This window comes from Zonotrichia leucophrys, chromosome 2, assembly GCF_028769735.1.
Source record: "Zonotrichia leucophrys gambelii isolate GWCS_2022_RI chromosome 2, RI_Zleu_2.0, whole genome shotgun sequence".
Lineage (NCBI taxonomy): Eukaryota > Metazoa > Chordata > Aves > Passeriformes > Passerellidae > Zonotrichia > Zonotrichia leucophrys.
Window position 1 is genome coordinate 95,256,639 of NC_088171.1, and position 144,179 is coordinate 95,400,817.

Here is a 144,179-nt window from a genome sequence, read left to right on the forward strand (position 1 = left end):
GCATTGAAGGCTGTAGGAGCTGGAAGAAAGGTTGTGATGCAGCCAGGGAAAGAACATCATCTGCCTGAAATCAGCAGCACATTCCTTTAATCTTGCATACTGGAAAAACCCACTGCTGTAAAAGACATGTCTCAAACTCTCTCTTTCAAGGTCTCTTCAAAGTAAATACTGAAAGAGTAAAAAACTGGAAAACTTCTTGGTCCTCCCTGGGTCTTTGTTTGGACAGATACAATTGTGGAAGCCAAGACAGGGGTAAGAAAACACTGATCAGTGACAGAGATTTCTGTCTGGGAAGCTAAGAAAACATCAGGCTGGAGTAAGACTGTGGGAGAGACCAGGCCTTGTGGGAGAAGCTGGCCCTGTCTGGTTTTCTGGGACACTCTGGGGTACTCATAAATAGATTTCTGGCATGTACTCACAGACAGAATTAGCTGGTCCTGGGCCCTCCCTGGCCTGGGAGGGAATCATCTCCATGCAACTCATGCAGCACCATCAACCAAAGTGCATAATCACTTCAAGCCTGAGATGGGGAAATGGAGGGATGGGCATCAGAACATTATGGGAGGCATCCAGCTGGCCAGAGCCTGAGTACCAAGTGGGATCAGCACTTTGAAGCAAAGAGTTTGCATTCAAACAAAGATAATTTGTGCTAAGATCTTTTCTCATACTGTATACAAGGGAGTCTGAGGCACAGCAGGCAGAGTCCTGCTGTCTGGCCAGGGCTGCAGCCGTGTCACAGCGCCTGAGAGCTCTGCCATCCCAGGGATGTCTGCCCACGGGGGATGATGGTGTTGGAACTGCAGAGCTGGGCTGACACTCCTGGCCAGAGAGATGCTGGCAGGCTCAGGGACACCCTGGGGCAGGGACAGGGACACCTTGGGCAGGGACACTCCAAGGAACTGCAGTTGTGGGTGACCTGCTTGGGAACAGAGCATGAGGAAAAGCAGAGAGCAGCAAAACATCATCACAAATGGGAGCTGGCAGCTTTGTGAGACAGCACACTGCCAGCACAAGCAATAGAAGTTGGTGCAAAAAGACCCAGGATAAAAAAGACTTGAATGAAGACATGAGCAAAGACATGAGCTGAATACCTATGCTCACATTTTTAAGTAAAAATATTTTTTCCTCCGAGAAATTTTAGAAGGAAAAGATAAAAGAAATCTAATGTGTTTGGTGATGAACAAACCTCAATCTCAAAAGACCAAAATAGGAAAAATAAAGCTTATTTCAATTCTTGTTAGATTTCCTTTGCAAAAGACACCTGGCTCAGATGCTCTGAATACATTTAATCATGACTGTCTTATTAAGCAAGATTGAGCAACATAATCCATATGAAAATTGTTGCTGGCCCAAACATGACTCACTAGAAATGACAGTCAATTCCATTAATTACATTCTGTAGAGCATTCCCAAATGTGCATTATTCACACCAGTTCTAAGCACATTGTAGCTCATGAGGCAGAGGTGGGAAGATCCTCATTTGGATGGAGACAGAGAACTGCACCTTTGGACTGAGCAAGCACAAACTGGTGGGAGAGAGGAGTGACAAAAATTACACAGCATTCAGTATAATTGATTAATTGCCTTTAATGCAAGTACCACCATAATCATAAAGGGAGACTTGATTAAATGTGCAAAGAACTTGATGGGAACTATGACACAGAACCAGTTGTAAATTTTGATACTCACCAGCTCTCTGTTCCAGTCCATAGTCTGTGCCTCCAAAAATGTGTCTGTCCTGCTTGAGTATAAGCTCATCAGAACTGCAAGTACCACATCCATTTATGAGTCAATGAGTCTCAAATTTTTACAGATTTTCTGAGCTTATGTGACTGTTACATCTGAAAATGAAAATTATTCTAAAATACTTGCCCTGATTATGCAGTAGCAGGCATGTGCAGTTGATCCAAAGGAGCTAAACTTTGCATCAAATTTCCCCTGGGCACTGTGTGAAACTGCACAATAAATGAGTGTTGCTGTAACTTAAACAGATACTGACTCTTCAGAGGACGTGAAAATAAAAATGTTCTGGAGTTAAAACGTGTCCCTGACAGGTCTATTACACTCTTCACAAAGTCTGATCGTTTTCTTCTAACAGTAGCTCTCTTAAAAATTAATGATGCATGCTTTCCATGCTCTCTCATTGCCAATGCACGACTCAGTAGGTTCAGATGAGATTACAGCTAGGCAGGCACTCAGTCAGGGGGGAGTATTCCCCCTTGGCAGGGAATGGGCTTAGTTCACCAAAAAACTTTCCTTCTCTTTACCTTTTCCTATTTAATCGACAGAGGTTTTCTGTGAGGTCTCTTTTCTCCTTTCCTGTTGTCAATATGACTGTGTTAGATCTGCATCTTGGGTTTAAAATTCCATATAGTAGCATAAAAATACATTTTTTTTAAAGTGAAGTTTGGAAAAAGCCCAAATATTTCAAAAGAAATCTTTTTCTATAGCACATGTTAAAATTTCCATTAATATTTAAAAAGATCCCAGTAGATGAGAACTTTTCTCCATAAAGCTGCAAAAGTTAAGGCATTCAGAGTACTGAAACTCCAGCATAATTGTTACAACAAATTCCCTCAGGCTTATTATCTCTAACTAAAATTGCAGCAAATAAGTAGCTTTCAGCCTTTTAATTTAAGTCATTTAAAATAAATTTATCTCTGTAGTTGTGTATGAAACATGTAAATCAGCTTTCTAAAGCAGTGTCTCTGTGATTTAACTCAACTTCTTGCCCACTCCCACCCAGCTGGCTCCTTCCAGCCCATAAAAGGCCTGGGAAAATAGGTGAAATAGGGAAAATTGTCATTCTGGTACAAAGGACAGCAGATCTGGCTGTGCCAGGGGAGTGCAGGGCACGAGGGAGTGTGGCTCAGCACCCCACACCCAGCTGCAGCCTCAGACTTCAGTGGATGCAGGCATGCCAGTGGCCAAGGGATGTGTGCTTCCCCAGTATTCCCAGCGCACATGAAATCCCCAAACTGGTGTTGTTTTTCCCTCCACAGCTGAGTGGTGGCTCATACTGTGTGCACTTCTACTGCTAGCATCAATGGACTCATCTCTAAATGGGAATTAATGAATATGTATGATTAATGCCAAGCTGGGCTGGCTGGGTGCCCAGGTATTGGGAGCTTTGTGTTTTCCATTACTGGAATGCATTTACTTTCACTGGATGGGCAGATTTTGGATTTTATTGTTATTCTTTCTAAATTAAAAAAAAAAAAACTGCAGTGGCAGAGTATTCAACTAGTCGTATGAGACTGAAAAGTAATAACCTAGGACAATGTGATCACTTTGAGTGGCATTTTACTCAGGGCATTCCTACAGGAGCTGCAAAATCTGATATACAATGAAAAGCTTTTGTCAGTCTTCAAAGCATCCAAACTTCCAGAAAACACAAACTTATGGAACTGAGCCTTACTTAAGTCTCTCTTGCAACACAAGGAGAGCCACAGAGTTTTTCTGGTTAACAAAGGTTTGAATTTACACTTACTTCAGTACTTTACAGTGCTGGCCACACACACTAAAAGCTGCACAGTAAGCTGCAAAATGCTATCTGCTTTACCAGGGTTCCATTTTAATTCTTCACGTATTATTTTCCATTGTATAAATGGAAAATAAATGAAGTTAATGTTCTCATTTTTTCTTTTATTTTGAAGACTAAGAACTACATGTTATGTTCTTGAATTATGATTTACCACCCCTTTTTTCCCTCTTCAGCAGAGGTTTAATTTAGTTTAATTTACCTCATGTGCTTTGAAATATCCCAGAGACGTGAAGCTTCAGCTGCAATAAAAATATTTCAGCTGCATAATGTAATAAAAAAGGTGACAAAAAATTAAATGGGTACATTTCTTTTTTTGGATATGTGGATATAGGGGTTTCTTGCTTGCACGTCTCAGGAGAATAACCTTTCTTATTTTTATTCTGGAAAACACTTTGGCACTGAGCAGTTCTAGCTGATTTCATAGAATCACAGAATGCTTTGGAAGGGACCATAAAGATCATCAGGGACACCTTCCACCAGACCAGGTTGCTCAGAGCCCCATCCAGCCTGGCTTTGAACACTCCCAGGGATGGGGCACCCACAGCTTCTCTGGGCAGCCCACTCCAGCACCTCACCACGCTCACAGTGAGGAATTGCCTCCTAAATCTGATCTAAACCTGCCTCTTTCCGTTTAATGCCATTGCTCTGTGTCCTATCACTCTGTGCCCTTGTAAACAGCCCCTCTCCCTCTTTCTTGTAGCCTTTGGCTGGAAGGCTGCTGTGAGGAAGCCCCTCTCTCCTCCAGCCTGACAAACCACAGCTCTCTCAGCCGGTCCCCATAGCAGAGATGCTCCAGCGCTCTGATCATCCTCAGGGCTCTACTCTGGACCTGCTTTAAAAGATCCACTTGCTTCTTGTGTTGTAGGCCCAGAGCTGGATGCAGCATGCCACGTGGGGTCTCCTGAGAGCAGAGTAGAGGGGGAAAATCCCCTCCCTCAACGTGCTGGTCACCGTCCCCTGGTACTCACTGGCAGCACTGAGACAGGTGGCCAAGTGCTTTGCAAGACAAATGTTCCTTCTTGCCAAAATCTGTGCTGTGATACCATGCATAATTAGGGGAAATGCATTTTATTGGACTGAGGAAGCTGACAAGTATGTAACAACATGCTCTGTGTTTATTTATGCTCAAGTTCAGCTTTGGGTCACCCAGCCAGGTGACCACTTTCAACTCCCAGGCACCTGCAGTGCTCAGACCAGTGTTGGAACAGGCAGGTCCTGGCACACAGAGGAGAGCCAAAGTTTTACCTTCACTACTGGGTTGGCATCACCCAAGACTTCATGCCATAACCATTCTGCAATCTGCAGCTACCAGCACTTTCTCCTACTGTTGATTTATTTAGATAGCAGCTGATGGGTTTAATAGTATTTAATTAAGCCCAGTGCGGTTAAAACCAGCTAAGCTTTGGCAGCCACTCCTGTCATTGCAAATCGAATTTTGTATTGTGGACAGGGGAATCAGGGAAACAAGATGAAAATTATCCCTCTTGCACCACCCCCTGGCACTTGGCAACAGGGAACTTCCCAAGGCTGCTGCCCAACCTGAAGCATCTGTACTAGAATAACATTTTTCACATGACACACACTCAGCATATTTTTTAAACATCTCTAATGAAGCACAGCCATATGTATGTATGTGCATTTTCACACATGTGCTCTAATACATACAGATATGTGTGTGCATGTTTATATACAAATATACACACATATTTAGCTGCTAACACCATGGAACAGAAGTGTCTCTCTGAAAGTGATTATTTAATCCCAGGCAAAGAGCTTCCTGCAAGAAGATGAGACATATTAGCCTTCAGTACTTTTGAACTTCTCCCACTGGAACAAGCTTAAATCCATTTTATGCATTGGGTTAAATAAGAAATTTGTTGTCACTGTTTTGAACAATAAAAAATGGTTACAAGAAGCCATGTGAGTTCCTGGTGGAACTGTAAGCTCTTTGAAAGCAGTTCTCACATATTTTCCAGCAAAGTTGGACTGCCTTGTTCCAGATTCTAGCACTACCCTGGGGGATAAGACGTACAGCGCTTGCATCGAGTTCTGCACAGATCCAAGGGAAAACAGACTTGCTCATCCTGGCTGCAAATTTTTGAGAGGTTGAGCTGCTGCTCTGTGCTGTGCATGGGTCAACAGAATCACACAGATTTGCCAAGAGACAGAAGAATACTCTATGGTTTTTAGGGCTGGGATAAGATGCTTTGCTGAACTAGTTCAGGAGGTGCCACTATTCTCCAGTACCTGGTTCTCCATGAAGGTAGGATGAGCAGGTTGGTGCAACAAAACATTCAGCCCAAAGTTCTTAAAGTGCTGTGTTTGCTGAGTAACTTTGTGATACAGTGGCATAATACTTCCAGAGATCTTAATCTAACTATTTTTAAACCATGTGGTTTGAACCACAAGCTGTATGAAGCTGGCATGAAGCTGGCACCAAAGGAACTTAACAGCAAGCTTCCCTGTAGTTATAAATACCTATAAAATAATCTGTAAACTTTTAAATTGAGATTTGACAGAGGGCTTGAGCGTACGCCAATTTAAAGTACATAAAAATTCCCTCTGGTTTACATCTGTGAGGACGAGGGAGGATAAAAACAGTGTCAGCACAGGAACACACGTGAGGAAAGATCACTCTCTGGAAGTGCGTATTTACTAAATATTGTGAACTCATCATGTGTTCTGCAACTCAACAAATATTTGCTGAATCCTCTAATACAGAGGCCAAAGAAAGCTTTGGCAAATGTAAATCTGAATCAACTTAGATAGAGACTCAGATGATTTGAGAACTGATGGCAAAGTTATAAAACACTATAAAACCCATCAGATGTCAGTGGGCAAGTGATAATTTTTGCCAGCTGACCTCTTCACCAGCTTCTCACACCTGGGAATTGTTTTAACCTTTTACATTTTCACCTGTTCCTATGTACATTTATATATTTTGGAACCTGTGGAGTAGTCTTTTTCTTTAATCCTGGGAAACCAAGCCTGCAGATATCACACGTGGAAGCTCCAGGATGTTGAGGGCTCCTGTGCTTTGACAGGTTGTGGCACCTGCCCAGTTAGTGAGAACTGATTACAAGCAGAAACCGAGGTGGGCTCTTACACATAAACAGTGAAGAGCAAGGCAGCAGCAAGGTCCCTTCAGCACCACCAAATCCTCCCAAGGCACTCCCAGCACGAATCCCTCCTTCCCACAAGTGGCATTTCCATCACCTCCACTCCTGCACCCTGTGTGGTGCCACTCGCTATCAACACCTTCCCATGCACTTACAAGGAGTGGGTGAGTGGAGTAACAGGGTTCTTCCCCACAGTTTAGACCAGGAAGTAGCTGGCAATTTAGCACAGAGGAGTAACTCAACAGTTTATTTAAAAGGAACACATTGGAGCTGAGGTAAATAAATTTTTCTGTATTTTCAGTTTTGTAACAGATAATACAAAATGACCTCAACATTTAAAAATGCAAAAATAGTGCAAAATTACTTCTGTGATAATACAAGACAAACATTGGCAGCATTTTAAAAGGAACAATAGAAAATAGATCAGGCAAAGCCCTAGTTTATATAGCATGGCAGAAATGCAACTAATCTACAGGCTTTTCCCTGTAGGACAGGAGAAAGATCAGTTACTTACAGTCAAACCTATGAAAGGTAACTAAACCACAGCATTTGAAAAGTAGTCTTGCATACCAGCTTCCAGACAAAAGGTGAATATAATTTGATTTCTTGCTGAGCATATTGCACTAACTTATTTTATTATTTGTCTTGACTTGGTTTGTGGGGTTTTTTCTATATTATGTATGTGAAAATGACATGTTGCTGAAGAGCTCACTTCCTTTTAAACACTGGCACCAGAAAATTAGAGCTATGTTGACAGTCACCATTCAAGTAAAAAACAAAACAAAACAAAAACTGTCACAGTAGTAGGACAAAATCCAGCTTGGAAAAATGAAGTGAAGAGAAATACAACTATTGCAACATAAACCTAAAAAAAAATAAGTTTCATAAAGGGCATAAAGTTCCATTGTATCAAGCCCTTTAGAAAAAAAGATTTGCAAATTCATGTCCAAAACGAGTGTTAAATTACAGTTCTGTAAGATTTGAGTTTAGGAGCTAGTGTGACATTAGATTCTTATTTTCCAGGTAACATAATAATATTCATTTCACAGCAGTGATTATGAGGCAACAATCTTGTATATGTGTATATAAGGCTGACGTAGGTCACTGAAGTCACACTTTCAGCAATAAAGTTCTCAAAGGGCAACTACAGGTTTTCTATGGACTCCTGAAGAATGGGGTTGTCAATTAAACTTTAAAAACATCTTTTACAGAGCAGTTTCATATCTGAAAAGTCATCAAGAAATCCAACAAAAAACAATGAAGCTTGAGTCAAATCCAACCTTTAAATTATTCCTGTAGGAATAAAATTGTTTATTTTTCAATCATTTGACTTGACAAGGAAAACTTATTTGGGAATGTTTTACTGATGAATCAAACTGGCCCAGACACTGTAACAAAGAATTAAATATTTTATCTTTAAAAACCCAACTAGAAACAACAATATAATTTGGAAGAATGATTAACTGTGTAAGCAAGTAGCAGGACATACAAAATGTGATTAAAAACTAAACAATTTAGTCAAATTTTCAGATGCATTAGAGGCTTATTAACCTGAACTGTCTGAAGAAGTTGATGATACATGGATTCACTTGACTGTATTTAACCGTCACATTTTCTTCCAGAAACAGCTACCAACGATGAACAGTAAAATACACAAAGTTCAGAGATTCTCAAGTATGTTACTGACCTCTTGGGAACCTGAATGGAGGAAAACACAGAAAAAGTTTACATCATAGAAGAAAACAAAAGACAAATGAGAACCCTATGGCCAATATGAAGGAAAAAAATATTGCTGTATTCCCACATCTGTATTTGCATTCTGTTTACAAAGTTTGGGTTCAGGGCACTCAAATTAAATGTCTGCATTTTTATACAGAACAAGAAAGAATTCTCTCCATCATAAATACGAGGTATTATGTACATATATGTACAAAGGATATTTATCCTTTCTCTTAGATCTTGGCTTTTTAACTTTAAAACCCTCAGAATATCACAGTCAGTTGTGGTGTTGGGAGAAGGAACTTCTGTTGCAGAAGTCTTTTCACACCTTCTCAACCTTTGGCTGAGGTCAGGCAGCAAAACCATGTTCTCAACTCTACAAGAAAGTAAGTGATGGAATCTTAAGATACCATTCTTTAGCAATTATAGATGGTCAATCATGCAATAAATTAAGCCCTAGCCTGAATCAATCCCATAGAAATGGAAAATGGACAGGATAACAGAAAAATATTACAATAGCAACTCTTTTTAGGTACTGAGGTACCAACAACCTACTGTATACTGATGTACACAGTCCAAAGGCTATTTCTGCTACTAGATTTGATTAGGAGATTTTCCCCCATCATAAAAGAAATTGCTTTCTCATTGAAAGATTGAACATTTTCACAATCTTTTTTTTAAATGAAAACTACATAGAAAAGATATTATTTTAGCTACTATTTCACATGAAGAAAACATTTGAAAGATAGCTTTGTGGAAATTTCTGGAGAATAGCCTTCAAATTACAAGATAAATTCCTAAATGTTGCTTTGAGGGATGCACCTTTTAGAAGAAACAGTCCAATAGATCTCAGCCCAAAGCTGCTGAAAACTTTTTATATCATTCCAATTGTGTGGACCTCCTACCTTACTATTATATTCACACAACATCCTAACAATAATAGCAGCAAATTCTTTCAGGTGAAATCCTGTTATTGTTGTTGTCTGTGATGAATTTCTATCTTCCCATTTGCTAAATGAAATTTGGCATCTGAAATCAAAGGTCAGCAGTATCTCACTCACTGCAACACAGAAGCAGAACAACAGAGTTCTGCAGATCAGTGGAAAAAGCTTGGAAGCCTCAGAGTTGACATTTTTAATATGTCTGTTTTTCCACCGATTGCAATGCTGCAAATGCTTCTTTAGAAACATCTTTCTGTAGCAGTAGGTGCTGTGCTTTGGAAGCTCTGCTCTTCTGATTTGTCTTAGAAAACAAATTTCCCTTTCACAGTTGTTTGTGACCTTGAAAATGATAGGGTGACTTTTATTAATAAAGAACTAAGCATGGAGGCTGTTAGTATTAGAATCAAATGTTCAGCTCCTTAAAATGTTAAATACTTCTCTCACATTGCTTTACTAACACACTCTAACAAAAACAAAGAAAAAAATCTAGGATTATGCTGTGATTTCCTGGACAAGTCAAGAGGCTGTGCAACTTGGCACATGAGTCATAAAAACTAACACTTTTTGCAAAATAATTGTAAAAAATGGGGTTTTTTTTTTGGTCATGAATTATAGAACAAAGTCCTGCCTGCTGACTACATCACTGAATTCCAGTGTAAGGACTTCTCACACATAAATCTTGCTACACAGTAAATTGGAAATCACAAGTAATTCCCAAGTGTTCAAATGAAAACATGTACTCTGAATGCATGTGTAGCAATACATAATGCAGGAATTTAGAGCCCAGCTTTTCAGAATCAAAACTGTAGGCAAGAGTCCAACAGCAGAAGTTGTTTCAGCTCTAGTTTTCTTTTTAAATCATCAACACCAATGAAGACCCCTTACCAGTGGGATTCTTGGAAATCATATTTTAAACACTGTTTTCTCTCAGGGCTTTAAGCATTATCTACCATTATCAACTTGACGCTGTGGCATTTAACTCAGAAATAAGAAAAAATAAATCAGAGTATCAGGGTAAAAAAAAAAAGTAAAGTTCTGACCATTCACAGACACCCTACTTCTGCTCATCAATCCTCAGTGAAAGCCACAGACTTTGGACCTGTGGATATCTGTGCTGATCACTAGAAGAGATCATCTCTGAAGAAGGACCATGCCTGAACTGCCTGGCTTGAAGCAGGAGAGATTAAATGCTAAACCCAGGGATGGAATATGCTGAATATCAGTGTGAAGGTCAGAGATGAAAAGCTTCCATCCATACCAGAGATTTTCTTTAGGAAAAGCAGACAACTGATATATTTGTTCACTGGAGAAAATACATTCCAATAAGGAAATTAAGGACATTAAGTGCATCTCTGAGACAAAATGCACGTTTGTCTACCTCTTGTCACTTTCATTGAAGTTAAAAGCCAGGTTAAAAGATGCACAGTTTATATTTTGCATCTTTATTGCTCTGTCTTTCTATTTGCTTTGTGTAATATAGATTTTTTTTGTGCTGTTCTGTCTGTGTGACCATGTTGCTTCCATCAGTATTTTAACCTGAATAAATATACTTCCATTTATCTCTGAAACAGTTAACTGTATAGGCTGCTCTTTCCTGTACCTTTTACTACTGATAACTTGTGATAGGCATTCAGTCCTTAAACCTGGTGAGCTCCTTATATATGTCCTAATGCTGTATTCTTGATATTCAAAGGAACGTTCAAAGGACAAGCTTGTTTTATCCTGCAAGACTATTACTGACAACCACGCACAATGTGGGTTGAAGTATCTTGTCACAAAACTAAATTTATTCCGTTTTAATGACAGACAATTTTGTCCTGTGATTAGATCTCGGCAACACAAGAGCATTTAGCCACATTTCTTGTAGTGATATCAAATAATATACACAGCTCCACTTGAATGGTTTTTGGTTTTAACTTCAGCTCAGATTCAAGGGAAACTTTGAAGCCCAAAAATCAGGTTTATTTTAGACAGAGAGAAAAATGAGCCACTCAAAGTACAAATTTATGTCAAACTCTAATTTCTAGTAAGTACAAAATGCCTTTTTTTTAACATTGTTTGTTTCACAAAAAAAGTACAATTGCTTTATTTGCAATTTAGTCACCTCAGTTACCTCATCAGTTTGCTCTAGAAGCCATTTCTATACTAAAGTGATTCTTTTTTAGACAGCTGATATCATCGTGATCCAAAAGCATGGGGACTATTACAGACATATGATATTATTTTAATAAAAGAAAATATTTTAAATTTCTAATAAACGTACCCAGCGTTTCCTTTCAATGCTCCAGAACACCTTAAGTAGAAGTTTTACTTCTTTTGGCTCTCTTTAACTTTGAATAACCTTCTTCTTTCTGCTTACAAAAACAAGACAAACAGAAAAGGGCAAAAGCCAATAAAGCAAATGAAGCAGCAATACTAAGCTAAAAGTTCAACTAAAAAAACTGTTTCTGAGTGAAATGCTTAGTTGAGTAAGAAGTAATTAATAAAAGTTTCTGTTTTCCAATATAAATAATCTGAAGTATGTTTATAAGTACAATGGCTAAATAATTAGGACCACAGCTACTTTGAAAATACCCTTTACATGCTGGTAACCATGACTTTCAAAACCAGCTATCAGTAATGACAAAGGCTGATTCTTCAGAGATGTGTTTACCAGTGTCCCCAATTGGCACCATCATATTTTAATCTGGGGACAGGAGGAATCAGCCTAATGAGCATCAGAGAGTCCATCCCGAAGCCAATTAACAGATAAGTCTCTTTCCTATTCCTGACACACCAATGAAACTTCCTGAGAACTGTGCATCCCCCTCTCTTGAGTCCAGCAGTGGCAGCACTGTGGCGCCAGTGAGAACTTGCTGTGTTCCTGACACTTCCCAAAAGTAGCTTGCAGGGCTCAGGCAGTACCTGTGCTACTCTCAGCCTGCCAGGGGAGTGAGGAGTGCATGGGGCACTTGTGACTCCTGACTAGGACAGGGCAGTGCCCCTTCCCCATTCCAACAGTGCTGCCAGAGCAGCTACAAGCTTCCCATGCTCACAAGCCCTAGTGTGTCTGAGTCATTCCCAGCAGCAGGCAAAGGACTCTATTTCATATTGTAGTGGAAGTCTCCCCTCTACACCCAGACCCCGTGTTGTTATTTCTATAAACAGCTATTTTTAGTTGCAGTTTTTCTTCTCTTTGTGAGAGTGACTCTACTGCTGCAGCACTGCAGTGCTGGCCCTGTGAGCACTGCCTCGGTTGTGGCCCTGTGGAAGGGCCTTTCCCAGCTGCACTTGGATGGGGCCAGCTCAGAGCAGCTGGGCTGGCGCTTCCCACACAGACTCCTCTTTTCCCTGCAGCAGCTCCAGCTCTGGGGTGTGTGTTCCTGCAGCAGGCCCCTGGGGTTGCTGCACTGGCCTTTTCTGATCTGCACAGACTGTGTTCCTTTAATTACAGTTAAATCATCCAGAATTGCCTTGTACTTGGCTTTAAAAGCATAACAAAACAAAAAGTCGTTTCTGCAGAATATTGCTAAATTCAGGTCCTTGAGATGAAAATCTCACAGAGCCCACTCTCAGAGCCACTGAGAATGCCCAGAACTTTTGTGCAGAATTAGAAAATCTGCTTCAGAAACAGTAACATCATTAAACATTTCAGCAGCATCTTTTGCTGCAAACATTTAACATGCACTCTTCAAGGGACAGCATCATACCTGATGGTTACTGTTACTTTTATCCTGCTTAAGGTTAATTTCATCCAGACAGGTCAGTAAGATTTCTTAGCCTGCCCATTTTAATTTGAACATACTAAAAGTTTTTAAATACCTTTTTTGTCCCTTAATTCACATCTTTCTGGAAAGGATTAAGGAGTGTATGTGTGTGTGTGGGTTTACCTGTCTTCTTCTGGCACAACTTTTCTTTACAGATCCTTCCATGTTGCTCTCCTTGACTGGCCAAGTTGGTTTTGAGGTCAGGGTTTCACATGTCAGATACTTGTTCCCTGTAATCACCTAAAAGTACAGAAGTTTGTAACTTCATTAGAAAAACACCCCACGGCATTTTGAACAAGATCTCTAACTTTTAAAATTACCTGCTTTTTCAAAAGGTGCCCTCATCACACAAAGCTGATAACCCACCAACTTACATTGTGATAAGCCCAAAACATTTCATCCATGTACGCCATATATCGTCCTCATAAAAATTGCACTGAAATCAGCTCAACTATTTATTCAATTGAAATGGAGGGAGAAGCACAGAAAAATTAGGTGGTAAAGTACTTCTAGCTGTCACCTAATCATAACTTTTACTCAAAATAGAGCTAACTTCAAAGATAGATCACCTTGCTTTGGGTCCCATTCAGTCAAGTTCTGAGAATAATAGAAGGCTAACAAACCCAAAAGCCTCCCTCTGCAACTTGTTCTAGTAGCTGACAAGCTGTGCTCACACTGAGGATTTTTTCCTCATGTCCAGTGGGATTTTTTTCCTGTTGCAACTTGTGCTTTTCATGAAACTGTAATTAAACTTGTATTTACAAAACTTCCATGTTTGTCTAACAGCACAATGCCTTACACACAACTGCTGTCAGCACTACACAATTGATGAGGTTTGAGATTCCTTCCATGAGAAAGGAATTATTCCATTAATATGGTTTTATGTGGAGAGAGACTGAACATCAAAAAAATGTCACTGTGTTAACCTCACACAGACCTGGATAAACTGTCTAAAACAAAGGAAAACTAATACCCCATCATAAAAGTCTCAAATTAAAGAAGTGTTTATTTCACAAAAAAACCAGTAAATCATCTTCCCTTTCAGAAAAACAAAAGCAGCAGTGGCTGAAAACATTAAGTTATATGGTAGAATTTTAGAAAACTATATTGAGAATGATGGTAGAACATGATGAAAGTCATGCCCTTTATTGCTTAACGTTGTTTTTGAATTTGTGAGAAGCAGTGAGAATGAGCCCTGCTCTTTACTCTACCTGTTCAAAGTCAGGTTTGGAAGGGTGACTGGTTGTCTCAGCAGCACAGTCCTTTGAGTGGCACACTGCTTTGTTTCCTTCACTTTTGGCCACGCACACTGTATCTTTGAAGACAGATTCATGAATATTTAACCCAGCTCCTTTATTTGATCTCTTTGTTTGTTGCAGTGACAAACTGGAATTTGTCATTTCACTGTCTAATTTACAAATCTGCAAATGCACTTCCGTTGACTGGTGTTGTTTCTCAAGAAATTGAGTAGTATTTTGACTTGTAAACTTTTTCCCCTTTCTTGCACTGGAAGTAGAAGATTCATGTGTATTCAGACATGGATTGGTATTTGATTTCTGAAGCACTGGCCCAGCATTCTTAAGAAAGAATGGAGAATTTGTCTTTTTGTGATTGACTTCACTTGGACTCCCACGTGAAGCTGAGCTTTCAGAAAAATCAGAGTCAGCCATTTGTCCACTAGACTGGGTTTTCCATAGGAATATGGGTGCACCATGTTTTGTGTGTGTCTTCGTGTTCTTCACCTGAAGCACACTGTTGTTAGTAGGAGTTTTGACTCGTATATTTTGAATGTGTTTGAAAACCTGAGTTATGCTGGATTTGTGCAGAGACAGCATAGAAGACGAAACACCCACACTTTTCATTGGTGAATGCCTTTCAGCACTTTCCTTTTTCTTCCTATCTGTTTGATTTGTGATCCTTCCATTCATTTGCATCAACTTTCCTTTGAAAATTGGTATAATTTTGCTGACTTTTGGGAGCGTGGATTCAAAGGCTGAGTTTACAGGTGTTCCTAAAGATTTTGCAGCAGGTAACTCTGGTACACCTGGTATTTGCTTATTGCTCATTGATTTCTCAGTGGCTCCAATGCTAACCCCTCCTGGACTCTCACTGCTGCTCGGAAAACTGTGTGCTCCTGGCTCTTTGATCAAACGCTCCATCCAGTGGCTGTTTTCCGTACTGCACCGTGAAGGAATTCCAGGCAAAGTCGGTTTTCTTGGAGGAGCCTCCGTTAGAGATACTACACAAACCATCTCACCGTCCAATTTCGTGTGCTTAGGTTTTATTTCCTGCAACACATCAAGAGCTGCTAAATTGAATAAACTGGATTTAACGATCTGATAGTGCCACCTAATGCATCCACTATATGGCATCAACCTAATACACATCACAGGATATAAGAATACAATTTTGTGGTTTGGATTAGAATTACTATATTTTAAAACAATATCTAGTTGTCACTATAAATTAAGGGGGTTTTTTTATCCTCCCCGAGTTCTTTGTTTACAATCTATGCTAGAATATCATATTTCTCAGAAAGAGAGACTTAAATTACAGTAATTATCTTGATTTAGCGCTTTCCAGCTGGATAATGTCTACCCCTTTTGAGGGGTTCTGCAGAGGGCTTGACTGACAGGGCTCCTCATCTCTTAAGACTTCTAAGAGCATCTGTATTCTGAGCAAAAGACAGTTTGGATGTCTATAAAAACTGCAGATGACACAGAGGACCCATTCTAGCTTTGATCACTGGAGAGACATAAACAGAAACTGCTTTCTGGAAGAGGATTATAGTATTTTAGAACCTCTGCATCTTCTGTCACTATTATTTGTTCAGAATTAATTACTTCATTTTTTCTTTAACACACTACTACCAAAGAAATTTGAGCCTTAGCCTTCATCACAACCTCAAATAATATAGGAGTTTTGATTACTTGCCTCCTTTATATCACCAGACATGGAGTAAACTTACAGCTTCAGTGTTTTAAAACGCTTATGTCCACACAGTCTTTTTTTATTGTTAAATAAATTGTAATATTACTACTACTGCTAGTAATAATAATAATAGAATCAAGAATCATGGTTTGGGTTGGAAGGGACCTGACAGATCATCTAGTTCCAGCCCCACTGCCATGGGCATAGACAACTTTGACCAGACCAGGTTGCTCAAAGACCAATCCAGCCTGGCCTCACACACTTCCAGAGATGGAGAATCCACATCTTTGGGCAACCTGTTCCAGTGCCTCACCATGCTCACTGCAAAAATTTCTTCCTAATATCTAATCTAAATCTACCCTCTTTCAGTTTAAAGCCATTCCCACTTATCCTGTCATTAAATGCTCTTGTAACAGCAACAATTGTAATAATGTTACTGTTATTATTGTTGTTATTACTGTCTTTTTTTTAATTATGGTAGAGATTTGAGACAGTTCTGGATATGTAAAAAAAAAAACCCTACAGAATTGCAAGTACTGATAGCAACTAATTAACACCAAGTCCATTTTCTAATGTATTTATAATGTTAGTAACAACTTTACAATGGCAAATACTGTAGCTTTTACTTATATGGTAATTAAAAGTTTTACAGGACTGATAGTTTGTTGTGAAAAGCATAGTTATATGCTCTTACTGTGCTCTGACTATGATCAACATGACTTCATACAATGAAAAATATGTGCCATTAATACATTTATAAAGAAAGCCTTACATGCACTGAAGCCCTGGAGAGCTCCTTTGTAGCATAAAGTGCTTTACTTGTCATCTTTACTGGAAATCCACACAGCTGTGAAAAATTGCTCTTCATGTCAGAAAGAAAAGAGTTCACTACTCCTTCTGCATCTGTTCTGGGGAAGTACTGCACTGGCTGACTTCGGATGCAACTTAAAGGGTACCTGAGTAAGTGTTCAGGGATACATAACAAGTTTCTTTACACTTCTATAATTATTAATCATCTTTGTTGAGAAGAAAACATGAGTTTGCCTAAATGTTTTTTAAAATTGTGAGAAAAGCACTTAATTTCTTATGGGCCTGAAGTTTATGAAGTTACAGGACTCTAGCACAATTATACCACACTAACCTATAACAGCAAAGATTACTCAATATAAGTAACCCTTAGTCTAGTGTTTCCTGGCAAAAAAAAAAGTCTCTTTAAAAGCAATCTTTGTTGGCCACATTTTTACACAATTTGACTTTCTTTTACACCCTGTCCTTTTACATCACATTTAAAGTGGCATTATCACATTTACAGAAGCTATGAAGCAAATTGCTCTATTTCACTTCCTATTATTCAATACTGGGACAGAGACTTGATTAAACATTTTGTTTCAATTTTTCTATTAAAACACCTCTCTCTACTGACTACTGTGAAATTATGAAAGAAGGAAGTGTGGCACACTCAAAAATGAAAAGCAGAGCTTTGCTAGAAGTGTAGGAGAGGAAATGTGACAAATATATTCTGAAAGGATACGTGAAGAACCTTTCCCCTATTGGTTTGAAGTAAACACTCAAGTATGTTTTTGTCTCTTCAAGATCCTCAGGAAGAATATATCCATACTTAGATAAACCAAATAAAGACAGGTATTACAAGGACATACTCAATAGGCAAACCAAAAAGGGAGGGGAAAATGAAAGCAGTGTGTGTGTTTCTTACCAGACTCTTCCAGTGCATCTGAAAATCCTTATATGAACGGAAAGGAGATTCTGGAGGAATTATGTGGCTGATGTTTATGATCTGACCCATTTTCATGCTGTGCACAGGTAAAGATGGGATGCTTAGAAAGGGTGCCATAAAATCCAGTTTAAAATATCCTGGCTTTTTTAGGGAAAAAATCTTATTTTTGGCATTCAAAGTATTTAGAGATTGTTTTTATATTTTGAGGACTAATACCTTTGGCTCATAAGTTTATGACATAACAATAGCAATATTCCTGAAGTATGGTAAAGAATAAAGTAAAAGTGACATTTCTCTTCTACACTCACTAGCAATGAATGCAGAACAAAAGCAAATATCATCATTACTTCTCTTTTATTTTATAATGAAAAATCTTAGGTAAAAATAGAGGTAGTTCATGGCAAAGGTGGAAATACTTTTTCTTTAAAATTGTATTTAAGAAAAACTGATGCTCTCACATACCACATAAGTAGCACAAAGATTAGTAAAACTGAAATAGTATTTAAATGTGTAATTTATTATTTGATTAATTTTTCTTATTTTTCCTAGCAATGAGACAATAAAAACAACAAATGCCTGACTTTAAAACAGACTGTAAAACAGAAGTGTTCTTATCACTAGCATCAAATTCACAATTTGTAGGGCAAACATTCTGAGAAATGTTTATTTCTGCTGAAATGTGAACAGATTCCTACCTTGGCAAAACATAGCACCAGTTACTTAATATGGAATGTTGCTGAATAACTGTGTTTTCATTGCTGTCAAACAGCTTTACGGTGTTTGCTGAAATATCAAAATCTCCCAGCTTAAAACAGAAAAGAAAATTTATTTGCAAACAATTCTACAGCAGTACAAATTTAAAAATTTCAAAAATAATTGTGTATCACGATACACTGAAGCTTGATGTATTATTATTTGTTCATCAGCTCTCACAGATTGATTATTTCAGAAGATTTTCCCATCATCAAATTGCACACTATCTTATGTTAGAGCCTACCCTTCCACAAGCCATATAAGTACAAGGTTTAAAGTTTATTGAAATGAGTGAGATTTAAACTTTATTCAAAATGGTTTAATAAGAGTATAGAAGGAATTTGTCAAATGAAACGAGAGCTGTCTCACTTCAGTGCATGTTTTTAAAAAGTTCAAATCAGGTATCTATGCTTGACATTCTAGTAACTGTGTGTGTCACTTTGCCTAAACATGTGCAAGTGTCCAAGGAACATAATTAATGGGACATTCAGCTTCATCCTCTGAGAAGTCAAAAAAATACCACACTTTTTCACAATGTCAGAATTTGACTGTAGGGAACAATCAAAGACAGAGATTTCAGAAACATTTTATGTTTCTGTTATCTATGAGGGTTTGCATTTATTCACTGAGAAGAAAATCTGGCCATTTTTTTTTTAGAAAAGTATTGAAAGGATCAAACTGGTAACAAAGACATATAATGACCTTTTCCATCATTGGTCTATATAATTTAGGAACTGGTTTCTTATAGATAGCTTTAATATTTATGCTGTCCCAAGCATGTCTCAGAAGAAATTATATTCTTCTATTTCAACAAAAAAAGAGCTTGGATCAGAAATATTTAAGAATATTTCTATAAGAAATATAGAAAAAAACGGCAAGCCTGACAAATACGCCCTGCACATAGGGATATACTCACCACAAGTGGCATGGCTGTCAAAAAGGATAACAAGTTTTCAACCTCAACCATGATTTCTTAAACAATGTATAAATTGAACTTATAAGCAGCATAGTCCTGGCTGCTCCATACTTTGGAACTGCATAGAAATTAAGTAGATTCCATAATAAGCATATAAAGGGACCTTGAACGTGGCGCAGAAACTCACCTGTAGTTGCTCTATTGTTACTCAAAACTGTGTACTAGAGTGTGACTGAAATCTCTCTAGAAAACACTGCTAGAAGGAAATCTAGAGTCACAAAGACACTTCACTGCTATATTTTGTTTGCTTTTTTGAAAACCCTCTCAGCCTCAAATCTCAGTTTCACAACTCTTGCTAGAATGCATCAACACAGATACAATATGGATGTTATGCTTTTGTAACCCGTGCAGATAGTCAATGAATATGGTTAATGTCTCAATGCAATCAGAAATAAGCACTTCTATCCCCATCATGCTAACTGGAAGTCACCTAACAGAAAAGAAGATTAAGATTAATAAAACAAACACAGTCATAGAAAATATAACTGGCTTATACCTCGGGGGGCGGCAGCCGAATTGAGCAAGGCTCCACGCTGATGCAAAGCTGTCTCTCTGACACATTGAGGTCTATAACTAAATTTAAAAAAAAAAAAAGCACAATGCCCTGTTTTGAATTACAGCTCATCTCTTAGGCTGAAAGCTAACCTAAATATTTATTTAAGGTAATTGTTAGTCAAAGTGCTGTGTTTGAAAATCAAAAGGTTAGACTTTCTCAGCACAGAAATTAAATTAAGTGCATTTTAACTGTGAAAAATAAAAATAATAATGAATTAGTGTCATACTGTAACTCAGAAAATCAAGTCTGGCTGTGCAACTGTGTGCTTGATCCTCATATCCTTGATAAACAAACACCCATTTACAAAGCAAATGTAGTTCATGTAACCATTTGCTGCACTGAGTCATTCAACACAGTATTTTCCATCCAGGAGCTGTCAATAGGAAAGATTAAATGGGCAAGGCAAGCATTTATGGACACACCTCCAGAACTTTCACTCAGCTCTGAGTTCTTCAACACATATCTCTGCTACAAACTTAGGCTCCAATATTGTCAAATGTAATCTTTAACTTTTATATTGGAATAAAAGTTAATTTAATTTTTGCAATAGCTAACCAGCATGCTTTGTGACTTCATTTTCGTGAGCAGCAAACAGTACATACTGGACAGTCACCATTCCCCATTTTCCTATCTATTATTATGGAACTTTCATACCACTTGCAAGACTCATAATTTAAGGCAAGTGCATTTAACTGCAATAATTATAACTTTGAAATGACAAATGTCAGTCTATGGCTGTAGATTAATAGTATGAAAATTATCTTTGTGAGTGATTTTTCAAAGGTTCAGTTGAGCTGACAGCTATTACAGACAGAACATTACCTACCACCAAGTGTGTTTTGACAGAAGTTATTTCAGAATGAAAACCAAAAAACCTGTGCTGGTAATACCAGTAGGAAAGTGCTTAACTTTACCTTGCTCTCTCAACTTTACTATTAACAGAATATTGTACTTACCAACAGCATTTTGCCTTCCTGAACAAGACAAAAAATCTTTCCCTTAATAAACAGAATAGACAGACATTATTTTCTAAACCACATTTCTAAAGTCTTTATTTGAAAAAAAAGAAAAGGAGAAATCACACAGCTTTATTTGTGTCTATCACAAATGCTGAAAGTGTGTTCCTTTTAAGGAGATAAAATCCCCTATTATCAATTAACTTTTCACTGATTCATTAACATCTATAGGAAAGAGAGATAGGTAAAGCTATATTAGTGGGCAGCAATCTGTACATCACTTTTTCCTCCTAACTCTGCTTCCAACAATATTTGGTTTCATGTGGTATGCTGCATTCAGTTGAAATAATTATTTGATCTATTACAAAGATAAGGAAGAAAATGAAAAGGTGAATGGAATGTCCATTCAGAACATTAACTTTTGTCATTGAACTTGGATAACAAAACAATAAAAGTGCAAATAAAGAAAAAAAAAGTAATAGGATAAAGGAATGAAACAATTTATTACAATGAATGAAATAATTATGGAATTTAAATGATGGAAAATAGGTACTACAATAAAGAACTGGAAACTAAATGCTTGATCCCTGACCCAAGTGAGTCAAATACCTTGCACCAAGAGATGACCAGCCTTGTTCCACCTGGGTGCAAGCCTGGCTGTAAGTGTGTAGGCGAGACAGGTTTGGAGAAGGGCTGGAGTAACTGTTTGCGGTGCTTCCAGCTAACAACAACAGTGACAAAAAGAAACATACATTTTTAATAATTTAACAGATTTTTTTAAAGGCCTCGGTCAAAACTTTAGCAAACATACTGCTGCTTCGTCTTGGAGCCAAATCCTAGTAAGTGCCACACATGTTTAGCTGTCATCTGCTTTGCTTCAAGAGGAAGGTAGCACAGTATTTGATGTAGGCATTTGGATTTCATGTGTCATTAATGTGAGGTGCACAACAGTTCCTAGAATGCTTTCACAGGGCGGATAATAGACCTGGGGAAAAGATTAACTGAACCCTCTGGAGTACTTTACTAGATATGCAACTCCCTCCAGGCAATAGGCACAACATCCAAAGCTGACATTACTTCTGCTGTCAGAGTCACCACCAGGACATTTTCTGGCAATCACAGCAGATAAATGCAGCTTTGCTCACCAAGAGCTCTGCTTCCCTGCCTGTCCTGAAGAGCTTTCTCTTGACCATCAGCATTAGACAAGGAACTAACTACAGCAGGCTAAAAGGAGTTAAGTAATACACCTCCAGAGAGATGTTTCTAAAGAATCATGTAGGAACTGCTTGGTGTTGGGAAACCTAACAATGACAGATCACCCACACATATCAACATTAACAGTTCTGTAAGGTAAGCATATTTGAACAGCGTATGTCTAACTAATCTGCTTATGCATTTGCACTTCTTGGAACAAATGAAGATACACCCAGCTGGCTGTACAAATGAATTATGAGAGCCACTGGCTTTGGTTACAATCAGCCTTCTGACTCACCAATTTTAGTGCATCCACACGTACATTCATAAACCCCACAGAGGTTGCATACTAGAAGATTGTAAATCACATGCACAATGGCCTAAAAATATATCAGCTGTTAAGCTCAGGCGTTCCATTTCTTCTCTATGCTTTTGTTTTGTTTCCCTGAGACTGTCCTGTGAACACTGGGTAAACCCAAAGGTGAATGGGGAGACAGTTCAGCTGCTTGAGCATTCCCACTGAATGAAGGGCATGACACTAGCAGGAGAGCTGCAGGTTTGTGGCCCAAACGTTGTCTTGAGGTCAGTCCCCAATGCCTCTGAGCAGGAGCAGGATGGCACTGCAGCAGAGAAATCTGGAGGTATTGCTCACAAACTTCTAACAGCTATTGAGTCTGACAAAATATATTTACCATGCCCCCATTCACAGGACACACTTTGTCTATGGGGCAGACTTAGTAACTCCCTTTAGTAGGGGGGTTATCTCTGCCAACAGTAATTGCAGATGAGTGTAACAGCCTAGAGAACTGTGTCATATTTCAGCACTTACAGTAGCTCCGTGTCTCTCTACATAGGCTTGACATATTCCTGATTCATAAAATGGTATCTAAAAGTAACAATAAAAAAAATAAATCAAGGGTTTGGTAGTAAGCATAAATTAAATTCTGGTACAAGAGTGACTTTGCCTTTGAAAATCATGCAAGGGAAGAGTTAAGCAAACACTTTATCCTGTGTTTTAAAGGAGAAAACTAAAACAAGCTCAGGCATTTGTCATAATGCAATCTCACTTCTAGCTAAGGATACAGTCACAAGCAAGACAAGTGAGCCAAAGACTGCCCAAAACAAAGCTGTAGAACTCTGCACCTTCTTCTCTCCATATGAATTGGGTAACAATCCACCAACTGAGTCCATTTCATCCCACAGATTGGTTCACCATCTGAAAAGGCCATTTCATCAAAAAAATAAAGGACTTAAGCTGTCCTACATCACTAATGAACAAATAAAGAAGTCTGTTTTAAATGAAATATTTTTACTTATCCTTGATCCTCAAACAAAACACTTGTAGAAACATGTATGTGTGACAAATACAATCGACCCCTAGCCATACTTTGGTCCTGACTGACCAAGAAGCAACAAGGCTCACATCCCTGGGATGAACTTGCCAGCTGGAAAGTCCCTGGCTCATCTACAAGGGAGTGAAGGTGTCTTGAAAAATATTTCAAAAGGTGTTTCCGAAACCCGAAAGTACAAGATAACCGAAGGACAGAAAGAGCTGTCAGCACTAAATCAAACACACATGTCTTGCCTATGCCATTGATTAGGAGCCAATTACTTCACCCTTTAAATATTAAAATCAGGACAGGCTCAATCTGAGCACTCCCTGAACGCCAGACTGTACGACAGCTGGCCTGCATGGCAGGTTTGAGCAGGACTCCTCTCAAGTTTAGAGATTCCATACTGGAAATTAGAGAACCTTCCTTACAAAAGGTCAAGAGACCTCTTACCTGTGATGTGCACTAAGTGACTGAAAGCATGCTGAATTCATGCTATGAAGAATTACTAATCCATGCAGCTACTCAGATACTATAAACACTGCAGGGATAATTCCACTAGGCATGAAGTGCTGACCAAGAGCGAGACAAAGATTGGGTACAGCCACACATAGGCTCCAAGAAGGAATTCTAAAAAGGGATCCCTCTGAACCTCATGTCTCCACACGAGGGCCCTCTTTACCCTTTGCACCTCCGGTCTCTCTCCGAGTCATTCTAACTCAGATTTCCTTTCCATGGTTCTTCCATGGGTAATTATTAAGATAAACCTTGGCATCAAACTTCCTGAACCTTGTCAGAACACTGTTAAAACCTTGCTAAATTCCACCAGACTCATCAAACTCTGTCAAATTATGATGTTACCTCAATAAAACATAGTGCTTCTTCTCTCTTTTGAGTGAGGTGCACTCTGCTCATCTGCAGAGCAGGCTGTAACTACAGATATTATTTACACAGTGATACTGACCGCCATCACCACCGAAATTTGATTCAGGGTCCCCATAACAGGTGCAGAAAGGATCTCTTGATACAGGAATAATAACTGTCTATGAAAAAGATGAGAAAGAAAATAAAAATGTTATTTTCTCTGCTTAAATTTCTTTTCCTTACCTTTTGCAAGCACAATACATTCCACTTTTAATCAGTTTCCATTGGTTCAGTATAATAAATTGGATTAGTCCAAGTTACTTGCTCTAGATGACCCACAGTGGTCTAAGACAAAGATTACAGGGCTTTGGCACACAAATGGAGCTCTCCAAAAGTGTTCCTTTTGGCAGAATTTTTCATTTCTCCCCTTTCTTTTAAAGGGAATAACATAATGCTTGGTGAATGCTAAGGCGTCTACATCTGCTTTCCAAATAGTCTTTTAACTTAGTCTCAACTACATGAAGCATCCCAGCTTTGCAAGTAAACACAGATTAATTTTAACCAGTTATTAATTTGAAGTATGTGTATCCTTTAGTTTTAGCTCGTGAAATTTAGAACATAATAGAAATTTTGTTTTTGTTCCCCAATAGCAAGCAAGTCCCTTGCCCAAGAAATAAAAAAAAGCTATTTTAAACAATTTTGTACTCCTTACCACTGATAAGGATTTTTCTGATTTTATTACAGCTAATTCTAGTACAGCTAATAAAATATTTGAATAACAACCACTAGCAGCTTTTGGAAACAACAGCCCCCAAAACTCTTTACCGGCAAGTCTTTATCTGTGTACTCCTTGTCTCAGTTTCTGGTGTCTGAGGACTCAGTGTTACTGTAGCAGCACAGAGTTTTTGCAGCTCAGGCAGACTGACAAAGAACAGAGGCTGGTGTCTGGTGCTATTCATGGTATGTTGTTGATTGCCCCCAAGCAACAGCTGGGTCTTAGAAAAAATAATAATTTTTGTAAGGCAGGTGTTTGTTTACAGAACTTTATATGTTATTAGGTAAATGAATAATCAATTCTCTTTTGATTAAGAATATAGAGAAAATATAATGTGGTCAGCTAAAACAGCTGAATATCCTTTTCGTATTTATAATGCATTATACTTGAAAAAAAAAATTATTTGCAAGAGCCAAAATATTCAAAGTAAAGACAAGGACAAAAGAATACAGAGTATATGTATGATGATTGCCATATTAACTGAGCACATGTAATGGAACTCTGTCATTTTTGGAACTTCCTAAAAACCAACGAAAAGAACCCAAAGAAGTAGAATTTCAGACTAAGACTCTGATCCTTTGATGCAGTACTAACAAATTACATGTGAATGGGAATAATATGATTTCATATTACCCATCTTGTTGAATGCCTGTGGTGTGCTCCTTTGCCCTGCGGCACAGGCCAGGGTCAGTGTAATGAGGTAGAATATAATGAGGTAGAATATTCATGACAAAAAAAAATCTAATATTTCATTACTTGAACATTTCATTACTTGAACATTTCATTACTTTTAACTGTATCACCTTTTTCAATCAAAGTATTTCAAAAAAAGAAGGTAGACAGAAAGCTGGGAACGAACACTCCACACCAGAAAAAGCTGGTTTTTATATTAAAAGCTGTTTTTTATAGTATATTTATATTTCTCCCTTCTCCAAACTTAAAAACAATCTTAGGAAATGGTCTCACCAACACAGTGAGGACAGCAATAAATATTTTGATCCCATATTTTATGAACTCACCAGGTATTCACCTGAAAAAGCAATTTTGTCAATTCTGATAAAACAATTATGAACTGAAAGCATATTTTGAGGAACAATGTCAAAGATAACTTTGGTGTTCTGATTTTCCTTTGCTTTCTTTACAGTGTAACACTTTAAACAGATTAACCTCCATCATATCCAAGAAAAATCACATGGTAAGTGTTTTATAACTGTCATTTAAAAGAAAATAATGCTTTCTTATTTCTTACCCTTACAGGAAAACACATTTCAATGTTTTTCAGCAGTCACAAAAAGCAGGGTTTTTTTAAATGCCAGCCAAGACTATCACTTCATCAGAGAATTCCAAAAGGTACAGCTCAAGGGAAAGTTCAATTAAAAAAAAAAAAAAGGGGAGAAAAAAATATTGTCTTTTTGCAACCATGGAAAAGAAAGCCTGAGTCCGAGGCTTTCATAATGTTTATTGGGGGGTTTTGTGGCAGAGATGTTGTAAAACACATGCTGCAATGCTCCAGTGCCCTGCTTGCTGCTTGAGGATGACTCCCCTGTGGGAACAATTTGCTGTATTACGCCTAAGTTAAATCTTCTCAGACATCTTAAAAGCTAATGGGACAGAGTGCTTGCAAAAGACTTCTCCCTTCAGGGGAGAGGATAAAGAGAAACGCAGCACAGAGCTGCCAGTTAAGAAAGAGCGACTGGATATAAATCACGGGAAATGAACACAACCGCCCTCTGTTCGAGGGGAATTTACGTGTGTGGGAGAAATGGGACCTTTACGTGCCAATAATCACAGCGCGTGAACTTGAAAGGAACATCAGTCAGGGAATGGCCATCCCTGTCTGTTCTGCCTGAACAGGCAACGAAATCCCAGAGCTCGGCAGCACTGTTTGCAATTTTCAGTAACTACCTGGAGCCGCAATGAAGAGCTTCTTTATCAAAGCTGGGAACAACACCAATCTGAGGGAGAGCAGCTACGCTTACTGTCAGGCTGACTGAAAAGTTGAGGCAGGATCTGAGGATGGGTGGTGACATTCCATGAAGTACGAAGCTGTCCTGCACTCAGGCTCAGAGTGCAGAAGTTAAGCTCTGAGGAAGGGTGACAGGTCACACTGGGTAAATTTTAAGCTACAAAAAATCCCCCCACAAATCCAGCCTATAATCACGCCTGAGTGTGTCCACGGGGCTATTGCTGCTGAGGCACCCAAGCTGCCATGGATGTGGGGATGTGGGGCCTGAAATACAGACAAAGCCATCGGACACATCTGAGACCGGAGCAAAGGAAACATATTTTACCTCAGCCTAAACTGCAGGGAAACAGGATGCTGGATTGGTGACAGAGCCTCCCGAGAGAAGGGGAAGGCACTGCTCCCTGTGCTCTCCGCCCACCTGGCAGCAAAGCAGGGCAGTGCCACAGGGAAGCCTCGCTCCAAGTCCCGCGGGGGAGCCCTCCTAAGGCAGGGCGAGGGACTCGTGCGGCAGCCGGGAGGTTTTGAGGAGCTGGGAGGAAGAGCCTGTGGCAGGGGCGCTCCCGCCGGGATCGCCTCACGGGCTGCGCGGGAAAAGCGGCGCTTCCCGCCTTCGTGCACTGCCGCCTGCCGGGATCAGCGAGGATGTGAGACTTCCCTGTGTGTGTGGCAGCCCCTGCCTGCTGGGACACCGGCAGGAGAGGGCAGGGGGTGCTCGGGCGGTCACAGCGCCGGCCAGAGCCCCGGCAGAGCCCCGGTGTGTCCGGGTGTAACTCAGCCGCACCCGGCCCTACGTGCGCCCTACGGGGCTTTAGCCGTGCACAGGCAGCGCTTGGCCGAGCCGGGGCGCCAGCCGGCTTTACCACAGCGGCACCAGGATAATTCACCTTAGATGTTAGGGGAAAAAATCTTTACTGTGAGGGTGCTGAGGCACTGGAACAGGCTGCGCGGGGAGCCTGAATCGCATAATCACAGACTGTTAGGGTTGGAAGGGACCTCTGGAGATGACCTAGCCCAACCCCCCTGCAGGCTTCACAGGAACACGTCCAGGTCGGGGCAGCCCCGACCGGCCCATCTGTGCCACTCTCAATGTGAACGTCTTCACGTTAAGGTGAAACTTCTTGTTTTTTAGTTTATGGCCATTGTTCCTCGACCTGTCTCACTGAAAAGAGTCTGACAGCTCCCTGTGTCTCTTCTCATAAGAAGAGCTGTAGACTCCTAAACATCTTTGTGGCCCTGTGCTGTACACTCTCCAGCTGTTCCTTATCTTTCTTGTACTGGAAGTGTTCAAGGCCAGGCTGGATCGGACTTTGAACAATCTTGTCGAGTGGTCCCCATATCAGGGAATAGGAACTAGATGACCGAAAAGGTCCCTTCCAACCTAAACCATTCCAATGCGGTTCTACATCGCAAGTCGGCGATTAGCTCGTCGCAGCGCACACCGGCAGCCCCCAGCTCGCCGCTGCCAAAGTGGGGAACGCTGAGGTGACCATGCCGGGAAGCGGACAGGAGAGAAGCTGCGACTGCAGTGCCCGGCACCGACAGAGGCCCGAGCGCGACCAGCGGGGCTGTCCCGGCACCATCCCCGCCCCGCCCCGCCCCGCCCGCCGCCAGCCGGTCACGTGGGACGGCGGGGAGGCGGGAGAGGGCGGGGCACCACGGCAAAGTCCCGCCCCCGGGCGTCACGGCAGCCTCCAGGCTGCCTGTCTGCTTTGAGTGGCATTGCCCTCGACCAATGAGAGGCCGGCGAGGCGGGAGGGGCGGGGCGCTAGCGGCTGGTGATAGGGCCTGCGGCGGGGCCCTGGCGGTGTGCGCGGTGCCGGCCTGTGGTGCGTGCGGTGCGGGACGGAACGGGAGATGGTGGGCTCCAGCGAGACCGGGAAGGAGTCGTGGCGGGGCCGCTACTACCGGCTGGAGGAGGTGCAGAAACACAACAACAGCCAGAGCACTTGGATCATCATCCACAACCGCATCTACGATGTCACCAAGTTCCTGGACGAGGTGGGTGCCCGCGCTGCCGGGACGCTGAGGGCACCGGAGCCCCGCGGGGCCGGATCGCTGGCGGCTCCCCGGCTCCCGTCCGCCTGCCCCGGCCCGCGGGAGCCGCCCTCGGGGCCGCGATAGCGCCGTGCAGGAGGAGCCGCGGGGCGGGCCCGGGCTCGGGGCGCCTCTCGGGCCGGGGAAACCCGCGAGTGCCGTGCCCCGGCTGCGCTGCCGTGTCATCCGCTGGGCGCCCGCCGGAAACTTTCGGGTTTGAATTTCTAGGAAATGAGCGCAAGGAGAAAAAACTGGAGTCAGGATTGAGGGCTGAGTTAGGCGGGCTGGCTGTGTGAATCTTGGGTTCCAAGAGTGGGGCTGAATCCATCTGCTTCTTGCTTTGGTGTGCCGGCTGGAAACAGAATTAAAGGTGAAGACGCAGCTGGGACCCAGAGCCATATTATCGTGTGAACTAAAAGGTCAGCAACTCCTCTCTTCACGCTAGTGTAGTGTGTGTTGTATTATGGAACAGGAAAGAAACTTCTCAAAGTGGAAGGAAAGTACCGCTACATGCAGAATATCACAGATCTGGAGGTTACTCTAATAGTACAGAATCACAAAGTATTTTGGTTTGGAAGAGGCATTACTGCTCATCTCATTCCAGCTCCCGGCCAAGGGCAGTAACACCTTCCACTAGACCAGGTTACTCCCACCCCTGGTCCTTGAACAGGTCCGGGGATGGGGCATTCCCCACTTCTCTGTGCAACCTGTGCCAGTGCCTCCCTCCTGTCCCTGTAAAAAAGTTCTTCCTTATATCCAGTCCTCGTTAAAGCCTCTTGGTCACAGTAGCTTTTGCTCCTGTCTGCCGAACTCATACATCCTGGGTAGCCTTAAGCCCTGGGAGGTCTTTTATTGCAGGGCATGGCACATGTGGCTTTATACACCGGCAGTGAGGTTCAGAAAATTAGGGTGGCTCTCACTGCTGCCCTAATCCTCTCGGTGTGGGGATGCAGTCTGCAAAGTTGCACCAGTTCCAGCTCTAGTATAGAGCACTAGAGGCAAGTTCAATTCCTTTGGCTGTGTTTTGTTGGGCTTTTTTCTTCCCACTTAGTGGTTGATGTTTTTGATCTCTGGCAGATAGCAGTTGGTGTAATCATTGATAGTCATGGTTAATAAAGAAGCATTTTACTTATTGGACTAAAACATTTTTCAGTGGCAATACAGAAATAAAAAAAATACTTTTTTTTTTCTTCCAGTAATTGAATGGTACTGGGATTTAGGCATTTTGAGTTTTCTCCCTTGCTCTGTGTTCTCAGTTAGCAAAGGTAGAATCACAGGTTCAATTTAGTTGGAAAAGACCTCTGAGATCTCGTCCAGTCTTTGACCACACACCACTGTGTCAATTAGACCATGGTAACAAGTGCCACATCTAGTCTTTCCCTAAAACTGTCAGGGACAGTGACTGCCACCTCTTTTGGCAGCCTATTCCAATGTCTAATCACCCTTTCTGTGAAGAAATTCTTCCTAAAAGCAACCAATTAAAAAGGGTATGCTAGACTCACATTAATTTCTTAAAGAATACAGTTTAGATGGGTAGAGATGTGATGGATTTTAAGCATCAGTAGTTCTGTAGCCCCATCTTGGTTATTGTGCTTGTAAACACTTCCAGTTCAAAGGAGAAAGAGCATTTTGTAAAGGAGGGTTGATAAGCGATTTTTCAAAGGCAGTGTTGACACAGGTAGTATTTCATTCTTAAGCTGTGTGTCAATGCAAATTGTTTGGCTTTTCAGCAAGGCAGATTATGGAACTGATCTGCTGACTCTTCCTTCATTATTTCTCATCTAGCTCTGCCCCTGCTCATCTTCATCCATTAGTTATGGACATTGCTGCATGGTTATACAGTCAGGGCCAATTTAATTATAGAAGCTCTGGAGGAGAATGCAGCTTTTTGTGCAGTCTGCAAAACTGAATTAGCTTTTGGGAACTTGATCAGTTTTGATTGATACAAAATTGTATTGTTTGTACATATTGTCCAGATTGAGGAGGTGAAAACAAAAAGACCCACACCTTAGAAAAACCCTAAACCTTACCCCGCCCAAGAAAAAAAAACATTGAACAAAAAAAATCCAGGATCCAATGAGCTTTTAAGTAGTTGCACAGCCTCTTCCTTCAGTACATGTGGTGAAATTGGTAAATATTACAAGGTATCACCTTGTGTAAATTTCTCCAAGAAAGCCTCATTTTTATCCTTCAGGCCAACATTGATAATTTGGTAGCATATCAAAAGAATTCAGTTTGTGAATATTTAAATAGTTGGGTTTTGGACGATGTAGGGGATGTCTTGAGACACTCTGATAAGCACAAGTCAGATTTCAACCTCAGATTGAACAACTTTCAATAGAACATGGCTGGTTTTGAGCTGAAATTTCCAAGACCTTCTCAGATAATCAATGAGATTGTAGGAAATAGTTACCTGAAATATTTTAACTGAAGCTGCAGTCCTAGGGAGAGTTCTTTGACATTTTACTATTCATTGTGTTGGTGATTTTTGTTATGGAACTCTTTGATTAAGGTACTTCATAGGGCATTTTTAACCTTTTTTTTAATGTTTTTGGTATTTAGTTAAATTATCAAGTGTTATGCTAATTCTTTTGATACTGTCAGAGACCCTGAGGATGTGACAGCTGAGGAGAAGTGGAAGCTAGCCTCTTGCTAGTTCATTCCAGAATCCAGTAAACCCGACTCAAAGTGGGGATTATGTTAGCTCTTTCAATAGCATTACTGGTTAAACTCAGGTGTATTTCTTGCAGTTCCCTTTGGAAGTAGAAAAGCTTAACATATTTTAAGACTTTAGTGTGGGCCACTGAAATTTGAGCCCAATAGTATTAAAAAGGGTGAATTGCTAAAGTGTCACCTCACTCATGCTCTTCCCAAGCAGTACATAAGTATCAGTTTACTGGGGAATGAAGAGCTGGGAAAGCAGCTAAGCTCACCTGTCCTGTTTCTTAAAATAAGGCATCTTTTCAGCTACTGCATTAACCTGTGGAAGTATTTTCTTATTAATGATGAAGTTGAAAACTTTACTGTGCTTCAGTCTTTAAGTCACCTTGGATGCTCTTGTGCCTAATAAGTGAACGTGTGGTGCTGTTTTTCACTCTATTACAGTAATTAAAGGGTGTGCTCCCTCTGTCCAGCTGTTGTGTCTTCATGGAGCTTGTCCATGTTTAGAGGAACTTGTTTGGCTTTGGGGAACCATCAGTCTCTGGGAACACTCGATTGAAAGTAGATAGGAAATGGGCTGGAGGTGGTGACATGTGTGTGTCACGTGGAGTGGAGGCATTGCATGGTGTGACCCATAGTGCTTGATTTCCTTAAGGACAAGGTTAAAGATCATATGAAATACAGAAAAAGTGCTGAATGAGGAAACAATTGTGTGCTTTGATATCTTATCTGTGGGGTTAATGAAGATGCCATCAACTGCTTTTTTTTAGTCTGTTTGATTGTTTTTCTTTGGCTTTTTGTTGTTGTGTTTGTTTCTTTTATTTTTGGTGGGGTTTTTTTTGTTTTGTTTTTGTTTTTAAGTGGCAGATATTGGGGAAAATTCATGGCTTGAATATTCATCTGTGAATTTTCTTTGATTTTCCAAGTTTGGGAGAAGAAATCAAGATACCTCAGCTTTTGGAATGCATTATTTAAAAGATCTTGGCAAGAAAGAGTATTCTTGAAACCAGAAACTTTGGTGTTGTTTGCCATTAAAGGCTGTCGGACCTGTGTTGCAGAAGATTTGGGATACCTTTTCCTTAGCTTCAGGTCTTGTAGTTGATCCCCGTGGAGTACCCATGTACCCCACAGTGGTTCACTCACCCTCCTGCCCAGTGCATGGGGAGGGGAATCAGAAAAAGGTCAGTTTTGTGGTTCAATATAAGAACAGTTTAATAATTGAAATAAAGTAAATGTAACAATGATGGTAATGATAAGGAGAGAGAGAAGTATAAAACCCAGCAGAAACAAGTGGTGCAGCAGGTGTGGGTTCTCCACTCACTGACCGATGCTCAGCCTCATTCTGAGCAGAGATTGGTGGCTCACAGATGGCTCTTCCCAGTCTATGGATGGAGTGTGACATTCTGTGGTATGGAATATCCCTTTGCCCACTTTGGGTCAGCTCCTGGCTGTGCTCCCTCGCTGGCAAAGTGTGGGACACTGAAAAGTCCTTGACTTAGGTGAGCATTACTTGGCTACCAAAGTATCAGTTCATTAACAACATTATTCTCATGCTGAATCCAAAGCACTGTAGTGTACCAGCTACTAAGAAGAAAATGAGCTGTATCCCAGCTGAAACCAGGATAAGGTCCTATATCATTTACAGGAAAATAGCCACTAGAAGTGCATGTGTATCACAGCAGGATGTCATGGCTATATCTGTACTGTAGATAATTACATATATGAGGAGTTCTTTTTTTCTGGAAGCCAACTATGGCATTTATTTAATATTAATTTAATACAGATTTATTTAAGTTAATTTGATTGCTGGTGGTCTAAGAATTCAGCAAAAACATTGTTGGTAAATATTTTTTTTTCCATACAGTATGAATTTGTGCATCCATAGCACTTTTCCTAAACTTCTCCTAGAATGGACAGCTGCCACTAAATGTGTTTTGTAATGCTGGTCAAATAAAGTGCAAAAAGCAAATATTGTTCTATTGTGTCAGGATGAAAAATGTTCTCTCCCCTCTGTGGCAATAAGTTGCATTCATGCAGTGTGATGATATTGTGGGGAGCAGCATAATGCATTCCATGTTTATAGTCATGATCAGCTTGCACTGAAAGATGCCTTTATTGGCACGTTTGGAGTCTGCCAGTGAACCATGGGCACTGTTCCTGCAGAACCTTGCAGTCTGAGGATTAAATCCAGTGTTAACACCTCAAGCTCTGATGAACCTTGCAGGAGAATTTGAAAATGTTTTAAGAAAAAGCACTTCTTGGGACTTAGATGTGAAGCTCTGCAAGCTGTAACTATTTTGTAAGCTGGGAAATGGGCCCTGTTGTGATTTAACCTCAGTGCAGCTCTGTGCTCCCTGCTCCCCACAGCCTCTTGGTGGGATGGGGAAGGGAATTGGAGAAAAAAAATAAATGTATGTGTTGAGATAAGAACAGTTTAATAACTGAAATAAAATAAAATGTAATGATTGCAATAAAAAGGGCAACAAAAAGAGATGCTATCCCATGCCCAGTCCATTGCCAAGCAGCAAGCTGCAGCCCTCAGTCAACTCCTTGCAGCTGGTGTACTGGGCATGATATTCTGTGGTATGGAATACCCCTTTGGCCAGTTTGGATCAGCTGTCCTGGCTGTGCTCCTTCCTGCTGGCAGAGCATGGGATGTTAAGAAGCCCTTGAATTAGGGTGAGTGCTACGTAGCAACACCTGCCGTGTCAGGGTGTTATCACTGATTGTTCTCATATGTCACTGAATCCAAAGCACAGCACTGTACCAGCCTCCAAGAAGAAAAGGCAACTCTATCCCAGCTGAAATCAGGGCAGGCACCAAGCTTCTGGGTATTTCATTTGCACTTCATCTAAAAACCTAATGATAGTTTTCAAAAATACACTTTCAGAGAGAGATCTTCTTTCCTAGGCTCCTGACATTTTACATGAGCGGTCAGTTTCTGTCCTGAAACTTAATTGGATGATAGAAATAATTTGGAGGACTCTTTTCAGGCTACATGAAAATGCCCTTGAAATAAGCAAGCATTTGTCTGTCTGTCCTGCATAATAGAGCTGAGGTTCTCTGAGTGTTCCTGGCTCTCTCACTGGCCCCTTTCTGCTTTTCATTCCTGTAGTGCCAAAAGGGAAATCTGAGTTTATGAGACTGTCACTAATGGAGACCTTTGCTGATCTTCCTGAAATTGTAATTAGACCCTAGATTTCATTCCCTCAGTATAGGAAGGGAGAGGGCACAGGAGTTGCAAATTAACGTAGTTATAGTTTAATGGAGTCTTGAACTATGACACTGAGAAATCTGCATGACCATAGCAAGGGGGAGAAAAGGTGGTATTCAGATGAGGTGAGTTGGACTTTTGACCCAGATGAGAGCAGCAAGATTAACTGCGTATTTGCCTTATCTAAAACTTTCTAATGTGCTGCTGTTAGGAATTTATCTGTGCTCTGTACTAGTGCTGGCTCTGTATGGGTATTTGTTATGCATATAGCTTAGACTATTTATTATATGGGGAATGTCCTAGGAATGAGCTAGCTGTCTTAATTTATCATCAAAAGCTTTTTCATTTCCCCTGAACTACAGTTTTACCTGCAAGAGCTCTTAGGTTACTTTTATCAACAGGATTTTAGTTAAGGAGTCACTATCTGTATACCCTTGTGGGCTTTCCAGTTCCAGGATCTGTCCAGAGGATCTTCATTAAAAGTAGCTGTTCTGGTAGCAGGCTTTGTTTACAGGCAGAATCATGAACAAAAGCCTTGTATAAACAAGCTTTGGGAAACTCATCCAACCATGAAAGATGCTCATTTTTTGATAGAAGAGTCAGTTCTTGCCCTTTGTATGAGACATTACAGTTGTTCCCTTTCATTAGGGGAGGCAAAAGCTTTTAATTAATTGCATGTATTATGTACTAGTTATTTACAGAGGGTTTGTAAGTTCATATCATTAAGCAGAGGTGGCATCTAAAAGCAAAGTGTTTAGTTTCAAAGTACTTCCATCAGTGTCTAGTAGGTTATAATTAACATTACCTGGTAGATGGCTTCAGTTCGGAATTCTGTGTGTAATTCTCCATACTTAGCCTTGCTCATGTCATAAAAAAAAAATTATCAGTTTTCCAGCTGTAGTGGCAGAGGTCAGGGTGAATTTGTCCTCTTCAGCTGACCTGTGATAGTCAAAGGGTTGGTAGAGAGATTGGGTGCAGTTACAATCTTGATACTAGTATTGTGGTTTTGTAGACAGAAGGATCAGTCACTAATTAGACAAAAAACTAGTTCTACAGAGGAAAGCTGGAGTGCCTCTGTGGTGCTGCCCATGCTGCTTCATGATTGCTTTGTAGTGCTCAAGGGAGGGATCTGGGAGCACAAGTTAGTACATGATCATTCTGTAGCTGGCAACGTGCAAGCAGTTTGTTCAAGTACTCCATGAAGTAATTGTAATGCAGATGCAGTTATGTTGGTAGGTATCCACTTGTTTGGCTGGATGGCAAATGTTTTTTGGTGAGGTAGTGTAAACCATGTGATCTTCATGACTTGCTGGAGTAACTGGTATTTTATGTGCTTGTATGAGAGGGGTTTGGGTTCATTGCAGTGCACGAGTGGGAGTTTGCATGCTGCTTGTGCTGCTGGTGCTTTAGGAGTGGTTTGACTTTGGGGCCTTCTGCTGCTTGTTGACACCTCGTTTGTCAAGCATGTTTTCCAAGGAGTTATGCCACCTTTCTGCTGAATTTGGTACATATGCTTTTCTGCTTGGTGGGGGCACAATTCTTTAGCATGGTTTTAAAAACCCAAACCCACGTTGCTGAAGAAATTCTGTGAAGATTTAGTTGAGGTAATGTCTTGGAGTGCTGGTTAGACCCAAGTTCACCTTCTTAAGTGCCATTTCAAGGCATTGAACTTGAGTGCTCCCTCAACTTTTGTCCAGTCCTTTCCCTGAATACTTAACAGAATGGATCCAAGGACAGGATTTTGGTGAGCATGCCATATTTGCAGGTTGCTTGCATAATCTTTACTCTGCTTGTACTCTTCTGACTTTTTTTTTGGCTCAGCTGCTGTGTGTAATCTCTCTATCAGTTGCTTAATCTTGGTTTTGCTTAGTCATGGTAGGGATCCTTTACCCTAATAACTGTGGTATCTTGGCTCTTTAAAAAGTGTTGAGATGAGGTTTTTTTTCTCCTCAACTTCCTTAATCTGTTAAAATAAATGTCTGCCTTTAATGTGAAGATTCAAGTTATGCAGTTCTGGTACTGCTGGAAATTCATAGTAGTAGTTTAGTTCAGCTGTATGAACAAATACTGGTTTTGTCAGAAGAGAAATTTTGATATGAGATTAATAGGAGGATTTGAAGTAAGTGCTAACCTGAATTGCCTAGACTAGTAGAAACGCCATTTCTTTAACCTGTGGGCTTTTTGGTGAGCTGTGTTCTCCACAAGATAACCCTAAATTGTGGAAATTTTGCCTATTTTCCATAACGTTATATCTTGTACTCAGAATCATTAAAAACTGAACTGAGCTTCAAAAGCCTTGTATCTTCTCTGCTACTGGTGAAGTGCTAATATCTATTCCATGGTTGCCTTAATCCAAGGCAGTGCTAATAAGTGCTTTTAACTTGTTTACCTAATCATTCCCAGTGTTTATGTAACACTTTCCTGCTTGAAAGTTGAGTGGTGAATTTTTGTGGTGTGTTACCTGTTACATAATAAGTAACTGGGAGCTGAGGAAATGCACTGAACTGGAAGATGTGATAGATCTTGCAGTATATTCAAGCAGAGTTATTTGCTAGATAAAAATGTACTTCATAAAACCCCCAAAGTGCATCCTGGGGAAGAATAAAAGTTAATGGAGAACAGGGGTTTAACTGTTAAGGGAATGGTGGTGGATTAAGGTATTAGAAGATCCCGGGAGATGACTTCTCTGTATCTCAGGGGTTTTATCAACAATGTGGTTTTGGGATTCCATAGTCTATGAAAACCAAATTGTTATTCTAGGGTCTTGAGTGAGCTTTCAGTTGTGCTTAATCACTTCCAAAGGAGCGGTCTTGATATTTGTACCATAATTTGTTTTGGAAAGGACCCTTAAATTTATCTGGCCCACCTCCCTGCTCAAACCAGGATTAATTAGAAGGTCAGATTCCTTAGCACCTTGCCAGCTTGTTTTGCCAATGCTTGATTCACATCTTGTGAACAGATTTTTTTTATCTTTCTGGAATGTTCTTGCTGCAGCTAATACCTTTTTGGCTTTTATCCTTCTGCTGTATAAAGCATTGCTTGGATAAAAATGCACATTTCCTAAAGAAGTGAAAACACAGAATGTTACTTCAGATGATAGTTGTGCTCTTAAAATACAGACTGATTCCCACACACCTTTTAAGTGCTTTAGTTGCAAGGGATAATGCCTCTTACTGCTTCTTTGCCAATGGCATAGAGACTTAGCTCCCTTGGTTTTGGCTTCAGAGAGTACACAAAGCTCTCTAGTTATTTAGAAAGGCTTATATTTGCTTTAGAAAGTCCAGCAGGTGATTTTGCTTTTTAATTTTAGAAATGTAAAAAATGCGGAATTTCTATTTCTGGAATTTGAAATGTATTTCACTAACAAATTCAAACTCATTAAAATTTGCAGCACCCAGGAGGTGAAGAGGTCCTTAGGGAGCAAGCTGGGGGAGATGCTACTGAGAACTTCGAAGATGTTGGCCATTCCACAGATGCAAGGACACTGTCAGAATCCTTTATTATTGGGGAACTTCATCCTGTGAGTATATGAGTGTATCCTTACTTTTGTGTTTGCTGTACTGCTTTTGCATCTAGTTACTTGTCTGGTAATTACTTCAAAATCCAGAACTGCTAGTTTGGTTGGATGTCCTGCAGCTGTTTGTGGATGGACCTAAGTTTGAGATAGTTCCCCCAATGTGAAGGGATTTATTTGTGTAGCATAAGCATAGTCACATCTTTTGGTGATTTAAATTGCCTTACAGCTTAGTTCTTGAATAAACTGAACATGGAATGGTGTCATTTCTGGTATACACTTTCAGCTTTATAATGAAGCTCTGTAACCCTGAAGGTGGCATGTCTGAATGTCTAGACCTTGTCTTATGCCACTATGCAGAGTGACTACTGAACAACCACTTTCATCCCTTCACCATTGTAAATACCTATCTGCCAGGCTCCCACCTGCATCAAATGGTGCAATCCTGGCTCTTTATGTCTAGAAAAGGGTTATTAAAAGCATTGTACTTCTAGTTTCTTGCTCTGTCTTCCCCTCTCCGTCTCCTGCCATTTTTAGCTGTATCATGGTTCCCACTTGTGGTTGTGTCCTGGTTTAGGGCAAATTTGTTAAAGAATCTGCAAAGGAGGGCCCCTCCAGAAAGCGAAACCCACACGGCCCCTCCCCCCAACCGGTTCGGGAAAAAATTCCTCGGAGAGAGGTGGAAAGAACCTGTTTATTTGACTGGCCCCGCACCCCCCAGCACACAAAATGAACAATACCCGATGACACCGCTCTGAGAAAGATGGCAAAATCAGAAAGTCTCTTTCGGGGGGTGGTTGCTCTGTTGTCAGTCCCTCCGGCGCTGGGCCAGCCGCTGCAGCCGAACCTTCGGTGTTCCCGGGTCCCAGTCCGGAGCAGGTTCAAGATGGTCACAGGAACAGGAGAGGAGAAACAGTCCAGGAAGGAATGTGGACTGTTTGGTTAAACTAGCTAATAAGCAGAGGCAGAAAGCAGAGCAGAAGCAAGAGCAGAAAAAGAGAGCAAGCAAAAGCAGCAAGCTGAAGCTGGAAGTGAAAAAACAGCCTTATGTACCGCTTTCCTCTGTGTCCCTGATAAGAGAAACCCAAACAAAACTTCCACTCTTCAGAGCTGGTCTTAAAGGCACAGAACAGATGAATGGGGATATACAAGCATCATAATGTCACCCCAGGACAGGTTGTCAGGGTTGTTTATGATCAGTTCCCACTGGATCATCTGTCACATCCTCTATTCTATACTGTTCATCCAATTCCCTGTACTTTTAATGAGCACCTTTCTGCTGTCTCAAGTTTGAAGTATTTCTTTCTAGCTAGAGCTGCTGCCTTGGCTTCCTTCAGCTAGGCCACAATTAAACTCTCCTGCATCTTAATAGTTGAAAACCACTGTTTAGAGGTTTAGGCTGCTAGAGGGTCTGTCTGCTCTACTTTACTGCCCACTCCTGACTCTTCTCTTTTCCTCTTGTTTCATGTATGTTTTGGAGTAAAAATCACTATATTGAGTAGCCTATTTCACAGTAAGGTTCCTGCTCTTGTCTCTTTTGTCTCAGGTCATCTCTTGATAAATATTATTAGTGTAGCTTGTCCTAATAAGAAGTGGTTTGGCTCTGATGCACATTTATGCATTTGTGGCTTTGCAGACTTGCCATCTATTTGTGATGCCACTAATGTTGTTCTTAACATGGGTATCAGTCCAGTTCTTCCTTGTTTGGCAAGTGCCTGTTTTCACTTGATATGAAACAAACAGCGTGGTAGTGTAATGCACAAATACAGCACTGACAGGATTATATACTGTTGGGCTTTTTTTTGTAATGAATGTGACTGTGCCAAGCAGAACTTTGAGTTTATGAAAGATCCCTAGATTTTGGGACCTTTGGTCGAGTGGACATTGGCACAACCAGTTAGTTGACTTTATCTGATAGTACAAGTACAGTAAGCAGAATCAATATGATTGCAGTCAGTGTATAAGCTAAGGTCATGTACTCTGCAGAGGCACAGGAAAGGTGAAAACATGGGCACAAGAATAATGAAATTTGTTGAGGGCTCAGGTTTCACTTCTTTGTTGCATACTGGGAAGTATTATTTAAGGAAGTGTTCTTGTTTATGTTAGCTCAAAATCAATCACTGGCATCTGCTCTCTTGCCAGTCTGTTTTTACCTAGGGAAAAATATTTACCCATTAACAGAATGAATTGCAAACTGAATTTAGTGATAAATTGTGTGAGTTTGGTTTTGTTTCCAGTGCATCAGATTTTGTCTAAATGTTTCTTGCTCTTTTCTCTTGCAGGATGATAGATCCAAGCTTCAGAAACCAACAGTAAGTGTGTTTCTTGAAATGCCACATTGTGTCTTTTGGGCATTACAGACAGTGACCTACTGTCTGTGTATGAATGGTATAACCCCAGAAAAAGAAACAATTCAGTTTAAGTGTGGTGTTTCAAATTTTAAATCTCCTAGACCTGTTGATACTGCTTCAAATTGTTCTTTCTCTCAACCATTATTTTCTTTGTGTGGCTTCATACCTTGGGATTACTAAGTGTGACGGCATTATACTATAGCAAAATCCTTCTTTCTTTAAATTAATTGCAAATGTTCTGGTACCAAAGCAAGTAATTTTGCAGTGATGGATCATGCACCACTAAATTTAGGTAGGGTTTTAATGCTTGGATTTTTAAAATAAACTTAGAGTCATACACAAGTAGAGTTACCCAAATTAATAAGTCTTCATATAAATTGTGCACTTGTACCCAGCTGGGATTTGGCCTTGTAGTACTGCTTTTTTCTGTGGAAACAGAACAAGTCCAATTCAGTATCAGGAACAGCTATAAAAATTTGACTCATATTTACACAATCTGAAACACCACACTAAAACCCCCAAGTTTAATAAGCCTTGTAGATGTAAATTAGTAGATTTCTTTATGTAGTTTTGATATAAAAATATTTGGGAATGAATTCCAAGTTTTTTCAATTTGATTTTAGTCAAGGAAAGTATTTTTGTCTTACAGATGACTGAAGCTTTTCAAATGTAAGCTGAGTTGGAAGTCAGCTTCATAGAAAACTTGCAGCAAAATATTTGTTGATTAATGTTTTAGGAACTTGATGCAATGCTAGCTATAGGAACTGCTACTAGCTAGCTTATAATACAACAGAACTGCTGTAGGAATTAGGAGAAAATGCTTCCCAAATGCATGCATTGAGTTGTTTCTGAATTAGTCTCACTTGATGAGTTTTGAGAAACTGTGGGGCTAGTTAAGTTGGAGAGGTTTGTCTTCATGGAGTAAATATTTTCTTATGCTTTGCTTTTCAGGAAACTCTTATTACCACTGCTCAGTCTACTTCCAGGTACTGTATCACATCTGTTGTCAAACTTGAAGTTCCCCATGATTTTTCTGAAGGTTAAAAAGCTGAATAGTTTTTATCTGCTGGAAGCTGAGATATCAGGGAGTGGTGCATGAAAATATCTGTTCTTTGTAAAGTCCAAGTTGGCATCTATGTGCCAGTTTACAAGTGTGGCAGCTTACTAGGTAGATACTTCTCTCATATTGGCAGGTGTCAGTATCTACCAAATGGTTTGTTTGGCACAGGCCTCTATTTCTGGAGTCTGCCACGTGAAAGGAAGACTCTTCTTGTCATTGCCAACTGTTTTACTGACACAGATGCCTTGCTTTTAAGATTTGCTTCTGTTGTTGTATCTAAGGGAAATAAGAGGATTCTGTGCGTAAGAAGGAAGATATGTCAGAATTGGGAGAAACTTGCAAAACACTTTGTAATACCACTGAATCAAAAACTTTGTGGACTTATATCCTGCTGACAATTGCCTACTGCTGAAACCTCAGAGGACTCTTCTGTGACCCTCTGGGTGGGGGGTTTGGGTGCTTAGATGAGTCATGTGATGCTGCTACTTAAATAGCTTTTAAATGAATGACATTCTGGGCAGCACACCATGACTTTAAATGTGCCTAGGTTTTTGCTCTTGTCTAGTAAGCAAACTTCTTTGTAAGCTGTAGTACAGAGCCTTACTGTACAAGCTTCTTCCCTTGTCTGGAGTATACTGGCCAATCCAGGTGTTCTGTAATCATTGAATTTGAAGTATTTGTTGGGGTGGCTAGAAAGGACTTCTTTAAGCAATGATTTTTTTTGTTTTTGTTTTTTGTTTTATAACTTGCTGGTTGTCACTTCCTAAACTGCTTTTTCAAAAACTTCCCTTTAGTTCATGGTCCAACTGGGTGATCCCAGCAATAGCAGCGATTATCGTGGCCCTGATGTATCGTTCCTACATGTCGGAGTAAGTGCCTTACTGAGAAGTAATGCAGGAAGAGAATACCTTCTCTGGAAGAAAATATAAGCAATCCTAACCCAATATGTTCCTGGAGAAAAGCCTGATGTCTGAAGAAAAATTCAAGTTTTTCAGAAAATGAAACAATTCTTTTTCTGCTGTGCACTTTTCTTAATGTTGCCTTCTTATGTGCTGCTGTGAAGTGATAAAAAGGCACCATTTCTCTTTTTGTATAACACTTTTATTCTCTAATGAGTTACTTGATAACTGTATTGGTTTCTGTGGTAGAATATTATTTTTTATGTAACACTGATTCTGGTTATTTCTCTTTAATCTGTAGTAGGGTCATTAGGACTCTCTTTACTTACACATTTTACAGCTTTAAAAAACTACCAAAACTGTGTACATGTACACAACTTAACTTAAAAAAATCATGCTGTCTTTTTAAATGTAGTATGAATGAAATGCAAGTTAAATGTAATGAATAAAACTGAGTGGAGTTATAGGTGCCTGGAAGTGGGGTGGGCCCTACCAATGAGCTATAATGAGCTGGTGTGTGTTCCATTTTTTTTGACAACTGCTCTTATAGTTTTTGTAGGTACTCCTTACTAGCAAACTGTTCTTTGTCTCCCATTGAAAAATTCAGGTGAATTGAAACTCAGTGTTTGGCCTAATTATGTCTGTCTCATTTTTGTGAAAAAAAGGCAGAAAAAAGTAACTGCTACTAAATAGTACTGTTCCTGCCAGACACTCAGGTGACTGTAGAATTTGTTCTGGAACTTTAGCCTTCGATAAAATCTTCAGCTTTGTCAAGTGCATTGTGAGGGGAAAAACTGATAAATTAAGTCCATTTCTGACTCTTCTGTTATGTGCTTTGGTGCTTTACTATGAAGAGGCAACTGTTTTTACTGCTGAATACAAGATAACTACAAGTTTGCATTTTGTGGTGAACATTTTTAGTCATATGTAAATGATCATGAATAAAAGTTTAATTGGTTACACCTGCTGGCTCAAGCACCTTCATTTCCAAATTCTTTGAAGGCCTTGAAAAGGATGTCCTATTGGGGCACTTCTCAGAAGTTCACTTGGAGTTGCTCCCATCCAGCTTCATGTCAAGGACTAACTTTTGTCCATGTTTGTCCATGGCTTTCCCTCTGAATGTGATGAAACAGAGTTTAAAACTTCAAGTTTTATTGGTAGTTTTCTAGATAACCTTTAAAAAGGATATAACTCAGAGTGAGTATTTAGAATCACAAATCAAGTTTAATTTTTAAAACAACACTTGAGCCCATATATGTAGGCAAGGCAAAAAAAAAAAGGGCAACTTTAGAAAGCTTGGCCTTCCCGCTCCAAGAATTTCAGACAGATAAGTATGTCCACATCAGCAGATAGAGCAGTGCAATTAAAGTGGATCTGTAATGTGAAACACTTGCTGTGAAATGCCTTTTTCCCATGCTGTGTATGTTGGATTTTTAATATGATGTAGCTCTATTTCAGTCCTGTATACTGGATATTTATGCAATTCCCTGGAGTAGCTATGGAAGCTCAGTCCCATCTAAAATTACTCAAGCTGGCATGTGCAGGGGATTTCCACAATGTGAAGCAGAAGCATGGGGAGTACAGATAAGTAGGCAGGCTTCAATAACTGATACAAGTAAAAATGCTCGTGTAGATGTTCACTCCCCTCCAATGGTGTGGATGCAAGTTGTTCCTCAGAGATACACATCCCTTTTGGGTTTTAAAATGTAAATGGAGATAGATCTAAACTAGAAAAATGATCAGGCTTATCTTTCTTTTTAATACTCTTCAGGTTAGAACTGCTTTCCATATAGATGTCATATAGATAACTATAGCTTTTGAGTATGAATAGAAGAGAAAATTCATATAGGTGTGGTGAGGAATGAATGACTGTGCTATTGTAAAAGCAAGTGAGTTAAGGGTAGTCGATGTTTTTACAGTCTGACAGCAAAAAGAAAATAATTGACAGTCTGCTTTCTTCTCAACAAAATCCTTTGTCCACAGATCCAATCTGAAAGTATTTACTCTAATTATCTGATAATAAATACTATTTTTTTAAGAGGCTGGTTTTTAGTGATTGATGCTTTAAATCAGTTGTCTTATTGTCTACTTGTGCAACCTTGTAATGTTTACACTGCCTTAAATTATTTGGGCATTGGATTTTTGGCCTTTATTTGCGTGTCCTCTGTTGTTCACAAGAATGCACAGTGATGGGGAGCTCCCCCTTAAATGGAGATGGCCTTGGCTGCTTCTTGGTGTCTGTGGAGTAAAGCCAGCACAGCTTGTTCACTTGCTCCTCTGAGATGACAAGGAAAAAACAGTGTGCTGTCCCTTTCTCTGGCTTCCTTGCTCTGTCTCGCTAGTCCAATGCCTTTCCCTGGCCCTCGTGCTGCTGTCAGCATTTTACAGAATGCTAGAGGGAAGCTGGCAAAGGGGAAAAAGCTAGGCGAATGGAAGCTGATGACAAATTTTCTTAAAAAAATGCAAAGGTGCTCTTTTTTTATTTTCCGTATGTTTGACTACTGAGGGTAAAACTGTTTATAAATTCATGGGCATTTGAAGCAAAACTGTTCCTGTATTTTCTGCAAGGCTGGCAGTGACTTAACTGAAACTCAGTGGGAACAAATGAGTTATATCAGTGTGCACAAAACTTACAGAATGTTATTAACAGTATTACAGCATTTTTTCTTGAATATAGAAAAGCATTTCAGAATTGGCATAGAAGAAACAAGAAGCAAGAGGAAACTCACGCTCCTCTATGCTTAGCTCTAATACCTGTCCATATCTATGGTGCAGCTAGTAACTGATGGATGACATATTTGAATTCCACTTTCACATTTCATTACATTCCTTCCTGTGATTTATTCATTATGTGTTGAAATATTTTGAGGTTTAAAGTAGGTGGGCAGACAAGCACATGAATTAATGAGAAAACGTTGGAACATTGGGTCTTGGTAGATGATTAATGCTGGATTTTCTATTCTTTCTGAAAACTAGTTAGACTTGTTCTTAATCTTCTTACATGTAGGAGTGTGCGTAAAGCAATCCTTGACGTTTTCTTTGCAAATTTTTTAAAAGTGGGGACGTAAAGTATGACTTTCTAAAAGTGGGAACATGCAATGGTATGTATTGGTTCTGCTAAAACAAAGCTCAGAATAAGCACAATTGCACTACAGTATCATGTGTAAGGCAGTAAGGGAGTGTAAGGGATTTTTACTTTTATCCTGTGTAGTATAATTCCTGTGCCTGTGCTTAAACAGTTTGCTGCATTTAGGCAGACACAGCCTAAGTACTGCCCATGGCTGTGCTTAGTTGTGCTCACTCAAAGTAGCACTGTCAGGCTAGAAGATTTATGCACAGGAAAGCCTCAGGGAAGGTTTTTTGGTGTTTCTGGACAGAACACCAGAGAGCTCCTGCAGACCTCCAGAGTCCAGGAACTGTGCTCAGTAGCACAACTACCACAGAAATTTTGTCCTTTTCCACAGACCCTGGTGTGTGGACAAACCTGATTGATCCTATGGCAGGGTGAGAGCACCACTGTGTCTCTGTGTTCCTACCTGTTTAGGTCTTGGATAAAAACAGTTTGAAACTAATAGGTGTTTTACCTCTCAGCAGTGGGAAATGTGTTCTGGAAACTGCCTCAAGGTTTAGGAGGGCACGAATAGAGAGGAAAAGGTGTGTGCTTTCCTAAGTGACTTTTTTCAAAAAGGAAACATCATTCTGTCACTGGTTTCTGAAGGCAGTTGATGTTTTTAGTATCACTCATCTTAACGTGGCTTGCGGAGATATCCATAAAAGGCAGTAGGTGCTTGAGGGTAGACATGAAAGAAGAGTTTAACCTGCTGCTTTAAAAGCCTTAGAAGCAGGGTTCTAAGGCGGGCCGGTCCCTGAAAACAAAAAAAAAAAAATCCTTTCATTTGTAAACAGGTGGATTCACAGCTTGTATTTATTTGGATCCATTTTCAGAGTAGTGCTGCAGTTGATAACATTCTCTGTATCAGTCTGAGGAGGACAAGCAATTTAAAAACACTCAAGAGAAATTTGTATTTGAGCAGTCACGGCTTCCAGGGTCAGAATGAGAAAACCTTGTTTTATTTTTAGGTGATTCTGTAGAACTACTTTTTGACCCTGTGGAAGTCACAAAGACATTTGACAATGCAGGTTATCATATATTTACGTGTCTTCAGGCATGAGGATATGGATGAACAAGTTAACAGAGTACAAGCTGAGGTGTGCAGACTTGGAGCTGACTGGCTGCTCTCAGGCAGCTCCTGGTGGTGGGCTGCTCTTAGTCTTGGTTGCATGCAAGATAATTTATTGCACCTTAGCTGAAGGCCGGACAATCACAGGCTGGAGAAGCTCAGCATCTATTGGATGTGCCATCCTGGGCAGACAAGATTATCCTGCCCCAAGGTCCCAGGAGAGTCTTGATCTGGGATTGTGTCTCAGATCACATATAACACACATCTACAGGATCAGACTCTTCAAAACAAATTATGCTTTTTCATTTAGTAAATTGGTGTCTTCAAATAAATGTCAGCAGGTGAGGAAGAGCAGAAAGGGTGGCTGAAGAAAAGAAAAACAGCTTGTGAAACAAGGATTGTTGTCTGCAATCTGCTTTCCAAGCTCTGTGCCCAAACTGCTAAGTGCAGAGATTTTTACCCTCTCCTCTCTGCTATGAATCCAGCATTGTTGTTTCTACTGGGACGGATGGACTGATTGCATATTTATCCTGGTTCTTGGACAAAGTTTTACAGCCTGGGCAGACTCTGGCCTAGTTTAGAGGGAGTTTGGATATGTCTGCATCATTCCTGTAGGTGTAACCTCACTGGTTTCTGATGGGCCTCGCTTCTGGCTTGCAAGAAGCATGAGAATGCAGCTCCAGATTTGTCACACACTTTCATGTGGGAACCTTTCAGTTTGTTCTTGAAGTCATCATAAGCTCATTATGAATCCCTTAAAAATAGATGGCCTTCCTACTTCCAACTGCTGTTACGCAATTAAAAAAAATAATAACAAAACAGCATAGAGTTAAAAAAATAAGTCACCAAACTACGTTCCTTTTGTGCTTTAAAATCCATATGTTTTAAATCCATTGTTGCAGGGACTTCACTCTTGTGTGTGAAAGAAAACCCTGGGCAAACAGATTCTGATTTTGTTTGGAATGCTCAGGAGTTCCAGTAACGCTGTTGAAAAGGGTGTCAGCAATGCAGCTTGCAAGCAAACAGAGGAGTGTAAATTCCCTCATAAATACAAATCTGTACGTCTGTTAGATTGTCTTTTGTTTACTAAGTAAACTACCAGCACAGTTAAAAATCGGAAGTATGGAATGAATTAAGACCACAAGCTTTGTCTTGGAGCTAAGCAGGGACTGAGCCCCGGCGTGTGAGCGCTGTGAGGCACTGCAGCTGCGAGCTGTGCTGTGTTATTGGAAAGCAAGCCAAGGGACTGTGTGTCAGCATCCTATTTCTTCTGGCACACAGCACTCTGGTAATTCTGGGAAATGTCTTCTGGGAAAACTTCCCTTAATACTCTCATTTTGAATCCACTAGTATAATGCTATTAGAACATGAAGGCTAAATTTACTTTAATACTTGTTTTATTAACACAATGAAAAAGGACTTACAGATTTTGAAAATGTCATACAAATATCATGATTTCTATTATTCATTGGTCATATCCTGGCTCAGATATTAACTCTGGAGATCAGTGACTAGGAATATCATGAAGGAAACAGGATTTCCACAAAAATATATCCAAAGTATATCATAAATATACTTTGGCTATTTTTAATTTAAAACTTTGAAGAAACTTTAAATACAGGTAACAGTGTTCATCTTAAAGGGATCAACCCCATCTATGCAACAAAGTGCCATCAAAATGCCCTGAAAAAGAACAGTCTTCTTCCAGAAACACATTTGCTTAGGTATGTGTACTTTTAGCATCTTGTTGCATAAATCAGTCATGTGTAGGCCACAAATCCTTGTAGGATGTGTAGGCCACACGCAGCTGCTCAGGATATGACAAATTTTGTCTCCTATGTGTACAACAAAATTAGCCTGTCTTTGTCAATGTGTTGCACTATAAGCAGCATAAACAGAAAATAGTATCAAACCAAGTTTTGGTGGCTTTTGTTTAGGTGGCTCAGACCTTAGTGGATACATATATATATATACACACACCATAGACCCTGGTTATCATCCACCTCCCAGTTCCTCCATTTAATGAAATAGTGTGAGCCTTCTTATTACAATTTAATGTGTCCAAGTCAGAGTATATGCATTTTATATCCCTGCCCTAGTAATAAAAATTTCATGGGGTACATTCTGTGACTTTGCAAGGTGAGAACTTGATTTGATTTCCACTCTAAGGACTAAAGGAAGGTTTGCCAACACTTCAAATACTGAGGTTTGCATCCAAAAGGTCCTCTAGTTTTTAATTATATTATGAGTTAACATGTCAGCAGGCAGTTCAGCAATAAGAATTATGATAGCAGAATAGAAAAGTTCATGGGACTCACCAGGGCTCTTTAAATTGCTGGTAGTAGAAAAAAAATAAGGAAGGTAAGTGCAATTTTAACAGTTTTTAATTGGTAAAATGAAAGTAAGTTTTGCTCCAGGCAATGGGCATCAAAGATAGTGGATTTTAAAAATCTTAGAAACTCTTCTCAATAAATAGGAGTTGCTTTTCTTATGCCACTTTCTGAGTGTCCTCACTGGTGCTGATTTTCAGTTGCAGAGGATCTATGAAGTTACCTTTGGGCAGTGACAGTCTTCCTGTCTGATTCCTACCTTCCACATTGCTCCTGTACTGAGCCAAGCCACTGTGCTGGGGCTGCTGCAGCCTCCTCAGACATCAGAGCACATCCTCGTGCTGAGCATTTTGGCAGTGCTGTGTTGCATTGAGCAGGCTGGTCCCTCTGAAATGGGCACCACTGGCTCAGTTTAAAGATATTTTGTAGCAGTGAAGCTGCATTCACGAGATGCCTTGTGCTGGTAAAACAGGAACACCTTCACCCCCTCCTTCCATTAATACTCCAACGTTCTTGAAACCTAGTGCCAATGTAGCTCCACTTTTTGGAGGCACAGGCATGAAAGAGAGACAGTATTTATTAGAAACGCTTGAGCAAATAAACAGATTCACTGAGCTAAAGTCAGTCCTAAGGTTAATGCCAAAGCCTAGCTAGATTATTGTTCTGTGATGCTGAAATTTGGACAATTGTTTATCTAGTTGCCTATATGTTAATAACTGAAAAATGCTCTCATTATAAATCCAATTCTCAGACTTAGCTGCTCATCTCTGGGTACTGAGAACTGAACAGTTCTTTTCTTTTTGAAAACTTCTGGTCACACTTTTACTTAAGAATGATTAGCTCTCTCCCACATTCTTTTGAGTCTTTAACGCCTTCTCCCGTGGAGCAAAACCTGTGTCTGGGTTTTGTAGCTGTGCCAAAATACAGTCAAGACAAAGAACTCAGCCCAAACATAGAGCTGGTTTGTTGCCAGACAATGTGAGCAGTAAGGAACAAAAGGTTTTCTAAGAGGTTGAGCTGATTCATTAATTTTTTTCCTTCACATCTATACCATATGGGATTACATGGCTTTTGTGAGTTCTGCTGCAGTGTTTTCTTCTTTCAAAGATTTTCTGTCCCCAGCAGGGTGATAGAGAGCATGCCATGTGCAGGGGAAGCTGGGGGATCTCTATAAACACCCCACTCAGTCCACTTCCCCAGTTTTGCTGTGCTTTTAATGTTAAGTTAGGCAGAGGCAGAAAGAAACTGCTATTAACAAATCTTGGTCCAAATGCTTCCTGACCATAAGTTCAGCTAATTCCCTCTGACCTTGCTGAAATAACAGGGCTCTGAGCCACAGAGGGGCTTGGTCTGTGTCCAGGGGAGGTTTTGGAAGATGCTTACATTCCTAGAGGATTTTGTTGTTTTTAAGTAGTCGTGGTTCTGAGGAGGAAAAAGCGCTGCACACCCACCACAGAAGACTCATATCATGTATTGTGTGTTTTCAAAATGCTTGCCAGCCCTGGTGTATTGGCTGAGGGCATTCACTGACTCCTCTGTGGCCAAGGGTTTAAAAGCTACAGCTGAAGGTTTTTAAACACATCTGGCTGTAGTGGGTTGGGTCACAAGGGTGATGTCTCAGGGCTTTCTCCTGTGTGTCTGTAACTCTTTCTTTTCTGCTAGTGTGGCTCTATTTGCAACACTCCTTCCACAGGCACCTCTGAAGGCTGCTCAGCTCTCAGAGCAAACAGTACCCTGAGGGCTCTGAGGGGTTCTTTTGAAGATGAGCCAGGATCAGCCGTGTCACGCAAGTCGATGTTAATGAGGAGAAATTCAGTGACCTCAGAAGCAGGGCATCCCCGAGTTGTGCTAAGGGACCATATGCCGGGATCCTTGCAGGAGTCTTGTTAGGCTGATTAACAGTCAGAAAGGTTTTCTGTGGGGATGAGGAATATAGTTATGTCAGGCTGTGGGATTAACAGCAGAGATATAATGAAACTAACATCCTGAATCACAGTAGTGTTGTCTTCTGTAAAAAATTACTATTTACTAAAACATTTAATGATTAAAAAAAAGTGGAAAAATCCCTTAAGATCTATTTTTTTCAGTGTAATGATGGGTCAAAATAATGTTTTTATCTTAGGAAATTATTTTTGAACCTGTAGAGTATAAACAAAAAAGAATATAAGGAGATTGATCTTTTTTTAAGTAAGCATAGTCTTTACATTTGGTTTTGATTTCTTTTTTTAAAAAAGAGAAGAAATTATAAGAAACTTTTCTCTCCTACATGTTCAGTAATTTTTTTAACTCAGTGTCTATGTGTTGAATAATTTTCCTATAAGTACAAGTGGAAAAGACTTTGTTCTTGTTGTCTTTTCTATGTTTTGTCACTACAAAACTTGGATAAGCCTCTTATCCTTTCTCTATCCCTGCACTAGTAGCAACAATCAATCTTTTTATGGTTATCCAGGCAGTTTAATTTATCTTTCCTGTCCTTCCCAGTTGCCCAAGCAGACCAATAATCTTTTGTTTACTTGAACTTTGTGTCCTTCTGGACTATGTGAAGGCAACAGCCTCGGGACAGAGTCCAAGGCAAAAGAGTTAAATTGACCCTGTTGCATGACAACCCCATTCAGAAGTTCACAGCTTAATTAACTATTTCTGTTGCCCAAGAGCCATTGTCAAGCTCCAGTATCCAAATCGGAAAGAAAAATGTTCAGTTATGTATTCCTTCAGATCTAAGCCAAGTTCAGAGACACCAGAGAGCAGGAAACCCAAGGGAAAACTGAGATGCTTTGGGGACAGTGAGCTGTTTTGGGGTCTCCATGGGAAGCCTCTCTCCATTTCCCTTACTGTTGGCCCAGCAGCCTTTACTAAGCCTCCAAGCCTCCAGATTTAGGCAGAAGCAGCAGATCTGCTGGGAAGCTGTGGGAGTGCTGGTGGTACCAGTTGGACTCAGCTCCAGCCTACTGCTACACACAGGTGTTTGCAAGCCTGAGCCATCATCCTTACCCACAACCTGGCCACAGCTGGAATTTGGGATACACCAAGGCAACTGATAAGTCGAAAAAGGTGGTGGTAGGTTAAGTTGTCAGCTGATGCCTGCAAGGGTCTCTGAGTTTTGCCTCTGCACAGGATCACTGAACAGGGATCAATGCTTTTGTTGGAGTTGGGGATACAAAAACATAGCTACAGATGTGGAGGGATTACAGTTAATGACATGGGTTTAGCTCAGCCACACCTAACAGTCCTTTTGCAACCCAAGCTCTTCTGGAAAAGCTCTTCAAACCTGAGCTATGAATCCAACCTTAAACCAAACTCTGACTCCAGCTTTAACCAAGAAAATAATTTAGCATTAATGTAACTGAAGTCTTATCAGACTAATAGAAAAGTTGTTATTCTGCACATTAACTTGTTTGTTTTTCAAAGTTATTTATGGAAAGCCTCAGTAATAATGGTACAGACAAAACTATTATGTACACATGGTGTAGACTCTTCCCCATTCCTCTGGTGTCCCACTCACTCTTCCACTGTTCCTCTGGGCCAATGGCTTCGGCTAGGGGAAGTGGGTATGGCCAGGCTACGGCATTCAGAATTCTTCAATGGGATAAGTATGGTGAGGGTGGTGGTGGTGTCTTCCTCCTTCCACAAAAGGTGCTGGGAAATATGAGTATGACCTAGGTTCTACTTTAGGTCGTACTCATATTTCCCAGCACCTTTTGTGCTTTCTTCTTCCTTCATTGGTCTGAAGTTTGATGTTATATCTGTGTTTTCTATATATGGTACATTTTAGCTATGTTAGACACTTGCTCTTTTCTTCCCTCCTCCTTTTTTTTTTTTAAATATAATTTTCATTGCTACTAGGATGGGTGTTGTTCAGCTTCCAGGTCAGAACTTGTGTTGCCCACCACTGGTGTGCTGGTTATAGCCCTGCAGTGCTCAGCATCAGCCTGTCTCCAACATCCTGTGCCTGTGCTTCTCTATAGCACCTCTTAGGATCCCACCTTTGCAGCCTTTCCTCTCATACCAGGCCTGCATTGCATCATTCTGCAAAGATTGTAAAAGTTTCACTCTCCACACAAGAGCTGCATGTTGCTACTCTCCGTGTAAAAGCCATGGTTATACCTTTGGAAGGCAAGCAATCTAGGTTCAGTGTAGCTACTTGGTCATTAGAAAAATGGCTGTAAAAGCAACAAATCAAACCAAGTAAAAGGAAAGTCTTGTGCAGGTCTAGGCAAATTCAGGCAAAGCAAAACTTCCATCTCAAAGCTCTACAAAGCCAAAGGAAAGCCTTGTGTCCTGTTACCTGCAGGAGCTGTGCTGGCTTTAAAGGGCTGCAGCCTGCAGGGTGTGCTGGACAACCCATTTCTTTAAACCTGGGTACTCATGCTGTCCTGAAAAAATACCCCAAACCTAATCCTGCTCTAGGCATCCTGAGTAGCCTTAAGTGCTGAAATGTTTTGATATTAGTCACAGGGAGCAGGCCACAGTTCAGCCCAGTGAACCCTGGCCTGCTCAGTCACTTCCTGCACTGGGCTTTGCAGGGTCTGATAGCCAGCTTAAGCCCATGGAGCCACATGCACGTGTTCTCAGGTTCTCCCTGGAGCTCCCCCATACTCTTGGGATGAGCCCCTGACCCAGCAAACCATTCCCCATGGATGGTTGGTGTGGGATCCCTCACAAGAGAGTGAGTCCAGGCTTGCCAGAGACCCCTGTAGGTGCCAGCCTGCTGGGCAGCTCCTGGTGCCTTCTCAACATCTGTGAATTCTAGCTCTGTAACCTCATCCCTTGTGCTGTCCCTGGCCCTGGGGCAGTGCTCTCCATTGTGGTGGAGGCCCTGCCTGAAGCCAGACCTTCACTGTAGCCTCGGGCCCATCCTTAAAGCCCCAACCCTTTTGGCTCTCCTGTGTCAGGAGCCGCAAATCATGGTGTCCTCAAAGAGAGGCAGAGAGGGCTGGAGCTGCTTTGGAAAATGCTGGCCTCTCTGAGGTAGCAAGATGAATTTTTCTCTGGCAATACCAGATAATACTGTTTTCTCTCTGTTTTGGCCTAAGTTCAGCATGGGTCACATGCCGGCATCCCCTTGCCATGTCAACTTTGTAAAGAAGCATCGGATCCTATCTGGGTTTGATGACCAAGTTTTTGCAGACAGAAAATTTTAATATGGTTGGGCAAGAGGGAAAAATTCATTAATTTCATAACAATCTTAGCTATTGTTGCAGGAACTTGTATTCTTAACTTTATCCCATTTAATGTCTTGATCAACCCAATTTCTAAGTGGCGGATATTTTGGTAAGATTATGACTGATGCTGGATTTGTGGTTTTAGCTTTAGGAAGCTAGAGACTGAGCACAGGACAAATGCTTTGGTGGGTCATAGCTGAATTCTGATGTCCCAAGAGGAAAATGGAATGCAAACAGCTTGAGGACAGGATGGCACAGACTGAGGTAAGGCTAGGGATAGGTTCAGATGAAGGGCTGCTTTATTCAGGTAAAAAAGAAATGAGGCCTTGTTAAAGAACAGATTTAGGATCAGACTTTTCAGTGTAGTGATGTGTTGATATGCTGATATTCTGCCCGGAAGGCAGGACGGGAGGAGCTGATTGTAATTCCAGTCTACAAGAGGCCCAGCCTAGCAGAGAGAAGCTGGGGTTACAGGAGTGACTTCCCTGGTTTGTGGTCATCTCATCAGGAAGCTGTCTCACTTGACCACTGCTCCATGGAGTGAGCATGGAGTGAGCACTCCATGGGGTGCTGTGTCAGTGGGCAGTGGCCTTCTTGGACGTGTTCATTCTCTGCAGGTAGTCTGGCTGCTGCTGTGGGTGTAGTGCCACCAACACCCCTGAGATGGACAGAACTGCCTGGATTAGGTCTATGCAGTGGGGGCCTGGGCCTTGATCCTGTTTTATTTCCTGCTGCTGATGTGCTGTTGCTGAGGGTGTCAGAAGCCAGACAAAAGTATTGCCCAATTTCCAAAACTAAAGGTCCTGAAACCCATACCTAAGTGCTGCCTCTAAGTATCCACAAAAAACTTTTCCCATCTGACTTCAGTTTTCTGAATGGCTGCTGTAGCATCTATATGTGTTTCCAGGCTGACCAGATTGACACCTTGCTAATAGGAACCATAAAATAGATATTCTTCTGTGTAAAGTCCCTGAGGGCATGATCTAGAATAGCCTTGGTATAAACTTGGCTGAACTTGGTATAAACTTGGCTGAACTTTTCTTCTAAGAGATGAGAGGCAGGTAAAGGGAGGAGAAATCTGAGGAAATCCCTCATTTTGGGAAAAAATGCTCTAAAGCATGCTGCTGATCCTAATAGCTCTGAAGACAGGGACTGGTGGATTTAGTCCCATTCTGCTGGAGGCATCAGCTTTGTGCCAAGTTGGTATATAGCCCAGTTTACAAATCAGCACATTAGTACATGCTCATCTTCATAGGTGAGAATTTTGCAGTGGTCATGACTGTGATGGATGAAGAACGGAGACAGGACAATGTCTCCATGGGCTCAGCAATCTCCACTGGTGAACAGAAAGACCTTTAGCAGGATAAAGCACATCTGAAATTACTTTGACATAAGTTACAGCAGCCTTTGTTTTCCAGTCTCATCCTATATTTTACTTGGATCCTACCTATCTGAAAAAATTAACATGGCTATTCAATATTTTCTGTGTTTAAAACATTGTCTCTGCTAGTTTTTTCTCAAAACAATTATATTTTTAAGTAATTATATTTTTCAATGTAAAGTATCAACATTTTGCATCGCTTTCCAAAATAAATGTGGAGCTGATCAAATGCCACATTTTGAAACTTACCTTTAAGCAAACATATATTTTCACCAACTGATTTTATTTTTTTGCTTACTGATAACTCTGAGGTGGTGAAAAAGACTTTTTTCCCCAGGTAATTTATTAAAAAGCCTAACTAATTATTTTTATTGCTCTCTGAAAAGGTTCATCATTGAAAAAGTGCAAAAGAGTTCAGTCCTGCCAATAAAACTTTGGACTGTTTGATTACCAGGATCTATTAATCAGTAAAAGAAGTGTTTTAATGTTTGTGGGTGAAAGAGAACCTAAAAGGAAACATCTTGATACAATTTTAAGTTTAACCCTTAAATTGACTGTAATGTAATTAATTTTTTCTCCTAAGGGGAAAAATAACGATGATTTTTGTGATACTAGGTGGAGAGTAAAGCACTGGAATTGAAAAAGCAAAATTAATCATCAGAGCAGTAGGTCATAATTGAAGCCCAGGTCTGGGTCTAGTGAATGGAATGAAGTGTTTATGCTTTTGCATGATCCCTTCCACTAGTGTCCTTAATTTATTTTGCAGATAAACCCCAAAAGGTTAAGTCCTTGAGCTGTCTTTGCTCTAGATCTAAGCCACTTGTTTGTTATGGAAAGAGCATATATCTCCATCCTTGGAGATAATCAGAACTTGACTAGACGTGACCCTGAGCGATCCGATCTAATTTTAACATTGACTCTAACTTCAAGGCTGGCCCTGCTTTGAGCAGGGATCAGACCAGATGAGATCAGGAGGATCCTTCTCACTGAGGTTTCTCTATGAGTTTGTGCACATGTATACATGTGTACGCAAACAATACTGAAAGAGCTTACCCTTGGCTCCAGGGTAAGGATATAAGTTTCATACCTAGAGCATCACTGTGAAATTTGTCATAGGGCACTTTGGCTAGATCAGTGAGTAGAGAAAAATATTTATCTTGCTATTCTTTAAATTTTAAATTCTGAATTCAATTCTAAAGCATTGAAAGCAATTAAATCAGATACAGAGCAGCCAACTCAAGTGAATAAAGGCCACTATTCTAAGATTTCTGCAAGAAACCTTTTTCCCAAGATACTTATTTTTTGGAGGAAAAAGCTAGAAACAGTCGTGAATTCTTTTGTTTTGTTTTGTTTTTTGGTATTTCTCACTCCAAAACAGGTAGATTTAGAAGTCCTGGCTGCCTGCACAGCAAAAAGTGACCTGCAGCAACAACACAGAGATGGTGGCCTCACAGTATGGAGGCAGGTTGTTGGTGTCTCCACCAGTGTGACTTGATTAACTGGTTACCTGAGTACAATCTCCCTAGTTTTTTATTTTTCTCCCTCTATTCCTGTTCTCCTTCATCTTGTTCTTCTCTCTGCTAGTTGCTGTTATCTAGGAATACAAACTAAAACCCATCTAAGCCATTTTTAAATGGCCGTAAAATGTGTGCTGAAGTATTTGTTCATAGGAGATGAAACACCATTAGGAGAAAAAGCCCCCTAGGACACATGATGTATTACTGCATGCTGGTTTTTCAACATGCAAACACAGAGCTCCAGTTTTTGTTTTCCTGTTCCAAAACTCCAGTTTTTTTGAACAGAATAAGAAACTTTAGAAGTTGGATAGATTTTGACAGCTGTTAGAAACTAGAATTACAGCAAGTGTTTCTTCAGTCTGATCTCTGAGGGTTTAATGAGGCTTAGGTTCAGGCAGTCATCTGTGAAGCCTGAAAATTTTGCAATCTAATGCTCAACTGCATTCAAAGAAAGTTGTGTAAGGAGATGAAAATGACTGTGCAGTGGGTTAAAGGAACAATATAATTGGGAAATTATATAGAAGCTTGATCAGAACGTAGGGTGATCCCAGTATAAGTAAATGTAACCCTGTGTCAATTCAAAGATTTATTCCATCTTTCAGCATCTGTGAGTAGGCTGCCAGAGCAGCAAAGTAGTTATTGGTGTGTAGTACTGCAGCAGAGAAGAAAGCAAAGCAAAACAAAAACCCTGAAAGCATGTATGGAAAAGTAAGGGTTTGTCTATCAAGAAATCACTCAGAAACCTCTTTATTATTTCTTTCATTCATAGCATCAAGATTGGGATTTGAAATATCTTGATAATTTGATTAAATATTTGAAGGTTAGGGAACACAGAACTATTAAAAAAGGATAAAAAAAGGTAAGAATTGATTTGTGGCAACTCTCCCATTAAAAATGAGTATTTGACTGAATACTTAATTAATACTAGATACATATGCAATACTTATTTCTGTACTGCTTCACCTCAGAAAGTCAGTGTAAAAACAGTGTAAATGGTGTTTCTGGAGACAGAAGTCAAAATTATCTTGAAATTAAACATTTGCACTAGAAATTCTCTCATTGACTCACTTTGACTTGCACCAAATGAAGTCAAAGGTAAAATGTACTATAAATCAGGTTTGCTCCCTTGTTAGCATTTCTCTCTCATTTCTGTCTTTGTCATAGGAATGTAGATCACCCTCAGGGATGTGAGGCTGGAGCAGGGCCTGGGGCAGGTGCTGACTTTTGCATCCCAGCTGAAACTTGTTTTGCAACTCTAGAGAACAGTGTGCCTACCAGCATTGCTGAGAAGAGCGCTGTAATGATTTCCCTCTAGTGATGAAATATGTAAACTACAGATTATTCTACATATCTAAAGTGCTGCCACAGTACAAGTAGTTGTTTCTTCATTCTTTGGAACCGACACTTTGGGAGGGGAAGAAAAGAGAATCAGAAGCTTATTTCTGTCTGGAACTCCATGAAGTCAAAGTGAAAACACCAGCATTCTCTACCATGAAAAAAAAAGAAATCCCAGCAATCAAACAAGCCAAACCAAACAATCAAGCAAAAAAATAAAAACCCCAAAACCACCCAAACAAAACAAAACAAAACCAACCAAAACCAAAAAAACAGCCCTAAAACAAAACAAACTCACACATCAACCATCAAAAAATCTACCTTCAAAGTAACTCTTTAAAATCAGAAACAAAGTTTTGCACTAAATACACCTCTACATTTAGTTTGATATTCTGGATAGAAAATGGCTACCTCTTAAATTGAGTACCATACCTAGGCACAAAATGCCTTAACCAACCTTTTATTATTTTCTAAAGAACTGACACTTTTGGCATCAGAATTCTGTATTATTCCCCCTGAATACTTACTAAATTATTGGCTATTGTCAAATGAATTTGGCAGTGGGAAAAAAGGTTTTGGAAATAGAAAGTTTGACACTATCTGTAAAAACAACTAGATAGCTACAAAGGAAAATTCATTAAAGAATGCCCTGAAGGGCATCAGAGCACTGGTAGAGTCTGTGTGGACACAGAGTGCCTGTGGGAGGCTGGCATGGAGGAAACCCAGCCACACTTTCACTGGTGCTGCTCACACCAGATTAGAGAGCAGCTAATTTACACCCAGCTCAAGGTGATTTTCTTGGCCACAAGAAGATGTGAGCAGAGAACAAGGTTAGAATTAAAAAATGTTGGGAAATTTGAGATAAGAATGCCTTTTATCACAATAATAAAAGAAAGGTGGTACAGTTGGGCAGGAGTCACTGCGTGTCACTGCACAAGGGAAGATCAGAGGACATTTGGGGACTGCAGGTCCAACTGTGCTGCAGTGACATCCCAAGGATATGAAGCAGTGGAAGAGCTTGGGTGGTTGTGGAGCTAAAACAGCCAAAGGTCTTCAGGTTGGGCAATTTATTTTCACATGTAATTTTCCCTGGCCTTGATGCAGGACCTAGACTCTCTGACCTCTTTAGTTCTTTTACTGCTTTACAGCTGCACAAATTATATTTCCTGGGGTTGAATCACAAAGTTTGCTGCTGAGGATGAGGTGATGGCATTGGGATCACAGAGTTTTTCATACAAACAGTCAATCAAAATTAAGTGTAAGGAAATGGGGCCTCTCTAGTCCTGGTTAATCTGACAAATGCAGAGGACTGGGTGATTACATGATTCTGTACCAAAATTCTTAATGAGTTAAGATCTGAATTGGTCACAATTTATTAAATTTGAAACATTGGATAGACAGCCTGGTTTTCATAAATGGCTCATATCCTGGTTAAAACCACTTTCTTATATGTTACCCTTAGTTTTGCAGGAAAGGTTTGATGCAAAGTGCTAAAGTGAGGTGAACTTTGTCAAGTTTTTGGTTGATCCTGACTTTTATGGTCCCTTACCTCTGACAACCCCTGCCCTGTGTCTGTGTCCATCAGTGTTGGAACCCAGAAAATTCCTTTGGCTGCCCTGGAGGACTCAAGACCCTTCCAAGGGACACAGAGATCTTGGCACATGGCCCAAGACCCATGTGCCTTTGCTTTAGACCCTGGAAAAAACAATCACCAACCTCATATGAAGATCTGCAAGCCATGACAATCTAAGTAGAATAATAATTAGTTTGTCACGGGGTGGAAAAATAGATTTTTTTGGGTTTTTAGAATGGGGGTTCAAGGGGCAAGATGGAGCAACCTGGGTGTGTCCAGCTTTTCTCCTTCTTTTTCTTGGCCTCCATCTTCTGCTGTGATGTTGGCACTTTTAGATTGGTTTAGAGTAGAAGCTCACTGTCTAACATAGGTGATAGGTATTGGAAAGTAATGGTAAATAATGTACACATAGTTTTTAGTATAAAAGATAACACCCCCCAGGGGAGGCAGAGTGCCTCCGACTGTGAATTCAAACCAAAATTGAATTAATTTAGTTTGGTAGCTTGGCAGGTCAGGAAAAATAATTTTATAGATAAGATACAATAAACAACCTTGAGACTGAGAAGTGAAGAGCTCTGACTCCTTCTTTGACTGCCAGGCTGGGAAAAGAGACTCTCTAACATATCTCAGGGTCACTCTGGCCAGCTAGAGATCCTGAGACATCAGATGACCTAAGATATGGGGACAAGGAGAGGCAGAAAGGATAAGATGCTTTCAAATAGTCATTGGGGACACAGTTTTGGAGGGTTGCATTGCCATAATGTGCAGCTTTGGCAAGGGAGGTTCATGCCCTTGTGTCCAGCTTCTTGGAGGAGGGAAGCACCCCACTGCCTCCAGCCATCCGGGCTGTGGATGCACAGATGAAATTTGGTGTGTGTGAGATGACTGATAATAGTTTAGGCATCCTGGTTTTGATGATCCCCAGTTTTTCAAGATTCAACTGGACAAAGCCAGCAGCAGCTAATGTGACATCAGGGCTGTGGGCAGGAGGTTGGGCTGAGACCTCCTGCATGGTGCTGTGAGCTTGCAGCCAAGCGCAGGCTGCTCTGCAACTGCCTCCAGGTAACATAGTTTCTATTCCTTACCTTCTTATCCTTTCGTTTTTGTTTTGCTGATCACCTTTTTAACTTCCCTCTTTTGTCCCTTTCCCTGCCTCCCCCCATCTCCACTCAGATAAACAGCCTGCCCCAAATCACTTTTTCCTCACTGCTCCCAGTTTTCTGCATCCCACCTCAACTTTGCCATTGGTGATATCCTCAGCCTTGGAGGGCGTTACCAAAGTGGATCCCCAGGTCCTGGGAGGTACAGAGTGCCCAAAAGTCCCAGCACAACCTTCAGCTGTCCTGTCTTCCCCTTGTTCACACACCTTCCCCTCAGTCCCCTGTGAAACTGAGTTTCTCCACTGTCATCTGTCACCACCAGCAATTTCTCCATGTCCTGCTGAGAGAGATGGCACCAGCTCAGGCCAGGGACCAGCTGTCTACCTGCAGCCATTAGAAATCATCTCATTTCTTCCCTCCAGCTTGCTCCCTACGTCATCTGCCTCTCCCTCTGCCCCTGTCTTCCTCCCCACACATTTTACCCTTATTATTTAATGTGGTTTTCTTCACAGAATATTCAGCATGTGCAGAAAGACAGTGTTAACAAATATTTAAAAAGATGGAGGAAGGAAGGACATTACAGTTGCCAGATACTCTGCATATCCTGTGCACTGTGGTCATCACAATTGGAAGAAACCCCCACCATCCTGTTAATTTTAAATTTCAGTCTCAGTGGTCATGCGATATCTATGTGAACATGTAACACTCACAGCAAAAATGTCTCCCAAAGCTGGAAGGCTGCAGAGTCTGAAAAATAATCAGCATCACTTTAGCAAGACCTGCAAGTCACTAAATATTTGAACAAGTTTCTCTGAGGATTTTAATTATATTTAAAGAGCAATTCTTCTTTTGCCCATGACAACAAGAATGGTGTCTTCTGTGCCAGTAAATTTGCATCTAGGCTATATTTGAAATCAATTATGCATATTTTAGAAATTAAAATAAATTATTTCTTTGTTTTAGAGTTGTTAGCGTCACAATACTGATGTAAAATAACCCACCTATAATTAGATCTTTTACCTTCCCTCTAATGAGATCACATCTCTAAATGTTAATTTTGGATATATTGCCAATACAACACTTAGGTGCACCTCACTTTTTTTCAACAGCACATTAAATATGTATCTTCTCAGTTTTACTTGAAGTGACTGGGGATTTTTGTCTTAAAAATTCCCTACTGTAGGCAAGACTCATGAACTAAGGTGCTCACAACAAATTATTTTTCTACTGCAGATGCACTTGGGACAAGAATCGATGCTATTTGTAATCAGGAAGCCAGTCAGAAATACTGAAGCCACTTCACAGTTTTCAGTGTAGTTTAAATTGCTTAATAAAAAGTAGAATACAATTGCTGGTGCTGAAAAATGGAAACCTGTTCTCCTGTGGGAACTCAATTAATGAAGATTAAAAAAACTGAAAAAAATCCCAACAAAACACCCCTTATTTGACAGCTCTCTGGCAGGCTTTGCAGGGCTGGCTGTGTAAGAACTGTTTGACCTGCTGTAAACTCAGCAGATCCAAAACTCATCTGAGATAGGGAAGGTACCAAGCCTCATTCTCACACTTGCTTAAAACCTATCTGTTCAAACTTACATCTTCAAGTATATATAAACCCTCATTAAAAAAAAATAAAAATAATTTAAGTAGATTTTGGCCAAATTAACTTTTTTTACTGAATGGTACCCAAAATATCTGTTCTGATATTTTGTAGTTACCTTTCTGTAACTGCATCTAGGTAATGCTGCATGATTTCAGTCTCTTTAAGGCAAGAATTGTTCTCCTATAGACATTTTGACTTAAGGCTCTTTAAACCAGGGAAGTTGGATCAACTCCTAAGAACTTTACAGCTTTACATTTCAGCAGCAAGATGTCCAAGCAGCTTTGCTTGGCACATTGATTAACTCCCGTGTCAGGGAACATGAACAGACCACAAAAGCTTTAGATACATACAATAAGAAAGCTGTTAAATGTGTTCAGTGTACGTTTATTTACCTGTGTCAGAGTACTACAAGGCAAGGCATACACAACTGTAAAAACCAGCAGCTCCAATAGATGAGTAGCATGTCACTGCATGTCACTGCATGTCACTGCATGTCACTGCATGCCATGCTACTCAGGAACCAGAGATGTTTTGGAGACGGTGAACACATCACGTGTGTTTTGGAGGAGAGTCTAAAACATTACTGCACTGAAATTTCCCAAAACCATTAATCATCAGCTAAGGTTTAGGATCCAAAGTGATTCTCCTCTAAACTCATTCCTGCTAATTAAGCTGAGAAAGTGAGCAGAATCCATGAGGCAAGCACATAATGCTCTTATGGCAAAAGAAAGGGGCTATTAATTTTCTGCTAGTAATACACAAAGGAATATGTTTCCATGCTCCAAACTATCAAATCAATCATGTACAAAAAGAGGCCAGCAATTCTTCTTCTTTGGGATTTATTCTCTCCTGAAACTGTCATCCCAGGCCTTGGCAGGAGCTCAGAGTGAACTAGGACAAGAGACACTGATGAGAAAAATACCATCAAACTTTCTTTGCAGTATGGCAGCAGATACTGCAGCAGTTCAGTCACACCAATGGCCCATTTATAAGCTGCTGATCAATATGATCTAATGGTGATTTTGGGAGAATGTTTCTTCTAAAACCCAGGGGGAAAACAGTCTGTACGTGCAGATGAAAAATGTGTAAAGTAACAGCAGTAAAAATACATGTAGGGTTTTTTAGCAAGAATGGGTTGCCTTTAATACTGGTACCTCATTTTCATACACATAAAGTATTTTTTTAAACCTTTTTTTACCATATGAAAAGTTGATATCCTAGATGAAACCAAGGCAAGCAGCGAGGTTGCTGACATTTGCAGAAGACAGATTCTGATGTCTGTTCCACACTGTGTATGTCCCAGAGAAGGTACAGAACAGCACTGTTGTTGTGCAGTTCCCTTCATGTTTCTGAAGGAAATCTCTCTTGCAGCCTTGGAAAGTACCCTTTTTACAACATTGCTGTGGCCTTTGCTATTGCAGCTGATGATCTACCGATTAATTTTAAATTAGTAGAATTTAAAAGCAAGAGGTTCTTTCCCTATTAAACATGGCAATTAATAATATGGTATGTGATGACAAATTTTGTAAGGGTGATTTTGGGTGAAAGATAATTCACCTGCATTCAGAGGTTGTTTAACAGCTTTCTCTCTGATGATAAAAAATATTAATATTGATATATAAAATATATATGAAGGGCGTTTCTCTGACCTTGTTTATTAGTTTCTTCAGGGAAAAGATGATCCTGAAGACATCTCTGGAAAATCCCTAACTGTTGTTTGTAAACAATCTGCAAATATTTCGCTTACAACACACTTCCCTTTCATTTATTTTCATTTACCATTTGTTTGGTATTGGCAGTGGTGACTGTGGGTGTGGGATGTGTTAGCTTCAGATTACTTTCATAAGAGTAGTCTGTCTCTCCCATGACTTCTCAGGTCCAGAAGTTTGCAATATAAGGATACAGGGGAAGCTGAAAGGTGGGTGTGCATGCATTGGCTTTCCATAACAAACCTTCTGTCGTGCAAACACAGCAAAAGGTCTCTGGGTTTAAAATTCTTGGCAACCTGTGCAGCTAAATACACACTGAGAACAGATGCTCAGGAGAGAGTGAGTAATTGCTGTGGCTGGTGCCTGCAAAGCAGAGAAGTGAGGTATGGAGATGAGTATGATAACCTGATGTGTGCGTGGGCAAGTCCCACACATTTCCAGATTTTGTTGTGGGGCTACCTGTCCTGGTGAGTGCACAGATGTGTGGGGGAGCTTTGCATTTGGTTCTCTGACACAGTTCTGTGGCACTGACCTTGTGCTGTCCTGTGGGTGCTTTATGTATAAATATGAGTTTAGCAAATGGAGGTTTGGCACTGAGGTCAAAGGCAGTATGAACAAGAGAGCAAAAGTCAGCAATGAAACCATGACAGGTTGTAGCAGGCGATTTGAATCACAGACATTCAGGTAGTCTGGCCCATGGATTTAGGAAACATTGTAGGTTGTCCTCCCCGCATGGGCTTTTGGGCAAAGCTGGAGCAAAGCTGTTGAGCAAGTTTCTGTGGGTGCTGATCACTTCTTAAACTGAAGTAAATTAATTTTTTAAACAGAGATTTTTTCTATACAGTATGAAGAATTTGTGGGCTGAGGGAGCATGATACTTGGCCTGAGCCAGAACATGCTGCTTCAAAAGTCTCAGCAATTGCAGACACGCCCCCAGTGCCATGCTGTAAAGATATATCCTTAGCTTTTCATGGTGGCACAATAATCCTGAAATTATATGCCTTCAGCACATATGTGTCTTGTGTTCTTTCTAACCCCCATTTGAGTGTACAGAAGTGGGGCTGACTAGTTACAGTACCTGTTTGCTGCAACTTTCTGGATGAACATGTTTTAGTGAAACACCACTTTACATTTGCTAAACACTCTGCTCCTGTGCTCTAGTAGCAAAGCTAAGCAATTCTTACAAGTGTTTAATCATAGAGGGGTAGGATATTCCCAGGTACTACTTTTGAAAATAGACATTACACATCAGCCACAATTGTAAATAAAATATTGAAATGTATGGTATAAAACTAATTAGATGTCTGTTCAGTAATTGGTACTGTAGAGTTTTCACTTATTATAACTGTCAGATGGAAGTTGTGGTGAAAAAGTAAATCTGAGTGAGCCCCTTAGTAATGAACCCCATTACAATATTGTTTTTTATAATGCTGTCACCTAATAAGCTTCAATCTCTGTGTAGTTATACAATGCCTATTGAGATACTCAGAGGTGAGAGGAGATTGAATTTAACATTTTTCTGGTGGCCTCCAAGGACCCTGGAGCCAGCAGGAGAACAGCAGCAGGAGACCAAACACTTCACTTATCTGCACACTCACCTTTCCCTTTGCCTTGCAGAGGCACACAGCATCACGGATAAGGGCAAGTGACTGCTGGCTGCATGGCTTCATTGTGGAAACCAATAGCAGTTAAAGTTGTGGGTGTCAAAAAGAATTGTGTTGGTGAAAATACTCCAGCTTTAGTAAATTATTTACTAATTGAAAAGATGGATGACTGTATTTTAATTAATTTTAATTAATATGCAATTAGCAGGGGACTGTACAAGAGCTAAAATCTATTGTGATTTCCTTTAATAGTCTTAACATTTTCTCCTTACTAGTAAAGAATTGCATTAAGAACTATTGCATAGCTTGTATATTCAGTATATGGTCATTTAAACTAGTATACACTTTCATTTGAATTTTGTGATGATACACTAAAATATTTTGCAGCTACACTAGAAAAAAAGTGAATGTCTTGAGCTAATAGGCTACTTCTGCTTTACTGGCACAACAGAGAAGGATTAAAAATTGTTAACTCTCAATAGTTACTATGGTTTCATGTGTATGTTCTTTAGGGTTATTGTGCAATGTAACACAATTTTTTTATTATGCTTGCAGTGCACAACACGTACTGCACAGCCAATGTAGCCATCATAAATTCTTCCGTGTTATTCAGGATCAGTGCCTGCAGGCTGACCTGTCAGGATGAATTCCAGGCAAGTCAGCAATTAAATATCTGGGAACATCCATCCAATCAGCAATAGCTCAGTTAATTCAGTAGGATTTTTGCCATGACCTACTGATTCCCATAGGCTCTGAAGGACATTTTTTTCAGTTCTCAGAAACCACGAGGCATATCCAGCCCAACAGCTCATTCCTCTGCCTGCTGCAGCCACTTCATTGCTATGTTAATCTAACAAAAATTTGTGTTGAATCTGTTTCTTGCTCACATACAAAGACTTTGAGTTATTTGGCTTCAGCCAGAGTTAATATTATCCTCTTAGGGGCTATGTGGATTTGGTATGAGTCATAGTTGGTTGACATATGGCACTGGAAAAAAAACCCACTAGATATCTAGCCAAATTTGCTGGTTATCAGGGAAAGCTGGTAAACTTGTGAGCATTGTTTGGAAGTTATTCGTCCCATTTTATAGTATGTCACTGAAGCTATGTAAAAAGTGATGCATGATGCACACAAAAGCACTATGAAAACTTATACCTGCTCTTTGTAAAGATCAGCTGAACAACTTAGGTTATGAATAGAAGAAAAAAAATGATATTGTTCAGGAAAAAAAACAAAGAAACTGCATTTCCAGCTACTTTTAATCTATTTTTCATTCTGGGTAAAATGTCTGTCATTGCAACGCTGCAATGTAGTGGGAAGCATTAGATAACCACAAAACAGTTTTGAAGCAAAGTCATAATTCACAGGACTGATTTTTATGTGGTGATCAATCCCTCTCAAAATGGAGCATCAGCAGATCTGAGGCAGCAGACATCACTGTGTAGGGTTGTTACGATCCCTTCTGCTGTCATTAAACTCAAACCTTCTTCTGAATGTTATAAATTCTAAAGAAACAACCAAAGGGAAGAGACTTTTCCATTTCCAGTGAAGTGAGCTTAGGTTTTTTGTACTTCTATCTGAAGTAAGAAGCCTTGCTTTACTTTTTTTTAGGAATTGCCATACAATTTTCCAGTGTCCTCCAGACACGCATGTTTCATGGCCAACACATGTGACTAGGAACTCTTAGTGGAACCACAACAGTGAAGATCAAACAATTAAATTATACTTTCAGATGTAAATAATCCTCATCTACCAAGAGTTCTTACAGAAAAAGAAAGACTTAAAGTATCTAATCTAGTTTTCCTCCTTTATTTTCTTGTCTATTCCTTGAATTTGACTAGAAATAGGTAATACAATTTTCTTTCCCTTTAGTTTATAGGCTTTTACTTGCAGTGTTACTTTTTTAAAAAAAGATGCACATAAATCTTCAATTTCCAGAGTCAAGTGCTTTATCCAAGATTCTCAGTTTATGAGTTTGTAGGCTTTGTGACTGTGATGAAAATCAGAGCATATTGGCATGTAATTCATAGCCTAAACAGATCAATAAGGAAAAGGATTAGAAATTTTTTTCAAGAGCCTTAAGCCACGATTAGTGAATAGGCAGTGTTTGGTTGTGATACAACAACCAAAAAGATGTGGTCGATAAAGCTCCATTTTCCTAAAAGTATAATGCTTTTTCAAAGTCCTAAATTCCGGGGTTCTAAAATCTAGAAATGTCCTTTGTAATGTACCATTTATTCCTTATGAAGAATCTTCCTTTTTGAAGTTTTCATTGAAAACACTGAAGACAAAAAGAGTTCTTTTATGCATCTTGTCTCAAAGAGTCATCAGGGACCCAAGGAAGACAGAAAGATATATAAGGACACAGGGATTTTTGGAATAGGTAAGGTTGGACCTAAGAATTCTACTAACACTTTCAAAGTCTCAGGAGAGCAGATAATGAAAGATCCATTTATATTTATCAAAAAGTTACTGAATTACTGGTCTTCTAGAGTAGATAGAAAATAGAAACTTTTAGAAGTTTTATATTTCACACTTCTTCACTAAGTTCTGAAGTGCTAATCAGAGGTAATAACTTTAAAAATAATAATGTAAATATTAATAATTTTAATAGCTACTAAGAATATTATTTACAGAAGCCTGAAAATAAGTTTCACAGGCCACAGAAGTTCAGGTAGTAGTAGAAAGACAAATAGTTGTATCACTGAAACAATAAATGAACATATATTTTTATATATGAGTGAGCACATCAGGCACTGAGTATTGCCATTGGTTACCCAGGCAGGGAAGGCTGGCTCATACCAGTTCTGCATGGAAATAGTAACAGGGCAAGTAGTAACAGAGCAGAAGACAGAGAAAAGTGGGAAAACCAGTTACTCAGGGTGTGTGTTAGTCTATTTCAAATTTAGACTAAGAATGTTCACAGCCTTCAGCATTGGTGGATGAAGAATTCATTAACACATACAACTGCTGCTGCTCATGAAGGATAAATGCTGAATGTGGCAGGAGCTGTTTCCAGTACAGCAATTAATTGTATTTTTTGTTGATCACTCAACTGCAGACTGGCACCAGGAGGACCAAAAAGGAACCTGGCAGAATATGATAAAAATTTTATGAGATAAAATCTCTTATTCTTTACTCTCAAGTAAATTCTCTCTAATACCTATATTTGTTCATCTTGACCTAGCTTGAGTGGGGACCTTGGACATGGTGACCTCCAGAGTTCTCTTCCAACCTTAACTGTCATCCCAGAGCCTTTCCCTTCAGGGACAAGGGTCAGCAACTTCTACCCCCAGTGAAGCCCTTGGAAGAGCTGAGTTGGGGTGTGGATACTCTCAGTTCAGTTGAAAAAAGAACAGTGACAATTTCTTAGTGACAATCTTAGAACAGTGACAATCTTAGACAAAAGAATTTGAACAATTATTATCTCTCTTTCTGTAACCACTGTTAATAGTTATTGTTCTTTACAGTATGCTATTCATAGCCACCAATAATGTGAGATGTTTTCTGCTTTCAGACTAATCCAGTCCCACTTTGGACTGGATTAGTCTCAAAGTAGAAAACTTTGAGGCTAATCCAGACTTTTATAGCAAGAGATTATAAAGCTCTCTGCTTCTTGCTAATAAAGATTCTTCTTGAGCCTTCTGATCAACCTGAAGACTGAAGTCTTTCTGTCCCTTACTCAACAGCATCCTTTGGGTGCGTCCTCCATTGGCACTCAGGAGCTCACCAGGGCTCCCCCACTGTAGTGTGGTCTGCCTGTTTTCCAGGTGTCCATCTTTGGTTCACTGGTCCCAAATCACACATTGACCCTGAGGTTCAACCCCACTTCCAGCGCTTCCAGCTCCTCTGCTCAGCTGTGCAGGACTGTGTAGAATCCTTGGTGCCTGCCCTGGGTCCAGACATACCACAAAGAGTGCTAGGGATTTCAGTAGCACTGAATATTGCCCAGATTTTCTCACACCTCCTGAAGGCACATGTCCTGTGCTAATCCAGCTGGTGTCTGGTGAAGAGCACGGTGCTCTGGGGGCTTGGGGCTCCATCCCAGTGCCCTGATTGGATCTCAGACCTCAGACGAGGTGCCGAGCACGAGACACCTGGGGGGAGTCCTGGAAGTCCAGAAGTGTTGTGGACTTTGATCAACGGGAGGGACACTGAGAGATAGGAGACTTCACTGGGTAATGGGAAGGTTGTTAATAGGGAGACACAGGTTTAAGATTGCTGTACAGGGTTTAGAGAGTAGATGGAGAATTGGCGTGTCATGCCCTTTCTCTCTCCCTCATTCTGTGGTGATGGGCACTTGGATGGTCATTACTGAAGTGCACCGGCATAAGATAAAAAGATTTTGAAAATGATAAATATTGTACACGTAACTTGGGTATAAGATGTGACTGTCGAGGGAGGCAGAGTGTGTCATGCGGGTGACACTCTGTGGGCAAAGAAATCTTTGATAAATTAATAATAAGACGAAAGAGAACTGAGCCTCTCGTCCTTTACCAGGTGCCCAAGGCCACTCCGGGCCTTTCCAGGCCCTTCAAACAGCTGAAAACCGGATACCTGATAGCTCACCACAGTTTTCCCCTGGCATCTCACCTCAGGTGGCTTGAAAGATGGGGATTTGCTGAGGAGATCCATGTGGGTTTCCCCCACAGTTCTCTGGGCTTTTTCTCCTCCTCTTTTTTCAGCACCAAAAAGCTCCAGCACTCCGCATGACTCTCTTGGCAGGACATGGCACTGGGCACCATTGAGCCAGACCTGCAGGAGCAAGGAGCAGCAGCATGAGCCACAGGCAGGCCTGGAGGAGCCATCAGTGCCCCCTCTCCCGGGAAGATGTTGAGGACAGCCCGTGTACCCTTCTGCTCCATGGGTTCTGCTCTGCCTGCACCCAGCACAGGGCCAGACAGAGTGCCTGCTCTCAGGCAGCCATTCCAGCTGCTCTCGTGCTCCGTGCCAGCAGACAGACAATGTAAAGCTGTCACCATCTCAGCACCACTGCCACAGCACCAGGCCCAGGGAGGAGGCACCAGGCCCAGCTGGAAGCTGCACTGGCAGAGCACATTGGCCAGCTTGGTGCTTTGCTGGCTCTTGCCCTCAATAAACATTCAGATGCTTTCCAAGGGTTGTTTGTTGTACTGTTTTCAACACCAGAGACCCACCCACTCTAGGCAATGTTTTCCAGCACTGTGTGGCAGTGAGCTGCCCCAAGCTGGGTATTTTTCAAACTGAGAATGAGCATTAGGAGCAGGGAGGTTGCTCCTCTGCCTGCCACCAGTAGACACATACTGGGGGAGAGCACACAGTGCATGTCACAGTGCATACCTCTGACTGAACTTTTCTGGCTCCTTGAATTCCTTAAAGGCGTTATTCCCATAACTCTGGGATGCTCTGCATCCAAAAAGATAAAGCATTCCATTGGGTTCTTCACTTCTTTGCTTAGCTCCACTTTGGGGAATGGACTGTTCTGTATCTTGCAGTATTTTTATGTTGTGTCTAATAGCTGCGGACATGGAATGCCATGGAGCTAAAACAGATACTAAGACAAGAATCAGGTTTACTCAGATATCCTAGAAACACTATGTCATTTTAATTCTATCCCTAGAATCACTCTGAAATGAATGTGTAGTCCAAAGCAGTCACAGTAAAATCCCTCTTTCTCCCACCACTCACCACCATAAGTCAGAAGATGACTATAATGCTTTTTACAGCTTGAAGGAATGACCCAAAGCCACATGTAAATTTTGTTGTGACAGACCAGGAGAGACAAAGAGCATGTCTCCAGCATCTTACTGCAACTGGCTCTTCTCTGATGTCATTTTCTGACACTTGTTTTATAGCTGTTCAGCACTTTTATTGCCCTCCAATTCACAGAAAAGTTATTCACTGCTGCTGGCTATAAATGCTGTAGGAAAGGGTGAGACGCTGGAGAAAGGCTATTTACAAAGCTCCAGGGGATCTCCTGCTGCCCAGCAGGACATCCACACGGATATGACCCAGCAGCATGGGGCATGGTCACCCTAAGATGCTTGGGCTTGAGTGCCCCAAGGCATTTGGTAGCTGCCCTGTCCTGGGTGCTGGGGAATAACCACAGGCAGGAGACTTTGGCCTTGGTCTGTGCAAAGCACTCAAGTGCAATCATCACTTTTTTACTTATTGGAAACCTTCACCTGGATTTTCATGGGAATAAAAGTGCAGGTTTCTGCTACAAAACTTTTAGAGGGATAGAGTATGGGTAAATGAAGGTGGTATAGAATGTAATCTTAACCCCTAAAGAGTTGCAGCTGAGCCAATTATTAAGGATTAGGAGCAGGCCTGATTTTAACAGGCCACACCTGTAGGCAATAAGAAGAGTGTTACAAAAGAATGGATTGGTTGATTGAGGAGAACTGGGGTTTGTTGGCTGCTGTGAGGACAAGGAAAAGTCAGTGCCTAGAGGAGCTGCCTACAAGAAATGTCAGGGAGGTATGAAACTCTAGCAACATGGAACCCTTGCAATATAATGACAATGCAAATTGTATGCAGGAAAATCCAAATCCCTACTTCAAATCTGAGGTTGCTGGAGCTGGTAGAAGGCCTTGGTACTTTACATCAGGCAGAAGAAAAACAGTGACATGTTTTTTCCTCAGCCTTGGCCCCAGAAATGGGCAAGCTATCTTGATTGAAGCTTTTGCAGTGTGGAGAAAAATGAACTGATAACAGATGCTCATTGTGTAAAATTTAATTCCAAGTTGTCAAAGAACTGTAAGCACAACTTTTTCAGCTTTTATAGCTGGTGCTATCACTTTGTATTCATCAAACAATAATTGCTAATTCTGTGTGCCTTCTGTTCTCTCTGTATGCTTTTTTGTTCTGTTCAAATTTCTAGCAGCACACAATGCCATCAAATTTGAAGTGCAGCAGCTGGAGACAAAGAGAGCAATGTTAATGGGACGATTTTCTTGCAAATACCACACTCAGGAGCTAATTGGGTAGTTCACTTACCTGGAAGATGGAAAACTGCTTGGTAAACAAATGTCTTCACCAGGCCAGTACATTTGAGGCAGACACATCTCACTGCTCACAATAGTTTGACTTCCTCATCTATCATTCATGAGAAGAGATGGACTACCCTGAAGAAAAGCATTAAATCCAAGTGACTGAAGTCCATAACTCCTGCTCATGGGCAGCCCACAGATCCTTCTCCAGGCTCCTCTTTCACAGTGCCCCAGAGTCCCCAGGTGCTGCTGTTGTGTGACCTCTGGCACTGCCAGCAATGCTATGTGTGAAGGAAGATGGGGAGGAAGATGAGTACTTACTAGCAGCCCAGGGTGGCTGCCTGCTGCACTGGCTGTGCTTGCCAGGACTGTGACTTTTGATGGACCACAGCTGTAAAGGGCTTTTTCATCCAGTGCCAAGACCTCTGAGATATCTGCTGGCACAATACAGAACCAATGTTTTACAATGAGAAGCCAGAACCTACCAAAATCAACTTCAGGAACTGGAGATATAAATATTATGACTGGAAAATGCCATGATGCTTGAGTTGTCCCGATGGCTTTTTCAACCAAGCTGCCTGTCCTACCTACACTGTGGCTGGTCTGGATCTGATACTGGAGAATCTCAGAGGGGTTTTAGAGATAATGACTGCTGTCTGAGAAGGTCTGGACAGCCAGGGAATTACAGACAACTAAAACCAATTTCTCTGCTGTGTAGGAGCTAAACTGTTTACACTGGGCAAGTTTGCACAGAAATGAGTAGTTCCTGCAAAGGTAAATATCATATACAATTAAAACAGTACTCTTATATAACACTTTTTCTATGCAATCTTCAAGTGCAATTACAGTAAAATTCAAATTTTAACAGAAGCATCAAAAATATGGGCCATATGAGCACACAGTTGCATGTGTTGATGCAGTTGCCTCTACTGAGTAGCAATGTCTGTGGAAATATTGGTAGACTCCATTAACTGGGGCAAAAACTAATATATATTTGTTTAGCATTGCAGACTATCACGACATTCTTCTCAGTAATGCGTTTGGTGTTTGGCTCCTCAGGGCTGCACTGGAAAAGCACCCACAACAAATTAAGATGTGAATTTGAAAAGTCAAGAATTAAACTGCATTAAAAAGTATTACACGGGCGCTCCTAGCCAGAATTTCAGTTTCCTTAATTCAATCTGCTTTAGTTCTCATTGGAAATTTAATAAATTAAATTAAGGCCACTTTAGGATTTTTTTTTATTCGGAATGAGAATATACAGATAAAAGTGTAAAGAAATTAAACTAATACACCTTAAAAGACTCATTCACATGCATTTTCTTGAGTTAGCCTCCAGAAACCTTATCTGATTTACATGTGGAATTCGGGGAAGATTTTTAAAGGCTGACACCTGCAGGTCCTTTCTTATCATTTACTTTTCTGTCTGTGTGGTTGCCCACAGTCAGAAGATATTAAATGAGTGTGCATTTCTCAGCTTGCTACCTTAATTATAACTGCCATCATTTGCCATGGAGGTACTGATTTTGAGAAAATAAGTGTGTGATAGCAGGGTGGATACCTAGCAGGGAAAATGTTGCTTAATATGCAGTATCATGGGCTTTTTTCTTCCCTCAAAGACACAAAAATGAGGGGTTGTTTTACATTTGCAGCCAAATTACACTTGAGTGATTGCATAGGCAAAAAAATGAAGGAACAAAATGTAAAGAGGTCTCCCCAGCAATAAAAGTGTTTTCTAATTGGTTAATAAAGTAGAGAGGGAAGCAAAGGCTTAAGAGGGGATGGAGTTTTGGTACCCAACAGGGCAATGAGCAGCTCAGCCACCAGACTGTCCTGAGACACATGGGGAAATGGTGATGTGTCACCCAGAATTTTGTGACCATGTCTTATGGAGCACCTCCTGGGACTTCCTCATACAGTGCTGATGGGAAGCACCAAGCCAAGCACCAAACACAGACACCTCTGGACTGTTTTCAGGGATTACATATGAGAATTTTCCAAAACGGGTCATGTCATGGTGGGTATTTGCAGCTTCTGGGTCACAAGATAAGGAGATCAGCCTAGAAGGGGGTTTTGCAGGGGGTGACTGTAAGGTAATTTTGTGATTAAGCTTATTCTTAGGTAGCTGATCCTGGAAATATCCCATGCAAGTGAGGCCATGCTGGGGAACACACAAGAAGGGAAAATTGAAGAATGAATTAAAAAAAAATCTACATGCTTTGCATTCATTTTCTTTGAGGTATGGGTTTGTCTTTGACACCAATGCAGGTCAGTTACCCAGGTGTCTGTCACCTTTGCCATTTTTCTTACCAACTCCTTGGATTATGGAATAAAATATTTATATTTTTAAAAAATATATATATTTTGGACTATGAGGCTACAGGTTACCAGTGTCAGTTCTGTTTTTTTTTTATAATGAGACATTGAAACAGTCTCCTTAACAGCTATTTATCATGAAATGCAGAAAAGAGGTTGAAATTTGTTGCCTATGAATGTTGAGTGAAAGTAGCATGTTCATATCAAGCATTCTCAAGCTCATTTTTAAATATTAAAATACACTATATTAGCAGAAAATACAATTAACGTTATAAACTTCACTTTTCACGACTTGGAAACAAAAGCGATGGGCCCTGAAATTGTGACAGCACAGAACTGCAGCTATAGGGCCATAAGTGAAGTGCTACAGGTGGCATTAGTCTGTGGGATGGTTTCTGAAAACTTATGAGCTGCAAAAATTGCTAAGGACAGAGCTGTCGTGTTAAAAAAGTCTAGTAATTAAAACAGATAGGGAAATAACCACCTTTCTTTGCACTTTCCTTTTTGTTCTAAGGCTTTCAAGCCAAATGTTCTGGCAGTGCAAAGCTGCCATTCTCCGGTGTCTAGGAAGGTGGTGCTAAACTACAAATTATGGAAAAAGTTGCAGGAGCTGCACACACTGCAGCTAAAGGATGTTCAGCGTTAGGGAAGCTCAATCCTTTCTGTAGCATCTCTTACTTTTGTCATGCGAGAATCAAGATCTGCTCTCAGCTTTGTGGCTTTTAGGCCATTTATATTGTAGAGTGATGTATGTGCTCCCACTCACAACAGACAATGTTTGCCTCATAAAAAAGCTGCATCCAGCTCATAGAAATATATTTTATTCTTCATATGCATAAAGAATTTTATACTGTCCTCATGTGATCGTCTCTGTTCTGCTATGCATAAAATTCTTTGGTTTGCTGTTTTTTAACCTGAGTTTAAAAGTGAGCTTCTGCTTCTGGTCACGTTCTTTTTCGAGTCTGAAGACTTTTTCACTAAAACTAGAGATGAATTGCAGTGCAGACATGTGGGATGTCCAGGAATACCAGGCTTGGGCTACTGGACTACTTTGACTTTTTAGTATCAGTGCTAATAATTACCAGTTTCCTATGAAACTTCCTATAAAATAATGTAATTTTTTTAAGGAATGGCCTGAGAGAAAGGTTAATAGTGTTTGTTTCCTTAATGTTGTGACATTTTATCAAACAATTTCTTTACTTATCACTTTTATAGACAGAAGTGATGAGATCTTCTTCCTGGAAAATTGGATTCAAGTACTGACTTGAAATGTGTTTAAAAATCAAGGATTTGTGAAAATAGATCCCTCTGGTTTCCTCAAACTCCTTGTTTTGTTCTGAGGGCTCCTGTTCACCTGCCCAGGCTGTCTGCAGTTTCAGTTCCTTACCTGATTCTCACATTTGTAATAGGTGATTATTATAGCAGAGAGAAAGACAAAAATACTCACTCCTAGTCCACAGGAGAGGAGGATGAAAGAATCTATCATAGAATCAGTATTTTCTGAGTGCCAGCTCTGTGATCATTACCTATTTTTGTGATGAAAAAAATGTATATCATTACTAACATCATCTTTCTACTAAGTAAATTATTTCAGTGTGAAAGTGTGATTTGCCCATAACCCTAATGAAGCAGTGGTAATGTAATGTACAGGTAGTTCCAAAATAAATTCTCATCTTTAAAATCCTAGTGAGATCTGCACAGAGCTGCTGCAGAAAGCATGGCCTGAGGGACATGTGTGGTATGCAGAGGTCTAAAAGACCAGCCTGCAGTCAGTTGGCCCCCAGCAAATGGCCTCCTATTCTCTGAGAAGAGATGAATTAGAGACAAGAACCATCCCTGGGGCTCCAAGGCTGAGAAGAATGTCTGCCATTTGAAAGCAGGAGACTCCCACGAGCAGGACACCAGCTGGCACAGCAGCAGAGCCCTTTATAAAAGTCATCACAATGACCTCAATAGGGATATGTATGTGCTGGCTGCTCCTGAACCCTGTGGCAAGGGACAGCAATGTGACCACATCCAAATGGGCACACAGCAGTGTATTTAATGCTCTCACACAGCAAGACTGCTCACTGATTACAGTTTTACCTGGCAGTGTTCATAGAAGTGTGCTAAATCTAAAAACATTGATTTCAGTCCACGGAATACATATTGTTTCCTTGATGTTTCATTTTTTTGGAGTATTAGTTTTCCCTTGGTTTTGTGTATGCATTGATATTCACGCTGTGGTGGATGGTTACTTTGGAGACATTATGCAGGAACACTGTTTAGGAAGCATGGAGCTTGTCCTCTGTGAAAAGGATGTCCCTATGTCACATCCCCTACGTGAGCAGTACAGCATGATGGCCTAGTGGATAGATGGGGCCAGCTGTGACATTGACGGTTGCTTTAGGATTAATACTTCCCACATAAATAATGCATGCTTTTACAAAAGCACAAGAGCCATGTTAGCATACTTCTAATTTCATCCCAAACACTGACAACCACCAGCATAGCAGGACTATTTTACTATTTTACATCGTAATGCAGGATGGCTTATCAAGAAGGAACTGCCATCATGATTCACTCAGTACAGAAGAGATTAGAATTGACTGGCTCTAATCTTGGCACAAGTCACATCCTTTTGCTTATCTGGTTTCTTCATAATTCACCTTGAAGTATTTGCCACTGAGAGATGTCTGGAGCTTTTGTACCTGTCAGTCATGGAAGGTTTGGATGGGGTGCTGGATATCACTTAAAAATGAAGGTGTCAATCAAACCGACCACACAGAATTCCAGACTTGTTTGTTCCATGTGGCTTATGAGGATCACAGTGCTCTCAGGAACATCCCTGGAGACCAGCTCTGCAACATGACTTGGACAGCAGTGGGAGGTATCTGCTCTGGAATGGTCCTAGAAGCTGGTTTGTTTTGGTGTTACGTGAAAAGCTTTCACGATGAAGTCAAGAACACAAATATATACATATATGTAGATAGGCATTATTTTATGTACATAATATTTATTCTATAACATATATGCTCCACATCATACATTTATAGTGGTTTTTAGGGCTATATATGTACAAGGGCAATGAAGCTGGTGAAGGGTCTAGAAAATGTCCTATGATGAGAAGTTGAGGGGAATTAGCTTTTATTCTGCTAAATTAAGTATAGGCAAAGAAAAGACATGCAGACACAGAAGTTAAGCACAGTATTTTGAAGGAAAAGAGAAATATATGCAAAGGCTGGCAGGACTCCCCACAAAAAAAAAGGTGTTAAAAGAGAAATTCAAGGAAAATAAGGTGAAAAATGCAAAAAAAAAAAAATAGCACAGCAGGACATTTTTTATGGATGTTTTCAGGTAAAAAGAGTTGTGGCTTTTTAGGAGGGTTTTATGCTCAAGGCAGTTGATAGAAAGTTGCTGTTTCAAATCTTGAGATGTCTCAGTTATTTCTTTCCACCACTATTATCCTTACACCAGTGTTAGACCCCTGAATGTGGTGGTGTTGCAGCCACACAGAGGAGGGGAGGGCACCTGTACCTCACCAGTTATCACAACAAAAACCAACTGGTGGCATTTTGCAAACCTGCCCTCCAACAGTGGGATTTGTCTCCATTTCATTAAAACACGGGATAATGCATGGCCCCAGACAGCGCACAAAGTTGCAATTCACTTCCAGCTCCTCTACGGAGGTTGTAGCACTAATGAAGCAAATCACATCTCAGAGAATATAGCCATGATTTAGTACGTGTATAACTGTAATAAAATGTTGTTATGGCTGAGATTGTTATGTTTTTAATGGAAAAAAGAAGAATTAGGATTGAAATTGAAAAACAACCTAGTTCCCATAAAAGTAAAAATGTGCTTGGATAAAAGGTTAATAGAGTTAATTGTGGGGAGCAATACAAGACAGCAACTCATGCTAGAGGAGATAATTGTGATTCTGATAAAGGGGAATTGTAATTAAATAGAGGCTGGATAAACACGATTATCCTGAAAAGGTTTCCCAGCACAGTACTGGGAGGGTGTAAGATGTGGAGGCAGACGCCTGTACGTGATCTGGCAGTAGAGACACCGCTGCTGCCAGCCTTGCTGGGTGCTCACCACTGCGGCACGCTGCCCACGCTGCACTCTGGCCAGCAAAAGGCAATAAATTGAGCTCATTTTGAAGTTTAGTTCACCTGCAACACCAACTGGCAAGTGATCTTCCTGTCTTGCTCTTCTCATTTCTGCTGGTGCCCATTTCCACCCCCATCCTGCTGTGGGGGCAACAGCTCTGGGTGCTGGCCAAGGCTGATCTGCTGCAGCATGGCTGTGGGTGGAGCAGGTGAGGGCATCCCTCCCATACGATGCTTTTCCCAGAACTGATAAAAGGTTTTTGTACAAATATTAAAATGAAGTGCAGTGTTTTGATACTGAACCCTGAGAGACAAACAGGGACTTTCCACATTGATGTTGCTGAAATGGGTATCTGTGCTTAATATTTTTATTTGTTGAGTTACCAATGTTCCACAATAACCTATATGAGATGAAGGGAATCAAATACAGCGTATTTCTCCCAGGACAACCAGAAGAAGTCCAAAAAGCTATTTAGTTTATGTTTCCTTTAAATTGTGAAACATTTTTGCTATACTTTCAACTTTTAATGATATATCATTAAAATATAAATATACTTAATTTGAATACAGGATGGTATTAATTCACCTTTTTCTATAATTCCTACTTATAGATTATTTTACATAACACATACAGAATAAAAACCCCTGAGAATTTACTAAGAAAAACTATCAAATAGTTCTGCTGCTCAATTATTTATAGCACTGTTTGGAATCGCTGTATATAATAACAATATACATTCCCAGATGCCCAAGGAAAATTTCTACTGGAGTGCTATTATTCTCTATTCAGAGCAAGTGAACATCTCTCTAGGGACTAAGCAAATTTCCCCTCTCAAAAAAGGGGGGGAAAGATCTTTTTGCTTTCAAGTTTTTGTTTTTCCAGTGCCAACTTCCAGATCTTCAAGTAGACTTCACAATCCCATATACAGAGAGCAGTTTTCAGCCCTTACTGTCACCTTTAAGCTCCCTCTTTCAAACTTTTTTCCCCTGAAATTTTCTCCCCAATCTCTGTGCTTACCTGACATACTTGTCAGTTTACAAGCTGCAGTGAATCCTAAAAGCAGGCTTGGACTCAAAATGTGTCCTCAATGTTTTTTGGGCACAACCTGCAACACTCTAGGTTGCTGACAATATACATATTGGAATAATCCCACAAGTAGTAGGGGGGATAGTATCCATTGTGTGAATGAGACTGAGAGCAAAGTGAATTGCAATTGTGGAAACTCCCAGCACGGTTTCTTTGACTTTTTATCCCTGCAGCTGGCATGTGATACAGTAATGGTCTTACTCACATTCCTGTCTTCTCTGCTTGTTAAGCGAGTTTGTTGAAGTTTCTTGTACCAGACATGCATTTGTTTGCAACCATTTCTAAGATCATGACTCTACTGCCTAAATCAGTTGTTGAAACATGAATTCTGTGCAGAAAATATTTAGGTATCAAGGTTATTTTTAAACTCAGTCATGCACAACACCTTTGCTTCCTTGTCTACAACTACTTTTTCTTTTCAAGAGATTCTGTTTATTGAAGCTTACAGAAAGAGTAATGATTTCTTTTTTTTTAATATTTTTAAGCTTCCACTGAGTTCATTTCCTGGAGGGATATTTCTTTTTGTCACTGTACAGCAACTATACACAGGACCTAGAATAAAACACAGATGACACAGTAATATTATTCCCACAAAACACCTCTAAGGACATTGGCTGCATACACAGGTTTTGCCATCCACAAAAATTAATGTAGAGATGGGAAAGTTAAGACCAAGTTGAACACCTACCCAAAACATGTTTTGAATAGTCTGCCACACAGTGTTTCTGGAAAAACAACCTTTCACTGGTGAGTGACATATTTCAATTCCCTAAAGGAGAGAGGGGTTTTGAGAACATATATTTTTACTAATTCTGCAACAATCAAAACTGAACTCTGGAAAATGTGTTTAATTTCTATGAAAATGTCATTCCTCTGGCTCTGACTTGCTAGCAGTGATTTTTTTTCCCAACATTTTATTAACATGACACTTTTACTTGAGAAAGTAGCTGGCACGTGCTGTAAATTTTGTGTTCTCCCAGGAGAAAATGAAGCAAGAGCTTTAAAAAGGAAACAGTGAAATGGTTACTGCTCATGTTTACTGACAACTGAAGGTGAACCTTTCAGTTATTTTGCTGTCCCCCCGCCTCACATCCTCCAGTGAGAGGATGGAACACTGAGCTCCCTGCCATGGAAAAGGATCTCTGCACGACTTGCTGGTAGTGCACTGATTGAGTGAAACAGGGGCAGCTTCATAAGGAAAACTGAGGCTAACACACATCAGAATTACAAAAAGTAAAATTACAAAACATGTTTAAACTCAGTGAATGCAGCTGCTCCCCTCCAGTACAAACTACCACCAGGAAAGATGATACTGCACAAGAGATCAATGTTCTCTATTCCAGATGTCTTGTTCAACTAATCTTCATCTAATTTTGATTAAGGTATCTCCATACATGTTTGCATATAACAGAATTTAGGAAAATTTTGTAAGCATGGGTGCCACCCCACTTCATTGAAGACCAGGAGAACTTCAGCCTCAGGAGGACAATGGAAAGAAGTTATGAGTTCCCAAAGCTTGAATACTCCTGAAGTTTTGAGGGGCTTAAATAATCTTGCTGGTGATAGGTGTCTAGCCAGTACAAAGTTGATAAATCAAGCTATGAAGTTTTTTTTTTTTCTTCACTGATGAGATGTTCTAGAAAAAGAATTCCAAAAAGCTTTCTCCCACTGACATTGGAAAGCATTTGAGCCTTGTATTTATCATTTGTTCAAATTAAGAACACTAACACAGGTCAGGTAAAGGTGGATTTCTTCTGCTACCTTTTGTCTTCATTTTATCAAGCACATTCTCAGCTTTTTCACAACACAGAAGTGATGTCCTTTGCAGCTATATCCCCCTTTCATGAAATATACACAAGCATCCTGGTAAATCTTAGCTAGAAAGGTGATGCAGGCAGTAAAAGAAAATAATGTGGAACACTTTACGGATGAAAGACATGCCCTGATAAACACCACATGTGTGTTTATCACATGTAGATGCAGGCAAGGTGGGAAAGACAGAAATTTAAATGGAATATTGTGGTTTTCAAAATATTTTGAAGGTAATGTCCAATCCAAATCCCTCCTGACACAGCTTGAGGCCATGTCCTCTTGTCCTGTCACTAGCTGCCTGGGAGAAATGGCCAACCCCCATCTTGCTACAATCATGTGGAGCAGAATGGCAAACACTGGAAAGAGCAGATGGTAGTGATGTTCTGCTTGCTGGTAACTTATTTAGAAGACACCAATATTGAAGTCTTTATCTTCAGTTGCTTTTATGGGTGTGTGCCTCCACCATTCCTACCCTTACATGCCCAGATCTCTTTTGCATCACTACCATTTTACCTTCTTACCTACAAAGGTATCCAAAATGAAAACAGTAGAGTTCTGTCTACAGTTAAACTAACCCTTTCTTTATTGCAATGGTAGTAAGAAATCCAAGCCAAGGAAGACAAAAAACCTTGGAAAACTCAGGTTTTGGGTGTGCAGGGGTATTACCCAGCATAAACTTTATTAGGAGACATTATTTTCCTATGTCAAGAATATCTACCATGATCCTTTGGCTATATTTCATTGGTTTCACTTTAAATCTCATATCTGTTATTATCAAAAGTCCTTAGTGGAGGCCCTGAGAGGCTACTTCCCTTGACACAGCCCTGAAGCTGCGAGACACAATTGGCAACACCACACAATCCATATGTAGGCTGGCTACAACCCCATTTTCCAATGTGAGGTAAGGCAGCAGCTTTGATCGTTGGCTATCTGTTGTCCTCTATGACAATGGTTCTTCTTGGATACGTCTCAACATCCACAAATATGTAGCGAACCTCAAATCTTCCTGTTTCAAGATTCTGGAAAGAAAAGAATTTCAGAGTGTTTTTTTCTCTTTGGTAGTTTAAGTTCAAGACTAAGCTTGTCAGGAGTATCAAGCAATTGTACATACCTCTTTGACTTCCACATGGACTGTTCCCTGTTTCCCTGATTCAGTGCCCTCAATATAGAACTTCAAACGCATGTGTTTCAGTCCATCCTTTACGTATTCAATGTGACTAAAAACAGCAACACAAAACAAAAACCCAACCACCCAGCAAGAATACAGATTATATGCTAGTTAAGACTTCAAATTTAAAACTTACTTAGAGGAGTTGCTTACTTATTTTGTAAGAAAGTGTATTCCGGTGGTGTCCTTATGCTACCTTGGCTTCCTTCTCTACTGCTCCTCTCAAGCTTTACTGTGAGTGCCTAAGGACTAGTGGAGTTAGAAGAGCTAATTAGCTGCTGAGCATTATGAGATTAAATGCTTAAATGTCCTCACCCCAGTCCTCCCCTCAAAACTGAAAAGCAATCCACTGCTGAAGACCATGGAAATTCCTTGTATTTATTCTAAAAAAACCCCTGACTTGGAGATTTGGAGCCCAACATCTAGAAAGAGACCCCACACCACCAAGACTTCTAGAGTTTTCTTAGACACTTAAACTAAGTCATCAAGCCAAAACATATAGAACATGCTTTTCCAAATTAATTATAAGGTTGGTAAAAACAAATCAAAATGAACAGCTTACTATGTGCTTTACTTTGGCAATAATTTTGTTCTGCTGAAATTGTGGAACTTTAGCACTGTTTGAGATCTCCAACCTAAATGCTGGAGTTGGGTTATGCTCATGTATTAAATAAATAGCACATCACTTTCAAAGTGACTACTTTGGGAAATTAATGATCCCATGAGAGTTCTGGTGCCAGTTTATGTTTCCTACTGAAATTATTAACTGCTGTTTAGCACCAATCTTTATTTCTATAAGGCATGCCCAGGTACACACTATGAAATAAACCTGCAATACAGTTTAAAGTGACATGATGGAGTAGAGAGAACAAATATGATCAAAGAGCCTTAGTGCAGTAAATTTACATTCAAGGTGTTCATACACAGAAAACCCTGTGGATTTTTGAGATATGTAAAATCATTCTTACAGTGCAGATGCAAACTCTACAATCTTACCTAGTTCTCAGCTCAAAAATTTATTTAAAATACAAGGCATTCAAATTATGGAAATTAAATACTAGGAAAGTGGATTCACAGTAAATTTACTTATTTACAGACGTGCTCAGAATGTTTGTGCACAACAATTTCATTCAGCAGCTTCACTTTAAACATTATGTCACAGAGTCTGGTGAAGAGATAAAACTTCAACGAGTAAAAGTCACTTTCATCAGAAAAAATAAAAAATCTCAATTTCATGGTTCAACCTCTATCTGGGCTTATGTGTCTCATCCTATATAAAACTTCATTGAATGCATTCCTGCCAAATAACCCAATAAGGCAGGGAGGACTTATGTTTTGTAAGAAATAATTCTGTTGTTTCTTTCAAAAGGAAAATAACAGATACACTCATGAAAGGTTAAGGTGATAGATGTTCTGTTAAATACACATTAGAGATGTTGCCTCAAGTACCAAAAGCATTTTGCGTATCAGTTCAGTATAGTTTCAGACTGTAAACTTCTATCAGATTACTGCTCCCCCATGCAAGCCTAGGCCTCTGTACTACTCTTTTTAGACTCATCCTATTTTTTGGAGAGCTCTGTGTCTACCACGAAGACATTGCTTGTTTTGAGGCACTCAGAATTGGCATTTACGGTGTATGGCACACAAGAGGTACTGCAAAAAACTTCTATGTTCAATCAAAAGTGACAGGATGTGTCACATGCAGTTCATCACTCTAGAACTAACTTGTGATCCAAAAATATCTTTGCTGTGCAAAAACTGATGTCTTTATGGGGCATACACCAAGGGGTACCTGACATGCTGTCGTCTTCCTCTTCTTGTTGCCTCTCCATAACCTTTGATAGAGTCACCAAAAACAGCAATTATCTACAAGACAAAAGAGGTTTGAGCTGTCAGAAAGGATCACATATAAACAGGTATTCCAGTATCAGTTCCTGCCTCTGCTGTGAATGCATCTTCTTTTAACAAAATGCCCCTGGAGAACTTAACATGTCAAGAATACAAGCGTTTATGAAAGAAAACAGTTTAAGGAAAACTCCTCTGTATTCCAGTCCTTTTTAATCTTTATAGTGCCATATTAAATGTCTAAAATAAATCCTATTGATATCCTCCATTTGTACTGTTCTCTGAGATGAAGACATGTAACCTGATATTTTGCGTAAAAAGAAAAAAAAAAAGCACAAAATATTTGCTCACGTTTCCTCCAAGAGAATATGTTTCAAAGTTGAAAATGCAAATGCACTCCCCTTCATATTATCTAAAAACCACTACTGAATAAAAAATTTAGTAATCTTTTTTCTGATCTATAGAGTCAGAGTAGATCAACTTAGTCTTAAACGTACTTTAAATTTGGTTAGAAGGGGAGGTTAAGTTTTACTCTGCAAGCACTGGAAAGAAGTTTTAATTCTACAAACTCATTCCAAAGCAGTCTTAATTTTTATTTGAGCAACAACTTGTCACTTAATTTCTAGGTTATCCTCAAAGGCATCTGTAGCAACCTTGTTTGAAGGATGTTTTGTCTGAAGTAGTTTTTTTTTTTTAAATCTAGTTCCATATTGCTTTTTTTTTTACACATAGCTATGACAACTATGTGATCCCATTACTCTTCTCCACCTATTTTCCAGTTAGCCAAAAGAATGCTAATTGTGCTCCAAATGAAAAATTTAAATTCCTGGGTATCAGCACAGTGCCTCACAGAATGACAGAACCATAGTGAACTGTCACAATAGAGTAAGTGTGCTGAGAAAAGGCAGCAGGTAAGCTCTACACAGCTTAGTGGGACCAGTGGCCTCTCTGACCTGCAGAATTCAAGTGCTGGATTTAGCAGGCAATCAGAAAAGTCCCCAAGACTTTCTGTATGGTGACACAAGTGCATGCTCTGAAGGGCACACTGTATTTATATCAGTTTTTGTTCTGTGGCACAGTTAGTTGGCTTCTAGCAGGCTAGTTCAGACAAGCTCAATGCTTGCACTGACTTGTCCTAAGGGAGGCTTGCTCTGGAGCTGAGGCACCCCATGCCAGCTAAAAGCACTGGCAGAACTGCTCAAGCACCACGTGGGGCTTCATGTAGCTTGTGAGATTCCATGCACAAAGTTTTGACTTGAAGAGAGACAGTAACTGCTGAGAAACAAAAACTTAGGACTAAAGCTCAAAAACCAACCTCAGGGTGAGATCTGCATTTCTCCAAGGCATCTCCATAGATCTTATTTGGACTAGAAGAAGAGAACAGCTCTTTAAAAATCACATAGAACAAACCACCTGTAACAGAAACAACATCAGATGGAATGAAAACTTTTCAAACCAGGTGGAATTAATGAAAAGTGTCTTCTGATAAAGAATGTAATTTGAAAAAATAACCTGTAACACCAATTCCAACAAGCACCACAATAAAATAGGTAAAGTCTCTTCCAGCTTCTTTCACTGAAATTAAACAGAAAACAACACATAAGTTACAACTTTGGATAATAACACTTGTATGACTTTCTTACATAAATGCTCTTTTGTTAGTCTGTATATAGCAATAACATTTTAGCAGAAGAAAAAATTCCAGTAACAGTTTCCTTAATGCCTCATTGATGTAAAAGAGACCATGGAACATCTTTTATATTGTACAGGGCATGTTTACATCTCTGTGTTAAGCATTATTACTTTGTTTGCCAGATGTTTTCAAGATCCAAAGTAGCAATCACTGCTACTTTTTGGGTGCATGAGAGCCAGATTTTTCAGGAACTAATGAGGGATTTAGCACTGCAGTATTCATGCTACCACCTAAACCCACAACCACTGAAATCCTTATGCAAAGAAAAGAAGTAAAAATAAAAAAGTAAAAGCTTATAAGTTCCACACACTGAAAAGAACTGATTTTATGAATTTGCAATCAATAGAAAAATAAAAAGGGGAATATTACACCAAAATAATTTTTAACATTAACTGCTGTTTGTCTGATTAGTTTTTATCTTTCAATTTTGATCGAAAGTACAAGTGTCAGTATATACCACAAAATAAGTCATAGGAGATTCTCTATTTCAAAATATTTGAGTACTTGGAAAGAGACTACTATCTTTTAGCGATAAAGTGGAGTATAAGTTATGGAGGAAACATTAATAACTATTTCTCCTGCAGTCTTCTAATCAGTTGAAGTGTTTTTCATAAGTAATTTCAAAGTACTTAAATTTTCTGAGGCTAATTATGTAGTAACCACTTTTCACTGAAGTGAATGAGACCAACTAAAGTGAAGGCAATCCATAAAGAAACTACCATCACATGTAGAGCTTTGACAATTTTGCTGGAGGTGAACTTATTTCAACAGCTGTACAGACAGGCCGCATGTGATAGGTTTTCCTTCTGAAAATGAGAAGCTATTATATCTTGTGCCTGATAATTATTTAGATCAACAGGCTGTTTAGAAGAAGTCACATAATTTATTCTGATTGTGCAATGCATACAGAGAAGTGTAACATCTGCTCCAAACAACACGATGGGAAAGGAAAGCAGCTTGGTGTGCTGAGATCTTTTTTTTCTAGATACTTGATGTTTGGAAGTACAAAACTTTAGCTGCAGAAGGAACCGTCTCCAGCCCTTCTGAGCAGCACACAGCATCCTCCGCCTTACCTTTCTGAGCCGCCGACACCAGCGTTTCCTCGTTCAGCGCCCTTTGCACGGACACATCCTTGCTATTACCTCCCGGTTTTGCAGCTTTCAGCCCTCCCGCCCGCGTCCCGAAGCTCTGCCGGGCGGCGCCGAGCAGCAGCGGGGGCTGGTGCCGCCAGCCCGGGCAGGAGCAGGAGCAGGACGGGGTGCGGGCCCCCAGGAGCGCCCAGCCGCGAGTGGCGAGCAGCCAGCGGCCCAGGCAGCCCCGCCCGAGGGCGGCGGGCAGCGTGCGGGGCAGCACGCCGGGCATGGCTCCCGCCGCCCGCACAGGGCAGGCCGGCCGAAGGGAGAGTTCGTGCCGCTCGCCGGGGAAGTGCCCGGGCAGCTTCCCGCCCCGAGAGGCCGCTGCTCCAGCTCAGGAGCCCACCTGAACCTTTACCGCCGGCGGCCGCCGCTGGCCGCTGCCCCGGCGGAAATGTTTGGGACGGCGGAGCAGCGAGCGGCGGCGGCGGGCGCTGGGAGCCGTAGTTTGAGCGGGCTCCCTCTCCCGCCCGCCGCCGGGAGCGGCTCGCAGCGAGGTCACTACAGCGCCCGCCATGCCCAGCGCCGCTGCCGCCGCCGCTGCCACCGGCACAGCCCGCCCTCCGCGGGCGGGGACCCCCGGCTCCTTTCGGGGTGGGAAGGCGGCGGGCAGCTCGCCGTGCATGCGGTGCCGGTCACCCTTGTAAAGCTGTGTTTTCAGACATGTTTTTCTTCGTCTTGCCCACATATATTTGTTAAAGCGATGCATTGAGGTTTCCGCGAATGGAGACGGCTAGAGGGATCTGGACAGGCCAAATCATTGGGCTGAGATGGACGGCATGAAGTTCAACAAGGCCAAGTGTCGGGTCCTGCTAACAAGAACCCCAGGCAGCGCTGGGGACAGAGTGGCTGGAACCGTGCTGGTGGAAAAGGACGTGAGCCAGTGTGTGCCCAGGTGGCCAAAGCCAATGGCTTCCTGGCCTGTATCAAAAGCCGTGTTGTGAGCAGGACTAGGAAGGAGATTGTCCCACTGTAGTTGGCACTGTTGAAGCCGCACCTTGAGTACTGTGTTGAGTTTTGAAGCCCTCGGTTTAAGAAGGACATTAAGCTGCTGGAGCAGGTCCAGAGAAGGGCAATGGAGCTGGTGAAGCTGTATCACAAGTTTTATGAGGAGTGGCTGAGGGAGCTGGGGATGTTTGGAGAAAAGGAGGCTCAGTGTAACTTTATCACTCTGTACAAATCCCTGGAAGGAGGCTGTGGCCGGGTGGGGGACGGCCTGCTCTCCGAGAAGAGGAAATGGCCTCAAGTTGTTCCAGGGGAGGTTTAGGTTGGACATTAAGAATTTCTTCACAGAAAAGTCGATTAGGCATTGGGATGGGCTGCTCATGGAGGTGGTGGAACCACCACCCCTGGTTTAAGAAAAAACTGGTATTGGCACATAGTGGAATTGACACAGTGCTGTGGTGTAATTGACATGGTGGTGCTCGGTCATAGGTTGGACTAAGTAATCTCAGAGGTATTTTCCAAGCTAACCAGTTCTGTGATTCTGAGGCCCGAGAACACAGTGCCCGAGAGCCCCGAGCTCCCTGTGGGCCGGAGAAGGCACCAGGATGCTCATGGCGGCAACACTGCCGTTCCCGGGACGTTAACGCTTCCCGAGTCCCCGCACTGCCGTGCTCCAGCCCCGCCTTCCCCAGCCCGCGCTCCGGGCACCGCCTCCCTCGGGCTGCCGCCGTCCCACCCCGCCCCAGGGCGTACTACGGGAGGCGGCAGCGCTTGTTCCTCCCCTGCCCTCCCCGCTGGGGGTGCGAGGCTGCTGCTGTCCCGCGGCGCAGCGGCCATGGCGACGGGCCGTGGCAGGTAACCGCGGGCGCGCCGAGCGGGGCTCCGCCGGCCCGGGACTGCCTGCTCGGCCTTCTTCACCTTTTCCTGGGAGGGTGGTTTGCTGTTTTCCCTCAGCTCCCATTGCTCCTCTGGGAAAGTTAGTTCACCTGCTCCACGGCTCTGGTTTCTAGCTCTTTACTCTTCACGGCCAGGGCTGTGGGCGTAGTGCTCTCCTCTCCCTTCCCCTGGCCTTATGGGCGCCTTGCAGCGGGAAAACGCTGGTGTTGCATGGTGGCCTGAGTTTAACACTTTTTTTTTCTGCCTGGAAAAGGGAGCTTAAACTTCGATATGTGCTTCAGCTTGGAGGAGATGTTATAATGAGAATACACAAAATTAGTTTAATGTCTACTTTATGTGGTTAGGTCTCTGTAATATATAGGAAGATTTCACTGTGGAAGGTGTGATTACCTTAATTCTTACAGTGCAGGTTTAGCTTTCAAAATTTTAAAGCATCAGTCTGAGAGGCAAAGTTGAGAAAGCAGATTTTTCTGCTAGCCCATTCCTTCAACCTTGAGTTTCAGAGCAGTTTCATTCCCCCTGCTTTTTTTTGTTTGTTTGTTTGTGTGGTTTTTTTTTTTTAACCTGCAAATGGATTGAGGCAATACCCACCTTTTAAAAAGACTGAAATTGTTAGCTGAGGGAACAAAACCCAACCAACCCATGTCAAAACATTATTGTTATTTTTGTTTATCCCCAGATACACTCTAACACGTGGAGGAGACAGGTGTTATCACTACTTAAAACTTTATGTTATTTGAAATGTAACTCGAAAGACAATGGTTTGCTGACCATCAAAAAACCAGGGCACATTGCAAGTATTATGTGAAAGTGAAATATTGGTATGAAACTGAGCCACACAGGTTGAAAGCTAATGAAAAAGCAATTGAAGTTGTTGTGCTTCTTACATAAGATCATCTCAGTGGTTCTAGAAGTTTCTAAAGAGGGGGTGTAACAGCTGTCATTGATTTTATCTTAGGCTTATCTGCCCAAGCTGTGTCAATGCAATGTGAAAGCATTCTGTTAATGCTAATTTAAAATCTTAGCACACACAGTACTTGAAAAGTAATTTATGGGTTTGCTGTTTGTTTCTTCACACCTTGAGAATATTTTTGTTTTGGAAGATGCAAAAGTTCTGCAGTTTATTTTTTTTTTTAATTGAAGCTTACAAAAACAATAGCTGTTGCATTAAACTTTTTGAGGTATGTATGGGCAAAATGTTTCTTTCCTCAGATATTTCTCCCTGGGGTAAAGGAAGGGGGGGGTGGTTTAAATGAGCAAGAAGGACTGAATACAGGCTATGCAGGTTATGCTTGTCCAAGTTAGTGTGTTTTAAAATCCAGAATCCAGCTTCTTATCAGAATTAGTCCCATGGCTGGAGTCTGTGAAGTTGTGTCCCTATAGAGTATGCCCAAACACTCTGCTTTCAGCATGGATTCAGGGCAGAATAGCCTGGGATTTGCTGCCCTGAAACATACAGAAGTGATAGCTCCTGCTGCTGTTGGTCACAACTTGTGTCTCTAAATCCCTTAATGGCAGTTTGTTAGTGCCTCATCATCTAGGAGTTCTTGATAATGATACATGACTAAAACCCTTGTTTGATCTCCAGGGTCTATTATCTTTATTATAAGACTGCTTTTTTGTAGTTGTTAATTTAGTTGGTCTGTCAGTGATAGACCAGCACCTTGGCACTCAGGCTGAAATGTGCATGTCTTTTTGTTAAGCTTATAACAATTCTCAGTAAAATGTCTTGGATTGTTTTTTTTACATAGTGCAGTTGACAATGTAGACCAGAGTTGTTAATTTCTTTTTATTTTATTTTATTTTTCTTTGAGCATAAATCAATCTTAAATCAACATCAGTAGGTATTAAATTTGTATGGTAGCCATATAGGTTAAAAATAGCTATTCCACCCTCCCCCATATGGATTGGTTTCCTAGAAACCCAGAGCTGGTTTGGCCAGGTGTTGGAAGTCTGCTGGCAATTTAAAGCATCAGTAACACAGTGAATGGGGAGCTGTGCCTGCTTGGTGTATTTGGTTTAAGATTGAAACTCTGTCTCCGTATTTCTCTATGGATTAATGATAGTATGTGTTTGCAATTGCAGCTTATGAAGTCCTTCCTGTCAGAAAACTTGGAAAAATGTATGAGTGGTTGGATTGTAAGAATTTGTGTTAGAAATATGCAAAGTTCCTTTCTTTTCTATCCAAATTGTGATGTGGAAGTGTTAGCAAAATAGGTTCTTTCACTGTGATGTGCAAGAGGCCAATCCAGACACAGGGTTGAGGTTTTTGATATAATTACAGTTCTACGTAGAAAGGGATGCTGGGTGGCAAATCCACAAAGCCGACACACCAGCTATCGAAACGTTTTACTATTTTATACATTTTAGCTAAGGAAGGAATTAGTTTTCATTGCCTACCAGTTACATAATTCTCTTATTAATTAGTTTTCTGTCTTCTATTGGATAATGATTCTCTTCCCTCTCATGCTAATCACTTTGCATGTTCAGTCTTTATCTTTTTTGAGCCAGTGAGTTCCTTGGGTCAGTGATTGCAATCTCACGTTTCTGGAAGCTGGGGCTGATTTCAGCACAATTGCTGAGTTGGCTGTAATAGTTTCCTCCTTATCTTGGGAGTTGTTCCAGGTATCCTTGCGGCCTGTAAATTCTGCATTCTTTGTGCCACTAGCAGTGGCCATCCTTCTTCCCAAGTTTTGTTAACCTCCCCCTAGGTCTGAAATCAGTGAAGCATGTCAAGCTCTAAACCTTAACAAAGTAATTCTACCCACAAGTAATTTATCTGTCTAACATCTGGACATCCCTTGGAGCTTGCTAGCTGCCCTCTGTTTCATGGATTAAATCTCCTTTCTTGCTGTTCAAGCAAGTAAAGAAGATGGTATAGTATGAAAGTATACAAATTCTTTTTGAACCACAACAGTTTCTGAGGAAGTTTCAACATATCGTTTTTATCTGGTATCTTTTAATAATTTAGCAGAGTTGGGTGGCTCAAAAATGTCTCTGGATTAATGTTGTGAAACAGAAGATTAATCAGTGAGTTTGACTTACTGCAGGGGCCTCAGTGGGAGCTTGTTTGTGGTGGCCAAGCAGTGGTGCTGCTGTCTAAGGATAATAGATCTCCACAGGATTCAAACTGATTTGAGGGAACACTATTATTCCTTTTACCTGCTGTGAGAGATCTATCACAGGATTGACAGCTGTGAGTTTAAATCTGAATCTTCCTCATGCCAGGTATTTTAACTTGGGTGTAATTGTTCAGATAATAATGGTTGTCATGTGATGTATTATCTGCATCCTGCATTGGTTGAAATATTGTGTCTAAGTGTGCACAGTATGTGTATTTCTTAATTTTGTGAATATGTGACTCTTAACAGCTTTTCCTTCTTACAAGTAGGTTAAGGACCTTTGCTGCCAGGCCTAGGGAATGTTCTGAAACTGTAAATGCTGGAATTAAAAGTCTGTACTTGACGCCTCCCGTAAAACCGAAACCAAGTGTGCGCATTGAGAGGTGAGTATGTCTTTATGTGAGTATGTCTTTAGGAGTAAGAGTGGAAGTCCCTCTGTAAGCTGTCTTTTGACTGCTTGCAGTAATTATTTTCATATCTTAGCGATTTCTAGGTCAGATACTCTGAGTTGAAAAGATTTGCTTTCCTGGCCTACTTTAGGATCCTGTATCCACGTTCTAATGTTTTCTGGTGTGGTTTTCCTTTGTGTTCTTTTCTAAGTTCATAAGGAATATGTACGTTTTCCAAGCCATGTGAAGCCTTCAGTAACTCCTTTGCAAGTCATGAGCAATGTTGTTCCTTGAGAATAAAAATTGGTATTTTATTCCTTCAATGAAAGCCAGTTCAGAATTAAACTACTTTTGTTTCTCTTGGTAGTCATCAAGTGGATCTTAGTGTATAGAGAGGCTGAGAATGGTGGATGGGGATGAGGGAGGAGGAATAAGTGGCTGCTGCATATTTGCTACAAGGTAAATGTTTCTCTTCCTGTTTGACGGCAAAAAGGCACTTTCAGTGTAATTGTGAGTTTTCTTTTTGAAAATTAGTTACATTTTTTCACAAAAAAAATTCTAAGAATATATTACCTGAAAAACTAATTAGTTTTCCTTGTTTTATACATTTGATATTGTGACGGTATTCACAGGGGTCCGAGGAAGAGGGAAGAGACGAGGATTTGACTCCATGTTTCAGAAGGCTTGATTTATTATTTTATGATATATATTATATTAAAACTATACTAAAAGAATAGAAGAAAGGATTTCATCAGAAGGCTGGCTAAGAATAGAAAAAGAAAGAATGGTAACAAAGGCTTGTGTTGGACAGAGAGTCCGAGCCAGCTGACTGTGATTGGCCATTAATTAGAAACAACTCTGTGAGACCAATCACAGATGCACCTGTTGCATTCCACAGCAGCAGATAACCATTGTTTACCTTTTGTTCCTGAAGCCTCTCAGCTTCTCAGGAGGAAAAATCCTAAGGAAAGGATTTTTCAGAAAATATAATGGCTACATGATAGCTTTCTGTGTATTGCTTTCTCTGTTTTGCATTGGATAGCCAGTGTAATATTTCAGTGCTGTCAGATGGGTGTAATACTGAGAGAAAAAAGAAAAAAATCATTTCAGCTTCCTTCAGAAGAAAAAGAATATGGTTGAAAATTCTGGATCAAGTGTGTTATTTTAGCTAATCTGCAGCCTTTTAAGGTATCGCTTCTAAATTATCTCTGGAATGAGTGCACTAACTGCTTTGGGCTTACAGTGTATAAGTTATTTCGCATAATAACAGTGCCAGTTTTGGCATGTTGCTTCTATGTCAATGCAACTAAGATTCTGAGTTTAATACAAACACTGAGATATTGGCATTATCATGCTACCCTTTAAAGCTCTCTGCTTCTGAAATAGTGTTATAAATCAACAAGTGTTGCAAATAACCCAGTAGTAAAAGGACAAGAGGCACACCTGGAGCATTGACTTTCAAAGAACCTTTTATTTTCAGTGGTGATTTTGATGTGACCATACTCAATGCTTAAGGAAATTAGAGTATAAAATGCATGTATTTTAAACTCTGTGCAGTTATGAGGTACTGCTCAAATGGTATGGGGTTCCTGTCTGTTAATGCAGAAATCACATTGGCTCATCTCCAGGGTATATTCTGCTTGCCATGCTTAGACTGGCACCTGCATTTCGTGCAGCATTCCAGATGCACAGAGACATTGACATTTTCAAGATATCACTTGGCTCTTACTTTGATGTTCACATCTTTCTGTTGGCATAAATAAAAACTGCACAAGACACCTGAGCATGTACAGTTTGAAGATTATGATGAGGTAGAGCATGATCTTGCTGTTAGACCGGGGCATTTCTGTCCTGGTGCTTCCTGACACCTGACACAGCAGTCAAAAGGGAGGGTGAATATGTCTGCAGTTTTGCAAATGCTGGTTATGGAATAAATGTTAAAATAATAGTACAAGCAGCAAGAAACTGAAGCAAAACAAGATAGTTTCATGTCAAACATAACAAAATTTAATGGAAGTGCAAACACAAAACTTTTCAGGTAATTGTGCTGTGCCACTTGAATAAGTTGTCATGAATTATTTTAGGCAAATGCCACGTACCAGAGAATGAAATGAGAACCCAAACTCCACAGTTTAACTCTTCAGGTGATTTTTGATTAATCTGTTTACAACCTGCTGGTTTTCACCTCTTTTGTTTTTGTCTGGTATGAAATTTAAATTCTCTGCCATTGTCATTTCTGGAGTTTGCTGGCATGTCTAACAGTATTCATTTTTCTTTTCTTTTCCAGCATGCCATCAGAAATGCTGCTGAAGATATTTTCCTATTTGGATGCTGTGTCCCTATTGGCTGTTGGCTGCGTGAATAAGCGCTTCCATGAGCTGGCCAATGATAAGTAAGGAAGAGGGAAGGTCTCAGTTGTGCAGTAGATGTGTTTGCCTGAATTATGAGTCCTTCTGATTTAGTTCCTCTGATGCCAGAGTGCTGATGCATGCACCTATGGGCACTTACTCTGTTGAAATTGCCCTGCACAGCCCGCAGCATGCGTTGCATGGAATTCTAGCTGTGTAGGGCCTGTTGTTTAATGGGAGTTATGAGGTAAAAACTAAATCTAGTACTTTGAAATGTTGCTGTTAGCGCTTTTTTTTGTTTTAAATTTCTGTCTGAATTCACATGGACCTGCACAAACTTCTCAGTTCAGGTGATCCTTAATGGTGTGTCTCCAGCAGCTTTATGAAATTGTCATAGCTTTCACAATTTTGGAGTCCTACTTACTTAATTCTTTCATCAGCTTTTTGCAGAGGGATTGATTCAATCAAGTGATACACTAGTGGTTTTTGTCTGTTGCTCCGTTTGTGAAATTTTGGTGATTTCTAATGCAGACAAAAGAGACGAAGATAAATACCGACACATTTTTTTATGAGGATTGCTTATTCAGAGTTCTTAATTTGTCCAATATGATGATAATTTTGTCATCAAAAAGGGTAAAGAGGAGACACCCAGATTGGTATGTGGTAACTAGGATCCGGGCATCCTTTTCTTTCTAGGATTCTACTGCATTAGTGTTGTCCAAATGAGAAAATGTCTTCCTCTATAGGAGGTTGCTGTACCTGGTATTAATCTATTTCTCCCTTATTTACTGAAACTTGTATGGTGAATCAATTTCTTTACCTTGGCATTGATACCTTTAGAACTGATGAATTTAAAGGGAAGATCTGTAGTCCAGATTAAGGTTTTGAGGCTGTCAGCAGGTAAGAGTAGATAAAAATTGCATAGTTGACACAAATTACCAGTCTTGGCATGTGTTTTCCACTTCAGGGTGGTAAGGCAGGATAAAATCACTGTGGCTGTCCAGGGGAAGATGATTCATCTGTCTCCATCGCAACGATCTCTGTTTCCGTTTTCTAATCTCAACAGAGATTACTATGTGGGCACAAATAGGACTTGGGGAAGAGTTACTTTCCCTTATCTAGGAGCCTGACTGGTTCAGTGGGACCCAGGTCATTTCTTCCTGATGGATTTTAATGGACCTTCTTAAGACCCTGAGTCTTGCAGTGTATGAACAGAAGTTTTAATTGAAGTCCCTGCATATTTCTGTGACAAATCTGACCTTGGTTTTTAGACTGAGTGTGTTTTTTAGGATATTTCTGCTGTCCTTGATGCAACTGGACCATCAGTCTTTCATTGTGGTATGTCTGTGCTGCCTAATGCAGTGATTTGTCTTTTGGCTGTTCATATAATGAGTGTGCTTGAGCAGTTCTTAGCACTGATGTCTCCAATATAACTGTTGAAGACAAGAAGATGTTTATGACCCCCCCCCTTTCTGCACCCTCTGTGCCCCAGCATGGGGTATTCCAGCCTTCCTGTCATGCAGTGTGGGAAGTTCACAGGTATGGTCTGCCTGCAAAAACTTGAGGATTCTGATCACCAGAAGAACGTGCCTGTGTGAGAGGAAGCGAGAGCACAGGGTCTTTTGGGCATTGTGGTCAAGTGATGGCTGATGATGATGTGCCTGATTCTGGCATTTGAGTTAAAGGCTTGTTGTAGTAATTGATGTCCAGTAAGAGGTCTTGAGATGAGTATTAGAAATTTGAGGCAAAAAGGGCTTATATTCTGTTGTGAAAGAGGCAAACTTGTGCTTCCCTGTTGGATGCCTTTTTGATTTATCTGTCCTGAATTCTTCAAAAGTTGATGATAAAGGGGCAGTGATACCTTCCTAAATACTTGTGATTCTAAGTCTTCCTTCATCTTGTTCTCTGTCTCTCTGCCCTAGCTGAATTTTTGAGTTTCTTGAACTAATTTCTTTTCTTGCACAACACTGTTTTGGGAAAGGAAGAAGCAATATATTACTGAGAGTGAGTATGAGGATGTTAGGTATTTGTTATAGTCTGTTTTCAGTCAACCAAATTGCTTGAGTCTGTGACTCCAAAATGCAGGAAATGCCTACTACTAAGCCCTGTTTTTCAGCATAATTCAGCAGAGTATCTCCCTCCATCAAAGGATGTCTCTCTTGGGAAGGGGTTTCTAGTTAACAGAGAGTTTTATAGGAGGTTATTTTGCTGGACTTTTTAGGCTGATGAAGATCAGTTGGATGATACACAGCTCAAATTCCCCTGGTGGTGTTGTATTAAGGACATCCCTCTTTTTTTTCATCACTGGACAATTCTAAGCAGCTTTGTAGTTAAAGAAGAATTTTCCTTCTCCATCATATACTGTCTGGTAACTTGGCTGCCTTTTATGGTCTTAATATAGAAGTATCTTAAAACTTTGTTTCAGTTATGGGATTATCCGTTATGTTACCCTTTCCACCCTGCTTTTGGTGAAAGGAAGGTTGAAAACTCATGTTGACTGTGACCCCACTTTTACAAGTCATAGTAGTTTATTGGTCTGTGTGTTTTAGACACTTTCATGTCAAAAAATGGCAGTGGGGAATTCTGTATGTATCTGCAGAGCAGCAGGCTGGAAGGCTTTTGCAAAATCCCTGAATAGGTTTGCATCAATAAGCAGAGCCTGGCTTTCAGCATGTGGGGGCTTATTCTCAGTGGCTGATGAATTGAGAATAGTTTTGATGGGTAGGAGGCAGTGTGGGATGGATCTAGTCCTTGAATGCTTTGAGGAGAGGGGAAGATGCCATACAATACTCACTAGTGTAAGTTTGCCTGAGGATAAGTGAGAACTGGTAAAGGTAATCTTGCTGATAAGTGGTATAAAATGTCTCTTAAGAATTTGTTGCCCTTGCTATTTATTTTTTTTAGTGCAGTTATGTACACTATGTGTCTAGCTCACTTCAGAATGAGAAAACTTACTGGCAACCTGTATTCTCAAGATTATTGCTTGAGTTCTTGTAGGTTCCTGTACTCGATATTCTGTGAACTGTCCTAGAGATACTGGGGCATGAGAGGCTGAAATGTGACCTCATAGTTTCCCTGGTGTGAAAGAGATGAGCCCATCATTACAGTCACATTTCTTTCACTTCAGAAAGTCATGTCTTCTGTGGGCTTTCCCAAAGAGAGTGCAGAAGGGATCAACATGACATTGATACCACCAAACAAAGGTGATTCTGAATTGTCCTCCTCCACACCACTTTCAGCTGGATCTGTGAAACTTGAAGTGTACAGATTATCTGTTGAATAGGAGGTATTAAACCACTTTTCCCACTAGCTGATTTTCTATGAGGAGGATGAATCATTGTTTTGGGGTAGAATTTTCAAAATTTTCTGCTTAACCTTTATCAGTTTTCACTTACTTTGCTGACTATGACTGTGCTATCACAGAGCTTCATCCTGGCTCCCATATCTTTGGGAAGACAGACAAGACTTGTTTTGTGCTAACACTATGCTCAGTGGTAGCTGAGATGTGCATATAAAAAATGAAGTAACTATTCTTGAAATTTATTCCTCTTTATTCTGTTTTTATTTTCAGTGGAATTTGGCTGAAACTCTATTCCAGCTCTTTGCACCCAAAACGGACAATTTGGAAAATGAAGTCTAAACAAACAGAAACTGTTTCTTTGGGCTGTGCTGCTTTACATGATAAAGGGCCTGGGTACTGGAAGAAAGAATACATCTTCAAAAAAACATCTGCCTTCAAAACTAGAGTAATGCGGCTCGTTAAATTTCTAGATCCTTATACAGGTCTTCCATGTAAAAACAAAGAAGCTATGAAGTAAGCAATGCCTTGTCACAAAGATTTACTTGAGAACAATGTATAAAATATTAATGACTTTGGGGGGGTATAGAATTAGAGCTAAAAAATGTATATCATAATGGGAAGATACAATGATAATTATAACTGACTGAAACTGAGGAAAATAAGAAGCAGCTAGTAGAAATTAAAAAATTCTATTGAAAGCATAGTTTAAGTTTTATCACTTTGGGAATTTGTTTTTAAACACCCCTCTCCCCTCTCAATTCCTGAATAACAGAGTCTCTGGGTTGAGTTGGATAATTGTCTTAAAGGACAAAAATGGAAAAGAACATGTAGTAGAGAAGCCAAACCTATCATTTAAGGACACATCTCTTACTGTACTTTGGCATGGTACAGACTGGCCATGCTTAGACATGCTGTCAACCCTGAAGCTATTTGGAGTTACACCGTTGCTTCCTGACCAAAGCATACCTCCCAACAACAATGGGTGAGTTTTGACATAGGATTTTTGAGGATTTTTTTGGGTGCAACTGGTTGATAATGTGTCTGTATGAGCTATCTGACATTTGTTTGACTCAAGAAATTAACTCTTCATTTGAAGGCCTCCCTGCAATTTTCTTTCTATGTTCTTCTCTTCTTTGGTAGAGCTTTTCAGCAAGTAATAGTATAATCCAGCAAGCTATGAAATTAATTCATAGGTTAATGTAGCTCTTGGCATGTGATATGCAGACTGATAGGTCCTGACTTGGAAAGCTTAATCTAAGGTATAGACACAAATGAGCACGAAAGAAAAATGTAAATCTAGGAGAATTTATTGTGAGAAATTTAGCTTGGAAAAGTTCATCAGTATTTATGTGGCTACAGTCAGGTAATCTGTGTTGTTAAAGTTTATTTTCTGTCTGGTAGGTGTGTGTGTGAATTTAGCGAACTTGGTGTTTAACTATGCATGCAATCTTCAGCATACGCATATAAAGTCACACAGTCCACAGCCTGTCCCTTGTTTTTTAACTTAAATGTGTACAGTGGTTTTTCTTGTTATAGTCTAAGAATATATTTAAATGAAAAGTGTCTATTTGAGGTATTTGTTTGCTGTCAAGGAGCTTAGCACACATCTGGGCCTAGGTGCAGTGTCAGGTACATGCTTCTTACACAAAGCCCCTAGCCATAGAGCTCTGAAAAGAGAGAGAATTATTTACCTACAAAACACTGGGTTCCTCAACCAAAAGAAAAGTATTTACTTAAAAAAGAAATAAATCAAGATAAACTTTTGTATAAAGTTAGCTGACCAAGTCTTGCAGTCAATTATATAGGAAATGTAGTTGTTTTGCCAAGATGCTGATTCATATGTAGAAAATAAAAAAGAAAACTTGCAGGCAATTGATGTACTTATTTCACAGAGTTACAGGTTTTTACAAATTGTGATTATAGATGAAGGCAGTGGATTCACCAGTTTCAGTATTGGTCATTGCTAAAACTGTAAGTGCAGCGACAGGCCTGATGACTGTTCAGACTGTAAGTGCAGGGAAAGGGTTGATGTTGATTAGGATGAAATTTTTTACTGTGAGGGTGGTGGGACACTGGAGCAGGATGTCCAGGAAGGTTGTGGATGCCCCATCCAGGCAGTGTTCAGTGTGTAGTTGTAGGTGATACTACAGCGATACCAGTGGAAATCTAGGAACTATTTTGAATACAATAAGAGCCTAAGTCTGAGAAGGATTTTAGAAAGACTTCTTTCTTCATTCTGAATAGGTAATCAAACTCTACTTTCTGCTCTTTTTTAAATGTGTCATTAGTTAATAAGAGTGTCCATGAACTTACATTTAAGAGTGTTTTGGAGCTAAATGGCTTTGATTATAGGTAAAAAATAAAAAAAAAATCTAAAAAAGGAAAGCTTTGAATAACACAAACTTTTAATTCATTATATATACAATTTGATCCTTTCCTTTGAATTTTGCTTCACAGTGATAAATGTTCAGTGATTCCGTATAGTATCAATAAAGTATCAAAAACAAATTGTAAAGTAATTCTGTATTTTGAAAAGGTGGGCAAGCACATAAGTTTTTTAAAAGAGTATTTTAGAAGGTCATATAGTGTTTTTTGTTTCTTACCTTGTTAAGGTTTCAGGTAGATCCTGCTAGTACACTGTAGTTGTTCAAATGTATAGTTTATGACTCTGCATGCCAAATGCTTTCAAAACCATTTTCATCATGTTTGCTGGTCAGACTTCAGAGTTAAAAATATACTTAGGCTGAACTTTTACATGTTTAAGGAGACATAAACTTCTGCTACATTCTGTATGTTCTTTCCAAAGACCTCGTCGATTTTCCTTGATTGCTGAATACCATCTTGCTAACCTGACTGAAAATAGTGTAGTGGTTGGTGCTGATGAGCTTGTCCAGCTCTTCAGTCTGAGTCCAGGACTGTTAGTAGGAATGTGGAAGGTAAGATAACATTTTGTTTCAGTATTTTATTATTTGAAGGAAAAGAGTTGGGTTTTTTTGGGCTTGGGGAGTTTTTTTTTTAAAAAATCTTTCTTTTTTTTTTTCTGTTTGGATTTTGAAAGATGTTGTCTAAACTAGTAACCACGCAACACATGTAGGGACTGTAAGTGGATGATTTATTATATCCTAAAGAGCTGTCGCTGGAGTATATATGCATAAAGAAATCTACTTCTAATTAAAAGATCAGTTATGTATCATTCTGTACTAGATACTGTGTTCAGTTTTACTTATTTTGCAGTCTTCACATGCCCAAGTTCGATATCCTAGAGTAATTTTCAATAGAATGGTTTGAGAAGTGCTTCTTCCTGTGATTCATGCCATTGCCTGTCCATATCAGTCAAAGTGATGAGTTCCCACATAGTGACTTAACTTCGATTTACATCACCAGGTAGCTGTATCCTGCTCCACCAGTAGGAATGCTGTAAATCGTGCCCTTTTGGGGGTATTAAATTCTTGTATTAAGAGTCTAGGTTAAGCAGTTAGCCTCTGTAGGGTGGGTGTAGATATGAGTCTCTTCAGAGGGCAGTGCAGAACATCTAAAGTAGACTTCTACACAAAAGGAGTCTGCATCTTTGCATGGGGTGCACGGGGACCTCTGTGTCTGCCTGTTGCTGTGCAGGGCTGTGTGCTATGGAAGCCTATCTCAGGTGTTCTGCTCTTGATCTCAGTTCAGAGGTGGCAGCTCTTTTTTCCTCCCCTCAGTCATGCTGTTGACATTGACTTAGGTTATTTGGCACTGGCAAGGAACTTTCCATGGGGAGGCTGTGAACAATTCTTGGAAGTTGCCTAATTTCCATCTGCAAGCATGGTGCCTCAAATGTGCACAATCACCAGAGGCAATGTTTGAAACTGCAGAAGGACTATTCCTTTCACTCTTAAGAGTGAAAGTCCATTTCCTAGAAAACTTGAGACTGCCTGACCAGCATAAACTTGTTACAGGTTGTTTCAGTCTGTGAAAAGCTCTGCTAAATGAGCAACCATTTCTCTCGTAACTTCAGAAGTTTTGTAGACTGGTGTCCCTGTATTGTTGGCTCTGTGGTCTTGCTTGTGCATCGGCCCCATTCGTGCTTGGAAAGAGAGCTCTTTCAGCCCCTGGAAATGGTTCAATCATAACCAAGTTCCACATAGTTGTTAAAAATTGAGTGCCTCAATCTAGTATATTGTCCCTGCTTGTTTTTCTGAACAGCAGTTCTCACTCTCTGTGTAGGCAGAGTAATACAAGATAGTTAAGTGTCAGTGGGTGTAATAATTGTAAATGCCACACATCTTGTTTTTTAGTACATAGCTGCATAACAGAAACCAAGGGCAGGTTATGTGGGCCTCCTGGTATTTGGATAGAGAAAGACTGAGAAATTATGTGATTGATAGACCTCCCTAGTTAAATACTTTATAGCAGTAATTTTGTACTATGAACATACAGGAGTAGTTAAAAAGCCAAAAATTTGAATAGAGGATGTAATTTTCTGGTAACCCAGAGAGATGAAAACAGTAGTTGCCCATATTTCAGGAAAGTATGGCAGTGAATAATTTTCCTATTGACTTAGGTGTTTGTAAATGTAGGATTTAAAGAATGCATTTAAAGAAAAAAACCTGAGATCCTAGCATTCTGTGTTTTTGAAGTAAATACGTGCCTCTGTCTCTGTTTAGTTTTCACATAGATGTTTTTTTTGACTATAGAAGGTTATGTTTTTAATATTTTCCCAGGAGTAAATAATCTGGTGAAGACACAATTTTTACTTTGAAATTCACAATTTCTATTGAATAATTCTGTGTTCCTCACTGATGTTAGCCCTCTTTGGAAATAGTTCCTTAGACATGAAAATAAACTTGATGCTTCAGTAGTCGGGAATAAGTGCTGTTTGATTCTGTTTAGGTATCTTTTTTAAAGTGGTCAGTAGAAGCTAGGGAAGTACAATTCTTGGATTGCTCTCATAATTTTTGCCTTGCCATAGCTGGCTTCTCTCTCTTTCCCCGTAATACAAAAGTGTTGCAGCCTTTTATAACTATTCTGTATTCTTGTGAAAAGACAGTAAAGGTTTTACGAGTCCAAGTGTTAAAGCAAGCCATTACTAACATTATTATAGTAATTGACAGAGTAATAAGCAGCAGCATTTATCTATGAATTTTAATGCTCAGAAAGACCTTGTGAAAAAAAAGAATTTCCAGATGAAAATACATCTACTTTAATTAACTTTTCAGGGGAAAAATGAAATTGCTTTTGTTATGGCGAATCTTCATTATAATCACCTTCTTGAGAGAAGCATTTTGGGTTCTGCTACTGTGTAAGTAGAAGCATTTTGGGTTCTGTTACTGTGTAAGTTTTCCTTTGTGGGTAATAAAGATAACCTTTTGAATAAAGCTTTGAATTTTACAGTTAAAATTGGCTGCTGGTGAGAGGTTTATATTTAGGCAGTAATGAACTATTCTTGTTTAATATAAACAACAGGTACAGTAACTAAATAAAAAACTGTAGAAGCATTTTCATACTAAAATATGGCCATTGTTATGCTATTAAGAAGATAATTTAGTTATACAAGTGTACTGGTACTTGCCATATTGAGAAAGATAGAAATACACTGCACATACTTTCTCCCTTTCCACAAGCAGTCTTCTTATTTCCTCTTTCTATCTGAAACAGAAAGAAAAGAGAGAGACATTTCAGGAAGTAGGGAAGTAATCTTTGGCTGTATAAGAGGGGGGAAACTCTGGTAAACTGGTGAGGTGCCTGCATTAATCTTTCAATCCTTTTGAGAAAGTAACTGGGTTTCCTATGAAGTGTTTGTATGATTTTTTAGCTTTAGAATAGTATTTGGGGAATTTATTTCCCACTCAGCTTTCTGGTCAGATACTGTTGTATCTACCAGTAGTCTTAAATGCCCACTATAACTTAGTGTGGCTCTTCTCACACAGAATGTAAGATTTAACACCATCTCCCTTAGTACCAAATTGAATCCTATGTAGAAGTTGCTCAGTTGCCTCTGGCATGTGGTCTCTTTAAGTCACTTGTGTGCAGTACTTATTTAGCTAGCCTCAGACAAAATTATTTCAATATTTGCTATTTCAGAGAAGTGTCTAGAGCTAGTGGACTTTTATATGTGTAGCTGAGCTGATGCTTTTTTCTTTTTTGTAGACAAGTTCCATGTTTTGAAGTTTAACAGATGTACCTTTTAAAGTTGACTGCTATATTTTCTGCCTTTGGGTAGGCTGAACAGCTGATCAGCAATATTAGACACTGTAGTATCTTAAAAGAAGCATGATGAACTAGAGATGTTTGATTTTGAAACCGTCTTAAGATGACAGTCTCAATGTTGGCCTATGTGTTATATCTTTACTAAGTCATCCTCCCTTGCTAAATTCTATCTTTTTTTTTTCAAGTCAATATTCTCCTCCACCTAATAGACCTTTACTGGATGATATTGACTCAGAATATGGACTGCATGACTACAGGCTGCATCTTGATCTGCATGGCAGAAACTGCATGTACCTGTGTGGATCCTTCAAGTGCCTCTTCTGCAGAAAACGTAAAGTTGATGGAGCAATAATGTCTGTTTTAAAAATGATCCCTGCTGTTGCATCTTTCCTTCTTATATCCAGTTTCTCTGTTTTAAGGGGTGAAACTGAAATGGAATTTTAAGAGTAAGCTATCTTTCTGTTTGTGATGTGGTTTCTTTATATCTGCATGGTGCTTTGTGTGGCGTCCTAAGCCTCCTCTGTAAGAAGTCTGCATGCTGTTAATTGACACTGTCAGCCTGGCACACAAATTCTGCAAATTTTCTGGGTCTTTTATTTCAGTTCTGTGCTACATTAATAATACACTGGCACAGTTCTTGGTGCAGGTTGATGTTTCTTTCACATGTATTTTATGAAGGAGAGAGGGATACATATTAGAATCTTGTTTCTGTAGAATTCTCCTCAAGTATACTTTGGGTGCACAGACAGATTATATGTATGGATACATTTGTACAAGTTATTGTGAACTTTAAGATTTAGAGTTTCTATTTTGGTGAGCTTAAGATTGCCTGTTTTGACATCCTTTCATTGTGTGGAAAACAGTCTTCTGCTGCTGCTGCATTCTGTTCTCAGCGCTTCTTTCCATGAGACATGATTGGCCATCCCTGTTCTTCTCATACAGCCCAAATTCATAATTTTACTGAGGTTTTGAAGAGTACATGGGTGATCTCTCTTTTGACTTAACTTCAGCATAACTTCCTATGCTACACAGCTGTCTTTCTGTAATCAGAGGTAGATTAAAATATTAAAATTGTACACTGTCATTAATTTAATTTAGAATTAAGTACTGTAAATTAATTATTGCTCCCCAGTATTTTTGTTTGATACCGGCACTCCTGAGCGGTGTGGGTTTCAGAACATACTGTTTTTCTGTCAGTAGAGGGCGCTGTTGTCAGGCGTGAGTTCTTTTACAGGGCTGTGGATTTTCCCCGTGATTTGGTTTGTTTTTTCTCATTTGTGTTTGGTGATTCCAAGAACTGTGCTTTAGATTGCAGCCTTATGCGGTGTGGAGTGTTGTTGCCCTTGAACCTGAAAGATACATGTTTTCAGATTTTAGAAAAGCGCCAAGCTTGAATTAAAGGAAGACTTCTAAAGATAAAATTACAGCGAAAGTCTATGCATGTAGCTAGAAATCTTACCTGAAGTGTTATGTAGTACAAGAGTCCTCTTTATGTTCTCAGAAAAAAAAATTCTCAAAATTGGCCAGAGGAGTGGGTTTTTCTTGTTTAGCTGAATATCACATTTTTCTAAAATGAAAATGTTATACTTCTAGCAATACAGTTGCACAAGAAAAAGTACTATGTGACATACTTCCTTTCTTGGTATCACTTTCTTGCTGCTTAGAAGCTACTTCCACAAAAGATCAAACTGAAGTTTATGCAAGTTGAAGCAAATGTCCATGAGCTACAGTTGTGATGCCATCTCACTTTGCAAGTTATAGAATGTTTGTTTTATGTTCACAAGTGTTTTCTGAATTGCTTTGGTTTTGTGACCTTCAGCAATGTCACAGCCATCAGATTCTGGTCTCAAGGGACATCAGACAGCTGAAGCCATGGTTCTGCAGACAATAAGCTCATTTGTCATCTCATCCCTTCCGTGCGCTTGCACAATAATTCCTTTTGGAAAATGCTTGACTTCCTCCAAAAAGGTGTGGTGAGGCAGCATATGGCTGTCTGCTGTCACATTTTTCATTGTGATATGTTATTAATTTTTCTCATTATGGTGAACATGGTGTTGCTGAATGTGGCCAGGTTTATCCACACTGATTGTGTTGGATGGTTTGTGTTTTATTTTTAGGATCCATTTTAATAATGCGCTCTATCCCATCCTCTGGGAGGACTCAGAAGCATGGAAGTCCTGCAACATACTGGGAAGTCTTGCTATTTCTGAAAATTCTCTACCCAGTCCAGTTTTATTTTAAATTATAGATGCAACATACCCACAGCAGTTTCCACAACTTGAGGCACATACCAGTTGTGAGATAGTTCTGTTGTTTTACTTATTTATTGGTTTTCACTAAGAAGCTTTAGGCACTCCTAGGTTACCAGAGAATGCCCATTTGTATTTTGCAGAATAACTGATTTGTTCAAGATTAATTTTTGTCTGCTTTTTGTTTGTATATATTAATATTGTGCTGCCCTTTGCTACTCCATTTTCAATTTCATTTTGCTGAATTCTTAAATTGATTATTAAATCAAAAAAGGTTATGTCACACTACATTGGACCAAGCAGATGGAATGTGTATGGCTACAGATTTTTTTCCTGTTATTTTATTTGTATTGCAGTAACTAGCTGTTTTTTCACTGTTTTGGTTGGGATTTAGCATTTTATTTTATGCTCCTTTTCATGTAAACAGAATTTGTAATATGGTCTCATTGACAGGTACTGTAGGATGAATTTGTTAAATATGTTGTAACTTAATTGAAAATATTTAGAAAACTTTCCTTGTTTTCAGGAAGTTATGACAGGCTTTTCATATGACTCCCAGAAGCCATGGATCCAACTTCTTCATAAATATTTTTGAAATGTATTTACCTAGGTTTTCAACTTTTTAAGCACAGCTTTGTAGCCTCATGGTAGTTTAAGCTTTTGCTTTTCAATGTCATTTCTTGTTGATGTAAAATGATGTGTTGTGCTTGCAAAATGTAAGGGTTGATTTTGGTGTATTTAGAGAACTGTTAAGCTTTGTTTGTAAAATTTCATATCAGGCATTTGAAATGTTTTGCTTGACCTTGAAGACTGATTTGCAAGTTTGAATAATGATTTTAGTGTGATAAGGCTGGTTGTTGGCTCCCAAATTAGTGTTAAGCATAGCTTTTCCTCTGAAAATACCAATCAAATGACAACTTGCAACAAAGGCTTGGTTAGCAAAACAAACTTCTTGTCTTTTAGTTAAAATAAGTGCTTTGGAACTATTGGTCTATTTGTTTCTTTCCCCTGAAGTTTGTCTACATGTTATATATTCTCTTTGTTGGTATTACCTTTATTTGGAAATATTTGTTCCCTATAATTTACTCTGCTGCTTTGCTTGCAGTTGCTATGCGTATCTTGCATGAGTCAAGGACTAGAGATGTCATAAGGGAACAATGAAACAAAGTTTGGATCAGCCTGAAGAAAGCCCTGTCCAATTTGCTTCCTCTGTGTTTCTCTTTGTATGTTTAACATAGCTTAATTCTGCCCTTTAATTTCATTTTCTCATCTGACTGGGGTGAGGAAGGGGAGATTTCATTACTTAGCCTTCAGTTTCTTGCTTGTTTCTAGGCAGGCTTTTCCTTCCTTCTGAATGTGAGGACTGAAATAGAGCTTTTGTATTAAAAAAAAAAACATATATAAAGTCTGGATTAACCAACCCATTAAGAATTAGCTTTCAGATTCCTGATCTGTTGCTTGTTTCCATTCTGGCTAAAGTTAAGAAGTAACTGCAATGCATCATAGCCGGATGATCTATCTGGCAATGTGTATTAATGCCATGCAATAGTAATTTATTAGCAGAAGAATGCTTTTTTCAATCCTTTTTTATTCCATTCAAACTTCATGTGATCTGAATGAGTAAGAGAAATAGCCACTTCCATGCAGATTGGAATTGTGCATAACCAAGGAGTCCTTTGGGAAAAAATGCTTGTTGACTCATGTTTTCAAATTTCTTGTATAAAAGCTCAGCTTTAAATGTGGACTTTCACTGGTTAGTCAGTAAACTATTTCAATAAGATTTTTACCTTGAATGAAATTTTGTCATTGAATTTGATTTACTGAGGTTTTGGAACTGGACCATTTGGACAGGTGGTAACTTATGGCCTTTTTCTACTTTGAGCTGGATCCTGGCAATGAATTCTGCATACATTTTCCTCACTGACTTCTTTTGCACTTCACTGAAAGTGGGTATCACAGTTTGGAGGATTGCATTTTCCTTCAACTATAATGAAGTATTTCCTACAAAATGTTTCTTGGGCATACTCATGTTGGTTTCACTGTATTCGCACTCCTATTCCAAACAGTGTCTGTACTGAAAATCCTGCAGCTGTTCTCTGTCATGTGCTGGGCAGCTTCCTTTCCGTAATAACTGTTCTTCGGACTCCCCACTGGTGAGTGGTGCCTTTCCAGCATTGGTTTGTGGCCAGCTGTATCTTGGGAGTTGCTTGGCTCTACAGTACCAATTCAGAGAAGTTTTTGGCATCTGTGTTAAAGTGTGGGCTTTCTTTCTCCATCACTGCCTCCAACTATCTGCTTCAAGTAGCCACCAAGCAGAGGTTTTGCTGCCCCTGCACGCTGGATGCAGCCACTGAACTCACAGCCAGCCTTCCTGATGTTGCTGCTTCTGTAGCCTCATGCTGCTGCTTGGGCTTGATTGAAGGAGAATCACAGGCAAAACACTTCTGCCTTTTTTACTTCTGCCTCTTGCATCTTAAATCTCTGCAAGTCCCTTCACTTGTTACCTTACCATCCAGGACCTACTACTGGATCCTGACAAGCATTATGTTCCTGGGAATTCTTCTCTCCCTTTGTATCTGTCTCCTGCATGTGCTAGATACTCTTTTTTCTACTGAGGTCTCTAGTGCTTTTGTTTTGCTCTTTTGAGAGATTATCTCTTGTTCAAGGAAACTTGTTTAAGGGATGTCCTACCAAGAAATTTGCTTGTGTCATGATGTGATGCTTTTATTTTTACTTTTCTTTGTAGTCAGATCATGTTCACTATGATGTATCCCAAGTTTAATTAGACTGTTGGATTCCCTGGTTAACTTTCCTTCTCTGACAGCAAAAGAAAAAAAATTAAAAAAAATGCCAATCTCTTTTGAGAGGAGAGGAAGAGATTCCAAAGAAATATGGTTATATGTAGTAATAAAAAAATCACAAATCATAGTTATTCTGCCAAAAAAACCCCAGGGGCCTTGGAAAGCTATTTAAAAAATGAAAAAATCCATAATTTAAAAACTTGATTCAAATCAAATCATACTTCATGTCAATTCAAATGATGCATTATCCTTTCTAAGGAGGAATAGTTATCTGTGTGCCTTTTGTATTGGGTTATTTGAGTTTCCAGTCAGACATAAGAGATTTGAATAACTTGAAAAAAAAAAGGTTGGGGAGGTATCTCATTGTTTTATTTTGTGTGTTAGTGTTGAGCTTGACTTCTGGGGAATGGGAAGTTATGGAGGCACTGGTGGCATGAAATTGAAATGCTGGGCGTGAAATTTACTCTTTGCATCCTTGTGTAAGTTCTTTAGGTAGCATTCCTATTTTTGTACTAAAAAATACAAAAGATTTTTTTATCTGCAGTTTCTACTGTGAATCACAGAATCAAAGCTCCAAACTGCAATTTGATTCCTCTATAAAGTGCTTGATGTTTAGCTGTTGGTGTATGCCAGGGTTTCTTACTGGTGAGTGGGAAGAAAAAGACATGGAAAGGAGATAAGAGAACATTTACAGTGTACTTGAGCTCAATTTGATTTATGCTGCTGTAATGTTGTATATTGTTTATATTTTCAGGTGACATTGAAAATGGATACGTGAGGCTCGTAGTTGTAAACTTAAAGGATAACAGGAAGCACTTGCCTATTATTGGGACACTTGGCATATGCTGGGAAACAGATGTATTTAAAGGCAATGTAAAGGTCAGAAATATTCTTTGTTTCTGGAAATGCTTACCTCAAAACAGAGTTGTGTTTGTGCATCCTAAATAGGCTAATTTTTAAACAACCTTTTGTTTTGTAGAAGCTGTCTGTAACCGGACAAAACCTCTATTCCAATATTCAAAAAAAAAAGTGAATTTTCAGGGAAAGAGTTTTCTCTTTTCTCTCATAGACTCTGGATTGCATGATAGACCCATTATCTGTGTGTAATTGCTTTCCTCTCAGCAAAGGGGCTGTGACTGACCAGCCCATGGAAATGCTGGACAAAAAAAATGTACTGCAGATGCACTTTTTGTGGGGATTTTTTTTTTAATTTGGTGTGAGAGTGTTATTCTTTGTTTTGTGTTTTTTATTTCTTTTGGTTTGGTTTTTTGGTTGGTTGATTGGGGTTTTTTTGTGAGCAATAAGCCTTGAACCTCTGGGGAAATACTCTGCAGTTCTGTACTGTATGTGCAGTGGAAGTTAGGAACTGCTGGGGATTATTAAAATGCCAGTGGACACAGGAAACTACAGTCCACATCCACACAGTCAGCACCAGCTCCAGTCAGGTACATCAGTCAGCTAGATTAACTCTTTATTTTAGAGGAATGCTCACACATTCTATTGGATAAAATTCCTAAAAGAATTATTTCAAACAAAATTTCAGAGTGGTTCTGTAGCTTTTGCAATAGTGGTGAGGGCACATATTTAAAAATATACTTTATCAGCATGAATATTTCAGAAGCTGTGAAGATTCTGATAAATATGATTTAAGCACAACTGAAAAATCATCTAGTTCAACCTTTGATTTCAATTTCGGCACTTCTTTTGGAAAAAACCCTCAGAATTAATAAAAATGTTGTTTCTGCCAATCCTGTATGAATTTGGAATGGAATACTCTTTGATGAGACTTTTTTTACCAAGGCATGTAGTGACAAAACAAGGAACAATGTTTTTAAACTGAAAGAGAGTAGATTTAAACTGGACACTCCATGCTGAGCATGGTGAGGCAGGAGAGTTGGAATTACATGACTTATAAAGGCCCTTTCTAACCCAAATAATTTGTGATTTTATAGGATTAACAGCTGCTTGGCAGAGTCTTTTTTTTTTTTTAATGAAAAAAATCCTGAGTAGTACATAAGAATTTACATTATCTGTCAGAGGAAACAGAGAGCTATGGCTGTAGTCTTTAGTTTTTTCAATTTTAATCATTTTTCTATGTACTTACAGCATAAATTATATTTAGTGTTTGTTTCTAGGACAAAATAAAGAGTGCAGTATTTTTTTTAAACCTCATTTTGTGATGAGAGATGGAATATGTCAGCATATAGCTGTGGGTCGAATTCAGTGTAGTTTTTACCAAAAGTCTCTAAAATTCTTGAACCATGTGAATGTCAGATGACATCAGCCTCAAAAGTAGGACATTCCATTACTTTGAATTTATTTGAATTTTAGCCAATACTTTAAAGAAACAAGAAAACCCTAAAAACTTCCTTGGCACTTCTGGGGTTTTCAAAAAAAAAATTAATTTCCGAAGTACAGATAGTTGGAAATTATCATAGGAATGGTATTTTCCAATTAAGTATTCTTACTGTAACCACTCCAAATCACACTACACTGGCTTGCTTTCCCCTTCCTCTCCCCTGTGTTGTGCTGGAGTGGAGAGGTGGAGGCACGAAAGGTAAAGATCAAGGTTGAGATAAGAGCAGCAATGAGATAAGAAAACTGAGAGTAACAGCAATAATATTAACAAGAAGAATGTACAAGAGAGGGGAGTGATTCATGGCCAAATGCTCACCATGGAGCACAACCTGACCATGGCACAATACCCCTAAGGAGAAGAAAGCCCTTTCCTTGGCCCTGGAAATGGGGTGAGGTGGTGTAGAAAAACCAGCCTCTTAGCCATGCTCCCTCCTGGCTACTGCAGAAATTAACCAGATCCTGACCAGAACCAGGACAGAACTGCATGGGAAGACCCCACCATCCCAACGCCATCCTACTTTACTATTCATAATTAGCTTTTTATATGCAAGCTGTCAGACCAGAAAAGAGTGATTCTTTCATGTTTCCAGTGATTCTGTAGCTCATATAAGTTTATTACACCATCATTAGGTTCAGTTTGAATTTTGTATTTTCAGCATAGTCTACAGTAAAAAGCTTAGGGAAACTATGTGTATCATATTGCCTCATGTTTGTGCCATCTGCCCTTCTCTTGTTTGATTGAAGTAAAGTAATAGTGAAAGCAATGTTAGAGCAACAGAAGCACAACTGTGTAGTACAGAGAAATAAAGCATTCCAAATGAATTTTTTTTGGCATGGAATATGTGATGTTGGTTTGTTTACGCTTTTGGAGCACAGATATAACATAATTAAGATAATTTGATTCATTTAATGATTCAGAACTCATGAGAATAAGGAACAGCTGATACTAACAATGACACATTACTCCTATGCTTCCAAGGGATATGCGAAACTATCAGTTTGCCAAGACCAAGGAATTGGCATTAACATTTTAAAATTATCTAGTTGTGTAATCTTGTAAAGAAATATTTTCAAGAATTTGTAAGCGGAGGAATTACAGCAAGATTCTTAATATTACCTTTTTGGGAACTGAAGCTGTGAGCCTTTCAAAGAGTACTGTATACAGCTGGTTTGGAAGGGTAATTGTGTGTGCACTGCCTTGGGTGGTCCTTGAGTATCTTTGCAAGCCTTGCTGTATTCACACAAGTTTAGTATCTGACTTTAAACTTAGGTTGCTTTCTCATATTGAAGGGACCATCATTATTTGAGTGGTAAAGTAACTAATAGTTGAGAAAAACAGATGTTAAAGGTTTAAAAATGTTCAAGAAGTAATGTTTGATTTGGTTTGGCAGTGGTACCTTCTGTAGCACAGCATTTGATGTGTGTAGGCTGCAGTTTTGATTTCTGCCGGAAACTTCTAAGTATGTATTTGTTGCAGTAGGTCAGTGAAGCGCTATCAATTGTATTTTGAGGTTTTAGCCTTTGCGCAAAACTCTCTGAACCTCTACTTACTTTGCCATGACATAGGGAAATAATCTCTTCTGCTTGTGTTTGTAGGACTGCTTTGTGATGGATCTGACTCTCTTGGATGAAACTGGAATGCCTTTCTGGTGTTTTAGTGATCCAGTCCGCATGGAATTGTCTACCAGGTCATCTGGCCTTTATGACTACATGGGTCATGTCTATACTGCAGACTATGCAGATTCAGAGGGTAAAGTCTGTGTTGAGTTTGTATGGTTGGAAGAAACCAAGGAATATATTATAGTCAGTTTGGTGCTTTATGTAAGCACCAAAAAGGTAAATAGCTGGTATGGAACAAACTACTGACCTAATTAGGTCACTCATTTCCTTGTTTTGAGAACCAAACAAACAACCCTGCTACAACAAAAAACACAGTAAACTGGTGATGCTTAAGATTGACACCAACAAGCAAGACTGTTCCTGCAAGGTTTGCAGTAACAAATGCAATTGCCTAAGTTTTTTAATAGGCAATTGAGGAATCAAAGAGACATATTGATATAAGTGAGAGGTTTTCTTCTCTGTTGAACATTACATGGTTAGTCTGTTTCTCACTGGCTATATTGAAATTATTTTCAGGAAGACTTCTTTATAGACACTTGTTAGTGTGGTTAAGGAATTGGTTCTTTTGAGAGCCATGCTGTGAAGATGCCTTACCTTCCATAAGCTACACTGCTTTTGAGAACATTGACTTTTATGCTTAGTAATAAAACAGCGTGTGTGCTGTTCCCTCCAGGTTTGTTGGAGTGTAATTGGTAAATGAGAAGTTTTGTTAAACGCTTTTACCAGAAAAACTTCACTGAAATGTATTTTAGTAAAAGATTGAAAGGCTAGATGGGAAGCCAGATCTGAAAATGTGTCAGTCAAGGCATTTGTTAAGAAAGTTGTGTAAAATCTGTTTATGATGTTTCTCTAAATTCTTGTTTGTTCTGTTTTCCCATGTTCTAACCTTGTCTGATTGAGACTAGATACTTGCCTTACATACTGGCCTATGAATAAGTGTCCCAATTATCAGCCAACCTGAGCTGATGTCTGCTCTTACGGAATGTATGGAACATTCAGTTGTTTTGGAAACAATGCATATCTGATGCTGTTTATCTAACAGTATGAATCCATATAAAAATTGAATATATGTGTCTAATCTTTCCAGTTCCATGGAGTAACTTTAGAATCAAATTTTCTACTTTCTGTATTAAAATAGTTTTTTCTAAATTACAAGATATTGTGAGTCTAGTGTCATTACCTAGCAAGGACAATTACATTGCTGCCTGCTCTGACTTTATTATGGTAGTGATTTCCTTAAAAATAAATTCTCTCTATTTGTTTATATACATTAGTTGATTTGTGCAGACAATGTTCATATGTAAGCACTGTCTTCTGTGCTACAGAGGTAGATAGATATTACAGCCATAAAGTTGTTTCTTAATTTAAGTTTCAGAGACAGCAAGCTGAGGCTGACACAGTTCCAGTTCACCTTGTTAACCTTACCTAAAGAAGCAGTGGAAATGTTTCTGCATTTTGTCATTAGGCAGACTAACAAGAGTGATCAGCTGCATTTTGTCTTCTTTCTTACTGACTGCTGATGGGGACAGGGATCCCTTGAAGTGATATAAAGGTTTTAACATGTGGACTGGGTGTGATGAATGCCAGAATGACAGACACTGAAAGTGATCTGTGCAGACAAGTGGCCAGTCTATATTTTTGTTTTTCCCCAGATTTAGTTTTTGAGTTACTAGTTTTAGAAAGGAAATAGTGGCTCAATCCCAAAGTTTTCTTAGTCGTTGGCCTTACTGCTAAGCTTGTAAACAAAAATGTAGAATTATTCGGGATACATTGTTCCTTTGAAATGTGCAAGTATGTTCTCTTCCATGCTGTGAAGGTACCAGGGACAATGGGCACCCAGCAGCCATCAAATGTTGAAAGGTCTGTCACTGTTCATTCCAGCTGAATTTTTATTGTATTTCCAATATTTCTGGTTTTAGTGTTTTTTAATAAAAATAAAATACTTCCTTTAATAAGCAATTTCAATTTCTAATTAATTTGATTATTTTATACATTTACTTGATTAATTTGATTATTTTATACAATTGAATTGCTTTATAGAAAATGCTGGCATCGCTGTTGGAAGTGGAAGAGGAGAGTATGCTGTCCCTACCCCTGACATGCTAATCTAGTAGCCTGATGAAAGTTTACTATCTGAATTGATTAGGATGAGAATAAGTCTTTAGCAGCACTGTCAACCTAAAAGGTGATACAAGGCAGAGCAGTTTTGTCAGGTTATTGCTGGCTTATTTCTGCTGTGCATAAACATATATTCAGCAAACCCAAGCAACTGTTCCAACATCTTAAAAAATGGACCCAAATGTTGCAGAGCTGTTCTCCTGTATATTCACAGGCTATAATTGCATCCTTTCTGAAGATGTGAAGGATATGTCCTGAAACAGGCCTCAGATGGACCTAAACTTGATCTCATGCTTATGCCACTCCTTTGATTTCAGCTGACAGTTGCTTTTAACTTGCACAACAGAAGTAAATTCAGTAGCCACCAGCTGTATGATCAAACCTGGTAAGTTATATATGCCTTAACTCAAGCTTCCATTTCTTCAACTCTCATCTTCTTTTCTTTGTATAAGTAAGGACACAGACTGAACTTCCAGGAAGGAAAGGGTTTGCATTAGGAAAACTGCACTGGTCTATTTCATGAAAGATCCCATCTGTTCCAAAAACTGATGCTTTGATAAAATCATCTCCTAATCTTCTAAGTCCCGTTTTATATACCTGGTGCAAAAGGTGGTAGAGTGAGTTGCATGTACCATTCTACAGTAAAAGATTCTTGTTATATAAAAGACAATTATTAGAACAAACAGGAAAGATGGAGGTACCAGTTGAAATCTTGTCATGTCACAACTGGTTGTGACAATAAGCCATACCAGCACATTTTTCTTTTAATGCCTCAAGATTTTTCTTGCAACTGTTTTTAATAATTTTGTGTTACATACTGAAGATAGAACAATGTGTTTGTTGTAATTTTATGCTTTATACAAGTTGTATGACAGTTTCTGTGAGAAGTATAAACACTTGTAAGTTAAAAATTTTACTTGTGCACTTCAGGTACCAACTCATCCAATTAAAAATAGAGCAACCCCTACCAACTTCCAAATGTGTATGTTTAAGTACACTGCAACAGACAGAACTATGGTATTTTTAGAGGGTGATTTACATGGTAGGCAAGCATAAAAACAGTACTTATGTTTATTTTAGTGCAGATATAATAGTGCTCATTTAACATAATGAGTTTAAATTGCATTGAAAAGGAATCAGTGTGAAAGTGATTTAGTGAAAGGGGCTTTCATGAGATTGTTGTAGCAGTAGAGGAGTTGTCATCTAATAGAACTACATCTAAATGTTAATCCTGGTATTTATCCTTGTTTTGCTAGATGTCTGCTGTGTACCTAAATGTTTCTGTATTCTGTCTTCGTCATTTTTTAAAAAATACTTTTAGGAGGTATTTCTAAAGGGAAAATATCTTCAATGAGCAATTCATTAATATTTTTGGGTATTTAATGTGATCTTCCATTGATACAAGCTAGAACAGTTGGTTTACATCATCTGAACAATTGTCTTTAATTTTACCAGTGCCACTATGGAATCATAGCTCTTTACTGCAGTTGGCTTACCATAGTGGGAAGCTAATAGCAGCTATAGATTCTGAAGTCTTTGTAGCACAGGCAAGTAATGACATTATTTTTCTTCCAACTGGCCTGTCAGTTGCTTTGGTTTTTCTTCCCTTCTTTTTGCAATTGCTTTTATAATACATTTCAGTTGCAATGTGCTTTTTGGTATCTCTGATTTAATATGGAAAGCTTTCCATATGTATGTGAATGACTCATTGACTTTACTCTTCTCTGTTTGGCCTCTTTCCCTGTTTATCAAATATGTTTTGATTTGTATTCATCCACTAGGTTGTTTAGGTATGGTTTTGGTTTTGTTGAAACTGTTCTCATTGTCATGTGCTTGCTTTTAGAAACAAGGACTATCTTCTTTTTTTTCTTTATTTCCCACTCCCCCAGGTACATGGCTACCTGATACTAGGGATTGAGTGCTTAGCAGAAGTACATGAATAGGATACCATCAGCTGAAATGGATTAATTCTGTTTCAGATTAAGAATTTAGGCAAGTGATCAAGTTTTATATGTTAGGTATATCTGAATGATTTACTACCTGGCAACAGTTACGTAGTAGCCTACACTGTATTTACCAGACTGTTCAATGTATTCAAACAATTAGAAGGAGATTAGGTAAAAGCATTTGCTTTTCTGCCTTTGTTGTGTACTAGTATGGCTCAACTGATTTGCTGTGTCTAAGTTAGTTGAGATAACTGAAATTGAACTCAAACATAATTGAATTAGAAACTGTACAGAAAAAAAGGTGCTTCATGAAGTTAAAATGAGAACAAGTGATGGGTTTTGTACTCTGTTTGTGTGTAGTGAGTTGGAAGGACATTAGTATGAAAAGTTAAAGCCTGTCTCTTGCAAGCATCATAAATCAGAGGGGGAAATGGTGGCAACAGGGATAACTAGAGTATGGTGAGGAATTTATCATTCTGAATGTCAAAGCAGTGCTTATTCTAGTCTTTCTGACTCTTAAATGGTTTAAAATTTTTTCTCATGCTGTGCCTCTAAAAATGTTGGTGAAAAAGGAGTAATGATACTTTGTTAATGCACTTCAGTTGTGGAAGGTTTATAATGAAGTTCAAAACTAAGGTTTTTAAATGTATTGAAAAAACTAAAATGGGAGTTATTTTTTCTGGATTTAAGTTGCTAATCTTTTGAAAAATGATGAACCTTTTGAAGGGAGATGCACTTCTGAGTCAGACACTGATCATCTGTTGGTAGGTAGAAGTACTTCTGTTCTGCTTATAGGCCACTTAGAATATATGTTAGCAGTTATTTCTGTCCTGAATCAGTCATAAAGTTAAATTCAGCTGTCTTGATGAAATGTTATTCAAAAAATGCAAGGTAGAGAAAAATGTGTAATAGCTCTGTTATGCCCTGTTTATTCGCTGAAATACTACAAAGCAATTTAATCTGCAGGGGTTAGAAACTATTTAACCATTGAACAAAAAATACCACCACCAAACCCCTCAAGTTAATGCAAATGCTTAGCATATCAGAGCTCAGAATCATCAATATCCCTTCCTGTATCAAACAAACAATATACTTAGAAATAGGGCAGAAAACCCCTTGTTTAGAAGAATCTGAAAATAAAGATTATAGATTTAAAAAACCCTAACAAAACCCTAAAACCTTAGAAAGTATATTGAAAGCTCTCCATGTTTGGAAAAATCTGGAAATAATGGATAAAGCTATTCTTACTTGTGATTATCAGCGGTTTTTTGTTCATTTTTTTTCTCATTTGTTTTTAACACCTTGATTTGCAACTTTGCCTTTTCTGATAGAAATGTGGAAAGAGAGGCACACTTGTGTACCTAGTGAAAATGTTTAACAAAAACCTTGAAAGTGAAGTAACGTACTCTGTAACTAAATAATTTTATTCTGGGTTTGCTACCTGGATGAGATAGTAAATAAAACAATATTTTTGAGAAAAAACCCTCATCATATAACTATACCACATGTCCACCATGTTTTGTTCTAATGACACATGTATATAAGGATCTTAAAATTTCAGTTTGAATGCTACTGTGGAGTAATGAATGGAATATTTGTGTGTGAGGAAAGACAGAACTTTGTAAGACTAGCGTTCATCCATCCTGTAGAGACATTTAATGAACAAGTAATGGTGTGCTAGAATTACTTAGTAATTTTTTAATTTCAAGTTTTGCACCTGGTTTCAATGTTGTAGAAGACATTGTAAAGACTGAACTGGAAATAACACTGTCTTTAGAAAGTAGTAGAAGTAATTGATAGCATACACTTTTTTAGAAACTCATCATTTCATGTTTACAACTTATATATTCAAAGCATGAGCCAAAGGCAGCTATTTTGGCCTTCAGTTTTCACTATTTTTTGTAACTATGTAAGTATTTGTGGAACATGAGGATTCTTGCCCTTATACTTCAGTATTTCTGTAGGATCATAACTGTCGTAAGGATTGAAACTCTACTTTCATGCAGCTGGAGACCTCTATCTGTGGATTTAGGGTATTCTTTTGGATTGAGGTGGTAGTTAAACTGTTGATTGTTGAACAGTATATGAAAAAGTTTGCATTGTTTTATGCAGCTCTGTTCTGTTAAGAGCCAACCTGCAGTGAATTCTTTCTAAAAAACTAAATTCTTTCTAAAAAATTCCAAATGTATCCATTACTGATAAATACACTGCCTAATTCTCTTTAGCCAGCAAGCAGAACTGTAAAAAAACTGCCACAAAGTTTATTACTTTTGAGAGACAGAGGCTTTTTTCTGGCATCTCCCCACAATCACTGTTGGCAAGTACAGCATAATTGCTAATGTACATGGGGCCTTCCATTTCAGCTGCTTGGTGCACTTATAAGTGAAATTTAAATTTACTGTCACAGAGCTTTCCTTTATTTCTTCTGCTATGCCTTGATCCCTCATTTTGCATCTGCAGTAATTTTGTGGAAATTGTGTACTATAATATTACAGTGCAAAGAGGAAAATGTCTGCAAATTTTGAAATCCAAAGACAGCCCCATCTGCAAATCAGACTGTACATCCCTATTCGTGTTGCATGGGACATTTATTCCAGGATTTATTAAAGCTGGAGTTTTGGTTGGAGCTTTAGCTCAACTCTTTATGTTTATTCCTACTAATCCAGCAGTAAGGATTTCCAGTGTAGATGTCCTTTATAATGGCCTATCTCTGCGAGAGCTCAAATAAATTGTCTTGCAGTGAAACTGGACAGAATTATGTTCAGTAAAAAGAAGAAGAAGCTTTAAATTTTTGATTTGTGTTGGTAGTTTTATCTTGACTGTTGAAAATTCTATTTAAGCAAATGGCTTATTTCCAACTAATACTTGGGTAGTCACATAAAAACAGTCTTGATTCTTGCTTTTTTGGCCAAAATCTCTATAGAAACTTACCAGACTACCTCAAATTTATGACTTAGTCAACTGAAAGCATTGCATACCTTCCAAATGTTGTAGCAACTACTATGGCTTTCTCTGAGATTCCTCTTCAAAAGAGTAATTTATTCTGCTTTAAAGAAAAGAATAACAGAAATTGATTTACCCCTAATTAGTAATTATAAAATATTTTTTTTTATCAGGCTCTAGTTAAACTTATATTGTCATAATGTAGGCATTCTTACCTAGGTAGAGCATATATGTGTATCTGTTTTTGAAAACTGATGAACAGGTAATTACAGCATTTTCTATCTCTAAATAATTTGCTGCCTTCTTTAAATCTGCAATTCAAATCTTTTTCCAAGGACTGAGATTTTGGAAGTAGTTTTTTTTCAAGACTCCAATGTGATTTTAAACTACAAGATGTCTATGTCTCCTACCTACCACCCCCATTTTTTTTCTTTCTCTTTTTTTTTTTTTTTTTTTTTTTTTTTGTTTATTTTTTTGTTTGCTTGTTTGGGTTTGGTTTGGTTTTGTTCTCTCTCTGGAGGTCTATGCCACATCATTGTAGCAAATAATTCTTGTTTTATTGCCTTAATGATTTTTTCTTCTAGTCCTGTAGAAGTACCAAGCGTTAGGCATTCCCAGCATGTCTCATGTAAAGCAGCCTAATCCTTTAATTCCCTTTTTCTTGTTTCAATGTGATGTGTAATATACACTAATGTGCACACGAAGCCTTGCTCATAGAGAATGGTCCATGGCATTCACTCTGTTTCTGTGCAAGGTCACCTGCAGCTTAAGCATTCATTTTTTCTACTGTTAGGGTGCTTTGTAAGACTCCCAAATAAATGGTCTAAGATAAGATAGTCTGGCCATCTTTGTAACTCTTTCCAGTGAATAACTTTGTCTTGCAGATGCTTGCCTGCTATTTCATTTCTTGCTATTTACTGTAAAGATGTTGGTATGAGAAAGCAAAGACCTTTGTTATTACGGAGGGGTTATAGTGTAGACAAAGCCTAATAACTTTTAGGTGCGGGTTGCTAACAGTGTTTCCCACGTGGCATGCTAAGACTTCATCTGAAGAGCTCAAGTTCCAAGGTTCTGCTCTCTTGGAGGAAAATGAATGTTTCCCCCTCATTGGCTTCCTTCAGGTACCTCTTTCTTTCCCATGAAGGTAGCAAACAACTGCAGTTACAGGGAATTCACTGAGGTTCATGGAAACAGGTGAGATAAATCTAAGGCCTTTGAACCTTAGACATGAACTTTCTTGGACCAAATTAGAGTAAAGAGCTTGTCATGGGACAAGTCCCAGAAGAGTGATGGAGTTCCAGTAGAAGCAGAAAGTCATTTTGGATAGCCCATGGAACCCGTTGGTCTGTTGTAATCCTTATGGAGATGTGAATTTCTTTTCTTTTCAGCATAACTCTCAGAATGCAAAGTTTGCCCATGAGCAGTTTACTGAGTAATTTGCTGGAGTTTTTGACAAGCCTTTCTATGATTTAATTGTGTTACTACCGACCTGTCTCCTTTGCTGTGGGCTACTGTTCAGGATTCAGGGAATGTGGTATAGGATAGGTACAACAAATGTAGCCAACATATGCTACTCTTTGCAGCTTGGGAACTGCAGCAGGAATCTGCAAGATACAGGTCACCATGTGTAACAACATGCATAAGGGCTGCAGCTGAAAGTGGAAAAAAGTTTTGTACTTGAATCTTTGTCTCTTTTCTCTTACTTTGCTTTACTGCTTTTGCTTCTTTACCTGTTTCTTCCTACACTTGCGTCAACTTCTGCCTTGGTCATATCATAATCCTAGTGATATTCATAGAGGGATCATAGAAGGATTCGTTTATCTGCTGAATTATTTGGCAGGTTTGCTGCTGGGAGCTGCCTTATCTTTTTTAGCCTCATCAGTGTCAGGCAAATTGTCTTGCCACATAGTGACTACCATAAATCTTGTTTGATCTCTTCCCACAAGCATGGAACTATCTTAAGCAGTCATGGGGGCAATTCCTGATGTCCTTGATGAAAACAATGGTAGCTGCCCAGTGGATTTCAGCAAGTGAGAGACAGAAGATTGCAGGGTAGTGTAAACTTATAAAACAGTAAAGTTTATACAGAGTATGTCACTTAAGTACCATATTTTTACTACTGGCAGAATTGGACAGGTTATAGAACAGATTTCAGCCATTTGTAAGGAATATGTGAACTGAAGCATTAATTTAATATGTAGCTGCAATCTGGCAACAGGGACATAGTGAACTTTCTAGTCATCTATTCTCTAAAGGACATAAGTCATAAATCAGAACTTCCCCACTGAAACTTTCACTAATGCTCATTTTCACATTTTACTCCCTAAACTTTGAGAGGCAGCAAGAGAAGTCGCCCAGGCATGTGAGATTTATCTCATCTAGAAGAACAGGATATAAAATAGGGAGCAAAGAAAAGATGGGGTGCTTTTGTGAAGAAGTTCAATTTAACTTCTGTGGCACTGATTGCTATGGAGGGTACACAAAAGCAACAACACCCTCCCTTTACCAAGCCCCTCTCACTCAGGGGTCCCTGGGTTTGCTTTGCCCAAATGGTCACTAAAGGGTATCCAGTAGAAAAATCACTCCTACAAGAGAAGTGTTGAAGGCACTCAGTCCCAGGAAGTGTCCTTGCCTGGCATCCCAGTGCCAAGGGTAGGGCTTCCCCTCAGAGACCCACTACTCCCAGGAATACCCCATTGTAGGAAGGTTTCTGGCAGGGTGTGTATAACTTGGTCAGGTTGGGGCTTGTGGTCATGCAGGGTAACAGTCAATAAACTTCTCTGAGCCTCAGTGTGTCTGTGTTCTGTCACTAAAGAACATTAGCATGAAGGGGAATTAAATGAAAGCATGTAAATGAGTTTAATGAGTTAGCTTAAAAGGAATTTTGTAATTGACACTGAAATTGGTTAATTTTATGCATTAGATTTAGAAAACTCCTGTTGATGTTATAGGTGGTGCTTTTCCTAGTTTGCATTTTAAGAGAGTATAAGGCTGTGGAAAGTGCTTCCTTTAGGCAGAGATATTCTAAGTGGGTCAAGAATGGTGCAGGGTGCATCAGCAACTTCACCCTGGGAATGTCACTTTCAGACACAGGCAAGTAGCTCCCCAGTCATGTCCCTTCACCTTTGCTTCTTCCAGGGATAGTAAGGATGATGCAGCAAGTTAGCATCATCATTGTCATCCAGAAATTCCACCCCACAGTAGTAGAAACCTGCAGTTTCATTACTTTCACATTTCTTCAGGTAACTATGGGGAGAAATAGGTTTTGACAGGCAAGCAGTTCATGCCTATGTTGCCTGCTTTTCAGTAATGTGGCCTGTCTTACTCTGCTGCCTTGAAGTTTATAAGGTAGCATATCTTATCTGATAAGAAAGAAAGAAATCTGTGTTGAATTTCTTTGACTGAACCAGTGACTTGAAAGGTGCTTTCCACAAAATATCTTTGAGTATCTGTGCATATGTCTCGTGTAGATTTTTATGAATGAATTCATCATCTGCTTTTCCCCAGGTCCTGGGTTTTTTTTTCGGTGAGAATATTGACAGAAGAATATCTGTGGAAAGGGGTTTGATCCCAGCAGGACTTAAGTGATAAGCATAGTTAAACATGTGAGCATACATTTGAAATGTCTGAAGTTCACTCAATACATAATTTACGTTCTGTGTTCACATTTCCCTCATTGACTTTTTGAGAAGGTGTATCATTGTGTTCATTGGAAAATTTCTTTATCTTTGTGGCATTACGTAGGAAGCAGTGCGGTCATGTAATATAATGAATGGTGAAATGCATCTCCTTGTAACAGTTCACAATCAGATTATTGTGAGAGAGTAATTTTATGAGGTCTCTCTGAAAGCCACTTTTTTTCCTGAGAAGTGAAGTTTAATGATTGGAAATGGATGCTGAGAGGAATTCTAAAAGTAGCTGAACTGCTGCTCCAATCTTGCTGGGTTAGCTGAGCAAAGCGAAGCATTGATGTCCTTTGCCATTTTCCTTTTTCTAGTCAATGTATCCTGAAACTGCAGCAGTAAACCCAGGGTTAGTCAGGCAAATGTCCTTTCTGGATATCTGCTCTCCCCATAGGGTTGCACTGATGAACAGTCTTTAGTTTGTAGGTCAGGATTATTTGGTGATATGTGCTTGGTTATCACTGCCCTAGAGTCACTCATTGAAGAGCCAGTTATTGAGTGTGCAGTTCTAGTTCAGTCATTGTGGACGCTGGGGATTCTGCATTTTTGTCTTGAATAATGTCCTCACAGATTTCACAGAATATTCTGAGTTAGAAGGGACTCACATGGATCATCAAGTCCAACTTTTAAGTGAATGGCCTGTGCAGGGATTGAACCTGTGATCTTGGTGTTACTTAGCACTGTGCTCTAAACAGCTTTTTCAACAGCAATCCATCTACCCTCTAGCAGCTCCCATCTCCTCAGTGAATTCTATTCCAGGCTCCTTATTTTCATTATACCTGAGCCAATCCCAGTGTTTCTATATCCTGCTGCATTAATTTTTACAGGATATATAAAGAAACTTTGGGTGGAAGAGCTGGGGTGGTTCCACTGTAAAATGTTTTAGTGGGGTCAGAGTTGAATTTTGCTTCTAAGGATTGCATAGAAAGTGGTTTGTATTTCACTTCCTGTTGTTCCCTTACTATGTTTGTAACAATTGCTCAGCTAATTTGAAGCAAGAGATCGCTTTGAAGTGTTTGTTTTGCCAGCAGATGTTCATTAGTCAACAATTTGTATAGATTTTAAAACTCTTCATTGTCCCTGCTCTGCAAATGACTTAGATATTTGTCTTTGGTATCATAACAATGTTTTTGTCTAGTTTTCCCTTAGAACTGCTCCCTTTTCTGTACCACATGAAGCTGGATAGATTCAGAAAATGTTCTGCTTCACTTGAAAACCTCAAAAAGGCAAAGTTTTGGGGGAGTAATCCCAAATATAATTTTTATTATAGGGTTTAGAAAACTTCATAATTTGTATTAAGCTTTTGGCAGTGCAACCTTTGGCAAAGTGGTTCTTTAGTGTAGATTTGTAGAACTGTGTGTAGGTTTGAGGAAAAATATAGCTGTGGCAACACAGAACTAATGTGTTTGCATAGGTCTCTGTTGATACAATTTAGGAACTGGAAGCAAAGTGTTAGCATGGGTCTGCTTCTAACTATTCTGCACAGCACACAATGAAATGTTAAATAATTTGATTTAAAAAACAGCCCCAAGGCTGAAAAATTGCAAGCATTCTGAGATATTAGAAAGTCCTCCTCCAGAATTAAAAAAAAAAGGAATTAAATCTGCAGGCTACACTGATTCTGAAATTGATGTGCTGCATCTGAAGGTAGCCAAGGGACAATCTGTTATGTATGTGATGAGGTTAAATGAGGCACAGCTGTAATATGACAGAATTATACAATATTTTTTATACATGATAGACAAGAATTGTCCCGTTTATGTTGTAGCCCAGTAATGTGGCATAATGGATGTAACCTGCAGTAAGTAGATTAACCTTAAGTACTATGCAATGCCAGTGCATAGCTTAAAGATGATTCTAGCAGGTAGTAGGAAATAAATGATTTTCTGAAATAAAAAGCAAGATGTACATTTCAGCAGCAAATTTCTGATAAGATAGAAAAATGATAAATGAATATGGTGGTAGAGAAAATGCTCTGAAGAATAGATTATGAATATTATTGTAAATATTAGTAGTAGTGGTATTACTAAATTACAATAGCTGGCTGCACTGCTTCTGAAAAATGGCACACTCAGTGTTCTAGTGTTAGGGAGTCGTTGCATGCTGTATACTTCACTCAATCAGACATTTGCATGGCTTGATCTGTTTCAGATGTTCTCTGTTGTGCATATGAGAGTAATTTATTTTGGCAGCTGGAAAATACACTTAAATCTGTGGTATACATTGATTTGTAATTTTCTATTTTCTTGCATGCTGATGGCATTTAAAGACTTTGAATTGTTCACAGCAGTAGATGTTTATTCTAGGGGAGGTATAATAACATTCTTACACACTCAGTTGGATCTTGTTAGTGCACCCTACTGGTTTTGGTATGTGTTGGAATAAATGGATCAATATGGGCAACACAGACTCGTGCAAACGCATAATTATCTGCACTACATGAAATGTTTTAAACAATATTGTCTCAAAACCCCATTGTCAGGCACTGCAGGGAATGAAGATAAAACTGCAGCACAAAACAGTCTGCCTTTGGCCAGGAGGGAAGAGGTGTATTTGTAGAGAACAAAAACTGCATCAGAGTTAGGGGGATGACTAAATGAAAATACAGTCATCTGTCAGCCAAAAATTACTGCTCTAAAGGAGATAATCTAATCATGTAAGTCTCTTATGCAGTCATCATGTTTTAGAATGTGACTGCATAGTGCATCTTTCTCAGTGTACTTTGTAGTCTTTTTCCTACCTGGAAAAATCTAGAGAGGGGAAGAGGAACTGCCTTTTCATTTTACATTAATAATATCCCTTTACCACTTTCTGGAAAGCTTTATTTGCCTAGGTAGCTGTGTTTAGTAATGTTTACTTCTAAAAGCATAGCGAATATGCTGTTATGTCATACATTGAGTACAGATAATTATTTTGCCACTTCCTCAGTATATCACTGTTCTGGGATCCGTGGGAGGAAATCATCCCTTTAAGAGGAATGATGAAACTGCCGGTGACTGGAAATTGTTTGAATTTGTTCAAACAACTTGAATTGTTTGAATTGGTTGAAATTTATAAAAGCTAATATGAAGTTAACTCCTAAGAAAGTTGTTACCCATGGTTGTAAATGGCAACTGATTCAGGGCTGTGATAACTGCAGTGCTTGTATCCAATCAATCTATCAAGTGGCCAGGCTCTATTGTAACCTGACTTTTCCTGTGTGACTGCTTCTGATGCCTTCAAGATGTTATGGTGTCCTCACAGGAAATACTTGAGTTATACTAAGTCTTTCAAATAGGAGTAGTTGGGGGTGATGGTTGTCACTTCTTAAAATGTGCCATTTTCTGAAATGTCAAGACAGAATTTTATATTACTGAGTTTCATTTAACGTTTTTCAACCTTGCCTTTTTGTTTTTGCAAGGTACTGCTTTACAATAAAGTGACTAACATAATTGTTCCTTTGCCCATCCAGAATTAAAAAGCCATGCAGGTTCTTCTTGACATTTAAAAAATATGGGTGGTCGGAATGAAAAAATACTTCAATATATGTAGATCAACTTAATTAACCCTGCTCAGCTATTAAAAGCTGCCTTGTTAAGATAAACAGATTCTAAGGAGTCTGACTTGGAGGAGAAAAAAATAAGATATTGATGTCTAGTACAATGCACATGACATCAGTGCAGCTGATCTTTTCTTAGTGCTTGTATTTGTGACCCTGTATTTGCATTGCCAACAGTTCTCTTCAATTAAAATCAGTATTTTAGCATGGGTGGGGAATAAAATATTTGTGTTGAGGTAGATTCTCATAATGCTTAATATCTTGTAGTTTTAGAACCTAATTTGCAGGAGTGGTATGTTGTCAGGCAGGTGACAGATGTATTCTTCTGTTTGTCATTCCTGTGTTATAATAGTTGAGGAAAAAGAGTGAACTTGTGGAAATGCTCACTGATAAGAAGTACATATTTTAGTCTAGTATTTTGTGCAGAGCCTTTTAGAATGCAAATATATTAAAAGTAGTTGCAATGATTAAAAATGGTTGTGCCAATCTTCCTCTTTATGGCAATTACTCACATTTTCAGAATGACTTCCATGACTTTCACCTCAGCATTAATACTTTAGCTGGGGGATATTTTATACTACATTTCCCAGAACACTTATGTGGCTCACATCTGAATATTCTCCAAATAAATCATAATCTCTCATTTTGATGCCAGATTGATGGCTTATGACTTTCTCATGTAGTGTCATGATCAATTCTTCTACAAAGTGCCTTATTGTACAAAGCTGCATAATAATGTCTAAAACTGTGTATTATTTATTATTTCCATCCTGAGGCCCTATTATTTCATTAACTCTCTGACCTTTCCTGTCAGATCATATTGTTTCAGCAGAATATTTCTGCAGAATTAAAATTTTGATCTCAATATTGATATGTGTTCCTGCATTATCTTATTTATATGCAAATGGAGTTTCTTTAGTGTTTTTAGTAAGAACTACTTTTTTTTTGCAATTCTTTCAATTTCTGATAGTATTCACTTGCTCACGCCACCAAGACTCACAGAATATTTGATGTTTAACCGACAAAAGTTCTTGCTAAGTATGAGCAAGAAGTGAAGGTCTGCTTAAAGTTTGTCTTGAACAAGCCAAGCAAAATAAAATTGTTGTAGTTTAGGACTCAAAATGTTCCAGTGCAAACCAGGATTTCAGTCTTAAAAATGCTGTGCTAATTCTAGAAGTTGTGATTTCTGAGCAGGTTCATCATTTAGGCATCATGACCTCTTCCTTCAAAAATCCTTAGTTTATACTAAAAATACAGTAGTGCATAAATGTTTTAAGGTTTTAAGATATATTCAATTAAAACTTTGAGTGTTGAAACCAGACCTGTTTCCCAATATCCCTTTTTTCCCTCCTCTCCTTCCCAATTAAAACACTGCATTAGAAAAGAAGATTGCTGCCCTTTCTAATTTGGTGTTTATTACTTCTTCTAATCTGTGGTTATAGCACATTTCAAAGTGTCTCCTGTGGGGAGAGCTGCTGGTTCCACATTCTTGCTTTTTCACTTGGTTGCTAATACAACATATTTGATCTCACTTGAAGGATGATTTTGCAGTTTACAGAAGAGCTGATGTGAAATCTGACAAATAAGACTTACCCAGGATTTAACAAAAAAAGCTATACTGCAACCAGGCTCTGCAGTGCCATGGTATTTGCAACATTCCTACTGCATAAGGTTCTCAGACAACAGTTTATATAACAGGTTCCATCAGTCAGCTGATAATCGAGAAGCTACAGTTGCTTACTGTGGCCTTATTAGATATGGTTCATTAACAAAGTTGGGGTGGGAAATAAACACCAAGCGTCCTCAGGAAAATACTAAACTTTACTCTGAGGAAAGTGGAAAGAACTTTCATTTTTAAATGAGAACATTAGCAGAGCTAGGCTTTCTAACAGACTTCCTGTTTTATATAAAGTTTTGCTGAAAACAATATACTATAGCTGCCATTTAACTATTTGTTACTTTGATTGTAATCTCATACTTTATAATGAGAGCATGACAAGCTTTGTCTTTTCCTTGGCAATCACAGAATGAACTAGGTTGCAAAAGACCTTTGAGGTCATCAAATCCAACCTATGACCTAACACCTACTCATGAACTAAACCATGGCACTAAGTGCTATGTCCAGTCTTGTTCTAAACATGTCCAGGGATGGTGACTCCACCACCTCCCTGGGTAGATGATTCTAATGCCCAATCACTCTTTCAGTGAGGAATTTTTTCCTGATGTCTAATCTAAACTTTCCCTGCTGCAGCTTAAGACCGTGTCCTCTCATTGTGTCAATGGTTTCCTTGGAGAAGAGACCAAACTCCCGTGACTACATCCATCTTTCAGGCAGTTGTGGAGAGTGATAAGGTCACATCTGAGTCTCCTTCTCTCCAGGCTAAACACCCCCAGCTCCCTCAGCCATTCCTCATTGGACTTGTGTTCCAAGCCCTTCACCAGCCTTGTTGTCCTCCTCTGGACACACTCCAGTGTCTCAACATCCTTGTTAAACTTTGTGGTGATGGACTCTGCCCATCCATCCAACCATTCCAGGTCCCTTTGCAGTGCCCTCCTACCTTCCATCAGATCAACAGCTTGGTGTCATCTGTAAATTTACTGATGGTGAACTCAATCCTCTCATCCAGATCATCAATTAAGATATTGAACAGAACTGGTCCCAGCACAGACCCCTGAGGGACACCCCTGGTGACTGGCCCCAGCTGGATGCAGCACCATTCACCACCCCTCTCTGGGCCCAGCCAGTTCTGAACCCAGCAAGGAGTGCTCCTGTCCAAGCTGTGGGCAGCCAGGCTTTTCCAGAAGTGTGCTGTGGGAGACAGTGTCAAAGGTTTTGCTGGAGTCCAAGTGGACAACATCCACAGAATTTCCCACGTCCACCAGAAGGATGACCTGGTCATAAAAGGAGATCAGGTTCGTTCAAGCACAGCCTGCCCCTCCTAAACCCACGCTGGCTGGGTGTGATCCCTGGTGTAAGAGACTGAAATAGTTAATGCCTTAAACATTGATCCAAAATTTTGCTCATTATAGTAAAAACTGTATAAAGAAGCTACAACCACAGAAAACTCCTTGAAGAACTTTGGGCTGTGAGTCAAACTGCTGAGATTAGATAAAGAGAAACCCATTTATCAACGATCTCAGGCCTGGGGAGAAACCAAGAAGGCTGAGGGAAAGGAATGCATCCACAAGAGGGTCAAACACTACAGAAACTCTCTCCTGTCTGGGTTTGGGGTGGGGGAGACCACAGCCCACAGAATGCAGGTCTACACAGCCTCCTCCTGAAACAGTGATGGAGGAGGAGGCTTCAGGTGTAATCTCTGGTTAGAGGCAGTGACCCATCCTCCCTTACACAAACTGGCCCAGCTCTGAATCCCCAGGTAGGCCATATCCAAGGGACATTCATGTGAGAGGCAGCTGAGGGGGCATCACAATCCATCAAAGGCTCCCCCCCCACATCATTCCTGAAGCCTTGCACCACAGAACTGCACATGATACAGCAAACCCAGAATCTGTTGTAAGAGACAAGGGCAAACTCCCCCTGCCCAGGGAGGTGCCTGGATTTTCCTGCCTAGCCTGAGTGTATATTAATATTGGATTCTCTGTTTTCTGAGGGTACCTTCACCACCAAGAAGACCAGCTGGAGAGGGTCAACAGAACATTGTTGGGATCCACGGAGTGGTGATATTTTCCTTGCTCTGTGTCACCTTCTTTCTGTCTTCCTGACCTCTTTTCTATTTCTTCCTCTTGCTTCTCTCTTTCTCTCATATTTACTATCAAATAAAAAACCATACTATTGCCATTGGTGTATGGTATTATTTGCAACTTAATTCAGGCAGAGGCATTTCTAATAACTAATAACTAGATGATGACACCTGGCCATCCTCTAGGTGCTGTGTGATGGCACTCAAGATGATGTGTTTCATAATCTTGCTGGGCACTGAGGTCAGGCTGACAGGCCTGTAGTTTCCTGGATCCTCCTTCTTGTGGTGGTGTTCACAGGGGTCCCAGGAAGAGGGAGGAGATGAGGATCTGACTCCATGTTTCAGAAGGCTTGATTTATTATTTTATGATATATATTGTTGTAAGAGTGTCTGTAGGAGTGACGGGGGTCACACACAGTCGGGACGGACAGAGACGAGAGATCTCTGCAGCCAAGTCGTGGAACTATCGGTTTATTGCAAAGGGCGTGGGTGCAGGGCCCTGCTGGGAGCTGCCAGCCGCAGCTCGGAGCAGGCCCAGAGAAGAGAGGCTTAAAGTGTAAGAGAGTTAAAGACAAAGGTTTCGGAGCAGAGAGCATGTGGAAAGCAGGGGGTGAAAAAGTGCAGAGGAGAAGACGAAGAAGTGAGCGAGAGAAGACAGCACGAAAAAGAGGGGAGAAGAGAAGAGGAAGAGTGCACGAAAAGAGAAGAGGAAAGAGTGCGAAGTTCCTGTTACAATACAATAAATCATCTTCAGTGTTGAATATGCAGATTCTCATCAACCAATCTACTACAGCATGCATATCCTATAACATTTCCATACAACCTATAAGAATCACTACATTACCATACTGTGTTACATTTTAAACCCTAAATCTTACTCTTTGGGCCCTATCTGCCAAGCTGCAGGGTCTGCTCTGATCTTGGACCTGCCTGCTTGCAGAGGGTATTGTTTCATCAAGAGGGGATTACCTTCAGTCGGCCACACCATTGTTTTCCAGTTGTTCAGTAACTAAGGGATCTCAAAGCTTGCTTTCATTTCAGTCTCGCTTATAGCTTCTATATTCTCAAAATCTTTTGCCAGGCAATCATATTTATAAGGCTTTCCTGTTCCATCCTCCCCAACATATTATATTAAAGTGGCCTATTAAAACTATACTGAAAGAATTTCATCAGAGGGCTAGCAAGCAAGCAAGAAGAAAATGGAATGATAACAAAGGCTTGCGTCTGACCCAGAGTCCGAGACTGCTGGACTGTGATTGGCCATTAATTAGAAAAAACCAACATGTACCAATCACAGATGCACCTGTTGCATTCCACAGCAGCAGATAATCATTGTTTACATTTTGTTCCTGAGGCTTCTCAGCTTCCCAGGAGAAAAAAATCCTAAAGAACGGATTTTTCATAAAACATGTCTGTGACACCTTCTGGCCCTTCTTACGGCTGGGTGTAACACTGGCCAACCTGACAGTCATCTGGGACCTCCCTGCTGAGCCAGGACTGCTGGTAAATGATGAGAGTGGCTTCACAAGCTCATCTGCCAGCTCCCTCATCACATTAGGATGGATCCCGTCTGGTCCCATAGATTTGTGAGCCTCCAAGTGACTCAGCAGATCTCTGACTGCTTCCTTCTGGATAGCAGGGGAGCTATTCTGCTCCCTGACACTGTCTACTGGGCCCAGGAGGACAGTTGTTCAGGACCTGTCTTTCTGATGAAAATTGAGGCAAAGAAAGTGTTAAGTACCTCTGCCTTTTCCTCATGTTTAGTTACTGAATTCCCTCCTGCATCTGATAAAGGATGGAGGTTGTCCTTGCCCTTTTGCCATTAATGTATTTATAAAATATTTTTTATTGCCCTCCACACAAATGGCCAGATTGAGTTCTAACTAGGCTTTTGGCTCTTAATTTTTTTCCAACATGCCCTAGCATTGCTGGAAAAAAGCATCCCTTAGGCATTTTCTAATACACCTGACCCTCCTTCCAAAGGTGATACACCCTCTTTCTTTTCCTTAGCTCCTTGCCCAAACAGGCCAGTCATTTTCCCCATCAGCTCATCTTTCAGCACATAGGGACAGTCTCTTGCTGTGCCTTTAAGACTTCTGTTTTGAAGCACACCCATCCTTCCTGCACTCCTTTGGTTTTGCGGGCTGCTTCCCAAGGTAGTCTCCAATAAGTCTCCTGAATAGGCCAAATTCTGTCCTCTGGAAGGCCAGATGGCCCCCAACCACCACATTTCCCACCAGCCCAACTCTGTTTGCAATCAGCAGGTCTGGTATAGTCCCTCCCCGATGGACTCGCTCACCAGCTGTGACAAGGAACTCTCCTCCATTTACTCTACCAAGCTCCTAGAGTGTCTCTTCTCTGCTGTGTTGAGTTCCCATCATATATTTGGCAAGTTAAAGTCACCTACAAGAACAAGGGCTGGTTATCCTGAAACATCCTGCAGCTGCCTGTAGAATAAGTTATCCACCTCTTCTTCCTGGTTGGGTGGTCTATAATAGACTCCAACCAGGATGTCAGTCTTGTTGGCCTTCCACCTGATTCTTACCCATAGGCACTCAACTTTATCATCATTAATCACAATTTCTATGGCATTGAGAGTCTCCCTAATATAAAGAGCCATCTCTCCACCTTTTCTCCCTTGCCTTTCTCTTCTGAACAGCTTGTAGCCATCCATTGCAGCATTCCAGTTATGTGAGTCATGCCACAATATTTTCATGATGGTGACTATGTCATAGTTTCTTGCTGTACCATGGCTTCCACCTCCTCTTCTTTGTTACCCATGCTGTGTGCATTAGTGTACATGCACTTCAACTGGGCTGCTGATTTCATCCCTGGTTTATGACCCCTGGGCTTGTGTATGGAGAGCCTAGTTGCATCCCCTTCCTTCTTTGAACCTAGTTTAAAGCCCTCCCAATCAGTCCCACCAATTTATGGGCTAGAATCCTTTTGCCCTTGATAGATAGATGGAGTCCATCTGGCTTCACCAGACCAGGTGCCATAAAATGATCAAAACCCCCCACAATTCTGCTGATGCCACCAACCTTTGAGCCACTTGTTGATAATGCAGGGTCTCTTGTTCCTGTCATCATTTGTCCCTGCCACTGAAGGGACTGAGCAGAACATCACCTGTGCTCCTGCCCCATCAACCACTTGACCCAGAGCCCCAAAGTCCCTTTAAGTGTCCTTCTTTCCAAGTACTCTTCTTTTCAATCTCATCACTGCCAGCCTGGAGTATCAGTGGATAATAATGAGAGAGCTGAATCAGCTCAGGGAGTCTCCTGGTGACATCCCACCTGGGCCCGAGGGAGGCAGCAGACCTCCCTGTGGGATGGGTCTGGTTGACATATGGGGGCCTCTGTTTCCCTCAGAAGGGAGTCACCTGCTGACAACCCTTCTTGTTAATGCTAGAGGCAGCGATCCATCTGGCAGACCAAGTCTAACTGGGAGGCTCTCTGGGCAGTTTATTTTCTTTTACGTCTTCTGCCTGACCCTCTGCATCCAGGCCTCATACCTATTCTGAAGTGGCACCTAGATAGGTGATGGGGATCAGGAGGAATTTTCACTACCTCCCTCAGTGGGGACCCGTTTTCACTCCCCTTCATCTACTAGGTCTCCTCCTTTTGCCTGATGGTATGAGAGTCCTCTGCCTCCTGGTGGGCTTCTCTCAGGTATTGGAAGGGCAAAACTTCTATAGACAACCAGTCTATTTTCCTTTCACTTTCCCTAATACCTCTTACCTATTTCCTTAATACTTCCTCCTTAAGCTCAGCCAGAAGACAGAGGAGGTCATTCACCTGTATGCACCACAGGCAGGCGTCCTTTGCACCATCCCATGGTACTGCTGACAGGCTCAAACACTCCTTACAGGAAGGGGTCTGGGCAGATGTGTCCTTTTTGGGGGATTCTGTTTGGGTTGCTACTTTTACTAGGTATGGCTTTTGATTGTTTGGGGACCATTGCTGTTAAGGAAAAGAAACCTTAAAAGAAACAAACAAAAAAAGCCAACACAAAATAAATACCCCAGTAGCGGGAGGATGACTGCAACCCTGCCTGCATGTCCTGCCTGTGCAAACTGCCATGCCCCTGTTTGCCTTCTCCCTAGAGCCTTCTTTAATCCCACCTCCAATGGCTAGAGGAAGTCCCCCCCAGCACCTGAATGGGTAACGAGAGGAGAAGATCCCAATTTTTCATCATTAGGTCATGACAGAACTCGCAAAATCTCTCTCTGACAAAATTCCCTGGTTTAATTCCATTAAACATCTGTAGTCTGTTATTTTCTTTATTAGGTGGAAACCCATGTTATAGTTTGTTGTTGTTATATTTCTAGAGTCCCATACTATCACAATCATATTTCTAACGTCCCGTACCTTCTCTTGGTGATATTTCTTGGGGGCAGTTCTTCTTCTTCTTCTGCTGCTTAGTCAGGGCTCCTTCCAGGGTCTCCCTGACTAGCCAAGCCCACTCCCTTTTATCACAGTTATCTTCACTAGCTACAGCTGCAGCCCAATTAAGGACATGGCAGCCGCAGCCCATCAAGAATAACTGGGGCTTATCAGGGCAAGGCCATATACACAGATATTCTAGTACTATATTTCCCCCTTTTCTTTTACTTACAGATATTCAAGTACAATACATACATTTCCCCATGACTCAAAGGCCGTGTACAACACACACAGCTCCTTGCTCAAAGGCCATATTTCTCACAGCTCCTGGCTGTCACAGCTCCTCAACTCAAAGGCCATGTTTCTTCACAGCTTTCAGGCTGCCACAGCTCTGGCTGTCCTATCTTCTATCACCACTTGTTGTTGTTATATTTCTAGAATCCCAGCTCTCAGGCTGCCACAGCTCTCAGATGTCCTATCTTGTTTAACATCAGGGTCACCACTTATTGTATTCATATTTCTAGAGTCCCATACTTTCTTGGCTATATTCCTTGGGGGCAGTTCTTCACAGCACAGACTTCTTCCTCTGCTTGTTGCTGCTTCTTAATCAGGACTCCTTCCAGGCTCTCTCTGACTGGCCAAGCTCAGCCCCTTTTCATCCCAGTTATCTTCACTACCTACAGGTGCAGCCCAATTAAGGACATTGCAGCTGCAACCCATCAAAACCAACTGGGGCTTATCAGGGCAAGGCCTATATACAGATATTCTAGTACTATATTTCCCCTTTTTTCTTTTCCTTACAGATATTCAAGTACTATAATAGTTCATTTGAAATTTCTAAAACTCACACATTTTCTATATGCCAAGCAGTATGGTGGCTGTTTAAAAATGCATGTATTTTTCTTCTGTGAACTTGACCAGTTGAGTTTCTGTTGGCTTGGCTTGCTTTGTGTCAGAGTAAAATTAATTAGAAGTGAAGGCATTCTGAGTGACAAGTTTGGAATGCCAGGATGCTGCAGATGTAGAGGTGATGGAAATGTACTATTTATATCCATTGTTAATTCCAAAGTCACAACATGGAAATTTCTCACAAGCTTTCATGAGAGGTCAGTTGTGGAATGCTTTAGGGAGATATTTCTAAAATTAGCAAGATTGGAATAAAAAATTAAAGTCAAAATAATAGCTTCCAGAATGTGAGATTTTTTGGATGAACACTTGGTCTATATTGATCTACTAAGATTTTTATCATTGGAATGGAATATTACACTTTAGATAAGTTAAAAGGAATTAGAAATATCCTGGCCCGCTGCAATGAGCCCTTACAGAGCTGCAAAGAGGAAGCTCTACTTTGACTTACATGCAAGGTGAAGTTTTTTCCATAGCACAAAATATCTGCCTTGTGAATTTGGTTTAGTTATGGGAAAGAGGAGAGCAGGGAGTAAGTTGGAAGGTACCTACAGATAAGCTGGTGATGCATTTTCAAACAAGAAGGGAAAGAATATATATGGGCTGGTTTCTGTGCTATAGCTACCTAGTGAATTTATAATTCATGACACATCCTCACAGCTGGAAGTAGTTTTTGAAAAAGAAACCACTTTTTCTTTTATGACATTATTTAAAAAAGAGATTATTACTTTTGAAAGTGTAGGAATGTTAAGAAAGTACTTGCTTGGAAAGTAACTGCTGTGACTCAGCATGTAGCTACAATGTCCTACTGGAGCTAAATGTAAAACAATCAATTGATGGCCTTGCATATCCTAAATTGTTACCTCCTGCAGCCCTTGTAAAGTAGTCACTGTGGTGGCAGCACTTCTGCTGAGTTTAGAGTCCTCCAATGCTGATCAAATGCAGGAGAACCATTGGAGTGAAAGGGATATGTGAGCAGACACACAGGGAGCTCTGAAGTTTCTTTGAAAGTGTGGCAGATCTGCCTTCTGAGGTGGAAAAGGACTGCAGAATTGCCACTTTTTAAGTTTTAGGTGAGACTCTCAGCTGTTCTCAGTAATGAAAGTGGAAGTGCAGGACTTTCTGCAAGACCTTGTTTGGGCTGGATTTTAGTCAGAGTCTGACCATAGAGCCCACAAATTTTTATTTTAAAGCGTATAATACTTGGAGCTTATAAATACTTACTTTCTCCTCATTTCTCTCAGATCTTCATAAACTTCATTGCTGCTGCTTGATTTTATGCCTTTCCTGTTTGGTTTGTTTGAGTTTTTTCCATCAGTTTGTGTAGACTTGAGCTAAAGAGTATAGTGTGGGTTTTTTATTTTATTAAACAGCTTAAGGCAAAACCCCTTTATCCGATTGATCTTATTAGCAGTATCTTGTTCATACATCACAATATTTTATCATGCAGTAATAATGTTTCTTGTTTATTCAGCTTTTACTGTAATACCCGTTAAATTGTAATGAACTCTTTGAGCTAACTTTCCATTTTAAAAAATCTGTGTCATGATATTTAAGGCAAAAGTCTATGCCTTAGAATGCATTAGCCAAAGGCAGAATTTGTATTCCTGCACAGCATTTATTCCAAAAGTAATAATTTCTGGTAATAAGAAAATGAAAATGAGATGATGTGCGTTTAGACATTAGGGTCATGGTCATGGAATGAATTGTTTGACTATAGTCCAAGTCTTTTTCAGCAGGCTGTCTTTGAGAAGTCTTTTTTTCTTCTACTTTTCTCCCTTGACAGTGGCTAAAAGAATGAGTTTTAGGGAGAGCAGAAGGCTAGAGCAAGCCTGTAATGATTATTTGACAGAATATTCTCCCTCTTGCTAACCATTTTCACTGTAGGACTTCTAAAGCTGAATTTGGTTTCTATTCATTTAATAGCTCGTTTTGTTGTCAGGGAGCTGTCTGTGGAGGATCTACTGTCACTGTGCCTTCTGTTGCAGATTTCTTTTTGAGTCTCTCAAGCAACATTTCTCAACACCTCTGATTTCAGGGCTGTTCTGAGGAGAAAGACACTGACCTGATTTCCTCTGATATTTAAAGCCTCCCCTGTAAGTCCTCTGATACCAATTCATACACCACTGAATGGATGAAAAGAGACAAGAATAAACATCCTCAAAAGCATCATTACAGTGGATGAACAGTGAAACAATGTATTATTCAGTGTTTGCACACAGTAGAATATTCTGCTTGTGTTCTGTCATTCTCATTGTAGTAGATAATTGTGTGCCGTTTGCAAGTAGAACAAGGTTGAAATACAAGCGTACCCAATGTCTGCAGTTTCAAGAAGAATGAACACTGTGTTGAGTTAGTGAATTTAATTCTGTTTCTGGAGGAAAAAAGAATTGCAAAAATGCTTTAATTTAGGGAAGTGAATAGGAACCTGAATTGCTTTGGAATTGAAGTCTTCCAAAGTTTCCTACTCTAAATAGTAAGTACGATAAATGTATCACTACTGCAGTGATTTTTTTTGTCTTTGCCTCCTCCTAAGTGAGGAGGCTTATATGCACATATATAAAAGTAGTTTACTACTTCTAAATGATAGTAGTAAACTGGTGATCTGATTTTGCAACATGTACTCACCATGCCTAAGCACACATGCTATTTGTTAAAGTGTTAATGCACTACTCATTTTCTGAAGTTACATGCATATACAATGAAATGGAAATGTTCCTTGCAAAAGGCAGACACTTTATTTAGCATCTTTTGAAAGCAGTTGTAGATAGCCTCACTTACAGGTTAGCAATGATTTACAAGTTTTCTGTCTTCTCTGAGTGTAGGGTTTTCTTAGCCTTACAAAACAAGCTGCGAGAGATGGAGGAAGGAAGAATGAGAAGTACGTGTAGATTATTTTAAAGCATTGTGTTTTTTAAGCTTACTTAAACTCAGAATTTCAGGTTGTTGTTCTGCTAGAAATAAAAACAATAACATATGTTCCACTTTATTGGGATTTTCTTTGAAAACATTTTTGCATGAGCTCAAGAAAACTATGCATTTGCTAGTCAAGAAATAAATGAAACCTTTTTTCACTTGGATTCATTATTCTGCAGATCGCTGCAGTTGGTAGGGAAGATACAAGTAACAATGCACTTTCTAACTATCCCAAACCCTGCTGAATCAATGCAAGTTCTAACTATACAAAACCCTGCTGAATCAACTTTTTAGACCATGCTTTTCTATTTTCTTGTTATTAGTGTCATTCTAGGGTACTATGTCTATTTACTTGAAGTAATATGTAAATTTTACCTCAAGCAGTTTGAGTTCAAATATTTCCAAGAGCAATGTTGATTGTAGTAAATTCTGGCCACTCCTTGCTTAGGCTTATCTATAAAAAAACCTCTTACCTGAGAGGAATTAATGGTTACTGAATCTTTTTTGTTAAAAACAAATAAAAACCTTACCTCAAAGGCTAGACAGTTGCTTACTTGCTTACTGATTTGGGGAAATAATGTCATTGGAAGGGGTATTAAAATATGTGTTGAAACTGTTGCTGCAATTTACACAGGTTTTTTTAAACTTTATGTTTCTCTTTTGGACATGGTTTAAATGTTTCAAAAAATATTTTAGTTCAGACAGATCTGATATTTACCTTGTTTCTTCCCCTGATCACCACTAACAGAATCATACAGTTCGTTTTTTCCTTGCAAATTAATTGCAATTAAATACAAATTCAAATGACTTTTTGGCTTTTATCTACCTGGATATGCTCCTCATCAGGAGGTTAATTACAAACTTGCAGCTACTATTTTTCTTGCCTTCTAAGGAAAAAGGATTTTGCTAAAATATTTGAAGAGTATTTGAAACTAGTAAATGAAGCAAAGGCATTGATGGTGATAGCAGACATATATTTCTCCACAATGACTGTTCTCTGCCTCTGGCCTTACCACTGTTTGGAAGAGAAGTTCTTTCTTTGGCCTTTACATCCATGGCTTCTTTATCAGGTTTTCTAGCTGATTTGACAATTTCTTCCAAGTTTGATATTTAATTGTAGGAAGTTCATAATTCTTGTTTCATATCAGTTTTCAAGCTCTCCTGCTATCTCATAGATGCCTGACATGGGCTCGGTTTAAGCTTTTCATTTATATATTCCCCCAGGGTTTGGAAGAAAACACAGAACCAGCACACCCTGTGTGATTGAATTACAGTTTCTAGGATAGCTAGGCACTGCCAACAAACAGCCATTTCTACTGAGCACGATGTTCACTGTAGCACGTATTACAGAACCAAACAAGCCATTTGCAATCAATGGAGAAAAGTAGGATGCTAAGCTTCAGTGAGCACTCAGATGATTGTGGATCAATTGTGCAAACAATTTGAGGAAAGTTAAAACAGCTTTTAGTACACTGGTTGTTTACATGAGCTTAATGCAGTGGATAAGCTGTTGATGCCTTTTGCAATTGCATTAGGCCCTGTCTCCATTCCAATCTCCTTGGCCTTAGTGCAAGGATCAGCACAATGGTGTTTGTCTCCTCTGTAGCACTCCTCGCAAAACTGGCAGGGTGTAGGTGATGGACACAGGGGGTCAGCTGCTGCCTCCCGCAGGATGGGGCAAACCTTAATTGGGGATGCAGGCCAGGTGCACCTGGGTGTAGCACTGGGGGTATTTATCTGTGAGTTAGCCAGCAGACTCTGGTTCTCTGGGAGGAAAGGTAAGTGTTACTGCTGTTGCAATTGATTTTTTTTTCCCCCTCCCGTTTCTTTTCCTTGGCCTTGGCTTTAAGACAGCAGTGACCTGGGCCCTGTATTGGAAATACCTAATCTATTAAGTAGTAAAGCTTAATTTGTACCTTATAATTTAATTAGTGAGTGATTATAAACTGACCTAATCAGGAGCTTATTTCTTCACAAGATGTGTGAGAAGCCAAAACCCCAACCTGATACCTTATGGAGGATTAATTTCCTAAATTGCATACTTTTGCTGATCCTTTTCAGTGAGAATTCTTTGCTACATATAGCAGTATCAGATTTCTTGAGAGAGAGCTTCTTTGTTTGTTTTGTAAGTAGCTGTTGGGTTATTGCTGTTTGCTTTTCACAGTGTTCTTATTCTATGGCAGCCTTGTTCAAATATGTTATACCTGTGTTATGTCAAGCAGCAAGAGTTTTTTGGTCAAAATGCTGGAATACCAGAATATATCTATCTATACTTGTATTTGTAGGGCTTTTGGTTTATTGTGAACCCACAACTCTGTGCTATTTGGAATGATGCTACACATAACTGGCAATTAAAGTCTTCTGAAAAAGGAAAGACAAAACATGCTCTTCATACTGTCACTGAACGTTGGGAATGAGACTTTCTAACACTGTAATCTCAGTATTAGAGAGCAGCATCTCTTTTATTTTCAGCATTGGGTGTGAGGGGAAGATTTGCCCCAAATCCCCATGGAGCAGCTACCTAACAGATAGTTGAAATCTATATAACTTATACATAAATCTTTTTAACTTATACATATTCATTACATTTCCCCAAACTCGTGCATATATGCTAAATGTTCCTGCAATTTTTTGGCACATTTAAAGCACTTCTCAAAGCTTATTTACATCAGAGTAGGGGTCTTTTGTGAGTTTTTGGTGGTTGTTTGGCAAACATGCTGTTCCTCAAATTACTCTTTATTGGCTGTAGGCTTCCAAAAAAACTTTCTTCTCTTTGGGTCCATCCCAGGGATGTGGTCTGGCCAATAAATACCTTCTTGAAAGTGTTTCTTAGGCCCACAGCCTTAAAGGCTAAGGTAACCACTTGAACATATTAATACAGGACTAAGCACTGTCATTTAAAGCTGAAGGCATTTATAAGATTTAAGCACTCTTTGCTAAAATTAAAGATTGCCCCAACAATAATAAATGTGTTTCTTATAAGAGAAAACAAAGCATTTCTTGGTTGCCTATTTAATTTGCATAGATTTACTCTAGAATTCTGGCTTTTTCTGCTCAGATGGTCTATAAAGGTCTGTGTTTATATCATTAAATAGTATGTAGGTGATCACAGTAATGATGGTCAAGATGTGTTTCTGAAGAGTAATTTAGTGCTGCTGTGGTCAGAGTACCCTATGACACACAAAAGACTTATATGTTCACCTGCTGTTCCCCCTGACAGTGTTCCTGTAGCACAGCCAGTTTTTCCTTTCATTAAAAAGTTCCTGACTGCATGTCTGACTTTTATTACCATTATAATGTAAAACAACATGGGTGCACTTAGAGAGTAGTGAAATATAATAATTGAGAGAAGTCCTTATCCAGTACCCCAGGATTTAAAC

The 144,179-nt window shown here is 39.8% G+C and overlaps 4 protein-coding genes across 7 annotated transcripts; 2 read left to right on the forward strand and 2 right to left on the reverse strand.

Annotated features, from left to right (window-relative positions):
- Nucleotides 1–11,617: 11,617 nt before the first annotated feature.
- On the reverse strand, nucleotides 11,618–25,324 carry C2H18orf63 (chromosome 2 C18orf63 homolog). The gene is made up of 13 exons (XM_064703202.1): nucleotides 25,191–25,324; nucleotides 24,466–24,544; nucleotides 23,000–23,056; nucleotides 21,586–21,697; nucleotides 20,977–21,018; nucleotides 19,961–20,037; nucleotides 18,431–18,540; nucleotides 17,715–17,811; nucleotides 17,532–17,617; nucleotides 16,773–16,956; nucleotides 14,281–15,357; nucleotides 13,193–13,309; nucleotides 11,618–11,674 (listed from the first exon to the last, which is right to left on the reverse strand). Exons 1-13 carry the CDS (start codon nucleotides 25,322–25,324, stop codon nucleotides 11,618–11,620), a joined length of 2,229 nt encoding a protein of 742 aa, XP_064559272.1.
- A 3,536-nt stretch (nucleotides 25,325–28,860) lies between these two features.
- On the forward strand, nucleotides 28,861–43,801 carry LOC135443253 (cytochrome b5). The gene is made up of 5 exons (XM_064703466.1): nucleotides 28,861–29,104; nucleotides 38,407–38,535; nucleotides 40,812–40,841; nucleotides 41,832–41,866; nucleotides 42,735–43,801. The coding sequence occupies exons 1-5, from the start codon at nucleotides 28,961–28,963 to the stop codon at nucleotides 42,811–42,813; spliced, it is 417 nt and encodes a 138-aa protein (XP_064559536.1). The 5' UTR covers nucleotides 28,861–28,960; the 3' UTR covers nucleotides 42,814–43,801.
- A 37,407-nt stretch (nucleotides 43,802–81,208) lies between these two features.
- TIMM21 (translocase of inner mitochondrial membrane 21) lies at nucleotides 81,209–88,848 on the reverse strand. The gene is made up of 6 exons (XM_064705745.1): nucleotides 88,391–88,848; nucleotides 87,137–87,199; nucleotides 86,940–87,037; nucleotides 85,572–85,645; nucleotides 83,723–83,828; nucleotides 81,209–83,630 (listed from the first exon to the last, which is right to left on the reverse strand). The coding sequence occupies exons 1-6, from the start codon at nucleotides 88,677–88,679 to the stop codon at nucleotides 83,538–83,540; spliced, it is 723 nt and encodes a 240-aa protein (XP_064561815.1). The 5' UTR covers nucleotides 88,680–88,848; the 3' UTR covers nucleotides 81,209–83,537.
- A 1,050-nt stretch (nucleotides 88,849–89,898) lies between these two features.
- Nucleotides 89,899–115,815, forward strand: FBXO15 (F-box protein 15). 4 transcript variants are annotated; one of them, XM_064703467.1, is made up of 10 exons: nucleotides 89,899–90,250; nucleotides 93,684–93,797; nucleotides 96,091–96,195; nucleotides 99,723–99,965; nucleotides 100,225–100,434; nucleotides 102,259–102,388; nucleotides 104,648–104,730; nucleotides 105,824–105,969; nucleotides 111,443–111,567; nucleotides 114,643–115,815. In XM_064703467.1, the coding sequence occupies exons 1-10, from the start codon at nucleotides 90,231–90,233 to the stop codon at nucleotides 114,910–114,912; spliced, it is 1,446 nt and encodes a 481-aa protein (XP_064559537.1). In that variant the 5' UTR covers nucleotides 89,899–90,230; the 3' UTR covers nucleotides 114,913–115,815. The 4 variants fall into 4 exon arrangements, with proteins under 4 accessions (XP_064559537.1, XP_064559540.1, XP_064559538.1 ...); XM_064703470.1 differs by lacking the exon at nucleotides 89,899–90,250 and adding an exon at nucleotides 90,277–90,371; XM_064703468.1 differs by lacking the exon at nucleotides 89,899–90,250 and adding an exon at nucleotides 91,685–91,771.
- The last annotated feature ends 28,364 nt before the right edge of the window (nucleotides 115,816–144,179 follow it).

Excerpts from the sequence above, each read along its gene's own strand:
- C2H18orf63 (XM_064703202.1), bottom strand. The coding sequence starts at position 25,324 with ATGAATAGCACCAGACACCAGCCTCTGTTCTTTGTCAGTCTGCCTGAG. Across the intron at positions 18,541-19,960 it reads TTCGGCTGCCGCCCCCCGAG|CTGGGAGATTTTGATATTTC; the intron begins GTATAAGCCAGT and ends TTCTGTTTTAAG. Across the intron at positions 13,310-14,280 it reads CCAAACCTGACTTTGAACAG|GTGATTACAGGGAACAAGTA; the intron begins GTAGAGTAAAGA and ends CTGTACTTTTAG.
- LOC135443253 (XM_064703466.1), top strand. The coding sequence starts at position 28,961 with ATGGTGGGCTCCAGCGAGACCGGGAAGGAGTCGTGGCGGGGCCGCTAC. Across the intron at positions 38,536-40,811 it reads TTATTGGGGAACTTCATCCT|GATGATAGATCCAAGCTTCA; the intron begins GTGAGTATATGA and ends TTTCTCTTGCAG. Across the intron at positions 41,867-42,734 it reads ACTGCTCAGTCTACTTCCAG|TTCATGGTCCAACTGGGTGA; the intron begins GTACTGTATCAC and ends ACTTCCCTTTAG.
- FBXO15 (XM_064703467.1), top strand. The coding sequence starts at position 90,231 with ATGGCGACGGGCCGTGGCAG. Across the intron at positions 102,389-104,647 it reads TGTTAGTAGGAATGTGGAAG|GGGAAAAATGAAATTGCTTT; the intron begins GTAAGATAACAT and ends TTAACTTTTCAG. Across the intron at positions 111,568-114,642 it reads TATTTAAAGGCAATGTAAAG|GACTGCTTTGTGATGGATCT; the intron begins GTCAGAAATATT and ends TTGTGTTTGTAG.
- TIMM21 (XM_064705745.1), bottom strand. The coding sequence starts at position 88,679 with ATGCCCGGCGTGCTGCCCCGCACGCTGCCCGCCGCCCTCGGGCGGGGC. Across the intron at positions 87,038-87,136 it reads TGTTGGAATTGGTGTTACAG|GTGGTTTGTTCTATGTGATT; the intron begins GTTATTTTTTCA and ends TTTCTGTTACAG. Across the intron at positions 85,646-86,939 it reads AATGCAGATCTCACCCTGAG|ATAATTGCTGTTTTTGGTGA; the intron begins GTTGGTTTTTGA and ends TTTGTCTTGTAG.